The 104,862-nt window shown below is 36.7% G+C and overlaps 8 protein-coding genes across 8 annotated transcripts; 5 read left to right on the forward strand and 3 right to left on the reverse strand.

Moving 5' to 3' along the window:
- Nucleotides 1-5,731: 5,731 nt before the first annotated feature.
- Nucleotides 5,732-11,851, reverse strand: LOC111193473 (uncharacterized). The gene is made up of 7 exons (XM_022674382.2): nt 11,812-11,851; nt 11,342-11,650; nt 10,940-11,260; nt 8,065-8,178; nt 7,847-7,887; nt 6,824-7,026; nt 5,732-5,744 (listed from the first exon to the last, which is right to left on the reverse strand). Exons 1-7 carry the CDS (start codon nt 11,849-11,851, stop codon nt 5,732-5,734), a joined length of 1,041 nt encoding a protein of 346 aa, XP_022530103.2.
- A 12,214-nt stretch (nt 11,852-24,065) lies between these two features.
- Nucleotides 24,066-31,198, reverse strand: LOC103032318 (E3 ubiquitin-protein ligase TRIM35-like). Its single transcript, XM_022674471.2, has 6 exons — nt 30,726-31,198; nt 28,619-28,705; nt 27,496-27,726; nt 27,378-27,400; nt 26,545-26,663; nt 24,066-24,920 (listed from the first exon to the last, which is right to left on the reverse strand). The coding sequence occupies exons 1-6, from the start codon at nt 31,134-31,136 to the stop codon at nt 24,400-24,402; spliced, it is 1,392 nt and encodes a 463-aa protein (XP_022530192.2). The 5' UTR covers nt 31,137-31,198; the 3' UTR covers nt 24,066-24,399.
- Nucleotides 31,199-31,745: 547 nt separating this feature from the next.
- On the forward strand, nt 31,746-35,471 carry LOC125785623 (nuclear factor 7, brain-like). The gene is made up of 4 exons (XM_049469548.1): nt 31,746-31,756; nt 33,132-33,639; nt 34,643-34,738; nt 35,164-35,471. The coding sequence occupies exons 1-4, from the start codon at nt 31,746-31,748 to the stop codon at nt 35,404-35,406; spliced, it is 858 nt and encodes a 285-aa protein (XP_049325505.1). The 3' UTR covers nt 35,407-35,471.
- A 6,059-nt stretch (nt 35,472-41,530) lies between these two features.
- Nucleotides 41,531-49,163, forward strand: LOC103032631 (E3 ubiquitin-protein ligase TRIM35-like). The gene is made up of 6 exons (XM_049469643.1): nt 41,531-42,045; nt 43,167-43,262; nt 44,393-44,623; nt 44,887-44,909; nt 45,023-45,141; nt 46,930-49,163. The coding sequence occupies exons 1-6, from the start codon at nt 41,641-41,643 to the stop codon at nt 47,307-47,309; spliced, it is 1,254 nt and encodes a 417-aa protein (XP_049325600.1). The 5' UTR covers nt 41,531-41,640; the 3' UTR covers nt 47,310-49,163.
- A 5,138-nt stretch (nt 49,164-54,301) lies between these two features.
- On the forward strand, nt 54,302-64,605 carry LOC111193590 (E3 ubiquitin-protein ligase TRIM35-like). Its single transcript, XM_049469549.1, has 7 exons — nt 54,302-54,706; nt 56,294-56,389; nt 56,485-56,715; nt 56,878-56,900; nt 58,178-58,296; nt 58,456-58,979; nt 64,414-64,605. The coding sequence occupies exons 1-7, from the start codon at nt 54,302-54,304 to the stop codon at nt 64,603-64,605; spliced, it is 1,590 nt and encodes a 529-aa protein (XP_049325506.1).
- A 4,549-nt stretch (nt 64,606-69,154) lies between these two features.
- Nucleotides 69,155-74,703, forward strand: LOC103029437 (nuclear factor 7, ovary-like). Its single transcript, XM_049469550.1, has 5 exons — nt 69,155-69,316; nt 70,267-70,497; nt 70,676-70,698; nt 72,323-72,441; nt 73,894-74,703. The coding sequence occupies exons 1-5, from the start codon at nt 69,155-69,157 to the stop codon at nt 74,379-74,381; spliced, it is 1,023 nt and encodes a 340-aa protein (XP_049325507.1). The 3' UTR covers nt 74,382-74,703.
- A 3,170-nt stretch (nt 74,704-77,873) lies between these two features.
- On the forward strand, nt 77,874-83,368 carry LOC103029756 (E3 ubiquitin-protein ligase TRIM39-like). The gene is made up of 7 exons (XM_049469551.1): nt 77,874-78,077; nt 80,232-80,327; nt 80,506-80,736; nt 81,499-81,521; nt 81,623-81,741; nt 81,877-82,052; nt 82,860-83,368. Exons 1-7 carry the CDS (start codon nt 77,874-77,876, stop codon nt 83,325-83,327), a joined length of 1,317 nt encoding a protein of 438 aa, XP_049325508.1. The 3' UTR covers nt 83,328-83,368.
- A 1,195-nt stretch (nt 83,369-84,563) lies between these two features.
- slc27a1b (solute carrier family 27 member 1b) lies at nt 84,564-102,217 on the reverse strand. Its single transcript, XM_007236278.4, has 13 exons — nt 102,136-102,217; nt 99,429-99,609; nt 97,991-98,385; nt 97,025-97,192; nt 92,226-92,295; nt 91,976-92,067; nt 90,588-90,697; nt 90,294-90,503; nt 89,539-89,665; nt 89,012-89,149; nt 88,675-88,839; nt 88,043-88,189; nt 84,564-87,270 (listed from the first exon to the last, which is right to left on the reverse strand). Exons 2-13 carry the CDS (start codon nt 99,599-99,601, stop codon nt 87,113-87,115), a joined length of 1,953 nt encoding a protein of 650 aa, XP_007236340.3. The 5' UTR covers nt 99,602-99,609; nt 102,136-102,217; the 3' UTR covers nt 84,564-87,112.
- Between the last annotated feature and the right edge of the window lie 2,645 nt (nt 102,218-104,862).

Consider the following 104,862-nt stretch of genomic DNA (forward strand, 5'->3'; position numbering starts at 1 on the left):
AACTGTAAAATATGGTGGAAAAATAAGCTCCTTAGATATTATTCAAAAGACCGAAAAGACCTTTGGAGCACCTCAAAAAATGGCCATTTTCTCTTGTCCCACTCATTGGGTGACCAAATCCTTTGGCAAATTTAACAATTAAAATAAGCTGTAAATAAATTCCTTCCTCTTGTATATTGTTGATCTGCATCTCCTTTACTTATGAAAACAACTTCTTTGGTCTACATTGTTTTGCATGTTACAGTTTTTATGCTATTAAGTCGTGTCCCACAACATGCGCTCAACCCTGTTACCATAAGGGATTTTACCTGCAGAGAAAGAGTTAAAATATTACTGTCTACTGGCACAAAGGAAGTGACATCACAAGGACATTTTCTGCCCACATGGCAAGACCAAGAGTAAGTGCTCTAACAATTTTCAAGTTTTTTTTTCAAATATGTTTATCCAAGTTGTGTGTGTGTCTCTCAGTGAACTCAACCCTGTTACTCATATTGTAAGACTAATAATGAGTAGAGTCAAAATTTACTTTATATACTTATATAACCATGTTTGTGCTTGATCTTGTATACATAGCTAAATTTTACAGTTAGCATCTGTTCCTGGGGTAAACCACAACTTATCCTAGATTTGCAACCCTGTTACTCACAACCCTGTTACTGTAAGTTACCAAATATATTGCATAATCTAATTTAAAAACTGCTTTGATACCTGAGCTTGACCAATCAAACTTTTTGATAGTCTATTACCTGTATTTAATAAATATATGACTAAAAATGATCAAATTGAAGATCAAATTTTCAGAAGTGACCACCCCTGCAATGTACCAAAATCCTGGAATGTCCCAAATATTATTGTATTTTAGTCTTGACATAACATACAAACTATACGTTTTCTTTCTACTTAATCCTGACTGTTTTTAGCTGCTCCACCCTCGAACGTTTTAAAAGCATAAATCAAATTCTCAGCTTCTTTTTCAAATTCATAAAATAATTGGTACAATAATTCCCTGTATTAGTAATAATAATTCCCTGGAGTGTGACTGGAATGAAGCCTTCATAACTGCCCTGAACAAAGAGCAAAATGATTCTATATTATTTTATATGAAAACTGCATCACAAGTTTAGGGAAATTGCAGGTTTTCTTGTGCTTTTTTTGTACCTAGATTTATTTAAAAGTAGGAGCCCATAAGTAATTTGTATTTACTTTATTTATACGTACAGTTAAGTACCTGTGAGACCCGGTTAGTATTTTAAATGTATTGGTTCTTCCAGAGAATTTACACCATAAGTAAAGGGAACCATACCTGTCAAGTTTTAGATTTAAAAATAAGGGATATTTTCCTCTGTCCGCTTAAAGCCGTCCCACCAGCCCAACGAAGGTTCAGTATCCCTTACATTTTAAGACAGGTTTACAAAAAATCTAAAATAACCACATGTGAACCATTTACACACTACAATTAGATTATCAGAATCTGAAATTTTGTGGACATTCCTACATATGTCATTCTTTACAGCCAAATTAAAAATCGTAAAAATAGTATTATGAGCTTTTATTAAAAGGACATGGACCACACATATTCCATCAGTAAAAATTAGTCCTAAGGGGTCTACACAATTAATATTTTTAATTAATACTTCTTTCTTTTGATCACTTCTAGTTAAACTGAGTCACAAGCTGTATTTTTTTATTTTAAAAGGTTTAATCTGTGTGTTTTATTTCGGAGACGAGTATTTTTAAGCAGCTATCAGAAAAATCTCATCACAGTTTACATGATTAGCCTACCGTTACCTTTCTTTTAGAAAAATCGCTGAATATCCAGATATGTTTTAACATCAGCAGCTCCGAATAGCTGCCTGAACTCACAGCGAGGAGGGCGGGGCTTCCCCACACTGACCCCCCTTTTCAAGCTGATTGGATGTTTCTCCTGAAAGGCGGGACTTTCTCCTTGAACCGCCTCCACGATTGGTTAAGAGACACAGAGCGGTCAGTGCCCTGTCTCCTCAATAATATACATTTTTTAATTTTAATATAATACGGGAAATTTACGGGAAAATACTAATACGGGAGGACGGCGGGAAAGAGGAGTAAAATACGGTAGTTTCCCGGCCAAAACGGGAGACTTGACAGGTATGGGGAACTTACCCTCTAAAACACGGACTGTATTATCAAGCGTTAACAAACTCTATTGTTATGTAATATAAGGTAAAATAAGGTTGTGTAACTCAACATAACGTAACGTGACCGCTGTTTTAGTGTGTAAACAGCATGGAGCAGCAGAAACTGCGCTTGTTAATAGCTGTGGGAACACAGATTACGGCCAAAGCTTGGGTCAAACTCGGTGGTGTAATTAATAAAAGTGTGTAAAAAAATAATGTGTTACAGATTCCGAATTTTTTAACGTTTTAACTTAATGCTTTAACATTGACAGACCTAGTTATAAACACTGTTATTTCTATTAGATTTCTATAATATTTCTGACCTGTTTTCACTCTCAGGTTCACAGTGTGACTCCACCCTCCAGTTTCTCCACACTGATATAATCCAGCATCTTCTACACTCAGATCTCTGAAGGTCACTGTAAGAACTCCAAAAGAGTCCTGAAGAGAAACTCTGCCTTTATGATCCCATGAGTTCTGACTCATATTAGATTTCAGATAAACACACTGATTTCCTGATTTCTTACAGAAATATCCACTATTCCCTTCATCTGTTGGGTTTTCGCAATAGACAACGACGCTGCCTTTCGGGTAGCCAATCACGTCAAAGCAATCCACAAGACCTGAAATTTAAAATAAAAGACTTTATTTTAAATCAAGCTTTTTTTAAATAAAATAAACAACCAACCATCAGTAACATATGGTATCATCAATAACAGTTTGGAGTATTTAGACATTTGGTAGATTTTCGAGAGACTTTTACTAAAGATTATCTGCAGGAACTGTGCGAGAATATTGGAGCTTCATAGGATGGATTATCTGTATGTGTAGCTCAATATATATTACCTATATTAGTCTAAATGGTAGTCTTTTCTGTACATGCACACATACCCCACTTACCCCAGAAAATGGAAAGCACTAAAAACCCTACTACCTCACTGGACTCTATTGCACACTGTGTAATAGAGGTAATTACTACCTCACTGGTCTTTTTTGCACACTGCATCATTTGCACACTGTCTTGTTATTTATTATTCTTTGTCTGTATTGTGTTGTATTGTCTGTCTGCACTTTTGTACTGTTGCACTATTGTTCTGTCTACACTGTGTTTATGTGCACCATGGTCCCTGGAGGAACGTTGTTTCGTTTCATTGTGTACTCTGTATATAGCTGAAATGACAATAAAAAACACTTTGACTTTGACTTTGACTTTGAAATGGATAATATTTTTATTGTTTCTTAAGCATAGGAAAAACTCACTTCTTAATAATAAGTGTATTTTAGAGAGTTTAGGATCTGAAAATAATCTCTTACTTTATATATCCCTCTCTGTGGGCTCTATCTGATACTCTGCGCAAGATGCATCTTGATGCTCATCGCTATCTTACACCCTAAAAACAGTCTATATTCACTTCTATCTTCCTCCTGCCTGATTTAAACAGCAGCAGAGCTTCTGAATATATCTACACTGATGGGCGTGGCACATTTATTTATTTGTATTTTTATTGTATTATGTAAAAGTTAGTTTTAACTAATTGCAACTCATTTTTCTTGTATTAATCTTATTTTCTTTTTAATATTTTTATTCTAATTCTATTTTGATTTTTATTTACTGTTATTTTAAAATAATTAAATGTAGCTATTATTTTAAAAATTATTGTCAAAATAGAGGTTGATTGATTGATGCTGGTTAATGGGAAATAAAATAAGATTAGTATCTGGAATTTGACTGGTTTGACTGTATAAATGAGTGTAGAATGTTGACTTTTCTATTTATGTGTTGTTATATATTTATTAACTGCTTATTATGGGTTTTTGAAGTATTTGCAACCCAATTAAGAACCATTAATAAGCTCCTTTATAAAACATTCATAACCTCTTAATAAAGGTAGTCTTATTTTAAAGTGATATCAACATTTTAAATGGCATAAAAGTATAAAATCTGACCTGAGCTCAGGTAGAAAGTGAAGATGAGGAGGATCTTCATCCTGAACTGAACTTTTTTTGCTTTAATCCTTTTTTTGTCCAAACCCAGTCGTCCTCGGCGTGTCCGTGTCCCTCTGTCGTCTTTCGCGTTTAAAAAAAGTTGCTTAGTTTTTTCTAATAAGAGTCAGAGTTGCTCAAACTCACGTCTCCTCCCACCAGCATCACTTTTAAGAAATGATTTTTTGTGAAATCATCTCCTCACAGATGATGCTGACTGATATGATCTGGGTCAGCAGGTCATTTAAAGGTCAAACTTTAGAAAAAAAGTCAGTTTATCTTGCTGTGGATGATCTACAACAAACATTGTCCAAAGAAAATACAAATAATATATAAACTAAATTCATTAAAAGCAAGATTTAATGTATAGTAAATGAAAGAAACACACAAAAAGACTCATTAACTAAATGTGACTTTGTCTTTTTAGTCTCTTTCTGCTGATCTTTAACATAAATATGCTAATTTTCAGGTCAGATCCAGATGTTTTATTAGCTTTTCTTTTCCTAAACAGTGAAAAAAATCACTTTTACAGGTTTTCTTTCATCATTTACAGTATTATATTCTTAACAATCCTTAATTCTCTGAGTTAAATCTGATGAAAGTTCTATGAATCATCCTCTAGAGGGAGCCTTCAGTCTTTGGAAGGGGTACTATTTGATCAGCAGTAGAATTACACCGTGATTATGTTAATGAATGTTCAATAAAAGGTAGGGAATACCTATAAAATACATATAAAAAATTAAATTTGTAACTTCCTATCTTGTTAACAATTATTTGTATTTGCTACTAGCAAATAGAAAAAAAACATTTGGGCACTCCTTAAATTTAATGTTTTACATTATTTCAACATGTTCTGTATTGTAGATTAATAATTAAGTGTTAAAGTATTAATACAAAGCATTTGAGTAATGCTCTGATCTATATGTTATGGCAAAAATTCCTCAGTAAAAAAAATAAGTAATGATGAAACTGGGGCTCATCAGGACCTCCCCAGATTGTTCTTGGGGTTTAGGCTCTGGTAGAATCAATCTGATTGGTTGGTGTTGGGGTTAAGGCTCAGGTAGACTGAATCTGATTGGTTGGTGTTGGGGTTTAGGCTCAGGTAGACTGAATCTGATTGGCTGGTGTTGGGTTTGAGACTCTGGTAGACTAAATCTGATTGGCTGGTGTTGGGTTTGAGACTCTGGAAGACTGAATCTGATTGGCTGGTATTGGGTTTGAGACTCTGGTAGCCTGAATCTGATTGGTTGGTGTTGGGCTTGGGACTCTGGTAGACTAAATCTGATTGGTTGGTGTTGGGCTTGGGACTCTGGCAGACTAAATCTGATTGGTTGGTGTTGGGCTTGGGACTCTGGCAGACTAAATCTGATTGGTTGGTATTGGGCTTGGGACTCTGGTATACTGAATCTGATTGGCTGGTGTTGGGTTTAAGGCCCATGTAGACTAAACCTTATTGGCTTGTGTTGGGCTTGGGGCTCTGATAGACTGAATTTGAATGGTATTGGGGTTTAGAAGGTCTATGTTTTGTCCACTAGAGGGTGACTATAGACTTTGAAGGAAGTCGATAGTATCTGTTTTTTTTTTTTAAGAATTCAAACATAATATCTACAAGAGAAATATTCAGCAACACTTAAATTATGCTACAAAACAAAATACCTAAAGGGAGAAACTGCTACATATGTCTTTTATTCATATATTTTATCTAAACACATTCCATTACTATTGATTAGTCAGGCACAATAAAACGCATACAGATTCAATACATTTGGTAAACTCCTAGCTTGAAAAACAAAAATAATTGGCTTGGTATTGAAAAGTATTAAAGAAAAATAGTCCTTTGCAAAGGTTCAGGCAGTAAAGAAAGTCGTTTTTAAGTGTTCATATTACAGAAGACACAAACATACAAAAGCATGACCATTCAAGAACTCACGAATGCTGTACTAAGACTATGACAAAAATACACATTAATATTTATAACAAACATATTTGTGCCTTCATAAATAGTTCTCCAATTAATCATACACATCAAACACAGATTTTTGTTGGGGGTAACTATCTAGTTATAATAGACATTTCCTATCAAAGTTTACTCTGGCAATACTGACTGCCTTCATCACCGGCCAGGTACATTTATATAGAATTTTATAGGGTCTGGTGGGTTAAATTGGATTGAAATATCTGACTTTAATACATTTCAATAGAAAATCTCCATTTAAAGTTCTGTAAAGTCCAAGACTTGGATTTATTCCATTCTGGAAAGACTCTGGATAGTCTTATTTGTAGGTTTAGGGGACCAGATTCTGGTTGACTGTCTTTTATTGGTTGGTGTTGGGTTTAGGCTCTGGTAAACTGAATCTGATTGGTTGGTGTTAGGGTTTAGACTTTAGTAGACTGAATCTGATTGGTTGGAGTTGGGGTTTAGAGTTTGGTAGACAGAACCGGATGGGATGTTTTTAGGGTCTAGACTCTAATAGACTGAATCAAATTTGTTGTTTTTGGGGTCCAATCACTAGTAGACTAAATCTGATTGGTTGGTGTTGCGGTTCATACTCTGAAACACTCAATATGGTTAGTTGTTGTTGGGGTTTAGACTCTGGTAGACTGAATCTGATTGGTTGGTGGTGGTGTTTAGGATCTGGTACACTGAATCTGATTGGTTGGTGTTGGGGTTTAGGCTCTGGTACACTGAATCTGATTGGCTGGTGTTGGGGTCAGGACTCTCATAGATTGAATCCGATTCGTTGGCAATGGAGTCCAGGTTTTGATAGACTAAATCGAATTGGTTGGAGGTGGAGTCTAGATTCGGGGAGACCAGGCTCATGCTGATGTTGTCCTGCGTCCCAAGTGAATTATTTTCGTAATCATCATCATCATCATCATCATCATTCTGAAATGACAGCAACATAGAAGGTAAGCATTTACAAGCAATCCATATAATTTACATTAAATTTAGTTTGACCAAGCTGGTTGACCGTGATCATACACCATAATGGTATGAAAACAGCTTTCTACTATTCATAGCAATACTGGTGTTGTGCCAAATTCAGCACCCCGCCAGGAAAATCACCCTCTCTCTTTTCCTGGCTTTATTTTTTTTTTAGAAAATGGAAATACCCAAGATGCTGTTCTAAGCTACGCTGACTCCTAAGAAAAAATTTAAAATATTCATGTTGCCTGCAGCCTTTCCCGGAAAGGGGGTGCTTTTCCTGACGGGGATGCTGAATTCAGCACCATAGTAGTGCCTAAATCCGCACCCCTGCCATGAAAAGCACCCTCTCTCAGCAGCACATACTCACCATCTTCTTGATAAAAGCTAAGATAATCCGCTTTAACTTTACTTGTAAATACGCTCCCGAGAGAGGGTGCTTTTCCTGGTGGGGATGCTGAATTTGGCACCATAGTAGTGCCAAAATCTGCACCCCCGCCATGAAAAGCACCCCATCTTGGTACCGTGTATTCACCATTTTTTTATAAAAGCTATAATAATGCGCTTCAACTTTACTTGGAAATACGCTCCCGAGAGGGGGTGCTTTTCTTTGCGGGGGGTGCAGTAGAAGTAGTAGAAGTAGTAGAAGTAGTATTAGTATTAGTTTTACTAGTTTTCTAGATTTAGTAGTATTAGTAATAAGGGTAACCCTTCTTGTTCTTCTATATCTGTACTGTTAATGTTCTTATGGTGTGCTACCTCATCCATCCTATTTACTTACTGTATTATTAGTTCCAGATATTTGGCTGATGTGGGCGGAGTCTAAAGAAAGACAATAAAGGTCAATTATAAAAAAATGCAGTATTAATTCAATCCTGATTACAGTAATTGAGCAAAAGCGGGAACTGTTACAAAACTCCTAGTGTATTACACTAATCACACCTTTACACCTGAATCTGAATCCATCATCTACATATAATGAACAGGTGTGAACAGTACCTCCAGTCCTGCAGCATCTCAGCTTGTAGAAGATCAGTGTTAATCCTCCAATCAGCAGCAGAACCACACAGATACTCACAGAGATGATGATGATGATGGTAGACAAATCTGGAGCTAAAAAAACGGAAAATACAGACCATGACCATGAACTTTATCATGTACACAAATGACCAAAAATAATTCAATTTTACTGGATTCATAGAGATGTGAAGCCTTCTATTTATTTGAAAGATGAACCAGATCTTTTCCGAGCAACCAAACCAGATGTTTAATCCACAGACAAGCCCAAAAATATGAGAACTAATATTTGGCAAAGGGTGGGACAAGATAGGAAAAGGCATTTATACAAATTTATACAGCTCTGACAAAAATAGACCATTGAAAATGATGTTGCTTTGATTTTATCAAATTGAAAACCTCTGGAATATAATCAAGAGGAAGATGGATGATCACAAACCATCAAACCACCAAACTGAACTGCTTGAATTTTTTGCACCAGGAGTAAAGCAGCATAAAGTTATCCAAAAGCAGTGTGTAAGACTGGTGGAGGAGAACATGATGCCAAGATGCATGAAATAAAACTGTGATTAAAAACCAACCAGGGTTATTCCACCAAATATTGATTATTTCTGAACTCTTAAAACTTTATGAATATGAACTTGTTTTCTTTACATTATTTGAGGAAATAAATGCTCTAAATGAGAATATTTTTATTTGTAATTTGGGAGAAATGTTGTCTGTAGTTTATAGAATAAAACAACAATGTTCATTTTACTCAAACATAAACCTATAAATAGCAAAATCAGAGAAACTGATTCAGAAACTGAAGTGCTCTCTTCATTTATTTTCCAGAGATGTATTAATAATTGGACACAGGCAAATCAGATCAGTACTCAGGAGAGCAGGAACAGAATAACAGTATAGGATTGGTTAAAATGTGTAGCTATTTGTTGTTGATTGTTCTGCTGCTGGTGAATGTTCAGGCCTCTCTTTACATTTCATCATACAGGAGTTTAGACACACTGCGGTAAAGTTGAGACAGTTGAGCAGAAGCCTGAACCTAGATGGTGTAATAAGACAACAAAAGTTTCCTCATTTGTTATCACGCTCAGGGTGTTGTGTAAAAGCTGTTAAACTTAAACTTCATGCTAGCTTTATTTTATTAGTTATATTAAGTGTAAGCCACTTTAAATTGCAGTCTTCCAGTTATGTTTCTTATACACTGCCTGGTTTTGTTGGACTTTATCTTTGATCACATTAAGAATTTGCTGTGGCATCGTTTCCACAAGCTTCTGCACCGTCACAACATTTATTTCAGTCCAGATTTGCATTAATTTCTCCCCAATGTGTCCAACAGACCCACACTACAGACTCAAAAATATATATTGAACTTTTTACCTTTAGTGAGGTAAAATGATAATAATAATAATAATAATAATAATACAAAAAAGGTAAATAGGAAACCACTGCAGTGTTAAACAAACAATTAACCAAATTTATTAGGCGCACTGACGATTTTTGGGAAAATTATAGGATTTTAAGTGCAATTTTATAGTGCAAAAAATATGTTAAATCCAATTTCTGATATTTTTTAGTCTAGGCATTGTATAAATATATCATTTCTATATAAAACTGTACTCATTAAAACTCATATACTATGAAATAATCCCAATTGCAAAATTCACTGCATTTTGAGTGTGGGAAAGCTCTTACTTTCACTATTAAACATGATATCTCTGAGAGAAACTTCACTGAATCTCCTGTATAACGCTGTATTATAGTGGAGTGGCTTTACTGCTCCTTAATACCTGACTGATAGAATTCATACATAAGGAGCACCGGATTATACGGAGAACTGATGATTTTTTGGGAAAATTAAAGGCTTTTAACTGCGATTTTATAGTGCAAAAAAATGTTAAATCCAATTTCTGATCTTCTTTGTGCCTGGCAGTGTACAAATACAATATTTCTATATAGAACTATGGTTTACATTAAAACTCAATTACTGTAAAATAGTAATTTACTGCATTGTGTGAGTGTGGTAAAGCTCTTACTTTCACTATTAAACATGATATCTCTGAGAGAAACTTCACTGAAACTCCTGTATAACTCTGTACTTCAGTGGAGTGGCTTTACTGCTCCTTAATACCTGACTGGTAACATTTTTATACATAATGAGCACTGATGATTTTTTGGGAAAATTAAAGGATTTTAAGTGCACCTTATAGTGCAAAAAAAAAACATCTGCCTGATATTACACCACTAGATCTTACGGATTGCTATTTAAGCATCACATCAAAAGCTTTCATGTTTGATAAGGAACATTACTAGAAATCATAATTGTATTTGTAATAGAAAATAAAGAAAAAAATATTTCAGTAAATCTGTCAAAATATAATGAGTAAACATCTGTTTGTCTAGTTTTAATGTCTATTTATAAACCTGCAGAATTTGTGTTGATTCCTGATTGATTGTTACTGATCTGGAATTATTAAGTGGATTAGAGAGAAAACAGGCATTTTAAAGCCTCAAATTTTCAGAATGTAAATAAGTTATTTCACTGCAGAAAAAGGGGTTGTATCACCTACATTTGTAGCCTGTATACAGAACAAGGTTTTAAACCCAATTTATGACATTTTTATGGGCCTGGAGGGGTACATTTATAACTCTATATAAAACTCAATTACATTTGACTGCATTGTGAGTGTGGCAATGCTCTTACTTTCACTATTAAACATGATTTCTAGTGCTGATTTTCTTCCATTTGTATGATTTCACCAAATGTTTAAGTGATCGCCGATCACCATGATTCAAGCTTTTTTTTTTTCCACCACATTTCTTCCTGAAAGATTAAGTTTTTTTATGTTTTTCTCACCAGAAAGCTGCAGTTGAATCTCAGTGTAGAGCGAGAAATAAATAATTGGAGAGCTTTTTCCGGCTCCACAGTAATAAACTCCTCCATCATCTTCTCTCACATCACTGATTCTCACACTGATAACATTAGATCTTCTGTTATCAGAGATGGAGAATCTGTCGTTCTGGGATGCTGAGGAATTTATCAATAAATGAACATTTCCACCGTCCAGTTTATAGAAGTACTTGATGTTTTTCTGAAACTCCTCTGGATAGGAACAGTTAATAGTGACGGTCTCTCCCAGATAACCAATCACAGTCTTTGACTCCAAACAACATGGATCTGTGAATCATATAATTCATAAATTACCTTTATCTTTGAGGTATCCAAAAATCTTATTGAAATATTCGACATTTTTCTCACCTTTCTTCACAATTAAGTTCACGGTTTGATTCCACACTCCAGTCTCTCCACACTGATATAATCCATCATCTTCTAACCTCAGATCTTTGTAGGAAACTCTAACGTCTTTAGAAGTCTCAAATATACCAAATTTTCCTTTGAAAATCCATGAATTCCTTGGGAGATCAGGTTTCAGACACAGGCACTGCTTTGTCGATTCCTTACAGAAATATTTATCATTTCCTCTTTTAGATTCCTCTTGCAGTTTATTGCAGTAGATGATGATCCTACCTTTTGTGAAGCCAATCACATCAAAGCCAACAACCATTTCTACAATTTAAACAGAAAAAATAGACCCTTATTTAACTTTAAACTCTAGATTTTTTAATTTCTACATTCATGCATCAAATTCTACAGCACAGAATCTACAATATTCATAAATCCATACAATTTAATTCTTTCTTACTTTAATTTGAAGTAAAATATCTGACCTGAGATCAGGAAGAAGGTGAAGATGAGGAGGATCTTCATCCTGGTGTTCACTGATCTTCTGTAAGTGTGACTTTGTTCTTCTCCAAGTGAAACGACACTACTTGTGAGTCTATCTTTCTTCTCTTCTTTTCGGACTGGTTTAGTTGGTTCCTTATTTTCCGATAAGAGTTGGAGTTGCTCAAAAGCACAGTTCCTCCTTCCAGTTGCAATGATCACAAATCAATGCAAACCCACAGAAGATTATTCTAGATAAGACTATTCCCATATATATTTCCACCGTTGTATAAGCAATTTTTAAAGGTCTCATTCCATCATTTTTTTCATTGATTTATTTTTAAAACGTCCTGTATTGTCTTTAGTATGAATAAATGCCATGTGAAAAAAGACATAAAAAACCCAAATAACACTGCTTTAGTCCGGTGGAGTAGTAGACGGCAAGAAACGATAGGATTTCGGCTCTTGCTCATGAATATTCATACATGCAAACATATCACCTCTGATTGGCTAACAACAGTTAGAAACGTTTTAAAATAAAGAGATTTTTACACTAATAACAGTCTTTACAATGTCATATGTTACTTTACAACATGTGTAATAATGCCCTGATACGTAAAGTTCAGCCACTGACCTAGCTGATGTGTTATTCGCACAAATAACACAGGAATAAACTGCATGCTGTTCCTAGCACTGTTAGCTCCTATCTGACGAGGCGGCATCGCCGCCCGGCTTCAGCTCTGTCTGTGGGCGTGTCAGTGAGTCTTTGCTATCGTAATGACAGGAAAAGTTGAATCACACTTTGTGCGACTCAAAAAAACCAACTTTTACATTAACAATAAACAGAATGCTTAATGAGCCACGCAAGGTGTACTTTCCCTGTCGTTATGATAGCAAAGACATACTGACGCCCTAAATCAAGCAGCACAGTGTGCAGTTGATGGCTTGACTGCAGATCACTAAATTCTGCTGCAAAAAAGGAGAACTAAACACATCAACTGATTCAAATATGTATTTTATTCATGCACAATATATTTCATTCAAACATATTCCATGATTTCATTATTGAACAGTCAAAATAACACATTTGCATTCACAAACTCACAAAAAAAGATAAAGCATGTAGAATAAAATATGTGCTTCAGTTCATTTGCTTAAGTTCGCTTTAGTTGCGTAATCAGAAACTATTAAGTTAAAAAGATCAACAGTACTTTGGATGAAAGTATTTAAGTTACAAAACATACAAATAGACATATTAAGAAACAAAGAATTTTAACTGATTTTGACTGTTTAAACCATATAAACATACAGATATTAAAACTCAAATGCTTAAACAAAGAACATCTGTAACTTTATAACTTCATTATTATTTAACATCATTATTTTATTGATACAAATGTAATCAACAGTTATTATGACTTCATGAATAGATTGTTGAGATGTAACTATACAGTTATTGTAGGCACATAATATTAAAATATGAATCTTCATATTTTCTGTTTTTTAATTATTTTTATTCTTTAAAAATATCGGTAAAGTTTATTCTGCTAACATTGGCGACCAGCATGTTGTCCATATTCATAATCAGAACATGGGCAGATAGATAGATATATATTTAGCTTTATACTCTGTTTTTGTGACCCATGGTCTGATAAGTTAAATATGATTTGATATTTTTGGGATTTAAAGATTAGTAAACAGAATCTGATTGGTTGGTGTTGGGGTCTAGACTCTGGTAGACTGAATCTGAGTGGTTGGTGTTGTAGCCTAGACTCTAATAGACTGAATCTGACTGGTTGCTGTTGGGGTCTAGACTCTGGTAGACTGAATCTGATTGGTCGGTGTTGTGGTCTAGACTCTGGTAGATTGAACCTGATTGGCTGGTGTTGGGGTTTAGTCACTAGTAGATTAAATCTGATTGGATTGCATTGGGGTCTAGAGTCTGATAAAGTGAATCTGATTGAAAAGCATTGGGGTCTAGAGTCTGATAAAATGAATCTGATTGGATGTCATTGGGATCTATACTCTGATAGACTGAATCTGATTGGATGGCAATGGAGTCCAGGTTCTGGTAGATTGAATCGGATTGGTTGGAGATGGAGTCTGGTTTTGGACTCATGTTGATGTTTTCCTGCATCCCAGGTGGATTAGATTCGTAATCTTTCTAAAATTACAGAAACACAGAAAACAACCTTTTACAAACCGTTAAAGATCTATCTATCTATCTATCTATCTATCTATCTATCTATCTATCTATCTATCTATCTATCTATCTATCTATCTATCTATCTATCTATCTACACATCAATAATCTGTTATGTTGGTCATGCTATTGGGCTAACTTGGCTCTACTGGTCTATTAATCCAATATTACAAACCTTGCAATGCTGATCCACCAGTTTGACCAGCATGACCAAATTGGTGAACCACCTGTATCAACCACCTGTACCTTAATAAATCTACTAAAGCTGGTAGACCAGCTGGTCCATCAAATTTCGAAAAGAATGTTTACTACTAGTGGTTGCTAATAGTAGAAGTAATATAATAGCAGTACCAGTGGTAGTATTAGTAGTAATAGTAGCATGGTCTTGTCATATGTCTATTTTTTAAGAGTTCTTGTGATCTTCTACTTTACTTACTGTTTTAATAGTTCCAGATGTTTGGCTGATGTAGGTGGAGCCTGCAGAAAGAAAGAAAAGATTAAGTATAGAAATTCATAATCTTTTATAGCTTTTCTACTGTTTTAAACTAATCACTCTTATCTATGCCTAGCTTATGAATCCATCATCTACATATAATGAACAGGTGTGAACAGTACCTCCAGTCCTGGAGTATCTCTGTTTGTAGAAGGTCAGTGTTAATCCTCCAATCAGCAGCAGAACCACACAGATACTCACATAGATGATGATGATTCCAGACGAACCTAGACCTGAAAGATCGGAGAATAATCCATGACCAACAAACCAACAAAAACTCAAACTTACTGGAAAATTGACCAGAAATGTTGTGCCCATAAAGTTAAGCATATATCTTTATAATCAGATAGATAGATAGATAGATAGATAGATAGATAGATAGATAGATAGATAGATAGATAGATAGATAGATAGATAGATAGATAGATAGATAGATACTTCATTGATCCCAAAGGAAATTTAGGCATCCAGCAGCAACAACACAATACAATAAGAAAAATATTCAAACAAACATATTAAAACACAGAAGAATAGGAAATATATAAGGCTGTAAACAGAGCAGTGCAGTAGATGTCGCTAATGGTCATTAAATAATTAACAGAGCAAAGTGCAAGGTGCAAAGACATTGATTATGAAAGTGACTGATGTGCCATAGAAATATAAATATCATGCCATATAATATATAAATAATCAATAAAGTAAATATAGTGAAATAAAATGGCCTTAATAAGAAGTTGAAGAGTAGATGAACCAGATTCTCACAGAAGTTTATTAAGATGAATATAACATTTAGATCTTGTGGTAGATGTAGAACAGAGCACAAACACTATAGAGATTGAACCAGACATGGGTGAAACTTCTAAATGCAAGGCATAGACTTGGGTTTTAAATTTTCCAGATTATCAAACAAACTTTAATATCAGTCTGGAAAAGGTTATAAAATCATTTCTAAAGCTTTGGGACTCCAGAGAACCACAGTGATTCAATAGTAAATTTTGGGAGTTGATTCACGCCCTCACTCCTCCCACTTCCTTCCCTATTTAAACCGTCACTTCCTCTCTACATGCTCGTTGAACAACCTTGCAGTTGAACGACCCCGCGATTGAACAGCCTCGCAGTTAATCAGCCTCGCCGGCGGCATTGACTCCCATTCCTTACCTGCTCCACGATGGTACTTCACCTCTATGTCTCCTGCGGCTAGAGTCTGACCTCGCACAACCAGCTGTTCTTGTCCACACCTACTCCTCCACCGCCACTGCTGCCGGCTGCCTTCCTTGATTACTGTGCATCTTTCTCCAACCACGGCGGCTGGTGTCTCCTCTACTGGCTCCTTAGCCTGGTCTGGCTCCTCAGCCTGGTCTGGCTGCTACCGAAAGGTTCCCTCCGGACTTCTTTCTCTCTCTCTCGTCTGCCGCTCCCGGCACCGATGCCCATGCCCCTGCCGGTGCCCACGCCCACGCAATTGCTGCTGCCGCTCCCGGTGGTCGCGCCGTTACTGCTACCAGCGCCCACGCCCAGTTTTTTTCCCTGTTTTCCTTTTTAACCTGCGTTCTTCCTCCCGGCCCGCTGGCGGGATGTGGCTCCGCCTCCCTGCAGTCTCGTATGGCGGTGCTCGAGCCTGGCCACTCCTCCTCCTCCACAAAAAGCGGCTGCTTTTTGGGGCTTTTAAATTACATGTACACCATGTGCATCATTCCACAAAGTCGTTCAACACCATCTTTCCACTTCAACTGCTTTCTGACTCCTAGGACCTCACCCTCCATGCTGTTATTCCAGTACACTCCCATACTTGAATAGGCTGGCAGCACCTTCAAACACCTTTCTTAATTATTCCCTACCTTTCTTTCCTTTGACTTCCACACTGCCTTCCCCATGCATCGGTTCATCCTCTGGCTTTCTCAAAGACTACAAGGTCGGACTTCCAACACTCAGAAGCTGGAGTTCCCAAGCCTTTCACAGTCAGAACTCTTCTTAAATCCTTGCAGTGGTCAAAAGTTCTGATTTAACTTTTGGGGCTTCGGCTTCACGCTTTACAGCGAAGCTGCCCCGAACTCCACCCCAATACTCCCCCTCTTTTCTTCTTCTCTGCCCAGTCAAGGGCGTGGGTCAATACTAGCAAAGTGGAGTTATGTATCCATAACTAAGTTTTGGGAGTTGATCCACGCCCTCACTCCTCCCACTTCCTTCCCTATTTAAACCGTCACTTCCTCTCTACCTGCTCATTGAACAAACCTCGCACCACCTCCTCCCCATCTTCCTCCTTCTTTCATTTTATTCTTTTTCTCATGTTTCTCTTCATGAGAGGGGGGGCTTCGGCTTCACGCTTTACAGCGAAGCTGCCCCGAACTCCACCCCAATACTCCCCCTCTTTTCTTTTTTCTCTGCCCAGTCAAGGGCGTGGGTCAATACTAGCAAATTCACTAATGGAGAAAACATGGAACACTGGTGAACTTTCCCAGGAGTGACCGGCCGACCGAACAAAATTACTCCAAAAGGGCATGAAGAACTCATCCAGGAGATCCCCAAAGAACCCAGAACAACATTTAAAGAACTGCAGGATCTCACTCTCCTCAGTTAAGATCAGTGTTAATGATTCAATAATAAGAAATTGACTGGTCGAAAATGGTCTCTATGGGAGAATTACCAAGATAAAAATGATAAAAAAAACGTTTTTCCCTTAATAAATAGAATTGTCATTTAAAAGTCGCTTTTTATATTTACACAATCTTTGTTTGATATTAAAATTTGTTTGATAATTGTTTGATAAAAGTATAATAAAACAAGAAACAAAAGAAATCTGTAGTGGGGGAATGTTTTTTACTGCACTGTATGAATGTAAAGTTGTTTCTTGAAAATATTGTTGTAGTAGAGTAGAAACATATACCATCATCAGATGAGGTCACTTTATTGCAGCAATTACATTTGGTGCCATTGTAGTTTGTAGGTTTTTTTTTTTTTTTACTGTCGAATGTTTTACAGTTTAAGAGCTGTTTATATTTATTTTTCTTAAAATTTCAATATGGAATAAAGCATACTTCTCTTTCTCTCACTGCCTTTCATCACAAGAGTTTAGAAACTCTGTGGAGATGTTTAGACGGTTGATCAGAGGCCTAAACCCAGATGGTGAAATTTCTTCTGAACTCTGTCTGTGGTTCAACGTTTGTCAGCTGTTTGTGCTCCAATTCTCATACTGTTTATCATTTGTTGTGTAAAAGCCGTACACTCTAACTTTATACATGTTTTATACAATTTTCTTGTATTTTATAGTATAATTATTTACCCATCTTTTAGACCAACATAACCAAAGTGAAGAAGAGTGACTGTATTATTGTTATTTTTTCAGTTTGCTTTCTTATATTAATAGAATACATATCTAAAATCTTAATAAATACAGATTTACAGTCTATTTAAAGTCTTAGCAAGAAACTACACAAATACACAGGATCTCTGTGGAAGATCTTAGAATAATAGAATAGAATATATTAAACTATAAAAAAACAGAGCAGACTGTATTATAATAGAACACATCAGAATAGAATATAGTATAGTAGAATACATTAGGCCAAATTTAAATAGATTATAGTATAATAGAATACATCAGAATAGAATAGAATAGAATAGAATAGAATATAGTAATGTAGAATGCAGTAGAATATAGTGTAATATAATACGTAACACCTAAAAAAAAAAGAACAAATTACAAAAGAATAAAATACATTAGAATGCATTAGAATAGAATATAATACAATAGAATATATTACACTATACAAAAAAAGAATAGAATATAGTAGAATAGAATGCATAAGTCTAAAAATAGGGAGAAATATAGTATATTTGAATACATTAGAATATAATATAGTATTATGGGATATATTAGAATAGAATATGGTAGAGTAGAATACACTAGGCTATACGTAAAAAAAGAACACAATGAATAGAATATAGTAAAGCAGAATGCAATCGAATGTAATAAAAATAGAATACATTAGAATGGATTAGGATAGACTATAGTAAAATATAATACATTAGAATATAATATGATATAGTATAATATAATACATTAGACTAAAAATATAATATAGTAGAATATGATACATTAAAATGGATTAAAATAGAAAAAAAAATTATAGCAGAATAACAGAACAGAATAGAATAGAACTAAGCTTTTATGACCCAACAAATCAGGACATTCTTTATGGTTTCTCCATAAAATGGACAATTAAATACCAAACACATTCACAGTACGGTATAAAAATATATTTTTGTTTAAGTGTTTGATGGCATTGGGAAAAATTCTAATCATTCCTTCATAAACCATTTTTATTCATCATAGGCCAAAAGGCAGAAGCTAAGAAATATATTGCATGAGAAGTTACTTTTTCCTAGAAAAAGCTTTATTATAAAGTATATATATACTGATTCCAGACAGTTCCATATTATTCCTGCCACCTTACTAATTCTGTGATCTGTAACAGAAGAAAGAAGTATTAATGTATCTCACCAGAAACTTGCAGCTGAATCTCATGGAAGAGGGAATAATAATCGACCTCATTTCCTTCAGTTTTCACCCCACATGAGTAAATTCCTCCATCATCTCCTTTTAACTTGCTGATTCTCAGTTCTGCCACTTTAGATTTTCTCTCCTCGAGGATGCTGAATCTTTCTCTCTCAGAATCCGAGGTGTCGATCACTTTTTCTATGTGTCGACGCTCCAGTTTATAGAAGTACTTATCGGTTTTCTCAAATCCCGCCGGATAGGAGCAGAAGATGCTGACGGTTCCTCCCATAGAACCAATCACAGGCTTTGGTCCCCGCCAAGATGGATCTGTCAATCACACATCACAATAAAACACAATAAAACAAAATAAAACGTAATAAACTTTAGTGGAATTCAGCCAAAATCTCATCCTTTATAATTTGAAATGATACCTGTTTTCACCGTCAGGTTCACAGTGTAGTTCCAGACTCCCGTCTCTCCACACCGATAAGATCCAGCATCTTCTAAACTCAGATTTCTAAAAATCAATCTCATATACATTTTTTCAGGACAGTCATGCAGGTGAACTCTGTCCTTATGATCCCACGAGTTCTGCCTTTGATCAGGTTTCAGATTCACACACTGGTTTGTTGAATCCTTACAGAAATATTTGTTATGTGCTTTATGATCTTTGTATTTGCAGTAGATAATGACACTGCCTCTTTGGTAGCCAATCACATTGAAGCCCACCACCGGATCTGCCAATCAGAAACACACTAAGAAAAATAAGTACAGATTTGTATGTAAAAGAATATAAAGATTGTTGCTGGGGCTGTACCTTACACTGAGGTACAAAAGAGACAAAAGTTTTTTTTTTTTTATACCAGTAAATATTATAAAGATTATGAACATTATCATCAACTGAATACATGTCAAGAACTTGAAGATGCCTGGCTTTTACATAAAAATGTATAGTTAAAAATGTAAGTATTTATTTAAAGTTTTTATAAGTACAGTGACACAGGCTGGTTAAATGGTACAAATCTGTAGTTACTCGAAAACAAGGGGTATGGGAAGGGGTGGTTGGTGTGGTGCAGTGAGCTACCACATTGTTCAGGGTACTGAGTTTAAATTCCAGGTCTAGGTGACTGGATGCTGTGTTCCACCAATAAGAGTCCTGGGGCAAGACTCCTAACTTATCATGGTTGTTGATTCCCATAGAGTGACACTGTGATATTCTGTATTTTGCACATTTAAACTGCATAAAACTGTGTCCACTGGTGGAAGATGGGCACTACTGTGTGTAGGACTGATTTAGTGAGATAATAATAGATATAAGTGATAATAAACTGTATAAAACATGTTCTGAACTTGGAGTTTGTCGGCTCTTTTGATGTTCCAATTAGAAAATTCCAGTTGTCGGTTCATTCCAGTTGATAATATTATAACATTGAGGGTACAATTGTACCTTCGAGTACAAAAAAGTACTTTTATCAGTGTGTAGAAGACCATCAACCATTTATCTTATTTTTTATGTATGTTCTCACATGTTCCAGGTTCTCACATTTGTAGGTTTCAAAATCTACTGCATAGAATCTACACAAATCTACAGTACATGTATTTTAAAGTAGAATATCTGACCTGAGACCAGGAAGAAAGCGAAGATGAGGAAGATCTTCATTCTGAACTGATGTTCATTCAGGATCCACTCCAGTTGGGTTTATCTTCTCTTTAAGCTTTAAGACTTAAGACTTTCTTTTTCTCAGATTGAAAGTTGAGTTTCTTGTGAATGTGTCGATGGTGTGAACAAGTGAGCGTAGATCGGGCATGTACTTTGAAGACTCCTCCTCAGATGCCTATTGGTCATGCGTATGGAGCAGTTTACACCAAGGCTTTGTTGCGACTTCACCAGAAAAGTCCAACATCTTGCAATTGCAGTGCAATGGTTGGTGCACAGAAAATTGTGGGTAACCAAAGGATGTGAAAGTAACATCAGCTGCATCTTTTCTGTTGTGTACTAAGGGTTGTGTACTTTGACAAGAAATGCAATTTCGCACTGCAGCCCTTTCAAAAGCACCGGGTTGGAGCATTAGAAGTAATCGTTGCTGAACCAGTTCTCTTCAAAGTGCTGAAGATCATGGGTAGAGCATGAACCTGGACCTGGAGGTCTGCAGAGTTACTAGCAGAGGAGCTACCTAGGATACAGCTAACCCTAGGATACAGTCAATATAGTGCAGGTTCTTAACTATAACATGAATCCTCATACTTAGTAGCCTATTCTTCAAACATGTGGAATATTCTAACAAGGCTTTGTGGTGACCTCTCCAGAGAGGTCCCAACTCTTGCAATTAGCGAATTAAATAATAACCAAGGGCTAAGAAGGAAGCATCAGTTGCATCCTCAATATTGTTCCAAACGTCAGCTGGATTTTTTTGCTGTGCACAAAAGGTAGATGCAATCAGATCTGAACTTCCAATCTGTAGGCAGATCCAGTCTTTGGGATTATCTGGGGTAAGGCATGATCAGCACACATCAGTGTCCCCAGAACACTAGGTTGAAAGCTGGTTTAAAGCATACCTTGATGAACCAGCCTTTCACAGATCATTGGAGGTCGTGGGAAAGGTGTGGAGTTACTGTTCTACAGAACGGACAAGAAAAGGATGACTTTCGCAAAGGAGCAAATCACCTGGGGGTCAAGGCACAGCAACGAACAACCTATGGGACAACATTAGAGACTTAGAACTCTAGATACATAAAAACACAAAACTTATTCAAAACAGGTTTGATTTTCCTTTTTACACAAAAATATTGGATATTCCAGTGCATAGGTAGTTGAGATAAAGGTGAGGTAGGCTTGGGCATGGTTCATGCTAAATGCTTAATTTAAATGCTAAATGCAAACTGACAAACTTTCTACCACAACATTTTAGAACATTGCTGTGAGGCACTGTATAGCTTTTTCTTAAAGTTGAATGTACTTAATCTCGCTCTTTTTCGAAATACACAGACTATTACATCATGCAGTGCATGTGTAGAAACCCTGCAGTCATGTTTAGACAGTTGACCAAAAGCAGACAGAGTAAGCGTGCACTTCTGCTTTCTGTGTTTCGAAGAGTATGGTTGAAGTTATGCAACGTGTATTACTGGCGTAACATACTGATGAGACTTTTAACAGGTAGAGCTGGTTTGCTGACATGGTTTAAGCCTAAAACTAAGTCTTAAACTAAACTAGACTCAATTACTGTCTGAGGAACTTGGCTAGTTTAAGGGCAAAAATTGACCTAGAGGGACGACATGGGGACATGAATGGTCCTAGAACCCTGCACAAGGACAGGAATACAACTTAGGGAAATTGGAACCTAGCACAGGTACAAAAAGGACCTAGGACATGCAGAGAGACACGAGTGGTCGTGGTAACCAGCACAAGGACAAGATTGGACCTGGGGCTAACACAAAGACAAGAATGGACCTCGATCCTGGCACAGAAACAGAAAGGAACCTGGAGGTCAGAGCAAGGACAGTAGTGGACCTGAGGATAGTACAAGGACATGGATGTATCTATGGTAGCCATCACAATTATAGGAATGGACCTGGGGTTCAGTATTCAGACAAGAGCTCTGCGCTAGCATGGGATTTGAATGGTTCTAGGCATTAACACTGGGACAGTAATGGAACTGGGGCATGGCAAAGAAAGAGAAATAAACCTGCAGGACAACACAAGGACAATAATGGACATGTGGGTCAGTATTTGGACAAGAACCTGGGCCTAGCATTAGTATTTGAATGGTTCTGGGCATTGATATAAGGACAGTAATGGACCTGGGGCTAGCACAAGAACTAGACTGGATCTGTTTATCTGGAAGTCAGTACAAGAACAGAAATGAAACTGGGCACCAACACAAGGACAGGAATGGACCTGGAGACCAACAAAAGGACAGAAATGGACCTGAGAGCCAGTATATGGACAAGACCTGGGGCTAGCATGGGGATTTAAATGTTTCTGGGCATTTATATAGGGACAGTAATTGACCTTGGTGCTAACATGGGGACAAGAATGGACCTGGGGACCAACACAAGGACAGGAATGGACCTGGGGACCAACACAAGGATTGAAATGGACCTGGGGTTCAACACAAGAACAGAAATGGTCCTGGGGTCAGAACAAGGACAGGGACGGATCTGGGGGCCAACACAAGGACAAAAATGGACCCAAGGGCCCAATATATGGACAAGAACCTGGGGCTAGCATGGGGATTTGAATGGCTCTGGTCATTTATGTTGGGAAGAATGGACCTTGGGGCTAACATGGGGACAAAAATGGATCTTGGGGACATGATGATGGGGACAATAACCTGGGGCTAGCGTAGAGTTTTGAATGGTTCTGAGATAAACATATGGACCTAAGAGTCAGCCACCAGCATTCTCCCTTTAGTGATTTTAGTGAAGTTATAACCCCAACCCAAACCCAATAAACTGACACTTTAGCAAGACTTATTATTTACTTGTTTATTTTGCAAAGTACAATGATATTCCACAAACTACATTTATTATTAACAATGATCAATTCATTAAATCTGTAAAGCATGTATTGGCCGTGTACCATAACCCATCTTCTTCCCATATAAAACTTGTAAACAAAAAGTTATATCCCCCAACAGAGAATTCCCTTGGCCCCATAAAGAAGTTAGAGTCTAAACTAACTCTCTATTAAAATATTCTGCAATTCCGTTAATTGTAAATTGCAATTGAATCCCAAATAACACAACAAAATTAAAAATGTAATCACAATTACAACCTAATTAATTAAAAATCCCAACTGACAAATTAATGAAATAAGTACAAAATACAACTTCATAAAAAAAAAATAGTCGAATTCCTTACAAATTGCAACCTAATTACAAATCACAAATTTGCTTACAAACAGCCATGTGAGTGAATCAGGACAACCAATTATTATGGACATTTCTTTTTCTTTGATACTATGTTAAAAAATGGGGTAATGTACCTACTATACACATGCAGCTAGAAATACATTTATTTGAAGTAAAATTTCTAAAATGTCATTAATAGAAATGTAATTCTTTCTAGAATGGAAGAAAATTCCCACCCAAGAATAAACTAGTATTAACTCTTTATTTTACCAGAGAATGCTTGAGAAAATGTGAGACCATCTGTACAAAAAGTGGAATTTACAAATCGTAAAACTGAAAGAATTCTGCATGAAGGATTGAGAATATCGTCTCCCAGTCAATGTAGAAGTCAAACAGGTAGAAGGGTTGTAGAAAATTTATTCTAATTTATTATTTTTTTCCCAGCCAAAGGTGGAAACTCCAGACATCTTAACTAAAATTTTCCATGACAAAAATACAATTTAATTCACGCACACGCAACATCTTTCAGTGATAAAAATTAATCCCTGTTCACTTTTTTTCCACAATCACCTTGGATGGCTGGATCTTGAGAGCGTCTTCACTTGAAGTACAGAAAAATGGATAAACCTTTTCTGTGGCCTTGACGGACATCACAGCGATTTTCATGTGGAAGTTGTTAAAAAATGTCACCTCTTGCTCATCACAATCCAGCTGAACATGAATTTTCTGAAATATAAAAATGGACCATGGATTACAGTCCTTGGGCCATGAATACTGTCCTTGCTGCAAAGATATGGCCCAGATTTCCTTCTTGGGTTTAGCAGAAAAAAGTTTTTGTTTCGCGGACTTTTTGGCCACTCCTATTTTCCAGCACTTATTCTCTCCAAGCTCCACCACCCAGCTGTGGACTCCGGAGGTGAATCCCTCAGAGCCAAAGACTGCTGTCTGATCAGTAAACCTCTCAGGGTTGTTGGGTAGAGCCTTCAGTGGAGCTCCTGGTACGAGTCGGCTCAGGTCTTCAGACAAGGTGAGGCTCTTATTGGCTGAATTCGGATCCAAAATCACTGGAACTGCAGAAAGGATTGTTCTGGTCAGATGCTTGGTCACGCTCTACAGAGTTAGAATTTTACTAGCATTTTAAGTAGCTATCTATTATTATATACATCCATTATCAAATAAAAATAAATAGTTGCACCCAGAAGGAAGTGTGGGATTGTAATTTTAATCAGAAATACAGTTGCAAAGAAAAGTAGATGAACTTTTTGCTTTGGGATTACTTGGATTTCTGTATAAATTAACCATTAAATGTGTTCTGATCTTCATGTTTGCATGGTTTTATTGAATACAGCATGTTAATATTCACAGTGAGTGTAAATAAAAGTATGTGAATCTTTGGATTTAATAACTGGTTGATCCTCCTTTAGCAGCAAAAACCTCAACCAATGGTTTCCTGTAGCTGCAGATCAGACCTGCAGAACGGTCAGGAGGAATTCTGGATCATTCCTCTTCACTAAACTGTTTCAGTTCAGCTATAATATTATGGGATATCTGGTGTGAATCTCTCTCTTGAGGTCATGATGCTGCAGCATCTCAGTTGGGTTCAGGAGGTCAGGACTCTCCAGAAGGAGTATTTATTTATTTTCTTCTGTTGAAGTCGTTCGGTTGTTGATTTTATTTCTATGTTTTGGGTCGTTGTTCTGTTGCATCATCCATCCTCTGTTGAGCTTCAGATGGTCTTACGTTTTCCTGTAAAATGTCTTGGTAAACTTGGGAATCCATTTTTCCGTTGATGACGGCGATACATCCAGACCCTGAGGCAGCAAAGCAAAGCAGCCCCAAACCATGATGCCCCCTCCACCATGTTTCACAGTTGGGATGAGGTTTTGATGATGGTTTGCTGTGCCTTTTTTCTCCACATATAGTGTTGTGTGTTTCTTCCAAACAACTCGATTTTGGTTTAATATGTCCACAGTTTATTTAACCAGTAGTGCTGTGGAACATGCAGGTGCTCTTTTGCAAACTTTAAACATGCAGCAAGGTAAGTCTTTAGCTGACACTCAAGGATTCTTCTTCATCTCATTGATCATTCTGTGTTCTTGCAGTCATCTTTACAGGACTTTACCACGCCTAGGGAGAGTAGCAGCAACAGTGCTGAACTTTCTCTATTTGTAGAGCATCTGTCTTACCGAGGATACATGAACATCAAAGCTTTTAGAGATACTTTTGTAACCCTTTCAGCTTCATGCAAGTCAACAGTTCTTGATTTTAGGTCTTCTGAGAGTTTGATCTTTTGTGTGGGAGGCATGATTCACATCAAGCAAACTCAAAACTCGTGTGTTGATGTTTTTTATGGGGCTCATCTCATCACATCCTGCCTCCAATTAGCTCTTAGAAAAGTCATTAGCCTAGGGGTTCACATACTTTTACCACCCTCACTGTGAATGTTAACATGTTGTGTTCAATAAAACCATGCAAACACATATTTTTTGTGTGGTTTTAGTTTAAACAGACTGTGTTTGTCTATTGTTGTGTCTTAGATGAAGATTAGAACACATTTAATAATTATTTATGCAGAAATCTAAGATTTCTTCTTGGTGCAACACTTTTTTTGATGACAATTGTACAATAAATATAAAAATATAAATATAAAGTTATTTGATGAAATGCAATGTACTGTTGTGATCAGCCACTTACAGTAAGGACAGAGGTCCTTCATCTTCTCCCACACTCTGTATCTCAGGTTTCCCACATGTTTGGCCACGTCAATCAGAGCTCCTGAATCCAGCTGTGGTTCTGGAACTGTGTACTCAGCACTGAAATATAAAACATAAAAATGCTTCATAGTTTATACACTACCAGGCCAATCCATCACTCTGGGACAGGGTAAACCTGGACTCATAATCACAATGACCTTCCTCTTCTATTGATCCAGAGTCCAATCTTTACGCTCTCTAGTAACTGGAAGCTGAACTTAGCCTCACTGATTGGAGCTTTTCTTAAAGCAACACAGCTGTTTAGTCCCTTCACTGCACTTTGTGAGTGGCAAAGCTCTTACTTTCACTATTAAACAACATAGCCTTAAGTTCTGGTGCTGTTTTCTTCATTTTCTTCATTTCTACAATTTCACCAGTTGTTTACATGATTGCTGAAGACTTTTTTTCCCACCATGTTCCTTCCTGAAAGATCATGTTTACCCAATATCTTTTCACTTTTTAATAATAATAATAATAATAATAATGTGTTGGACAGTTCTTAACTTGATTTTCTTTTTTTCTGTTTGATGCATTCCAATAATTTGACCTTTTCAAAACAGATGAACATCTTTCCACATGTTTTTTTTAACACATGAGAAGCTACTCCCTGCATCAGTTAAATTAAACTAAAACATAATCATGCATTTTAAATATGCCAATTTGAGGTTTACCAAGTATTTCCATTTATTTTTTTTCTCATTCAGTGAATAAAGGGACAGATTCTACCGGTACAAACAGATGTTAAAACAGATGGTAAAAAGCAGGTCATCATACCTTTTCTTTGCTTCTGTGTATTTCTAAAGGAAAAACAAACAGAAAACAGTTAAAGTCAAATTTCTATAGCTTGTTTTTTAATTTTGCATAAATGTAGAAACGTATCCAAGAAGCTTACCGTCATAAAAGCAACATCCTCAGAACCTAATCCATCCTTCAGCACCTCAATCTTCTCAGTGAGAGATTCAATCATGCTCTCCATCTCTGCAGTCTTCTTTTTCAGCTTCTTCCTCTTCTTCTCCTCCTCCTCTCTCAGTGCAGTGATCCTTTCTTTCTCCTCCTCTCTGAGGAACTGATGGAGCTCCTCAAACTCCTCCCTGATCTGATCTTCTGTCTGCTGGACCTGAGACTGAGAGAAGGGTTCACTGCATTAGTTTAATAAAAAGTAAAAAAGTACAGGATTAACATATTTCTTTTGTTTTTGCTTTTTTATCATACTTATATTTTTCACATTTATCAGACAAAGATAACCTGAGTAAATATAAAAAAACACTTTTTAAATGAAGGTTTTTGTTATTAAGAGATAAAAAAAGCAATCCAACCCAACCATGTCCTGTGTGAAAAAGTAATTTTTACCTCTCCATAAATTAACTGTAAAAAAATCCACACTTTTTGGAAAGCAGAGTTCAATTTTACCACTAACCAAAACCAGGCCTGATTACTGCCAGACCTGTGGAATCAAGAAATCACTTAACTAGAACCTCTCTGACAACATGAAGCAGATAAAAGATCTCACACATCATTTCTAAAGTTTTGATACACCAGAGAACCACAGTGATTCACTATTATTCACTAATGGAGGGAAAATTATGGAACACTGGTGAACCTTCCCAGGAGTGACCGGCCGACCGATATTACTCCAAAAGGGCATGAAGAACTCATCCAGGAGGACCAGGTTGGTTTGAAATGATGCTTTTTATTGTAACTTATAGTATCTGTAATTGTAAAATGTAAAATTTTAAATATTAAAAAAATGTAAAATTGTTTGTCTGAAAAATGTAAGTATGATAAAAAGCTGAGCAAAACATCTGTGGGCATATTTGCTTTTTTTGGCAGGGCCCTCTTTTACAAAAAAAACAGTTAATGTGTATTTTTTAAGGCAATTCTATTTTTAAGGCAAATCTGAAATTTTGCCTATGTTTAACACTTTCATTTTCTTTCGGAGAAGCTGGTGGAAGTAACATTTAAACATTTAGAGGAGCACAATATATCATACGTGAACTTTTTAATGTAGAACTTACCTGAAAGTGCTGGCTGTAGGTGTTTTTAGCTCTTTTAACCGAATTCAGTTTCAGCTGTAGAGCCTTTTGTTTGATCTGGAGTTCCTCCTGAGAAGAAATGAAGAACTAAATAAAGCAAAACATATATATAATTCTTTGATTTTACCAAATTAAAAACCTCTGGAATATAATCAAGAGGAAGATGGATGATCACAAACCATCAAACCACCAAACTGAACTGCATAAAGTTATCCAAAAGCAGTGTGTAAGACTGGTGGAGGAGAACATGATGCCAAGATGCATGAAAAAAACAATATTGATTTCTGAACTCTTAAAACTTGTTTTCTTTGCATTATTTGAGGTCTGAAAGCTCTGCATCTTTTTTTTTTATTTCAGCCATTTCTCATTTTCTGTAAATAAATGCTCTAAATGAGAATATTTTTATTTGGAATTTGGGAGAAATGTTGTCTGTAGTTTATAGAATAAAACAACAATGTTCATTTTACTCAAACATAAACCTATACATAGCAAAATCAGAGAAACTGATTCAGAAACTGAAGTAATTTGAGACATTTGGTAAGGCCTAGCAGAAAGAGACCTCTAGAGGTCACTGTGGAATAATATTTTATAATGTAATATACTGTTGTTTCTGCTATAGGTTTTTGGTATATTTCACTGATAATGTTTCTGTGTATCACAGTTTATATGGGCTTTGGACTTGGACTATATATATATATATATATATGTATATTTCAATATATTAAAATCATGATATGTTTTGCATTGCCAAGTCCTTTGCCAACACACAGCAATCATTCCCATGATGCACATATCTCCCTATCTTTTAATGCTATAATACATTATAAATTAATATATTATTATTATAAAATTAATATAATTTTGACCTACCAAAATTACTCCAAAAGGGCATGGGCAACTCATCCAGGAGGGCCAGGTTGGTTTGAATAGATTGGCTTTTTAATTTAACTCAGGTTATCTTTGTCTGATATTAAAATAATATTAAAATTAAATATTAAATATTAAAATCATTTTGAATGCAGCAGAGCATTTAAAAAATTAAAGGGACAGAAAAATAAGTTTAATTTATATAAAAAAGCAAACAATATAAGATTTAATTAAGAAGAGAAGAAATAAAATGATTCAGGATAAGCAATAATATAAAGAGATACATAATTAGAAAAATAAAATATAAACACAATTAAAGAAATAGATGACTAAAATAACACCACAACTATAAAAAAAGTAAATGATGGAACTAAAATATGTTATAATAATAAGTTACAAAAATATATAAAAAAAATAAAATGCAGAAATAAATAAATAAAAAAAAGGTAAAAGGCCAAAAGTAAAACCAGTAATACAATAAATAAAATGCAGAAATTTATAAAGTAAATAAAATAAAAGGGCTAAAATGTAAAACATAAAATTAGAAAAACTAAACTAAAACAGAGTATTAGAGTTCTAGAGTTTTAGAGTTTGCTGTAGTGAATTCCAGCTCACTGCTGCTCTATAGCTAAAAGCAGATTTTCCCAGTTCAGTAAAAATATAATAACGCATAATAATGTGTATGGTAAATGCAATTGATAATGCATTTTAGATATGGCTATAATGTGTTGCACACTTTTATAAACATTTTATAGCTATGTTTATAATGCCTTATTAACGTGTTATATGGTGTTATTTATAGTGTGTATAGACTCATTGAACATTCATAGAAATTGTTATCTTTTCAATATTTCGCATTTCTATATTAGTCATAGCTTTCTATATTAGCCATAGTTTGTGCCTATCACATTTTTATATTCATAAACTTGTACCTGTTTCATTAGCTATAGCTCATTCTCTGTACTGTTTTGTTCTGTTGTTTGTTTGTTATTTGTTTGTACTGAGCGGGTCAACCCGAGTAGAAGTTTTTCCTTGCCACTGTGTCACCATAAAGTTGGCATCTCTGTGGTGCTGCTCATTAGAGGCGTGGACCTGTTTTTCCATGTAAAGCGGCTTTGTGACAACCTTTGTTGTAAAAGCGCTATATAAATAAAATTGAATTTAATTGAATTGAAGTTATTAAAACACCTGATAAGCATTAAAGAGATTAACTGGTTCCTACCCGCCGTTCCTCGGCCACTTTGCTGATGGAGCAGAAGTTGTGGCGTTGATGTTCCCCGGCCACACACTCCACACACACCAGCTGCTGATCATCCACACAGAAGAGCTGGAGCTTCCCTGAGTGAACTGGACACTGATCCTGCTCTGCTGTGGGAGCTGTGGGAGCTCCAGCACTTCTCTGCTTCACCACGAACTCACAAGCGTTCTTCAGAGCCAGGTTCAGCGGGGGGTCCGTACCGTCCGTCCTCCTCCTGCAGACAGGACACTCTCTGTCCTCCCGACCCTTCCAGCTTTTCTGCAAACACTCCCTGCAGAAGCTGTGGCTACAGGACAGAAGAACCGGCTCGGAGAAGATCTCGCAGCACACAGGACAGGTCAGGTCTTCCTCCAGAGGAGACAGTGCCGAGGCCATCTTCACAGAGTAATACAGAGTAATGCAGAGAGAGCGTCTACAGGAAACTTGACACCAGACTTTCACTTTTAGAGAAACGGAAACTCACAGCACTGCAACACTCCCCAAAAACCTCTAACCACAATATCTGACAGTACAGTACAGTTGCAAGTAAACAAGTAGTATGTGAACGCTTTGGGATTATACTTGGATTTCTGCATAAATTGGTGATTAAATGTGTTCTGATCTTCATCTAAGTCACAACAATAGACAACCACATTCTGCTTAAACTAATAACACACAAAACATTATATATGTTTGCATGGTTTTATTGAACACAACATGTTAACATTCACAGTGAGGGGTGGAAAAAGTATGTGAACCCCTAGATTAATGACTTTTCTAAGAGCTAATGCACTAATTGGAGGCAGGCTGTGATGAGATTAAAGGATTTGTTGGTTAATGCTGCCCTGTCCTAAACACAAAACCAGTTTAGAGTTTGCTGTTCTTAAGAAGCATTGCTTGATGTGAATCAATTGCACACAAAAGAGCTCTCAGAAGAACTACATTCAATAATTGTCCATTAAGCTGGAAAGGGTTACAAAAGTATCTCTAAAAGCCTTGATGTTCATGTGTCCACGGTAAGACAGACGTTCTACAAATGTTGTTGCTACTACTCTCCCTAGGCGTGGTAAAGTCCTGTAAAGATGACTGCAAGAGCACAGCACAGAATGATCAATGAGGTGAGGAAGAATCCTAGAGTGTCAGCTGAAGACTTACAGAAATCTCTGGCACATGTTATAATTTTTGTTGATAAATCTACAATAAGGAAAACCTGAAACAAGAATGGAGTTCGTGGGAGGAGACCACGGAGGAAGCCACTGCTGTCCAAAAAAAAAACATTGCTGTGTTTGGAAGGAAAACAGACAATGCTATGTGTGGAGAAAAAAGGCACAGCACAACATCAAAACTTCATCACAACTGTGAAACATGGTGGAGGGGGCATCATGGTTTGGGGCTGCTTTGCTGCATCAGGGTCTGGATGGTTTTTGCTGCATAAATGGAAAATAAATTAAATAAATAAAGTTAACCAAGACATTTTGCAGGAACACATAAGACCATCTTTCCTCCAACTGAAGCTTAACAAAGGATGGATGATGCATCAGAACAACGACCCAAAACATAGAAATAAATCAACAACCGAACGACTTCAACAGAAGAAAATAAATAAATATGTCTCCTGGAGAGTCCTGACCTCCTGAACCCAATTTAAGAGAGAGACCTCAAAAGAGTGATTCACACCAGATATCCCATAATATTATAGCTGAACTGAAACAGTTTAGTGAAGAGGAATGATCCAGAATTCCTCCTGACCGTTCTGCAGGTCTGATCTGCAGCTACAGGAAACCATTGGTTGAGGTTTTTGCTGCTAAAGGAGGATCAACCAGTCATTAAATCCAAAGATTCACATACTTTTTCCCCTCACTGAGTATAGTGAGTATTAACATGTGTTCAATAAAACCATGAAAACATATAATTTTTGTGTGGTTTTAGTTTAAGCAGACTGTGTTTGTCTATTGTTGTAACTTAGATGAAGATCAGAATATATTTAATAACCAATTTGTGCAACTGTAAAACATAAATGTCAGTCAGGTCGAAATCAAATCATATCAGATTTCTTTATGTAACTCGTTTTTACAACTGATGTTGTCGCAAAGCAGCTTTACAGCTTTACAGAAATATGGTAGCAGGACGGAGAACCAGGAAAAACATGAAACCCAGAGCAGAATACATGCTTGCATATCTTTTGTAGGCATCTACATGAAAAATTAAAAAACTTGAAAATGAAAAAAAAAAATCATTGACCTTGTATTTTTTTTACTTTTCTTTCAACACTGGAAGGTTTACAGAGCAGTATCAGTACCGGTGCTCAGTACTGATCTCAGAACAGCAGGCAGTTTGAGTGAGTCAGAGACAGGAAGTCTGAGTTTTACTTTCGTTTCTGTGAAAGTGAAGCCCGGAAAAGCCTATCAGATCAGATTCGCCCTGCGGAGCGTTCAGACTGGCCATGGCATCGTCTCTCTCTGCACTGGAGGAGAACCTGAAGTGTCCGATCTGTTTAGAACTCTTCAGGGATCCAGTGCTTCTGCACTGCAGTCACAGTTTCTGCAGGACCTGCCTGGAGAGCAGCTGGAGTCTGAAGGACGTGAGAGAATGTCCTCTCTGCAGGAAAACCTCTGAGGGCTCCCTCCTGAACATCCTTGTGCTGAAGGAGGCCTGCGATTCATTGTTGGAGGAGAAGAAACGAAGGATTTCAGCAGGACCTCAAGGTTCTCTGGAATCTCAGGGTTCTCAGGAATCTCAGAGTTCTAAAAAGTCTCAGGGATCTCAGTGTTCAGACCATGCTGAGAAGCTGCAGCTGTACTGTGAGGACGACCAGAAGCTGGTGTGTCTGCACTGTGTGTCTGGATACCATGAAAATCACAGCTTCTGCTCTATTGGGAAAGCTGCCAGAGACCGCAGAGTAAGGACAACACAAGTTTTAACCCTTTAAACTTTTTGAAATCAGTGTAACTTAGTAACCCCTGAAGTCTGAGGCATTTCAGACACTCCTAAGTTAATGCATTTGCTATTTCTCTCAATTAATCATGGGTGTGTTTATTTGTGGGCGTAACATGAAATAAACCAACCAGCATGCCAGTTGCCATTCTCTTTAAGAGCCAGGTGTGCTCTCACTTTGGCGTGTTGATATGTTAACAGAGAGGCACTTTTGGGCATCTAAGCAGAGTAAACTGACCTGCCCTTTCAGGCATGAAAAAAGATTCTTGACAGGGTGTAAGATAGCAATAAGCATCGTGACGCAATTAGGGCCCGCTTAGGGTGTATGATAGGGCCCCCTGAGGTATATACGTGTTTTTACAGAAGTACAGACTGAAGGCTGGCTTATACGTCCACGTTGAATCAAGGTGTGTCCCTAAAGAAAAGCCTGTGCGAGAGCCCTACGCAAATGCCCACGTTTATACTTCAGCATTTGTCTGTCCACAAACCTTTAAGTCGCTTCTCTGTTTAACCGGCGAAGATGGGAAGGTATGGGCGACCAAGCAGACCAATCACAGTTGCTGCTTTGCGAGACATGTCGTCACTTTACACATACTGATTAATTTTGGTGGAATTTTCAAAGATAAGCATATTATTTTCAGTTTAATATAGTTACAGAGGTTTTGCTTAATGGAATTATGTAAAATATTTACTTTACTTTATTAAACATTTACAGAGGACCACTCAAAATAAAGTACAGACACTATAGAAAAAATCTGTAAAAAAATTATTACTGTTTTGTACAGACATTTACTACCAGAATATATTTTTCAGTTTTACTTTTAGTAACAGCATTTTATTGTAAAATGTAGTCTGAATTAGGTTCATTGAAACATTTGTCCGTTTTAACTATATTCTGTCTACTTTTGACAAATTCAAACAAATGTCCTAATATTTAATTGTTTAAATAACTTCTTATCGTTATTTAGGAGAAACTGAAGACTACTCAGGAGTCGTTGGAGGAAAACCTGAAGGCATATGATGACTTTAAAACCAACTGTGATGAAATTACCAAGCACATCAAAGTAGGTATCTCAATAATGTAAGGGATAATTTGTTTCCCTAGATTTATGAAGTTTGTCAACATTACCCCCATCTTTAATCACAAATGGAATGGCCCCATATATAAGTTGTTGGGTAACTGGATTTGAGTCTCTGTATGGCACTGAGCACTAAAATATGACTGTATTTAAATTAATAACTTACATTTCTATTAAATCTATCTGTGTAATTGAATAATGGTCAAACAAAAGAAATTCAATTTACATTGCATATATTACCTAAGTTATTATTTCATAATTATTAAATTGCAATTTTAAAAATCTGAATTTGGGTTACCAGACTGATGAAAGAACAATGGATTATATATTTTACTACCAGTACTAACCATGTGCAATACCTGGTTAACAGCTGTGGAACTAATTTCAAGAATTTTATTATAACTAAAAAGTCTCAGGTCCAGCAGACTGAGGATAAGATCAGGGCGGATTTTGAGAAGCTCCATCAGTTTCTCAGGGAAGAGGAGGAGGCAAGGATCACTGAACTGAAGGAGGAAGAGGAGAAGAAGATTAAAAAGATGGAAGGGATGATTGCAAAAGCTGATAAAGAGCACCGTACACTGTCCGATCTGAACAAAGAAGTGAAAGATGTTTTGGAGACTGAAGATGAACATTTCCTTCAGGTAAGTGATTAATCTGATCAATGGAAAACAGACTGGGTGTGAGGTCCTGACAGAAAAGATTAACTCATTCTTTTACCTTTGTTCCCACATGTCAATCCAGAACTATGGAGAAATCTGTAAAAGGTAATATGTTACAAAGGATCTCATGAGATATATCAGAAGTTTTTGGTGTGTTATTGAAGATTTAGAGATACATATTGTGTGTCTATCTTTCAGAGCTGAGTGCACAACACCACCTCAAGAGCTGGAATCAGGAGCGTTGATTAATGTGGCCAAACATCTGGGGAACCTCAGATACAGAGTGTTGGAAAATATGAAGGACATTTGTCCTTACTGTGAGTATGACTAAAATAAAGTAACATAAAAAATATAAAATAATTTTAGGTCTTGCCACAAGAGGGCATCATTACGCTTCCCTCACTACCCTAAAAAAAGCCATTGCAGACTACTTTTTACTTTTGGGTAGTGCACCTCTTAGTGAGAGATCAATGGTTGCTAGACATGCCACTACAATGTTCTTAAAGACATTTTGCAAAGTTGGCAGACTTTTAGAAGGGAACATATTTGGACTGAGTAAAAAATGGATGGCCCATTGGATGAATTGCCACTATCCAGGCCATCCATCACCGGCCACTGTTGGCTTTGTTTGCAGTGGTGTTGTGAACAAGAATCCTGCACTGCTATAGACTTGAACTGTATCATTTTTACAAATTAATCCAGGTTAATTCTGTTTGAGAAGCAACGATGACAGATCTTTAATAATTGAAACTGCCTGCATGTGGAGTGAGGAGTTCACACTGTAAACTGCTGGTGTGGACTGAGGAGTTCACAGTGTAAACTGCAGGTGTGGACTGAAGAGTTCACACTGTAAACTGCAGGTGTGGACTGAAGAGTTCACACTGTAAACTGCAGGTGTGGACTGAAGAGTTCACAGTGTAAACTGCAGGTGTGGACTGAAGAGTTCACACTGTAAACTGCTGGTGTGATCGATGATCTGAGGGGCATCTCACATGACAGTCAACAGCTCAGTATCCTACAGATAGATGTGTTGCTGCCTCTCATGGCAGAACTTCCAACTGATAGCAGCATTTTTTCATCAGGATAAGGCTCACCCACACACAGCAAGGGTTTCCTGCTTGATTTTTGCCAGATTTTGTCTTTAATTTTGGTTCAGTACTTCATTTCAGTGTGTATTATGACACACCGACGGTAGGGTCCAACCTTACAAGATTCACCAATTTATTTATTCTAATAGTGATCAATGATAACATTATGATCACCCCCTGTTTATACACCCATTATCCATCTTATTAGCTCCAGTAATGATATAGGGCACTTTATAATTGTATAATATTTCCAGACTGTAGTTTTGTATCTGTTTCTCTGTATATTTTATTATTTTACTCCTTTTACCCTGTTTTTCAATACTTAGAACACACAGCAATTATTATTATTATTATTATTATTATTATTATTATTATTATTATTTGGGTGGTGGGTGGTTATTTTTAGCACTGCAGTGATTAGCACTCATTAGCATGGTGGTGGTGGTGTATGAGGTGTTAATATGTGTTGTGCTGGTACAGTGAATGGATCAGATACTACAGCAGTGCTGCTAGAAATTTTAGAGAAATTACAGTCAGTAATTATTATATTATAATTATATAAGAACGATTATATTATAGAACTAGTGTTGAATATGATCAGTGGAGCTGATAACATGGATAGTGGAAGCAAAGAGGAGGTCATAATGTTATGCTTGGAAAAAAATAAGAGAACACTTAAAATTATGAGTTTCTTTGATTTTACCAAATTGAAAACCACTGGATTAATAATCAAGAGGAAGATGGATGATCACAAGCCATCAAACCGTACTGAACTGCCTGAATTTTTGCACCAGGAGTAAAGCAGCATAAAGTTATAAAAAAGCAGTGTGTAAGACTGGTGGAGGAGAACATGATGCCAAGATGCATGAAATTAAACTGTGATTAAAAAACAGGATTATTCCACCAAATATTGATTTCTGAACTCTTAAAACTTTATGAATATGAACTTGTTTTCTTTGCATTATTTGAGGTCTGCATGTTTTTTTGTTATTTCAGCTATTTCTTATTTTCTGCAGATAAACGCTCTAAATTACAAAATTTTTATTTGTAATTTGGGAGAAATGTTGTATGTAGTTTATAGAATAAAACAACAATGTACACTTCAGAAACTGAAGTGATCTCTTAATTTTTTTCAGAGTTGTATATTCAAACAGTTTGTAATGAAATTTGCTGTATAACAAGACAGGATTGCCCATCGTCACCACTCTTTGCTGAGATTGTTTTAAAAAATTGTTTGTGATTAAAAACGTCCTCAAATCCTTTTTTCCATGTTTGTTTGAAGATCCAGTGATTATGGATCCAAATACTGCACATAAAACCCTAAGGCTGTCTGAAGATCTCATCAGTCTCAGCAAAGAAGATCTACAGCAGGACATCCCAGACGTACAAGAGAGATTTACTGTTCATTCCGTCATCCTGGGCTCCGAAGGATTCAGCACTGGAACACACTGTTGGGAGGTGGAGGTTAAAGACTGTACCTATTGGATCATCGGTGTGGCGAAGGAGTCGATCATAAGAAAAGAAAAATGCAGTGCAAGTCCTGATGAAGGTATTTGGACAGTAAGCTTCCGCAACAGTATATACTCTTGGCAAAGCAATGTATGCCACTATATTTTCCAAAAAATAAAAATCCAACTCAATTGTGATGCAGGGGAAGTAAAGTTTTTCAATGAACATAACATTTCTTGGCCATTTTACACTCACACTGTAAAATGTACAGAGAAAATATATCCTTTCTTTTATTATAATTGTGAAAAACAATTAAATATATTACCTGCAAAAGTCAATTTCGCAATTAACAGTTAGAAAAACAGTGTACCAGAATTTAAGCCTGTAGACTCGACAAATGCATGAGTACATAAAATTCAATGTTAGTTAAAGTTATTCTATTATAGTTTCTGCAATAATACAGAACTGAATTACAGTTCCCTAAATCCATAGAATCCTTTCTTTTCATACCCAAAATCTTACAAACTTAGTTGTTATAACATCTTGGGCTCTATTTTAGTAATCTATAGGTGAGCCATCAACCGTGCACCATGCTACTTGATTTAGGGAGAGTTAGTTTGTCTTTGCTATCATAACGACAGGAAAAGTACTCTTTGCATAGCTCAAAACACGTAAAAGTAATGTACTAATTCTCTTAATTAATCATGGGTGTGGTAATTTTGGGCGTAACGTGAAATAAACCAATCAGCACATCTCTTTCTCATCATTCCCTTTAAGAGTCAGGTAAGCTCTGACTTTGGTGGATTGCTATTTTAACGGTGTAGCTACCTCCAGCAGCTTATTTACGGGAACAGCAATGTTATTTTATTTAGTATTCTGTTTATTGTTGATGTAAAAGTTGAGTTTGTTTCACCTTATCATTTTTTTCACCTTATTTTATTTTATTGTTATTTGAACTCAGAATAAGGAGAAAAAATCACCAGTCAAGTTATTCTGATTCATTCTGTCCAAATTTAAGCCATAAAATAAGGAATTTTTGCTCGATTTAAGTCATCTTTCACTCATTTTTTTGATTTTGCAGTTGTAACTTTAAGAAAACTTACTACGAAAAATTTGCTCAATCCTATTGGCAGATTTTTTTTTGGCCTAATTTAAGCATTTACGTTTCAATTTACAATATATTTTGTTTAGTTTTTACAAATTGATTTTTTGCAGTGTAGTTAATTAATTGATTCTAAAGAAATTTGGCCACTTCCACTTGTTATACATTGGTTTTATACATCTGAGGACACAGAGGAGATTGAAACTTGATTTCATTTAAATAATTTGAATGGGTGAGTTAAAACTTTTATATAGTGTGATTTAGTATCTTATCTCTTTTGTCTCTGTATGATGGTTTATCACTTTTGTTTTTTTTTTACTTTATGGAATTAAGAGTGGTTCTTCTGTGAAATGTATCGCTTAAAGAATTATGTACTTTGTATGAACATCTTAAATTTAACTCATTTAGCAATCATTATGTGATCTTAAGTCTTAAAACATGTAAATAATAATAAAGCGTATTGTATAACCTGATCTGACTGAACTGAGTCTGTAACTGGTCTGTTTAAACCACAAGAAACACACTCATATAAACACATATAGACACACAGTGTGTATTTTAGGAGTGTGTTATTTTAGGACTCATCACTAATGTGTGGATAACTCTAAACATGTCCCACCTTGTATTTCCTCTAACCCAGAGCCCACAGAGCTTAATTACACCATAAAAATACAAAATAAAATGGTTTCATTAGCAATTATGCTGCTGTAAACATTTGCGTAAATCTTTAATTAGTTTATGTTAAATTTGCACAGAATTTATGTTATAAAATATAACCAAAGTCTACAAAGTAACAAATTTCTTTCCAAAAAAGACTAATTGCATTATATAAGAGGAGATTAATCAAAATTCTTAATAAATCAAGAAATCAAGATTCTCTTACCATCAGCATAAATGAAACATATTTATTCATACTCAAAACTATTTATCACTCAATACCCAACCAATTCTCAGCCAGTCGAAGAGTCGAAGTATCTTTGGGTTATAGTCCCTAAAGGTGAGCCTTTGTTTGAAACAAACAAAAAATAGTGCCTGCCACTGACTCTACTGCTCCAGAAAGAGACTACATTTCCCAGGATGCACCTGCGCTCAACCCTCCAGACATGCCGGATCACATGATGTATCTGCGTTCCGGCTCGCCGTGCTACTGATTGCTTAGACCTGAACTCTCTTGTATAAATAGCCCCTGCTTTCAACTACTCCGTGCCCATTATTGACCCTATTTTTCATAGCTCTTCTACCTCGCATTTCCTTTGTGTTTGACCTTTTGTTTCTGACCCTTTTGATCTTTCGAATACTCTTTTGCTTAGCCCTTTGTTTGTTAGCTTTTTTGGTATTGACCTGTGTTTTTTGGTCATGACAGCAGACTGCAGAGCGATAATCTGTGTGGAAACTCGAGCAGTTTGGACTGTGTGTCTCTCCACTCTTCCTCCAGACTATGATCCCTTAATTTTCTTCAAATGAAATGTAAAATTTACTGATGATCAGTGATGGATTGGAGAGTCATGTCTGTCATCTGCTGGTGTTGATCCACTGTGTTTTATTATCAAGTCTAAAGTCAGTGCAGTTTTGTTTTCCAACAAAATCTTACAGCACTTCATATCTTACAGCTTCCCTCTGCTGATAACAACTTTTATGGAGATATGAATTTCATTTTCCAGCAGGACTTTGCGCACTGCCAGCACTTTCCAAAAGTACCAATTTGTCTTATTATATGATATTGCAATTTCTTTTTTTGTGAGACTGATTTTTTGGTTGTCATTAGCTGTAAGCCATAATCAACAATCAACAATAAAAGAAATAGATGCTTAAAAAAGATCACTCTGCGTGTAATTTATCTATATTATATATAGTGCATTCAGTAATTCACATTTTGAACTGAATTACTGAAATGAAGTAACTTTTCAAAGATATTCCACTTTTTTTGAGATGCAGCAGTATATTATGGACAAAATTATTTGCCTTTTCTTTATTAATCCCACAATGGGGTAATTTACAAGGACAGAGAAACAGGTCAGGAAAAAATATATAAAAAAATAATAACAATAAAACTATGTATACAAAAACAATTACAGGAAATATATAAAGATATAAAAATTATATATAGTAAAGGAAAAAAATAAAATATATATATACATCTAGTGCAAAGACATATAATTATGGTAGGGTGTGACCAGTATTATTATTGCACAAAAAGTATCAATGAATAAATATCAAATAAATAGTTAAAAAGATGAAAAGGTGAGAAAATATTGCACGTTAAACATACTGCACAAATGGTGATAAGGGGATCACAGTACATGTAGTGAGATGGATGATATTGCACACTGTAATGAATAGAAATATTCTATTTTGTATTTTTTATTTTTTTGTTACAACGTTTTCTTCACATAACTTGACCTTCCTGTAAAAAAAAAAGTGCATGTGACTTCAAGTTGCCCCCGCCCATGTTGAACATTGAACAGGAAGAAGAATGACACCCATTGTGCGTCTTATAAAGCCTTATAAACGCTGGGCTGAAGGAAACTTTCACTTCTGCCTTCACAAAGAAAGCAAAGCAAACAAAGCGTCGAAAGCAGGAAATGAAGGATGGCGTCGCCTCTCGCTTCACTGGAGGAAGATCTGACGTGTGTTCTCTGCCAGAACATCTACAAAACTCCGTTAATTCTACTCTGCACCCACAGTTTCTGTAAGTCGTGTCTGGAGAGCAGCTGGGCCGAGCGCGGGAGTAAGGAATGTCCGGTCTGTAGGAAGAGATCCGCCGTGGAGACGCCGCCGGTTAACCGGGCGCTGAAGAGCGCCTGCGATTCCTTTCTGCAGGAGAAGAGTCGCAGGGTTTCTGATGAAGCTGCAGGTCTGGTGTGTCCTCAGCATCTGCTGAACATGCAGCTGTTCTGCCTCCACGACGAGCAGCTGGTGTGTTCGCAGTGCGTGATCCATCAACACAACAACCACAACTTCTGCTCCATCAGCAAGGCCGCCAGCGAACGCCGGGTACGAAGGGTTAACGGTTTAAGAAATGGGTTTAGCTTTATGTTAAGTTATTGTACTGAATAAAATCTTATTTTTACCCTTCAAATTGAAAAATGCACTATGTTATTATGAGTTCCACATTTAAACAAGGCTTTAAATGTTTAAAAATGTTATTATACTGTTATAAACCGTTAATAATCAGTTACAACTCATTAATAGAAAGTGCAGTTACTGATTCTGAATGTCGTTTCTCTCCCCAGGAAATTACATGTATAAATGTGCACACAAAACAACTTCAAAATACATTTTATTACTAAGCATAGTGTCTTATACAGTGACTTAATTGCAAAAGTAAGATATGTAATTAAAAACATGAGAAAAAAAAATATAAATATATATTTTTAATGAAATATAATTATTATTAAAATCCTTCAGAGGTGTAATTTCAATTCAATTCCAATCAATTTTGCATTGTTGTGTGAATCCAAATCCCATCTATGCTTTAAAAATATTTTTTTCATAAAAAAAAACAAATATATTATATTTTATATGTATTATATATTTTTTAATTACATATCTTACTTATGCAATTAGCTCAATATACAAGACACTGTGAATAATACAAAAAAAAAAACAGTATTTTAAAGTTATTTTGTGTGCACATTTATACATGTAATTTCCTGGGGACAGAAATGGCACCCATTTAGCGGAATGGCTCATAAATAGCTCTTTACTGCTAAGAAAGTTTGCAATATTTGAAAGCATATTAAAGGTTTCTGTTGTATGAATGGGTTGCAACAAAGTGTTTATCGTGCATTATCGCAACTTATAATGCTATTATTAGTGATTTTCACAAAACAGAGCAACAATTATGTTGTAATAAAGTTCATAAAATGCAAGGAAAATAAATTCAATGTTTAGAAATATATAATTTAGGCTTCATTGGACAAAAAAATCAAGACCTTTACCCATCAGCTTATTCTGAATATGCCTTTTGACTTTGAACAATGTAATTTTATACACGTTAATGGTTACCTAAGTTTATTAGCTGGGAGTGATGTTGGTGTTCAAAGTCCTCCATTGTTGCAGCTTGAAAAATATGGCCTTATTCTTATCTTCTGATATTCTTTATCTACTTGCAGGAGAATCTCCGAGGCCCCCTACAGGAGCTACAGGGGAATCATGCAGCATTTTCCTTTGAAAAACTCACCTGTGTTTCTGTCTCTCAGGAGATCCAGGTTTGGGCCTTTAATGTATTTATATTTTGCAACACACAGTTTTAATAGTTTGTTTCATATGCATTTGCATTATAATTTCTGGATTTTTTCTATCAGATGGCTTCTGGTTGCACCATATTTGGTAAATGATTAATTAACCTTTTTGACAGCTATTTACAGCATAGCTAATTCGCTTTTTTGTTGGGGAGATCATATAACTTATATCCATTGACTTTCAGGAAAGAATGTGTCCAAGTCTCGACTGGTACTCAACCATTAAAAGTCTTAATTCAGATTCAATGCCTCTCGTTCCCAATTTCGACTACTAAACATCTTGGTTTTGATTCAGACTCAATGTGTCTTAATGTCAGTGTTGACTGGAACTGGGCTTCTAATTTTTTTATTTTGATTCTGGCCCAATATAACCTAATCTCAGTGTTGATTGAAATTCAACTTTGGTTTTGATTCAGACTCAATGTCTCTCATTTTTATAGTGTCGCCTAAAATGCTCAAAAAGACTCAAAAGTGCCTAAAAGATTCAATGTGTCTGAATAGTAGTGTTAACTGAAGCTCAACTACTAAACATCTTGGTCTGGATTCAGACTCAATGTCTGTCATTCTCAGTGTCGACTGAAACTTAACTAGTAAACATTTTGATCTTAATTCAGACTTAATTTTTCTTGTCCTCAGTGCTGATTGAAACTCAACTACTAAATATTTTGGTATTGAATCAGACTCAATGCTTCTCATTCTTATTGTTTACTGAAACTCAACTACTAAATATTTTGGTCTTATTTCAGACTCAATGCCTCTTGTTTTTATAGTGTTGACTAAAACTCAACTACTAAATGTCTTGGTTTTGTTTTAGACTCAATGCTTCTCGATCTCAGTGTTGACTGAAACTCAACTAGTAAACATTTTGGTCTTAATTCAGACTTAATGAGTCTTGTTATCAGTGCTGACTGAAACTCAAAACATATTGGGTCTTGATTCGGACTCAATGCTTCTTATTCTTATTGTTTACTGAAACTCAACTACTAAATATTTTGATCTTATTTCAGACTCAATGCCTCTCGTTTTTATAGTGTCAACTAAAAGTCAACTACTACACTAGAAAATGTTCCAACTTGTCTTCTTCTTCTTTTATTCAGTCTCAGTTCCTCCAAACTCAAACCCACATAAAGAAAGAGTTTGAGAAGCTTCATCAGTTCCTACATGAGGAGGAGAACAGCAGGATGACTGCACTGAAAAAAGAGATGGAGAGGAAGAGCCAGAAGATAAAAGAGAAAATAGAAGAGATGGACGAAGTGTTAGCTTCACTTTCTAAACGAATCAAACTGATGGAGGACTTTGTGAACGCTGACGACAGTCTGTTCCTTAAGGTACGTTAGTTATTACTAAATTTATTCCAGAAATAATCTCATTAACAGAATAATATTAACACTGTATTGCCTAACATTGTTCTGAAGAATTGGGTACAAAGGTTTTTAACTGTGAAATGAATAATTAATCATTTTTTGTGGCTTTTTCTGTAAAGTTACTCAAACTTTTAAAGGCTTTCATGAGACAAAAAGGTCAACAAAATGTTCAAAAGATCAAAAGTTCACAGTTGTGCTAATGTTTCAAAACTCACTTTTCTTTGCAGAGTCTTAAAGAAGCAGAAGAAAGGTAGGATTATGTCAAACGCAGGCATTTAAAATGCCTTTTTATTTTTTTTTTTACATAATTACATAAAAAGTAATTAAATAAAAATGAATTATATTGGTTCATATCTGTTTCAGTGCTGAGTACACAGTTCCAGATCCAGAACTGGATTCAGGAGCTCTGATTGACGTGGCCAAACATGTGGGGAACCTGAGATACAGAGTTTGGGAGAAGATGAAGGACCTCTGTCTTTACTGTAAGAACATATCCACTGATTCTGTGAAAAACAGTTTAAGAAATTAATTTATGTCATGAATTTCCTGATGATATAGTCATGGTATAAAAGCATTCACAACAACGTAATACGTTCCTTAATGGCAAAATGGTTTTCATCTAAAGTGGTTCACACTTCCCAGCAAATGTGTGAAACGTATCTCAATTTATTACTCTGTAGGTAGAAGTATAGATACTAGTGTTTAGTAAAATACTTCTGTAGAAGTTTAAGAAAAATCAACTAAAGCTTTTTACTGTTTTAGTAAAAATGTTTAAAAAGTACTGGTTTCAAAACTACTTAAAGTATAAAAGTAAAACCCGAAAGCTACCATTAGCCTAAAACTTAAATCTAACCCTAAAACTAACTGTTAAAAGTTAATGTTAGGGTGTGGGGTCAAAGTTAGGTTTGATCTTGCATTCAAACGAGAATGTTTTACATTCAACTAAGAATTAAATTGTTTTAAATGGACGTTTAGTTGAAAGTCAGTAGACATTCATCTATGAGGAATCCGATATAGACCATCCAAATTATGTCTTACCAGAGAATATTAATTTATAAATTGGGTTATTTTGTAGCTTTATTTTTTGTTAATGGGAAGATGGGATTCACTTTTAACCCCTTCTACCCAAGAAATTGAGCTTGATTTGATTTTTAACTGCTACTATGCTTTAATAGTTAAAATGCTGAATAGAATTTTGAATATTTGTACAGTTTGAAAGCATAGCTTTAAAACTTGACAGCCTAACTGGTGTTAAATTAAAATAATCTGAGATGACCACATTTTTTCTCTGATCTTGGTCACTTGGTAATCAAGTTTCTTTATTTTTTCTTGACTCTTAGAACCCCATTGCCGCAAATTTCGTCAGCTCAATTACTCAGAAATGCATCAACGCACCAACATGATTTATACATTGTGAAAAACAGGGAACTTTATTCTTTCCAAAAATTGAACTGACCTCACGCTGAACTGAAGTTTTTTTTTGAGAAATCTATTGTGAAATACACCTAAAGAATAGACTTACTGTGCCTTCATATTTCCATATTTCCATGCATATTTTTTACTATAACACAATTTATTATCTCAAAACACCATAATCTGCATGTTTACTTTCACTCAGGGGTCTACGGTAAATCTCATGACGTCATTGCTGGCGCTGATTGGTCAAAAAATAACTCTTTTTTTTTTTAGCCAATAATATTTACTTCTAGACATTATTCTAAAGTATTATATGAGGTGTAAAATCAAATAACATTTATGTAAACCCAGTAGTGTCCAGAGAAACAGCTTCAAAACTGCCAGCCCTCAAACCAAACTTAGATAGGGTGGGAATATCAATACAAATAAATCCGCCTGGTGCTGCTTAAGTATTCTGTCACAGTAATAATATAAAAAAAATCATCAAAATCCTTATACTTTTAACTCATATACACTCTAATCTCACTATTACTGAAAATAAATAATCTTCTGTGAATTGATTTAAAGTCTGTACATTCAAAAGTATGTAAAAACAAAAATCAATTCCATGAAGATTTACAAATTCTGGAAGCGTTTACATCTCAAATGATCAAGTTTTTGAGCAGCTCAATGCCACATCTTCTGGTATAAAGAAAAATAATAGCATGTGTCTGTCTCGCAACATAACTGTGTTATAACAAGTGAAAGAGGAAGTGACGAAAACAAAGGAGAAAGAACACACCAGAAATAGACTGGGGTTCAAAGGGTTACACAAGTTTCTTTTTTTATTTATTTATTTTTCTTTATTTTTCAAGATCCAGTGATTCTGGAGCCGAACTCCGCCCACAGCAGTCTCCACACCTCTGCAGATCTGGTTAAAGTGATCTTCAGGGATACGAAGCAGAGTCTTCCCAACAACCCCGAGAGGTTCACCATGGATCCGGTGATCCTGGGATCCGAGGGCTTCGGCTCTGGAACCCACAGCTGGGTGGTGGACGTCGGGGAAAGTGATAACTGGACCATCGGGGTGGTGAAAGAGTCCGTCAAAAGAAAGGAAGAGATCCCTGAAAGTTCACAGGATGGATTTCAGTCCACCGAAATGTGTTCAAAGGGCAAATACATGACCCACCAACTCAATTATGAGATCCCTGAAAGTTCAAAGAACGGAATCTGGACCATCAGTCGGAAAGATTGACAGTGTACGTTCAGCGCCGGACGTTACGGTTCTGAGAATGTGAGGAGAATCAGAGTACAGGTGAACTGGGACCGAGGACAGGTGATTTTCACCAATGTTGAGACCAACTCACAACTGCAGTGCTTCTCTGTAACACGGGAGAAGATGTATCCATTTTTCTCCACTCTCAGTGAACTCCCACTGAAGATTCTACCTGTGAAGATCTCATGGACGGTTTCTTGAAAGTCTACAATACATCATCAGCTCTATATCCTCCTGAGACCCAGTCCTTTGCTTGTGTGCATTTAAAATTTCTCCTAGCTGGTTGGGTATTAATAGGACCTAACAAGTATAAAAACTAGTGTCAATCAATTAAAACATTTAATCTGATTAATTATGACAATATTTAGCGATTAACTGTGATTAATTGCGCTTGTTCTTCTTAAGATGCAGTTTTTATAGTGGATATTTAAATGGAAATTACTGATTTTAAATTAATCACCCACCTTAACTTGACATGGTCTTTGTACAGAAAGTGTCCTCTCTGTACAAAGACAATGTCCTCATATGGATCCACAATTTATTTCAACATTTAACAATAATTTTAGCTTTCTACATTAATTAAGCAATTAAACTTGTTTTAAACATAAAATCCAATTATATTTTTTTACCTAGCATGTGTTTCTGTCTCAACTGGCTGTAGAAACATTTGTCTGGGATACCCGCCATCTTGTTTTCAATCAATTGAGTGTAATGTTGTCATGTGATTATCACTAGATGGTATGGGCAGGGTCGCCATATCAGAACAAAGGGTCAAGGTTTAAAAAAATTAAGTATCATGGTGCATTAATGTTGGAGAAGCAGAAATGCAATATCCACATATGAGGACGCAGGGTCTCAAGAGGATATAGGGGTAATTCCACTGATTGGGAGCTGTTTAATTGTTGTAACAACTTATAATTGTTGTATTTTTTTTTTAACTTTTTTTTAAACTCTGAATCTAATTACACTATATTTAACTATTCAAAACATGAACTGCTCAATTTCAGGCAGCTTTACTTAATTTTTTACAAGGTTTCTAATCTGAAGATGGTTACAAAACTCGCGCAACATTTAAAAAACATGTTTAAAAGCAAGAAAGTCCACTAATTCCTTTAATTTTCTCTGAAGAAAGCCTTTATTTAAATAAATGGTTATAGACTGCATGTTCAAATGATTAATATTTACTCCTGTTACTTTTTATGTTTTCAGTAACAGGACTGAAAGTAACAGGACTTTTAGCATTGAATTAGCAAAAACATGAAAAATCGCTAAATGGCAGCTATCCTAATAGCATGAGGACACAGAGCGCATTCTAGTGATTTTTTCCAGTTATTTTATTTTTGACAAACCAATAAGATGTAAGAATGAATTTAGGTAACAGGACTGAGTGTTGAGATTGAGCTCCTCAGTCATCGTAACAATAAGATCAAATATACAGAAAAACTAATGAGGGAACTTAATTTGGGTCTCCCCATGATCTTCAGAAAAAACAGCTGATGTCACTTCCTGTTGTAGAATGTTTCAGATGATCAGGGTAATGTGTTACGGTAACAGGACTGAGTGAAACTATTCAACACAACTAAAATGTGAATTTTTACTTAAATATTATGGATTTGCTATGAAAAAAAGTCGTTTTTATTAATGTTTTAATTACATATCTTACTTTTGTAATTAGGACAATGTCCAAGACCCTATGCTTAACAATAAAATGTATTTAAAAGTTATTTTGTGTGCAGATTTATACATGTAATTCAATGCTAAAATAAATTCATTGTAATTAATGTTGAAGAACATATGATTAAAAATTTGTACATGAGAAAATTAAGTGTATACAATCACAGAATAAAATCATTATATGGACTAATAGTGTTTTTTTGTTTGTTTGTTTTGTGTCATCTGTAGCCCTATGCTTGTGATTGCTAGCCAGTAGCTAATTGCTAATAGCTGGTTGGATGAACACCACAAGATGAAGATTAAGATCAGTCCAGTACAATTTGATTGAGACACGCATGAAACTAAAGCTTTCTCAAAACGAAGGACGTATGAATGTGCTCAACATATAATCACATGGGTAGATATATTGAGTATATATTGAATACAGAACCTAACTTGAAGAAGCTCTGTGTTTGTCTTGTAGTCCTTCTGGACTCGGAGTCTTCTCCACTTGTTGAACTCACTCTATTATTTACTCCCGTTTTTGGTCATTCAGCTTTTTAGATAAATATAGAGGTTTTTAAGCTGTGTAACAGCTAAGATTTGCTCGCTAGCTTCCATATTGTCGTGCTATTAAACTTCAAAAACTCAACCTCAGTGGTGGAGTTAGTGTTAGGGAATAACATGCAGGTGGAGTCAGATGCCACACCCACACATATTCCCCTGACGTACTGCACAGTTCTAGTAATAAAATACTGGCTGAAGCTCTGCTGACAAGACTCGACAGAGCTTGAACTTTGAATGTTTCCTTAATATCTGATTATACTTTATAATTTACTACTGAAGGAATTGATAAAACTTTTTTTTTGGTGATCTGTAGTGATGGCAACTTCCAATTTTTATACATGGTATAATATCACTGACAGTTGGCTATGGAATATTCAGTAGTGAATAAATGATTGTTTTGTGAATGTTTTTTATACACCTGTGGACATGGAAGTGATTGGAACCTGAGTTTAATGATTTGGATGGGTGAGTGAATACTTTTATATAGTGTGATTTAGGATATTATTTCAAAACTACATGTAAAAGTGTCCCAGGTGGATTTGAGTCACTTTTATCTGCTGTTTGAACGTAGCACTATTTACCTCGCAACTGGAGTCAACCAACCCAACCTGTTTTCACTTGCTACTAAAGCCTTTATTTACATTATATTTAACTGCAATGCAAATGTTCATTATTTGAATGTGCTTGTATAGGTTTGTCTACGTACGTCCATACATCTTGCTGTCTGTCCATCTCTATCTCTTTCTGTAACGAAGAGGAGGAGGCAGGATGCAAATGCAAGTCTTTTTTATTATCCATATTTAAACTAACAAAGAAAAGAACACTAGGGAGTATATAAAGAAAAGGTAACTAAAACAAAACACTATGAAACAGAGGATAAACTAAAATACTGAACCAAACAAGCAAACTAAGCAAACAAAGAAACAAACTAAATAAAGCTAACCTGGAACACTGAGGACAAACAACACAGCAGGTCAGTGGCTGAGCGCAGATGGCGTAAAACCAAGCTTCACATTCACAAAGAAATTTTTAAAGATAGACTGCGTGATTACAATAAAATAATGTGCACATGTAGACAATCCTACTTCTCCAGCATTATTAACAATAATATTAACAATAGCAAAGTTCTTTTCACTGTGGTTGACAGACTAACTAACTCACCTATATATATGACCCCTGAGCTAGTTTCAACTGAGAGATGTAATGAGTTTGCTAAATTTTTTAATACTAAAATCCACAATATCAGGCAAGACATCAGTACATCTATATTCACCAACGAGCCCTCGTGCTCTCCAAAACCATGCATCATAGTCAACATGTCCCAATTTAGCACTATTAATGAAGAAGTTTTAATTGATACAGTGAGTCACCTCAAATCATCCACTTGCAGTCTTGATACATTACCAACCAAGTTTTTAAAGAATGTTTTTTACTCAATATCAGCAGACATTCTTCAAATTGTAAATACCTCACTCATGTCAGGTGTTTTCCCAAATGCATTAAAAACTGCCGTTGTGAAGCCTCTCTTAAAAAAGAAAAATTTAGATACAAACTTATTGAACAATTACAGACCAATCTCTAATCTAACATTAATTGGAAAAATAATTGAAAAAATTGTCTTCAAGCAAGTTATGCACTTCCTGTCCATAAATAACTGTCTAGACCAATTTCAGTCAGGTTTCCGGCCCAATCATAGTACTGAGACTGCTCTTATTAAGGTTATCAATGACATTCGCTTAAACACAGACTCAGGAAAAATGTCTATTCTACTACTGCTGGATCTCAGTGCTGCTTTTGACACCATTGACCACAACATTCTCATAGATAGACTTGAGAACCGGGTTGGAATTTCTGGAACTGTCCTAAAATGGTTCAGTTCATACCTTCAAGGAAGGAAATACTTTGTGGAAATGGAAAATAATGTTTCTGAGACTGTGCCAGTGACCTGTGGTGTACCCCAGGGTTCAATTCTTGGGCCACTCTTATTTAATTTATATATGATTCCTCTGGGTGAAATCATGCGTGACTATGGGATATCTTACCACAGCTATGCAGATGACACTCAGATCTACATGGCCCTCTGCCCAAACAACTATGGTCCCATTGACTCACTGTGTAAATGCCTTGAGCAGATAAATAAATGGATGGGACAGAACTTTCTGCAGTTAAATAAAGATAAAACAGAGATTATTTTATTTGGGAATAGTAATGAGAGGCACAGACTAGCTGCCTATCTGGATTCAAAAAGCCTGAAATCTAAAGAACTAGTGCGTAATCTTGGTGTACAAATGGACTCTGATCTCACTTTTAACAGTCACGTCAAAGCCGTCACCAAATCAGCATTTTATCACCTCAAGAACATCAATAAGATCAGAGATTTTCTGTCTAAAGCAGACCTGGAGAAACTCATCCACGCCTTTATTTCTAGTAGGATTGATTACTGTAATGGACTCCTAACTGGACTCCCAAAAAAGACCATCAAACAGCTTCAGCTGATTCAGAATGCAGCAGCCAGAGTTTTGACTAGAAGTAAAAGAAGAGAGCACATCACCCCCATCCTTAAATCCCTGCACTGGATACCAGTGTGTTACAGAATAGACTTTAAGGTACTGTTACTGGTCTATAAATGTGTTAATGGTGCAGGACCAGCATATTTATCTAATGAGCTCCAGCAGTATGAGCCGAGCAGAACTCTCAGATCATCAGGAACTGCTCAGTTAGAGCCGCCTAAAGTAAAAACTAAACACGGAGAGGCAGCGTTTAGCGTTTAGCGTTTAGTTACTACGCTGCTCTTAAATGGAACCAGTTAACAGAGAGCATTAGAAGAGCTCCAACACTAAACATGTTTAAATCTAGACTGAAAACCTACATGTTTGATCAGGCTTTCAGCTCAGCTTAAAACACTGCAGCTCCGCCCACTTTTATTCTGTAACGGCACTTTTATATTATGTTTTTTTCTTATTTTAATTTTATTTCCAATTCCTTGTTGTTCTTTTACATGTTTTTAATTTTACTTCTCTTTGTTTTAATCATGTATGTTTTATTCATGCTTTATTCTTATTTTATTTTTATTTAAAATTCCTTGTTGTTCTTTTACATATTTTTAATTTGACTTATCTTTGTTTTAATCATGTTTGAATCAATCATGCTTTACTCTTATTTTAGTTTTTATTTTCCATTTTTACTGTTATTCTTTTACATGTTTTTTTTATTTTTATTTTTATATGACTTCTGTGTATTTTCTAGTTTGTAAAGCACTTTGAATGACCGCTGTGTATGAAAGGTGCTATATAAATAAACTTGCCTTGCCTTGCCTAAACAGAACAGATAAACACAATCTGGAGAGAGTAACATGACAAGATCAGACAAAAAGCACGACAGATAACAAGGGAGCACATGGGGTATTTATACACAGGCAAACATAAGGGACACCTTATGTTACAAATGAGACAAGAGGTTACAACACTAACGGCTAAGGCGGGCTGGGGCGGAGACAGAAGGATAAACAAAACAAATAGAGGCTAGGGACACAAGACAATAAACAAAAAATTGTTTATAAACAAAAAATTGTTTATAATCTCAAACATAAAATGTTATACCACCACAGTATAAAGCTGTATAGCACAAAGCGATATAATGCATTATAATATGTGTGTATTTGCTGTTCTTAACATTATTGGTGAGACCTTTTTCATAAAGCTTAATAGATGTTGAGTTCACTCACATAATGCTTTATCAAGATCCACAGCGATGCCTTCCCTCTAACTGCTATGTGTTATAATGGAAATTGTTCTGCAGTTAACATCTAATGAACACTTATAAGCACTTTTCACAGACTTGTGAAAAAAGTTATGTTATTCCACATTGCCATAGGCATATAACAAATTATAAAGCTTCATAAGCATTTTTTACAGACTCTAGGTAAAGTAATGAGTTATTCCACATTACCAGAGGCTTATAACAAATTATAAAAAGCACTTATGAAACTTTATAATTTGTTGTATGCATTTTGTAATGTGGATTAATTCATCACTTTACTTAAAGTCTGTGAGAAATGTTTTTATTAGATGTTATGTGCGTTTACAGAACAATTTTCATTATAACATACAGCAGTTTGAGGAAAAGCATCGCTGTGGATCTTAATAAAGCATTTTGTGAATGAACTCAACATCTATTAAGCTTTATGAAACAGGTCTGACCAATAATGTTAAGAACAGCAACTACACATATATTATAATGCATTATATCGCTTTGTGATATAAAGATTTATCCTGTGGTGTTATAATGTTTTATGTTTGAAATTTATTTAACCAATTATGTATAGTTAGAAAGGCTTATGTCAAGTGTTTATAGATAAATGCTATAAATGCTTTATAGAAACCTGATTCATAGAACATGTTACCAGTGGTTCTTCTGTGACTTTTATCACTTAAAGAACCTGAAGAATTTGAATCATGTTTATTTTTAAGGGTGTATCTACAGCTTTTACATGCTTTCTTTTATTTGTTCACACACAGGCTGGGCGTGCCTGATTACGTAGGGTTATTATAACATGTCTTACCGCTTTTGTTGGCATTAGCTTTTCTCACCCTCCTTCTGTTTTCGGGCGAGTAGAGGCACTGGAAACGTCACATGCTTTTGGTTTTGACATTTGGAGAATCGTGCTCGGTTTCTATCCTTCCTGGTGTTGTTTCTAGGGGAGTATCTAGGCTGTGAAGTTGTTTGGTGCAGCATTAAAACAGAGAATAGCAATGGCATCATCTCTGGCTTCGCTGGAAAAAGACCTCACCTGTGAACTGTGCCAGGATATTTATAAAGACCCGCTGATTCTGCTCTGCAGCCACAGTTTCTGCAGGAACTGTCTGAAGCAGCACTGGAGGGAGCGAGGCGTCAAAGAATGTCCCGTCTGCAGGAAGAGGTCCTCCATGGAGAACCCACCAGTCAACAAAGCCCTGAAGAGCACCTGCGAGTCCTTCATCCAGGAGAGAAACCGTAATGTACTGGCCAGATCTCAGGGCGAGCTCTGCTCCGAGCACAGCGAGAAAGTCACCGTCTGGTGTCTGGATGATCATAAACTGCTGTGTTCAGTCTGTGTGACCCAACAACACCAAGAACACAAGTTCTGCTCCGTCTCCAGAGCCGCCTACGAGTACAAGGTACGATTCAAGGTCTTCCGGATGATTTGATGCGTATAAAAGTGAGAAATGCTGCTCTGTTATTTCCTGTGGATTAAATTAAATTAAAATTACAGTAAAATATTACAAAAAATCTGAACCATGGGGTGCATAAGTGGTCTAGCGGGCTTTAAGGCACTGTTTAATAAGAACCGGTCGCCAGGGGGATCTAAGTGGTCACTATGAATCGGTTGCCAGGGGATCTAAGTGGTCACTATGAATCGGTTGCCAGGGGATCTAAGTGGTCACTATGAATCGGTTGCCAGGGGATCTAAGTGGTCACTATGAATCGGTTGCCAGGGAATCTAAGTGGTCACTATGATCAGGTTGCCAGGGGGATCTAAATGGTCACTATGAATAGGTTGCCAAGGGAATCTAACTGGTCCTCATGAACCGGTTGCCATTGGGATTTAAGAGGTTTAGCAGACTGAGGTGTTTTTACTTTGAACCGGTTGCCAGGGGGATCTGAGTGGTCACTATGAACCGGTTGCCAGGGGGATATAAGTGGTCACTATGAACAGGTTGCCATAGTGATTTAAGAGGTTTAGCAGACTGAGGTGTTTTTACTTTGAACCAGTTGCCAGGGGGATCTAAGTGGTCAATATGAACCGGTTGCCAGGGGGATCTAAGTGGTCAATATTAATCGGTTTCCATGGGGATCTAAATGGCCACTATGAACCAGGGAAAGGTTTAATGTTTTTGTGTATGAAAGTGAGAAATGCTGCAGTTAATTCCTGAGGCAGCCCGTTGCCAAAGGGGGTTTGTTTGAGTTTGTGAACTGAAATTATTGTGGTTTATAAATTAGAGAAAGATTTAATTAAAAATCTGCATTAATTAAAAAGTGCATAAGTGGTCTAGCGGGCTAAGGCACTGTTATTAAGGACCGGTTCCAGGGGGATTTAAGTGGTTACTATAAACCAGTTGCCATGGGGATGTAAGAGGTCAAGCAGACTAAGGTGTTTTTACTATGAAATGGTTGCCAAGGAGATTCTAAGTTGTCACTATGAACTATGGTCATGGTGATCTAAGTGGCTACTATAAACCTGTTGCCATAGGGATGTGAGTGTTCTAGTGGACTAAGGAGTTTTCCTTATGAACGGGTCACCAGGGGAATCAGAGAGGTCACTATGAAACGATGGTTAAGGGGATCTAAGTGGTTACTATGAAACGGTTGTCATGTGGGGGGAGGACTAGCGAAATAAGGCTTTTTTACTATGAACCGGTTGCCAGGGGCACCTGAGTGTTTTAGTGGACTAAGGAGTTTTCCTTCAGAGAGGTCACAATGAACCTGTTGCCATGGTGATTTTAAATGGTCTAGTGGACTTAGAAGTTTTCCCTAGGAACCGGTCACCAGGTGGATCTAAGTGATCACTATGATCTGGTTGTCAAGGGAATCTAAGTGTGACGAGCAAAAGCTTATTTGCATAAAAGTGTCAGAGCCCTTAATAGGGTCGTTCTGAAAGGTGATGAAACTGGTGAGAATTGAGCTGTGAGATCTTTATCTCAAGTTTAGTAACTTGTGTAAAAACAGATATAAGATTTGTTTTATTAAACATGTTTCTTGTACAGGATCAGCTCAAAACCCCCTTGAAGTTTCTGAGGGCTAAAAGTTCGTCCTTTTCTTCAGCAAGAATGTTCTATCACACCATGGCTTCACAACTCCAGGTCAGTCTTACCCACCAGGTTTCATTCCTTTCAGCTGATCTCTTTCTGATATAAAGTCTAAAATATCAAACCAACCAGTTTCCTCCATCTCCCAGTCTCAGACCCAGCAGACAGAACAGCAGATCAGGGCGGAGTTTGAGAAACTCCACCTGTTCCTCAGGGAGGAGGAGAAGAACAGGATCACCGCACTGAAGGAGGAAGAGGAGGGGAAGATGAAGATGATGAAGGAAAAGATTACAGAGTTTGATCAAATATTGGCTGAGACTGTCGGCAGGATAAGTAGAATTGAGGATTATATACGGAGCGAGGAGCACTTCTTGCTGAAGGTAAATAATTCCTTCCTTTTCTAATGTATAATAATAATAATAATAATAATAATAATAATAATAATAATAATAATAATAATAATAATAATAATAATAATGTTTTTTGTTTAAGTGAGATTGTGCATGTTTTATATAATGATAATTTCATTTTTATTTTTTTAGAATCTTAAGGATGCTGAGCAAAGGTACATATTAAGCATTTTGAGCTATTGTATGAAGAATAGTTAATAATGTATTTGGTAGATTAGATTATCTAAGAAATCGAATTCTTAACCGATTACATTTACTCCATAGTTTTTGGCTTTTAAATGTTGATTCTGAATACATTTAACATTTTATATAGCTCAGATTTTCTGATAAACCAATTCTACACCCCATCATACTTTCTATGTTCTCCAAATTATTTTTTTTAACATTTATTTAGTATATAAGCACTATAAGCTTAGTAAAAATTGTAAATTGATAGATTGAGGAAATCAAATCATTTAAAACAGCAATCCTTTCAAAATGGACATGTAATGTGATTGCATCTATTTAAAAGATTTCCAACAGAGTTAAATATTTAAACAACAAATATGTAAAAAACAAACCAATATGTAAAAGCTAAATAGATTTACTAGGTTCAATAGGGAACATTTTATATATAACATTGTATGTATTTTTTTATAAACATGTAAACATTTTATATATATATATATATATATTTTTTTTTTTTTTTTTTTATGTGATGCCCTGGCAATTGTGTACACTGGATTTTGTACCATTCCCAGTTACTGACTAGACCTGAAGAGATTAAATGGCAAAAATAAAGAGAAAAAAATTGAATGATATAAAAATGATGATCGTTAGTGTATTTATGTAAATACAGCTCTGTAAAAAAATAACATACCACTTAAAAATGATGAGTTTCTATGATTTTACCAAAGATGGATGATCAAAACCATCAAACCAAACTGAACTGCTTGAATTTTTGCACCAGGAGTAAAGCAGCATAAAGTTATCCAAAAGCAGTGTGTAAGACTGGTGGAGGAGAACATGATGCCAAGATGCATAAAATTAAAACTATGATTAAAAAACAAGGTTATTCCACCAAATATTGATTATTTCTGAACTCTTAAAACTTTATTAATATGAACTTGTTTTCTTTGCATTATTTGAGGCCTGAAAGCTTTTCTGCATCTTTTTTTTTATTTCAGTCATTTCTCATTTTCTGTAAATAAATGCTCTAAATGAGAATATTTTTATTAGGAATTTGGGAGAAATGTTGTCTGTAGTTTATAGAATAAAACAACAATGTTCATTTTACTCAAACATAAACCTATAAATAGCAAAATCAGAGAAACTGATTCAGAAACTGAAGTGATCTCTTACTTTTTTTACAGAGCTGTATATAATGTATATATATATATATATATATATATATATATATATATATATAAATAAATGTGTGTGTGTATGGCAGTGCTCAGTGTCCAGCAGTTGATCCACAGCATGATTCAGCAGTTCTGATTGACGTGGCCAAACATCTAGGAAACCTGAGATACAGAGTTTGGAAGAAAATGAAGGACATCTGTCTGTACTGTGAGTAACTCAATCATCTTCACGTCTTCTGAGGACGCCACAGCTTTTAAAGGTTAAACTGAAGCTAATGAAGCTGACTAGGGTTAAATACTGAATTTCTGAAGTTAAGGTTACGGTTTAGTGTTTAAAATTCATTTATTCCATGTTAATAACTTCCAGTTCCCGTGATTCTGGACCCTAACACCGCTAAAAGCTCTGCGGCACTGTGCGAGGATCTGAGCGGTGTTTCATTGGGAAGCCCCGTGAAAAACCTTCCGAACAATCCTGAGAGGTTTAACGTTTACAACATGGTCCTGGGCTCTGAGGGCTTCACCGCAGGATCTCACAGCTGGGAGGTGGACGTGGACCAAAGCGAGGACTGGATAATCGGCGTGGTGAAGGAGTCGATCAGGAGAAAGGAGAAGTGTACGGTAGGACCGGTAGATGGTTTCTGGACCGTGAGTCTCAGAGACGGATCGTACTCCTGGTCCGTATACGCCAGGAAGTGTCGGAGAATCCGAGTGGAAGTGAACTGTGATACAGGAACAGTAATCTTCACTAATACTGAGAACAACCAAGTGCTGCAGATCTACAAACACAGATTTACAGAGAAAATATATCCTGTTTTCTGTACGATTAGCGGATTTCCAATAAGGATTTCACCGTACGAGATCTCTGTAAAGGAGGAAAACTACAAAGCTGTGGTTTGTCCAATAACATCAGTGCTGGGGCAGATGTCTCTGAAAAGTCATAAACCATGAAATTGTGTGCATATATATATAGTAATATATACAGGAAATTGACAAATCCTGCACCTAACAGCTGGGGTTATGCATAGGGCTCAGCCAGGATCTACTACTCACTCAACTAACAACAATAGCAAAACCACCACAATCTGATACTGGCTCGACAAGAATCCAGAAGCACAGCCTAACACTATGTTCATGGTCCATTGCCTCAACTGCCAAGTAACAGACCTACCAAAAAATAACCTATGAACACATAGAATCCCTCCTTAATCACTTCCTTTAACTATGGCAACAACACACTTACCTAAGCACAATCACACACAATAAATCACATTATAAGTTGTGTGAGCAGAACACAGCAACCACTACCATCTGATACTGGCTCGACAAGAATCCAGAAGCATAGCGAACTATGTTCATGGTCCGTGCCTCAACTGCCAAGTACTCAGACGTCTACAAAAACTCATGAGACAAATTATTACAAGAGCAGGACCACACCAATCCCCTTCATCCAAACTTTAACACAAACTTCAGTGCAAGCTCTTCTCAGGGGTCATCAGGCAGGCACCTTCCTTCGTCAGTGTTTCGCTGAATTAGGCCCACGACACCTCCAGAAGGCTCAACAGTGAAGTCTGGCGTCCCAGACCCACCCCCCTCCAAGCCTGCTGTAGAAGCACAAACTCACTCCCTTCCCCACACAGCCTCAGCCCTTCTGAACCACAACCACTGACTAGATCTTTCAGCTACATCTAACAACTCCAACACAAACTTCAGTGCAAGCTCTTCTCAGGGGTCATCAGGTAGGCACCTTCCTTCGTCAGTGTTTCGCTGAATTAGGCCCACGACACCTCCAGAAGGCTCAACAGTGAAGTCTGGCGTCCCAGACCCACCCCCCTCCAAGCTTGCTGTAGAAGCACAAACTCACTCCCTTCCCCACACAGCCTCAGCCCTTCTGAACCACAACCACTGACTAGATCTTTCAGCTACATCTGACAACTCCTTCACTACAGTCCTTAGCACACGACCTCTAATTCCGAATTCAGACAGCAGTCTTGTGGCAGACTTCGCAACAAAGCCTCTAGTACCTACCTCTACCGGTCTAATATACGCTTGCCACCCACGCTCTCTCACCTCAGCCACCAAGTCTGTATACTTCAGCCTTTTCCTTTCATAAGCTCCATCTACCTCGTCTTCAAACGGAACAGTCAGCTCTATAAAATACACTATCCGCTTACTTTCAGAGTACAACACTACATCCGGCCTCAAGGTTGTAACCAGAATGCACTGTGGGATCTGCAGTTTACTACCTACATCCACTAATAACTTCCAATCTCGTGCATTGGCCCACTTACCAGCAGTTTTCAAGCACTGTGCTGTTTCTCCACTATGCTGCCCCTCACGCACAAACGTTATTACCCTACTGCAACCTACCACGGGCATGTTATTAACTTCTAACCGTTTCTTATCAAGTGCACCTGCAAGAGATCTAAGTACCTGATTATGCCTCCATGTGTAGCGCCCCTGGGATAGACTCACCTTACATGCCGACAAAATGTGCTTCAGCGTGCCACTTCCTGCACATAGCTTACAACTTGGATCCTCACCCACCCACTGAGCAAGGTTTTGTGGCGTTGGCAGAACATCATATGTAGCTCCCAAAAGAAACTTTATACGGCCTGTATCCAATCCCCATAACTCTCGCCAGGTGATTCTCCGCTTCTCTACACTTTCCCATCTCATCCACTGCCCCTGTTTACTCTGCCCTGCTGCTTTTGCCCTCCTTGCTTCCTCCTCCTGCTCACGAATAAACCCTGTAACCATACGCCTTTTCTCAGGTGATGTGGCCTTGCCGAATGCTTTCCAAGAATCACCTAAACCTAATCCTGCCCTCCCATTTTGCACCTGCCCCACAACATCCCTGTGCTCCAGTGCCCTCCTTGCGGCTTGAGTAGCTTCTCGAGCATTCCACTTTCTCCCAGACCTAGTCACTGGTGCTGTTGCTTTAACCAGCCCGTCTTTTGACCCTAACAACTGCATTTCACGTCCTACCTTAGCACATTTGAACTCCTCAACCAAGCTCGTCAACGGCAGTTCCAGCATCCCTCTCCCACACCACGCCACACTACTAAGGCAACGCGGCACCCCCAACCATGTCCTTATAGCCTTGCTCATAACCCTTTCTAACCTCTCAACCTCAGAAATCGGAATATCATAAACTGTAAGTGGCCACCTTAGACGAGGCAACAAACCAAACTGCAGACACCACAATTTTAATTTACCTGGCAGAAAAGACTTATCAATTCTATTAATGGCCTCCACCATTTCTGTCCTCAACCCTTCCACCTGCTCTTTATCATTCAGTGCTGCAGTATACCACCTACCTAAACTCTTAACTGGCTTTTCCAATATAGATGGTATGACTTCTCCCTCCATCATAAACCTTTCTTGTATCAATTTCCCTTTAACGACTGATACACTCCTAGACTTGCTCGGTTTAACTTTCATCCTAGCCAGCCTAAGATTATCATTTAACTTCCCTAGCAGTCGCCGGGTACATGGCACCGTGGTCGTTAATGTTGTCATATCGTCCATAAACGCCCTAACTGGTGGGAGCCGGGTGCCATCATGCAGCCTCTCCCCGCCTACGACCCACTTAGAAGCCCTAATAATCACCTCCATTGCCATCGTAAACGCTAGCGGTGAAATTGTACAACCTGCCATTATACCTATTTCCAGTCGTTGCCAAGATGTGACACACTCCCCTACACTAAAGCAAAACTGTATGTCTTCAAAATAGGCTTTAACTAACCTTGAAATCTCTTCTGGAACCCTAAAAAAATTGAATGCCTTCCACAACAATGCATGCGGTACCGAACCAAAAGCATTAGCCAGATCTAAAAACACCACATGTAGATCCTTTTTCTCGGCTCTTGCTGTTTGAATCTGATGCCAAATCATACTATTATGCTCTATGCAACCAGAAAAACCTGCAATTCCTGCCTTTTGTACAGACGTATCAATTAAATTATTTCTTTTCAGGTACGTTGCTAGTCTACGTGCAACCACACTAAAGAAGATCTTACCCTCCACATTCAACAAGCTTATGGGACGGAACTGATCAATAGCCACAGAATCCTTTTCTTTTGGGATAAGAACACCACCTGCTCTGCGCCACTCCTTTGGAATAATCCCCTTCTTCCACACTATAGCCATTAGTTTCCATAGAAACTTCAAAACATCTGGTGCACTTTTATATAATCTATATGGAACCCCATTTGGCCCTGGGGCAGAACCTGCCTTTGCAGCCTTCACCACCTCCTGAACCTCACTCCACCTAGGGGGGTTAACATCCATTTTCCACTCTATATCACCTAACGGCGGCATGTCTGCTGGTAGGTCCAGGTCGCTAGACCTTTCCTTCTCTGTGTAAACACTCTTAAAGTGCTCCTCCAACTCCCTCTTTCCGACCTTTAGATTTCCTGATTTCTCCTTACTAAACAGACTCTTAACAAACCTAAATGGATCTCTAAAGAACTCTATCCTAGCACGCTCCTTCTTCTTCCTCCTTTTCCTCATAGCCTCTGCTCTCCGCAATTTTACCAACTTACTTCTCAACTCCTCCTGCAATAACTCAATGCCCTCTCTTTCTGCCTCATTCCCCTTCTTCCACTTCTTTCTGAGTAACCTTGATTCCTTAACCAGTTTTTCTATTTCTACCTGCCGCCTTGATTTAACTACATCTTGACACTTTACGTTCCTCTGCACAACACCAAATCTTGCCATTCCATAATCATAAATGACTTTACCTAGCCTGTTCAATTTACTCTCTGCTGTTCCCTTCAAACCCTCAAGCATACCTTTCAAATCATCATTAATACTCCTCCATGCCATCTTGTCTCCTGTGCCTGGCCATTTAACTTTGGATCTTTGACCGATTCCTTTCTCCCTACCCATCTGCTTTCCCTTAGCCTTTGACCTATCAACACCTCCTTCATCCTCCACTCCTTCTGTGCTTAAGTTAGCCTCCCTAGTATCAAAGGTATTGATATCCTGTGGACTGTGGCACGTAACCTGCCGCTGGACTTCAGCCGACTGACTCAAACAATTCTGTTCAAAGTATTGTTCAATGCGGGGCCCCTGCACTCCTTCACTCAAGCACCTCATCTTTCCTTGGTGTATCCTCAGCCCTCTCACTGATGTGACCTTGCTCCACCCACACACACAGGTCAGCAACTCCTTTCCACTTACCATCCCACCTGCCTCTATGCTTAACCCACTTCTCGTAGTCATGTCCGTTCCAGAGTCCGTAACCATGTTATCCGCCTGTGAGTCATCTTCCACCCCTGCTCTCGCTGACTCCTGGGGTATTGCTTTTTTCTTTTTCAATGTAGCTTGCTTGGTTGCACACACATGGTTAACCATGGTGGCTGCTACCATGGATTGCCAGCCCATGGCAGCACCGTTAGGGTCTATTCCCTCTTGTCAGCTGTCTTTCCATGCTGTCACAGGGTCTTTCCTCTGTTGTCAACTGTTCTCTTCACAGCAGTCACTAGCTTAACTAGATATCAAGTAATATAATACAGGAAATTGACAAATCCTGCACCTAACAGCTGGGGTTATGCATAGGGCTCAGCCAGGATCTACTACTCACTCAACTAACAACAATAGCAAAACCACCACAATCTGATACTGGCTCGACAAGAATCCAGAAGCACAGCCTAACACTATGTTCATGGTCCATTGCCTCAACTGCCAAGTAACAGACCTACCAAAAAATATATAATATATATATAATATTATACCACAATTACTGTAGTTCCGACCCTGCAATGTGATTGGCTGAGAGGCTTTCTATGAGTGCCGTTATCAGCCGGTAATGCACTGTAACCTAGCAACAATGCAGCGCTTACAAACCAAACAGCACATCTAAAAACAGAGCAGCAATGGAACTATTTTAACTGGCGGAGTTTTTATAACCAAACAGATCCTATTTTGTCCTCCTCTTTAACTGCAAGATTAACCTGTAATATTAACATTGTATAAAACCATATTATATTGTACATGCTATCCATCGCATTCCTTTTTTTTTCTAATTTAAGTCAAGCGAACTTACAAAAAGAATTCTGAGAATTTTGAGTTAAGGTAGCTCGGTTGCCCGCGGCTCTGGCCGCCTCTGACCCTGTGACCATGGTGCCCGCCACCTCCCCTGTTCCTGTGCCCACTCCCAGAACTATATATACTCCCCATTCACGCATTCCTAGGCCAGCCCCAAGACCTCTGGAATTCACCCCCAGAACTGTGCCCAGACTGACCTCACAGACAGTATCACAGACTTGTGCCAGTCCTGGGTCTTTACCTATTTTTGTACCCATGTCCGTTCCCATTTTAGTTCCAGTTCCTGTCTGTGTCCCCGTACCCATTTCCAGTAATGTCTCAGTTCCCGTTTGTGTCTGTCCCTGTCAATGTTTTTGTCCCTGTTCCCCTTTTCAGTCCTGTCCAGTCTACTCTCCCGTTCGTGTCTCCTGTTCACTCCCTGTTCCCATCCCCTGTCCAGTCCAATGTCCAGTCTCCATTTGTCTAGTGTGCAGTCTAATGTCCAATGTCCGTTCACATCCTCAGTCCAGTCCCCTGTTCAATCTCCAGTTCAGTCCCCTTTGTCTAATGTCCAGTCTGTGTTTCAGCCCCCTGTACAGTCTGCATTCCTGTCTAATGTCCAGCCCTCTGTCCAGTCTCTGTTCTCATCCCCTGTCCAGTCCCCTGTCCAGTCTTTGTTCATGTTCCCTGCCCTGTCTGCATCCCTGCCAAATGTCCAGCCCCCTGTACAGTCTGCATTCCTGTCTAATGTCCAGCCCTCTGTCCAGTCTCTGTTCTCCTCCCCTGTCCAGTCCCCTGTCCATTCCCCCATCCAGTCCCTTGTCCAGTCCCCTGTCCAGTCTTTGTTCATGTCCCCTGCCCTGTCTGCATTCCTGCCCAATGTCCAGCCCCCTGTCCAGTCTGCGTCCTTGTCCAATGTACAGCCCTCTGTCCAGTCTGTTCTCGTCCCCTGTCCAGTCTCTGTCTCTACCACCTGTCCAGTCTCCGTTACAGTCTAATTTAGTACCCCCTGTGTAGATTCTTGACTCTGTTCCAGCCCCTGTGTTCGTCCCCAGGTCTTGTCTAGCCTTGTCTTATGTTCTTATGTTCCCTCTCTCTCTGCGCCTCTGGTAGTGGCGTCGTTGAGGGGGGGTAATGTCACATATTAGCCTGTGTCTGTCCTGTGTTTTTCCCCTCATTTGTTCCTTTGTGCTCCTGTTATGTTTCCAGCCATGTGCTTCTGTGATGTCCGCCCTAGACCCGCCCTAGCCCTGCCCTAGCCATCAGTGTTCTCACCTTGTGTCCAGAGCCATAGAGAGAGAGAGTCGTGACAACGGAAGTTCAAAATCCTTGATGGTCACGTGATTCATGGAGATTTCAGATAGTTCCAGGAAGTTCTTGGTGGGCAATTTAAGCCCATAAACACAGAGACAGAATTGCGATTTTGGGGCACTAATAATAATATATAAATAATCCTCAATTAAATATCTATGTATAATGAAATAATATATATATATATATATATATATATATATATATATATATATATATATATATATATATATATATATATATATATATACTGTATATATATAGCTTTTATTTCATTATACATAGATAATTCATTGAGGATTATTGTGACCATATATTGACTTATTTAAGGCTTATGTTATTCTGTGTGAATCCAATATTGTAATCCATAAGAGAGTTTTTATAGGCTAAATTTGTATGTTAATTAATATTTTTTTGACACTGTGCAAATGCAGTCGCTACAAGTAAAATTTTAGGTTCAAAAGAAGATGGAGAAGTTTTGGCTTGCATATATTTAGAGTTTACTGCAAAAATAATTTAATCAAAGGATACAAAGATCTGCAAATATTCTTAAGTCACCACCTGAATATTTCATGCAGAATTATTTGGATTAAGAAAGAGGAACCACATTATTTGCAACAGCTTTATTATTTTTACAAAAAACATGAGATGATATATAACTTTAAAGACTGATATCAGAATATAGAGAGGCTACATACAGAAAAACAAAGTACAGAACACATGTAAATCAACTAAAGGAAAATAGTACATTGCACATGTAAATAAACCAAAGAATCAGCACAGATTACATAAAATGGGGTTTACTTGTGTAGTTCGGAAGAATGAACCCTGGGGAATACAAAAGCAGGAAGAGAATAAGAAAATTGAGACATGATTGCATTTAATACATGAATACAATTAAACATTTTGGAAACATTACCTACATTTTATTATTATTATTATTTAATATAAAATGAAGACAAGAAAGATGATTGTATTAAAGTTGTTATATTTTGTATTCATTATTTACTTATTTCATATTTATATAAAACAAACAATAACACACACTTATATTTATTGGGTTTGTTTTTGGCACACTATTACTAGTGCATCTCAGAAAACCTGAATATAATGATTTTTTTTTCTATCATAGTTTAATAAAAAAAAATCTGTCAAATTTTATAATCACTACATATAAAGAGACATATCCCAAAACTGTTTTTGTTTTACTTTTCTAAAAAGCTCATGAAAAAAACAGAAATAATAAATCCCTAAAATATTTAATTTAAAACTTAAAATATAAATTGTTAGATGTGTCACTGTAAGCATAATTAATACAAAAGATGACTGTTAATTAAACAATATTAAACATTTCTTTTGAGATGCACTACTATTAAACAGAACTAATTATGCTATCTTAAATTACACATGCATTGGAAAGTGTTTTTCCCTACTGTTGACAATATAGCCTATATCCTTAATCAAACATATATAATAAAATAAATATTGGTCATATCACCTTAAATCATATCTCTGTTAAATTAGTAGTTACTAAGACAAACAGTAAGATAGCTAGTTAGCGTTAGCTACCTGAGCAATAGGTAATCATTTAGCTAAATTCTGCAGTACTACTTAGTACTTAGTTTCCACAGTAGTCTGTATTTATTAAGCATTTATCTCTTGTTAGTGTTTAAAGTTCTTTCTGAAATGAATAGAGTTAAGCTTTATTTACCTAGCTAGTTAGGTTAGCATGGTCTACCTGGATATATAAGATATTTATTTAGTTAGCTTAGCATGGTCTATTTGGACATACAAGATATTTACAATATTTAGTTAGCTTAGCATGGTCTACCTGGATATATAAGATATTAAGATATTTAATTAGTTAAGCATGGTATATCTGGATATATAGGATATTGATATATTAGATATTAAGATATGTACTTAGTTAGGTTAGCATGGTCTATCTGAATATATAATATTTTGATATATTTGATATTTACTTAGTTAGGTCAGCATTGTCTATCTGGATATATAAGATATTAAGATATTTAGGAATTTATAACTAATAGGCTCTCAGTCATTAATGTTAAATGCCAGTAACTGTATTCGCGTTGTCCTGGCATAGATTTACTCCCCTAAATCTGCTTTTTAAGAGGGGGTTAATTCACTAAAATGCTTCAGTGCACATGTTAGTTTGATTCTGATGTCCTGATAAAACACAATCAGATTATTTAAGCGTACTAACCTGTAAAAGTGGACCACACATGGTGTATCCTGCTCCAGCTTCACTGTGCTGATAGTATTTGCTGCTAACTTCCGGGAACTATTGACAGGCTCCACGGTCCGCCATTGCTGTAAAAAACTGGTCCATTGGAGTGAACGGAGTTGACGCAACTCTCTCTCTCTATGGCTCTGCTTGTGTCTTGTTTGTAACCCCGCCCCCTCATTATCCTGGCCCAGGTGTTCCTCACTCTCCTTGTCTATTTAAGCCCCTCTGTTTCAGTGTTCCTTGTGGAGTCTTTTGTGTGCTACCTTGTTGTGTATATGGCAGGATGAGTTGATTCTAGTGTTACTGTTTTCTTAGTTTTGATATTTCTTTGATCTCGTCTTTGTTATTTTAGTTATTTCACTCTTGTATTCTGGTTTTGCGTTTTCTTGTGTTTGCTTTGTTTTATTTGCTGTAGTTTTCTGTTTGATATTATTAAAGTTATATCTGCATTTACATCCATCCTCTCCACCCTTATCTGTGACAGTTCCAATTATGTAGTAAACTAATAATTGACAAAAATGGAAATAAGTGTTTTTTATTGGACAGCAACGATGTAATCCTTGTGTAAAATGCAAGACTGGTCAAGAATCACAAAATAAAGTTACAAAGAAAACATATTCTCATCTCTGTATGCTATTTTATGCTCGATTACTCCTGAAGGAAGAGCCCTTCAGTTTCTGATTTTGCTTTTTATAGGTTTATGTTTGAGTAAAATTAACATTGTTGTTTTATTCTATAAACTACAGACAACATTTCTCCCAAATTACAAATAAAAATATTCTCATTTAGAGCATTTATTTGCAGAAAATGAGAAATTACTGAAATAACAAAAAAGATGCAGAGCTTTCAGACCTCAAATAATGCAAAGAAAACAAGTTCATATTCATAAAGTTTTAAGAGTTCAAAAATCAATATTTGGTGGAATAAACCTGTTTGGTTTTTAATCAGTTTTTTATGCATCTTGGCATTATGTTCTCCTCCACCAGTCTTACACACTGCTTTTGGATAACTTTATGCTCATCATTTTTAAGTGCTCTTATGTCGTGTTGTGTTTTGTGCTACTGTTGGTAGTCGATTTAACCACGCCCAGATCAAATGACAACATGTGGTAGCTCTGTTTTTAGGTAGGTCTGAGAATAAGTAGTAAATAACTTATGATTCAGTGAAGAGAAAGACAGCAATTCCTACTCAATATTGAATCAATTTAAGCTGCAGATAATTTACTAATTGCTGTGAGGATCAATTCAATATAAAAATGCAGAGATAGAAGAAAAAGGAGATGGCAGAACTTTAGAATAAGTTGTCGTTATCGTTATCGTCAGGATCATCCCAGGCAGGAAACAAAAGAACATAATTTACAGGTTAATCAGTAGCACCCACACAGCTTCATAGTTTCGTTTCTGTTAAAGTGAAAGCTTTAAAACTCCCACAGAAGAGACACACCTTGCTCTCTTTAGAACTGAACAGAGTCGCGATGGCTTCGTCTCAGAATTCACTGGAGAAAAACCTCAAGTGTTCGATTTGTTCGGACATTTTTAAGGATCCAGTCCTTCTCTCCTGCAGTCACAGCTTCTGCGCGGCCTGTCTGGACAAGTCTGGTAATGTAAAGCCTACAATAGAATGCTCAATCTGCAAGGTAAAAACGAAGCGTACTTTTAAAAATCTAGCCCTCGGGCAAGCTTGTGAATCGTTTATAGAGGAAAAGAAGCGCAAGATTTCAGAATCTCAGGGTGCGATATGTCTGGATCATGCTGAGAAACACCAGCTGTTCTGTATGGATGACAAAAGGCTGGTTTGCATGCAATGTGTGTCTCAGAATCATCAAAGCCATAGCTTCACTGCCATAGGTAATATGGCCAGTAAATACAAGGTAAGTTTCTCTTTTCGTTCTTTTTTCTTCTAAAATGAGAAATGAAACTGCTGATTACTGGGACCGGTTTGTCATTTCTTTAGATACTGTTTGTCCTGGCAGAGCTAATTCTGTTTTTTTAACTTTACATTTTTTTAACAGCAGAAGAATTATATCACTTTTATTAAATGTTTATGATAATCTTTTGTACTTTGTTGTAACAAACTGCTTTTTGGAAACTGTGTAGATAGGTGCGACAGAGAAGTGTGGCTTTGACTGGGGTTTATATAGGTTAGTGCACAGGTGTGGTTGGTTGCCACTGATCTCCGCAGGGGATTATGGGAATTGGAATTTCGTGACCCATCACACAGGAGGCCAAAACACGAAAAAATATCTAGATATGAGTGGATGTCACATAAAAAAACATTACCTTAAACATTAAAATGTAAGGGCAGTGTATATGATCTGTGCATTCTGTTGCGTTAATGTTGGATGTACGATTCAACTACACTTTCACTGATCAAAGGATTTATTCTTTGTAGACCGAACTTCAAAAAACACTGCTGGAACTTCACAACAAATTGCAAAACCTGGATCAGAAAAAGGTGGACTTTCTTCATTCATCTACAGAAAGACTCAAGGTACTAGAGTGTGTTATAAAATATCTGGTACCATATTAATACAACATTTGAAATGTACTTGAAAATGAGTCCAAATGAATGCTTTTTCTACCACAGTCTGAGGTCCAGCAGACAGAGGAACAGATAAAGGAGGAGTTTGAGAAGCTCCATCAGTTCCTCAGAGATGAAGAAGAAGCCAGGATCACTGCACTGAAGCAGGAAGAGGAGGAGAAGAAGCAGAAGATCAATGAAAAAGTTATGGAGATTGAAAAAGTGTGGTCTGGTCTCTCTGAACGGATTAAAAAGACAGAGGATGATATGAAGGGAGATGAGAGCTTGTTCATACATGTAGGTATCATTCCTAATATCTATCTATCTATCTATCTATCTATCTATCTATCTATCTATCTATCTATCTATCTATCTATCTATCTATCTATCTGTCTGTCTATCTGTCTGTCTCATGTTCTATTGATATAAAGGTACAGAAAAGCCCCTGACAAATTTCTTTTTTTTTGTTTTTCAGAACTTCAGAGATATTGAAGAGAGGTAAATTTGCTTTATGTGTGCTATATATTTATATATATATATATATATATATATATATATATATATATATATATATATATATATATATATATATATATATACATATATATATATATATATATATATATATATATATACATATATATATATATATATATATATATATATGTATATATATATATGTATATATATATATATATATATAAAACATATACAAATATGTTTTGTTTACATTCGCCTGTATAGGGAAAACTTAACATTTTTACTAGCGAGAGGTCAAAATGAGTATCTGGCGTGAAGTTTTCAAGCCAGAACTTTTTAAGAAACAGCTAAAAAAATGTTCAGAGCACTGCTGTGTTCCTTTTTGCACAGCGTCTGCTGAGTTTAATGGAAGCTTAAGCTTTCACAGCTAATAAACATCAGTCAGGACCACTTTACCATTTCGCCGTATGAAAGGTCTGTAGCAAACATTTCACACCAGACTACCTGCTGGAACCAAAAACGTTGGAGAAGACTGGCAAAGCATGCAGTGCCACTGCTTTTTAAATGGAATAACTAACATTACAGCACAATTATTATTATTATTATTATTATTATTATTATTATTATTATTATTATTATTATTATTATTATTATTGATAGCATTATTATTATTCACCATTTTAGCACAACAGGGTAAAAATGCATCACATGTAATGCATTAAATGTTACAGTTTTAAGGCAAGACTTCCATTTGACAACAGGAGAAACTAACCCAACTAACAGTAACGCACCTAGCAAGCTAGTTAGCTATACTAGCTAACGCTGAGCTGTGTGGGCTAACGTAAAATAAGTTATAAGAAAAATCTTGGTAGTTGTGTAGGTATAAAGATAAGTATAGTTTAAAGCCTTTCTCTAGCTGCTAGTGGTAGGCTTTACTGGTCTCCTCGACGTTGAGGTTCATTTTTAGGAGCTCTTGTAAACACCAGCTGAAAATACTGCGATAGCGAGTGTATTGGAAAAGCCAAACAAGAAACGCTGGAGCAGCACTGATGAGAATGAAGAAGTAGTTGTGCAAAGAGCACCTTGGGGAAAATGTGGTAAAATTCTTCTCTGCAGAAAACAAGATAGAAAAATAGGCAGACTTTAGAGTTTAACCAGTTGAGCTCTTTTAAATATAAAACAAACAACAAGTAAAATATGCAATTCTGCAAGACTGAGAACCCATTCTATCTAGTAACAATGTTTTAAGCTACTGACATTTATTTATTTGCCCATTTATATATCCTTATCAGGCTGGCCATGAAATTATTTTTGTCTTACTATGCTCTTACTATCTTCACCTGCTCATAAAGTCATTAATATTAATTAATTAAACCCAGACAATACACTCATCTTGTTTAGCCCACTTCCTGGTCATTTCTTAAAGATACAAGGGAGTGCTAGATTGGAACCTAAATGGAATGGTTATCATGGAAAATGGTTCTAAGCAAGGTACTTAAAAGCTGTAGAAATGAGAAATGAGAAACAATGTCCTTTCAATATTTCAAAAGAAGCTGGTTCAATTATTATTATTATTATTATTATTATTATTATTATTATTATTATTATTTTGTGTGTTTGTGTTTTGTGTGTTTTATTCTAGAACTAAGTTCACAGAACCAGATCTAGAGCTGGATTTAGGAGCTCTAATTGACGTGGTCAAGCATGTAGGGAACCTGAAATTCAGAGTGTGGGAGAAGATTAAGGACATCTGTCCCTACTGTGAGTGGCTCATTTTAATTTTAATTTTAACAGTGCATTTGGAAAGATTTTATTTTTTAGAACTTTAAAAAACACACTCTTTACTGGAATATTTTATATCCATACATATTTTTTTGTGGTTTATGCCAGACTACACAATTTTGGGAAAAAAAAATTGGGGATCACTCAGCGTAGTGTGAACTAGTGATTGTCAACCAGTTGCAGACACCAAATGAACAACATGTTTAATATCTGACTCAGTCGGCGACTAGGAGTCAGGAGCAGCGGCTACATACAGCCAATGAGATAACAGAGAGAGAGAACCACGGGTCCAAAACACACCAAAGCTGTTTATAAAGAGTTTGACCATTTCCTGTCCCCCTGTTATATCAGTAAATCGCTATTACACTCTAGAGGGAGCCCTCTATGAATGTAGTGAATAATTGGAGCTAAAAGCTAAAAACTTAAATTAAATATAATAGTGAACTACTTGTTCAGAGTATTTCTTTCATTTTAGAAAGTAGCATAATGTATTCTTACGTATACATGTGTTCTTGTATAAATGTATTCTTATGTTTTACACTGTAAAGCACTAGCATTACTAATACTGTGAGCTGATTGGCTGGTAATCTGATGCTGGAGTTACAGGCAGAGCACTAAGATTAAAATACTTGAAACTAGAGTTTAAAATGATACAAAATGATGTCTGAAGTACTATAACATTTGATATATTTGTGTGTTGAGGACATAAGTATATAGTTCAGTATAGAACTGATCAGATATTTATAAACTCTGATTTTACTCAGTTGCTTCATATGAACTCGTTCATGTTGGACTCACTTTAAGTGCGAATTCTCCTCTAAAGAGATTTTCTGCATGGCATCAGTGCTAGTTCTCCTGTTTACAGCACAACCAGTCGTGTAGTGTGAAGACTAGTGTAGTTTCTAATCTTTATGGCAAAATTATGTATAACGTTTCACACTTGGCATAAATAAAGCATTCCAAATGAAACTGTCTGCTGATAAACTATGTCACAAATGTTCCTTGGGTGTTACTGGTAAATACCTGCATGTGTTCTGGCAGTGTCCTCCAGTCAGACAGTTCTGTAAGACATGTGTTGTCTTCCCTGCTGGACCAGGACTTTCCTTTTTCTCCAGCTTTAAAGAGCTCGGAGAAAGAAATTCACAAAAGAAAAATGATAAGAAAAGCCACATGAAGGCATTTTATAACCATATTTTTCTTGGCAGCATCTTAGCAACTACCTATCAACACATTAGCAACCAGATAGCAACTCCTTAGCAACCACCTAGCAGCACCATGGCAACCACCGTGGACAGGTTAGCAACCACTTAGCAATTAACACTATAGAAACCAACTAGCAACCAATGTAGCAACATAACAGAAATTAATGAAGGTGGGATTATGTTCTGATAACATCAGTGTCAGATTAACTTTTTTTTTTTTTTTCAAAAGATCCAGTACTTCTGGTGCCAGGAAGCAGAACATCAAACCTTCAACTCTGCAAAGATTTCATTAGTGTAAGAGCTAACCCAAATACCACTTCTCAACTAGTTTCAAACAGCCTCCCCCCAGCCATCCTGGGCTCAGAGGGATTCACCTCAGGAACTCACAGCTGGACTGTGGAGGTTGGAACCAGTGATCACTGGGCTGTGGGGATAACCAGTATATCTGGTAATCGTTTAAAGAATCCTGGTTCAAAAATTGGTCTGTTTAATGGCAAATCCACGTGGGATTCAACAGCGCCCAAGTTTACTAAAGTTCGGGTGAAGCTGGACTGTGAGAATCGTCTAGTAGAGTACACAAACCCTGATAATAATACAGTACTACAACGAAAAAATTATGTAATTGCTGCAACAATGTACCCATATTTTTATACGCTCAGTCAAGATCCACTGAAGATTCTACCAGCTGAGGTCTCAGTCACTATGCCAATAGATTAGACCTCACTTACAGTTACTCTACTCGAACTGTTTTATTCTACCATTCAGCTGTTTTAAAGAAAAAAATCTATTGATTATTTGTATAAAATCTGTTTCACAGGGTCTGAACTGGTTCTGCACATTTTTGTGATATATTTGTATGCTGAATATTTCTGGAGAGTAAAGTATATTGCATTGTAATTGATAATTTAGAAACCAGCAGACAATTGCAAACATAAATTTACATGATTATGCCAAGAATTTTCTGTTAGTAGAGAAGCACCAGTGAACACCACAAGTGAATGACTGTACTCATTGAGTAAATTAACCAAAAGAAGTTATTCATTTTTTTTGTTTTCCTTTTTGCTTCTTTTTTGTTTCTTGTGTTTGTAAGCTGTTTTTTTTGTACAGGGAGAATATATATTTTTGTTAAATGTAGATTGTTTTTTTCCTCTCTAGGTAAAGTCAGCAATGATTAACTGATAGAGAAATATTACTGAACATAACACATTAATAAAAAAATGTGTTTGTTTATGAAGTAATTTGTGTTTGAGTATTTAAAACAGCTAAGTACATCCATTTGTTATTTGAATTTCAGAATATGAATAATGATACTGATTCCAGCACATTTCTGTGTTTTTTGGGCGTAACACTGAATAAATACTGCATATTGGCAGTGTTGAATCGATATTTGTGTTCGATTGAGTGCGCTGTTTCAGGGGGAGGAGTCAATAAAGACGCTCTTTAAACTGATTCATTCATTTTCTCTTTGCAAAGCTCTTTGGAAAACACTCTCAGAACTGGTTCGCACTTTTCACAGGTCATGCATTATTTCGTTTTGTTTTTTTGCTAAGTTTGATTGCTTTTGGGAAATGTTAATGTTAATGTTTTAAAACCATTTAATGTTTTTTAAAATAGATTGCAGCATTTATGTATTGTTTAGTTGTTTAGTCATGTGTGTGTTTATGAGATTGTTATTTAAATTTCAGAATATGTAGAATGATATTTATTACAAAACATTTCACTGTTTTTTGGCATAATAGTGAGTAAATACTGCATATTTGGGGGAGAAGTCAATAATAGTAATTCTTTGATTCAGTTCGATAAGTTTTGCTTTGCCAAACACTTACAGAACTAGCAGAAGTAGCTCTTAGGTTGACTGTTTTTGGGAAAAGCGCCCTTGGAATGTTTAAAAAAAATCACACTGTTTTAATACTAGAACCTACAGATTTTATACTGTTTTTAGTTTTTTATTTTTGTTTTAGAAACACTAATTAGACTAGCTGCTTTCTTTATGACTAGTTTGGTCACGCTTTTTTTTATGTGTTTCTGCCATCAAATTCATGTTTTCATGATTCTGTAAAATGTCTAACGTTTAACATGTTTTCTATGTTTCACTCTGAATAAAATAAGGATTTGTGAAATTTACTAATCTGTTTTTATATACACTGTCATGTGCATATTTATATTTTTACAGTGTCACATTTTTTTTAATTGGTGTTATACATTGATGTTATAAATAAATTAATTATAAATAATCAACCTTGTATAAAAATCCTTGTATCTTAATTATTGGAGATCTTCACTTTTCTCCACAATATAAATTTGCCCAGTATTGTTTATAATCTATACAAAAATTTATGCTGTATGGACCAATAGAAATGCTCCAAAATTATCTTTTTATGTCAACTCTTATTGAAATTTAAGACAGAGTCTTCTATGTAAATTTGCCTTTTTGGGGGTATGAGATTTTTTAAGCATAAGTTATGAAATTCCTTAGCCTGTTTATGAACTGATAATAATTTTATTTAAAATATATTCTATTCTGTGATTTAAAGCTTTACGTTGTGTTTTTAAAGCTAAATTGTAATGCATATTCTTTACTTGTTCGTGTTGACACTTGTTTGGGTGTTTAAATCACTGTAATTTAAACCACGAGGAACACACACACACACACACACACACACACATACACACTCACACACACAGACATTGTGTATTTTAGGAGTGTGTTATTTTAGGAAGCAGCACTAATGTGTGAAGAACTCTGAACATGTTGCGCCTTGTATTTCCTCTAACCCACAGAGCTCCATATATATTAATATTTCACTAAACTGTAAAGATTAGAGGGTGTTTTGTTAATAATTATTCTTATTTAATCATTTGAGTAAATTAACTGATGATAAATTAACAGAACTTAACAGACTATTCTTCTTATGCTAACTTTTATTATTTATTATTATTTAAATGTAAAAAAATTTAAATAAGAATTTTTACACCAGGAGTAAAGCAGCATAAAGTTATCCAAAAGCAGTGTGTAAGACTGGTGGAGGAGAACATGATGCCAAGATGCATGAAAAAAAACTGTGATTAAAAACCAACCAGGATTATTCCACCAAATATTGATTATTTCTGAACTCTTAAAACTTTATGAATATGAACTTGTTTTCTTTGCATTATTTGAGGTCTGAAAGCTCTGCATCTTTTTTGTTATTTCAGTCATTTCTCATTTTCTGTAAATAAATGCTCTAAATGAGAATATTTTTATCTGGAATTTGGGAGAAATGTTGTCTGTAGTTTATAGAATAAAACAACAATGTTCATTTTACTCAAACATAAACCTATAAATAGCAAAATCAGAGAAGCTGATTCAGAAACTGAAGTGAAAACTTAAAATTTCAAGGCAACTTACTGCACTAGATTTTTAAGTTTTGCAGCTCAAACAAAAAAAAACACCACTAGTTGTGCCAGCTACAAATCTTTAGTTCAGAGAATTAAGTCTTCATATGTATAAAACTTAAATATCACATTTCATCAACTTATAAATTGTCTTTATTTGGCCTAATTGAAGTTCTTTGAAATGTGTATTGTAAGTTCTACTGACTTTTCTTTGGGATCAAGTACAAAATAAGTTAATGACCAGTTTTACATAAATCAAATGCATGTAGAGGGCACAGCACTACAGTTTTATTTATAGTATTGTTAATTTAAGTTAGCAACTGGACAGCATGTGCAGTAGTGCAGAGTAGTTGTCTTGACCTCAACTAGATTTAAACTACAATCTGTACATTTAGTAAAAAACACATATTTAGATTATTCAGACCAACTTTTAAAAGAAACTTAAAAAAAAATAAAGTAAAAATTTAGTATACGATGTAATTCAATAATTTTGTTTAGTAGAAGAAAAAATCACATAAAAGGGAACAATAATTTTAGGTTCTATGTTTTTGTTTAGTAAATGTAAATTTAATATAATGTTTTTAATTTAATCAGCAAATGACAACAAATAGTTTATGTTTAAAAGCAGGTATCATAAAACATATGTCATGATCACACCAGTAAAACAGTAGGATTAACATGAGGCTTAACCAGAGTGACATTTACAAGATACATGATACTGCTGATACACACACCCCCACACACACACAAAAACACCCACACACCCACACACACACACACACACACTTACACAAATGCCAAATGTAGCACACACTCTCACATTTCTCTGACTGAATGGAGTCGGAGGCTGAGCTCCAGGCCGGGGGAGAGGCTGCGTCGGCATGCCCAGGTCGGTGCACCCTGTGTGGGCATGGAGATCAGACCCTGTCCCTGTTCTGCCTGGATGATCTGGTACCAGTGTGCAGTGTGTGTGGAGCTGAACACACACACACCGGCCACAGAGTTTATCCTATAGAGGAGGCTGTGCACGACTGCAAGGTAGGACACACACAAACACACACACACAATAATATTATTAATACGTAATAATAATAATAATATTAATGCAAAAATCTTGACATACATTAAAGTTCAGTTTGTGTGGAGTCCAATGGTATACAGTACCTTTATAAACCAACCAGCCATCAAACAATAAATAACAAATTGTTGCAATAAATATATGTATACTATATTATATTATACATAATAGTAAATATATGCCTGTATCATCAGAGAAGATCAAATCCATTGATGGAATAACCTGGTCTATATTCAGTATATTCAGGTAGTCAGCTGACCTCATTCTTTGGGCTAATAACGCTGCTGAACCTAAACCTGCAGACCAACTGCAGCATCCCCAAATTATCATAGCTCCACCCCCACAGGCTTGTACAGTAGTGCTAAGCATGATGGGATCATCACATGGCCTTATTTCATTGCTCCAGAGTTCAGTCTTTGCACTCTCAAGGTTAGCCTCACTGATTAGTGCTTTTCTTAAAGCTACACAGCTGTTTAGCACCAATCGCTTAAAATGTGAAAAAAAAACCATATATTTTTATTTATAAATAAAAACTATATATTTATAAATCACTCTCTGGCCATTTGCCAGCTTATATCTCTTCACTGATCTCAATTAATAATAACAACACGTATCAGACTCGCTCCAGTGGTTGGATCACCTGTCAGGTACCAAGAGTTTTTAGTGAATTGGGAAAATCTGCTTTTAGCTACAGAACAGAGAAGCACTACAGGAAACACTGGAATCATTGAACCATTTTAAACTTTTAGGTTCTAATCACCATCAGAAAGCCTGTGACTGATTTAAATGAGTTTTTTTATATCAGTTTATCTTTTTCTTATTTTAATTTTTAACTTATTTTTATTTATTTATTATTACTTTTTATTTTATTTTCTTGTTCTTAGTTATGTTATCTTTTTATTTTTTATGTGTCAATTTGGTTTTTGTGGTATTTTAGAATTTTCTATTTTACTATTTTATTCCTTATTATTTCAAATTAATTATTAAATGTTTTCAATCACTTTGATACTGTAAATGCTCGGCAACATTGTAAATGAGGGTCACCCTCAATGGTTTCCCGAGTGAAAATAAAGGTTGACTGATTGATTGATTGATTGATTGATTGATTGATTGATTGTGAGCATGGGAAAGCTCTTACTTTCACTATTAAACATCATATCCCTGATTCAAATGTTTAAGTGATCACCGATCACCATCATTCAAGAGTTTTGACTATCAACATTTCACCCCTATCTACTAGTTTTGGTTTATGTCTGTTTTACAGCTTAAAAGAATGTACTACTCTAATTAATATATAGCAACAACTACATGACAGGTAGTAACATTTTGACATGGACTGTTAATGTGTATCTACACATTAATTGTAGTTTCTTTTAAATATTTATAAAGTACTAAAAGTGGATTTTTATATGAAGTCTATGCATCTACATGTTGAGCATGATTTTTTTGGTCCCACTTTATAATAAGTGTCCCTAAGTACTATGTAGTTACACGGTAACAATCCATGTAACTACAGTGTAACTACTGATGAAGTACACATTGTTACAGATTAACTACAGAGGTACAGGTTATGTAATTACACATGTGTATTAAGGTTAATTTTGACTTGTGTAAGTACACATGTGTACCAGGGTGAGTGTACTTACACATGTAATAGAGCAAGTGTACTTACACATGTGTAACAATGTGTGTGTACTCAATCAGCCCTAATTACATACTAGACAATAGCTGTTGGATAAGTTTATACTCAACTTATCACACACATTGTTACACATGTGTAAGTACACTTGCTCTATTACTTGTGTAAGTACACTCACCCTGGTACACACGTGTACTTACACAAGTCAAAATTAACCTTAATACACATGTGTAATTACATAACCTGTACCTCTGTAGTTAACCTGTAACAATGTGTACTTCATTAGTACTTACATTGTAGTTACATGTATTGTTACCGTGTAACTACATAGTACTTAGGGACACTTATTATAAAGTGGGACCATTTTTTTATTTGCACCCACACCAAATACATAAGCATTTTCCTGGCATAGTCATAAATTAGTGTAGGAGCGTAAGCCCTACTTTAAACTGCAGTTCCTCCATTTGTCCTATAGGGGGAGCTGGAACGATCAGTGAATATATTACAGAATAGAGCCTCAAAATCTGACCTGATCAAACACACCTGTGAATCAGCCTTCAGCCACAACCAGGTACTGAACCCTCTACATAACTGTTATATCATATCAAACAAAATCAGATATTAAACCACATACACTACTGCCATATTATACCATACAACTAGGCACTAAATCAATTACTATTACTACTGTAATACAATATATACAGTACTGTATTTAATAGCTTGTATTCTACTGTTTTATCTCTCAGTCTCAGGTACAGCAGACAGAAGATCAGATCAGGGCGGAGTTTGTGAGGCTCCATCAGTTCCTCAGACAGGAGGAGGAAGACAGAATCACTGCACTGAGAGAGGAGGAGGAGAAGAAGAGGAGGAAGATGAAGGAGCGGTGTGGTAAAGTGGAAGAGATGATCCAGTTTATTTCAGAAACTATCAAAGAGGTAGAGAAAGAGATAGAAGCAGATGATGATGACTTCCAGAAGGTACCTCCTATCTATCTATCTATCTATCTATCTATCTATCTATCTATCTATCTATCTATCTATCTATCTATCTATCTATCTATCTATCTATCTATCTATCTATCTATCTATCTTATCCAGTACCTGCCCCCTCTTTCAACCAATCAACCCTCCCTCCCTCCCTCCCTCCATCCATCTATCCATCCATCCATCCATCCATCCATCCATCCATCCATCCATCCATCCATCCATCCATCCAACCAACCATCCAATCTCGCCATCCATGATCCACCCCCCACCCACCCATCCATTAATTTATCCAGCCACTCCATCTATCATTTACTTATCCATCCATCCACCCATCCATCCAACCCATTTGTCTATCAACTTATCCACCTATCGTTTTACTTTTTATCCGTCCATTTTTCTATTCCATCCATACACATATCCACCCACTATATCTATTCATCCATCCTAATCACCCCATCCAACCAGTTACCCATCTGTCCACACCATCCATTCAACCTATCTATTTATCCACTATCATAATTAATTTAACTTTTATTCCATACAGTCCAACTTTCTGTTACATTATATCTAGTCATCTATTCATCTTTCCATCCAACCTGTCCATCCATCAATTTATCAACCCATCATTCATTAATGTTTCTATCTATCCACTCCATTGACCCCATCCATACACACATACTACCTATCCTATACATCCATCTGTTCTCTACGTATCTGTTCAATTTAATATATTTCAGTCTGTATTTCTTACAGAGCTATGAGAACACAGTCAAGAGGTAAGACTGCATCTCTCTAATGTATTTTTTAAATTTTATTAATTTGTGAACTTCATATTACAGATTTTCTATATATAGATTTTTGTCTGTTATATTTATAGAGTATGGAAATGTCAAAAGAAGCCACAGAAGGTCTTCAGGACGCTGATAGGTGTTCCTGAACATGTGGGGAACCTGAGATTTAAAGTCTGGGAGAAGATGATGGAGATAGTTCCATACTGTAAGATTGTCTAAAGTCTTGTTTTAGTCCAACTTCTAGAAAATCGGGTTTATCAGAGATTACTGAAAACCTCCTCACAATGGAGACGTTCTATAATTTACTGTTATATCACTTTATCTTTCTCTACCAATCCAGTTCCAGTTACTCTGGACGAGAACTCTGCCTCCGCCTCCCTCACTGTCACACCTGGTCTCAATCAGGTCCAGTATGAAGAGAGGCATCAGTCGTCCTGTCCCAGTGTTCCTGAGCGTTTTGACCCCTACGCTTGTGTCGTTGGTTCGGAGCTCATTAGTCCTGGTCAACTATTCTCGGTAAGACTCATTGGTAAAGTAGCTTTTCTGTTTAGCCTTGAAAGGTACTGTAAAAGAGATCAAGACTGTGATGTAACAGTTTTGGAGTTTTGCAATTGTCTTGTTTATGGATATATAAATTAAAATATCACAAAGTCAATATCAATTGTGCATGAGTTATATTAAATATCCTCCACATATATTAAATTGTAAAGTTCTAAAGATAATATTTTGCTCACTTGTACTTCCTTATTTAGCTCTGGAAAAAATGAAGAGATCACTTCAGTTTCTGAATCAGTTTCTCTGATTTTGCTATTTATAGGTTTATGTTTGAGTAAAATGAACATTGTTGTTTTATTCTATAAACTGCAGACAACATTTCTTCCAAATGAAATATTGTCATTTAGAGCATTTGTTTGCAGAAAATGAGAAATGTCTGAAATAACAACAAAAGATGCAGAGCTTTCAGACCTCAAATAATGCAAAGAAAACAAGTTCATATTCATAAAGTTTTAAGAGTTCAGAAATCAATATTTGGTGGAATAAACCTGTTTTTTAATCAAATTTTTTTTCAATCATGTTCTCCTCCACCAGTCTTACACACTGCTTTTGGATAGCTTTATGCTGCTTTACTCCTGGTGTAAAAATTCAAGCAGTTCAGTTTGGTGGTTTGATGGCTTGTGATCATCCATCTTCATCTTGATTATATTACAGAGGTTTTCAATTTGGTAAAATCAAAGAAACTCAACATTCCAAATATGACTTGGTTGTTGTACAAAAAGCTGAAATGTTGTTGCGCTAATAACTAACAGTACTTTTTATATGCAGCTCTACTCCTGGGTGGTGGAGGTGACCCAAAGCACTAACTGGACTCTAGGCGTGGCCAAGGCGACCGTCAAGCGAATGGAACTGTTCGAGGCGTGTCCGGAGGCGGGGTTTTGGACTGTAAGTCTACGAGATGGCGAGTATTATGCGATGACCTCACCTTGTGAGAGGCTGGAGCTGAACGGACTGAAACCTGGACGAATCAGAGTGTGTTTGGACCTGAAGGCGGGGCGACTGATGTTCACGAATCATGACAGCGATACACACCTCTACACCTTCTCACACTCTTTTACTGAACCACTACTGCCCTACTTCGAGAGTATCTGCCCCCGGGGACCCATCACCATTCTACCCCAGAGGATCTCAGTGATCATAGAGAAACACAAGATACCTGATGAGGATGAAAAAGAAGAAGATGAGGAGGAGGTTATTGAGGACATTTCTAATTCTAATCATGAAGATTCACAATAGATTGCATTTTAAAATGTTAGTTTAGTTAATAATTTAATACAAATTTATATATAACGTAGATAAATGTTTAATCAAATAAAATTCTGAAAAAATGTGATGTGCAAAAGTATTACACTAAAAGCAAGAGGCCTATGGTCACTCTGGAGGAGCTGTAGAGATCCACAGCTCAAAGGGAAACAGGATAATCTGTCCACAGGACAACTAAAAATCCTGCACTCTACAAGTCTGGACTTTATGGAAGAGTGTCAAGAAGAAAACCATACTAGAGATGTTAAATAATCCAAAATAAAATGGTCAATTATCTACTATTATTATTATTAGTTGTAGTAGTAGCAATCGGCCAATCACATCTCTAAAGTGAAAATGCACTGAATACACTGACATAGTCCATGGGGCATAGAGTATTTAAATTGATCTTTATGTGTCCCTTCAGGGGATAACTTGGGAACGGCCACATCTGTATGGGTTGTATGAGTTGTGAGGTGTTTTCTTGTGAGTGAGGTTGAATACTAAACACTGGTCAATGTGCTCATGGCAAGGCCAGGTGAATTATTTATGGGAGTTTGAGTGGAGTGAGGGCTGAAAATGGATATAGATGGATCCGGACATTCTATTTCTGAAGGTTAATACTACCACCCACATTGGACAGTGCCGTGCAGTGTATGGTAATGTTGGTGACTGGCGGATTCTGGCTTGTAAAAATATTTACACCCCTTGAACATTTAAAAATGTTGTCACCTTACAACCACAAACTTAAATGTATATAAATGTTTAATCAAATAAAATTCTGAAAGATGTGACGGGCAAAAACCAAGGGGCCCATGGTCACTCTGGAGGAGCTGCAGAGATCCACAGCTCAAAGGGAAACAGGAGAATCTGTCCACAGGACAAATATAAGTCCTGCACTCCACGAATCTGGCCTTTTTGGAAGAGTGGCAGGAAGAAAACCATACTACAGATGCTAAATAAACCAAAATAATAATCCGTTCTAGTTCTGTAATCTAATATTACCACCCACAGTGAACAGTGCAGTGTATGGTAATGATGGTAAACAGCAGCTTCTAGTCAGAACTGTCCCTGTAAACAGGCTCTAAAATCTAAAGTCTTGTGGAATCCACAGTGGCACAAAGAATTGAAGCTGTTTTAAGAGCAAAGACGACCCTATCCAGTATTAAAATACCACGTAAGCCACCAGAACATACCCGGCACACCATAAACAGGAACTGTGACACAATCTGAAGGTTCAGCAGTTTTATTAGTTTGTTCACTCTTTGTTTTACTGCAACTATTTACATCAGAACAATAGAAACGAAAGATCTGTGTGGTTTAAAGACGCTAAAGTTGGTCAGAGTCTACGTCTCTTATTTTATTGCTAAAAGAACCAGTTGCCAGTGGTGAGGGTAAACTTAATACTGTGAAACTTAAAATTAAATAAGAACATATCGTCGCTGTCCAATGAAAAACGTGCATCTTCAAAATAACAACTTTACAGAAGAGAGAGATAAAACATTATAAACCTTCTTTCAATGGAAGTCAATGTAAAAAGAGTTTATTTAACGTAATTTTGAGAAAATTTCTATTAGACCATCCATCAGTGTAATGGACAGTCTGTTTGTTCAGAATATATACTAAACACAAAATTAAAGATCTCTTATTGGACAGCAACGTTATGTACTACTCAGCGACATCAGACATTTTTACAATTTTGCAAACAATCATAAGGCACTCGTTCACCTGAAAACGAAACACATCCATCGTAATTCAGGACTGGGGAAATATTCATTCACAGAACCTTATATATACAGCAAAAATGCATGTCCCATAAAAAATTACATAAAGTAAAAGTAACGTTTTTTTTTTGTCATTATGATTGCAGGAGGCAGTCTAACTCCTTTTTTTATTTTCTTATCCATGTTTTTTTTTAATTGTCTACAATTTTTGATTTAATCCAGCTTTTATTTGTGCATCTCATTATTAGAAACTGAAATGCATTGCAATGTGTTCGCAAACTTCCAACCAAATGCTTCAAATTTCAAATTTCACTACAGCTAACAAACTTCGAGCCACAGCAACCAAATTTGGTAGATTCGTAGAGATAATGGGGTCGTATTATGTGTTATACTTTTCAAATCTGTCCAATTTATCTGTCCAATTTTTGTCCAAAAAATAGTGGTACATTTTTACCTGCATATAAACATTTAGCTCTTATTAATTTTTATTGTTTGGAGGAGCTTTTAGAGCAGCCGGTTTGCATCCGGAAAAGTTCAGCATCTCACATTTTATACAAAAGTTTGTGGACGCATGCTGGTTGCTCCAAAGCTCCTCCAAACACTAAATATAAATAAAAGCTAAATATTTTGCCAATCAATTGACAAAAAAAATAAATTGGACAGGCTCAAAAAGCATATACCATAAAACTACACAATAAGCTCTACGAATGTACCAAATGTATGATTTTGTAAAATGTTCGTACATTTTTCTTCCATAGAAATGAACAGAAAAAAATATTATATTTATATTTAGCGTTCAGGAAACTTTTAAAGCAACCAGCTTGTATCCATAAACTTTTAACACCCTAAATTTTAGACAAAAATTTGCGGACACAGTTCTATCAACCAAACATTTTTGCATTTTATTCCACCATTTGGCCAAATATTTTTTGGACAAAAGTTTTACTTTAAAACACAACTTAACAAAACCTTAGAAACCACCTTGGAATGCCTTAGAAACCAAGAGCAATACCCAAGTGACGCCTCAACAACCACCTACAGTAGAAAGCCCTTAGAAACATCCAATACAATATCAACTGCTTAGCAACACATTTTTGCAACCAGGCTGTTACCATATCAACTGCCTTGCAACACCTTAGAAACCAGCATCTCTACCATTGCAGCACTTTCGCAAAAACACCTGTCAACATTTTTAGCAACCACCTACAACACCTTAGCAACTAAGGAGAACTATACCGAAGCAGCACATTTGCAACCCCTAGCAACACATACAGTAAATCAAATGCATTCATCTACTTTAAGGTGCACCTATTGCTAATACAAATGTGCAAATGCACACAAACAGCTTGTCTAGTCCCTGTAGAGAAATACTGCCAATAGAATAGGACTTTCTTGAGCATGAACCTTAAAATATGAACCTATTTGGCACCATGCCTAATCTAATGCCAGGATTGAGTATCAATCAAATCCTCACAGCAATGTTCCAAACCCTGCTTTAATAGCTTCTCTAAACAGTAGATACAGTTGCTCCAACAAAAGCAGGATACACTCTTTTTAAAACCCATTATTTCAGACGTACACTTTGATTTGCAACATAATTGGATCAGGCAGTTGGTTGCTATACTATCCTGTACTCTATAATGTGTTGCTATGGTTTTGCTTTGGTGTTGCTATGGTGTTACCAACTTGTTTTTGCACAATAATGCCAGAAACCATTATTTTCTGCAGTTGCTTTCTTTGTTACGTTAACTATAGCTAAACTTACGTGAACATTTCTACATTTTTACAAAATGCCATTTAATAAACATTAATAAATACATTTTTCATCCGCTTTCATAAACATAACCACCAAAATTTGTTAGCAGCAATACTCACTGACCCTTTTTAACGGAATACATCACTTGTGTTAATAATTTTAATTAGAGGAAAACGAAAACACTAGCCATCATATTATCTCATATTAAATTATCTCATTTGTTTTTCAGACCAAAGAGAGTCTAAAATACAGCAGATGAGTCATTACAGCACTTTCTACAACACCACCACTATCTGCTCTCATAATGATACCCTGCCTTCTACTATAGAGTTATATAGTTCCTCCGTCAGAGCCTCGTAACGCCCCGCCCGGCTGTTCAGGAAGTAGAACCGGTCGGCGGAGCGCCGCGGGTCAAATCCCTCCTTCTGTAGGCGTGTCTTCTGGATCTTGAAGGTTCCTGTCGGTGGGGAAGGGCAGCAGAAAACACTTTGTATTAAATATATTAATCACTTATTTGTTCGTTATTTAAAAATACTGAAACAGTAAATAAGAATACACTGTAAAGGATTTACAAATAGTTAAGTATGTGTTTATTAATGGTTTATAACCAGGTTATAACACCTCAACATTTCTATATTTCTTCATACTGTAACGTACCGGTGTTACTGGGTATAACTTGGATTTGGTTTTTGATTAGTGGTTGCAAGAATATCCCACTGGTGTGTTATGGTGTCACTATAGTGCTACTATGTTGTCACTATGGTGTTGCTATGGTGTTGCTATGGTGTTTGCTGTAGCACCACAAGAGGTTGTTATAGTGTTGCTAGGTTCATGCCATGGTACTACTAGTTATTTATAATGCGTGGTTAAGTGTTTTCTAGGTTCTTGCAATTGTGATGTTATGTTGTTGCTACGGTGTCACTATAGAGTTGCTATGATGTTGCTAAGAGCATGCCATGGTACAACAAGAGGTTTATAAGGTGATATTAAGTGCTTCCTAGATGGTTAATATGGTGTTGCTAGTTTGGTTGCTAGGGTTTTGCTAAGCGGATGATAGATGGTGGTTGCTAGGTTGTTGCTCTGTGGCTGCAGTGGTGTTGCTTAGTGGAAGTCGCTTAGAGTGTTTTTGTAAAAATTAATATACTACTTTGACACAATATAACTTATAATACAAAAGTGAAAAATCAAAGAAACAGGGACGAATGAAAGGATGCCTAAAGATCTCTAACCTGTCGTGTCCACTTCTGGTGAAAGTCGTAAGAAGAGAGGACGAGCGTACGAGGGGAGGGACTTCTGAACTTCCTGTAGGAAAGTCTCACAGTCAAAACTTCCTGTGCTGTCTGCGATGGCCGCCATACCTGCCTTCCCCTCCACACCTGAGGAGAAAATAGAAATACATCATTTATAAAATTCACCTGTCCATATGAAAATATAAAGCAGAGTTCTTGCACCACTTAAAAAGTGAAATTCAATGCTTGTTAGCATGCTGACTAGCTTGCTCTCTGCTAACCTTAGCTGGCTCTCAACTAATGTTAGCTAGCTCTTCTGTTACCTTAGCTCTCTCCCCAATAATGTTAGCTAGCTCTTTGCTAACTTTAGTTCTCTCCCCGGTAACATTAGCTAGCACTTTACTAACCTTAGCTCTCTCCCCAATAATGTAAGCTAGCTCTCTGCTAAGCTTAGCTCTCTCCCCGGTAACATTATCTAGCTCTTCATTTACCTTAGCATGTCCAGCTGCTGTATCTCCAGACCTATCCCTGATTACAGAAAATGTGTGGGATGTGTTTCTATTGGACGCCTTGTTTAACTTTTATGCTATCTAGCACCACCTTGTGGCAGATCTTGTGGTACCAGAACTGACCTGGTATAGAAACTCCATAAACAGCTACGTCCGTCTGGTTCAGTAAACCACTCAGAATTCCTTCCACTTCGGTGGTGGAGACGTTTTCACCTCGCCAGCGGAACGTGTCTCCACTGCGGTCTCGGAAATATATGTAGCCCAGTCTGTCCATCACCATCAGATCACCTGAGAGAGGTAAAAGTATTGGAATATAAAATCAAGAATATTTAAAAGATTTCATCCTGCTTTTGGTTCATGTTTATGTATCCCCTCCAGATAATCATTTTCTATTGGCTGGTAACAAAATGTAAAAACTGTTAAAAAATGTAAGTAAAAGTGAAACCATGCCACTGCTCACCTGACAGGTAGGCGGAGTCACCCTTCTGAAACACATTGTGTATAATCTTCTTATTCGTAGCTTCTTGATTAGCGTAGCCGTCAAACCTCCGCAGGGGGTCCTGCTGAATGATTCGTCCAACCAGAACACCTGGTTCACCTACAGCATTACCAGACACGTTACCAAACACGTTTCCAAACACACTACCAAACACGTTACCAAACGTGTTACCAAACGCGTTACCAAACACATTACCAAACGCGTTACCAAACACATTACCAAACACGTTACTAAACACATTGCCAAACACATTACCAAACACATTCCCAAAGACATTATCAAACACGTTACCAAAAAATTACCAAACAAATTACCAAGCACACTACCAAACACACTACCAAAAACACTACCAAACACATTACCAAACATGTTACCAAATTCATTACCAAACAAATTACCCAACACATTACCAAACACAAATAAGACAAATTGGTGTCACTGCCCGAATACTTCTGGATGTTTGTACCTGTAACAGGTATGAATCTCACCTGGTCTGCAGGGGATACAGAGCCCCTCCCTGTCTCTAATCAGCTCCATATTCTCCTCCTCCACTCTCAGCAGTCTGATTGGGTAAATGTTGGGCAGAATCACGCTGTTAAACCCGCACGCCCCCATCTAGAAAAAAAAAATAAACAACTTAAAAAAAGGAAATAAAATCAGTAAATTTCATTTTCATAAATTTCATTCAAATTCAATAATGAACCATTAACCGCAGACAAAGTATTCAAATACATTTATTTAAATGAAAATTGTACAGTAATTTTAAGCCATTAAAATCCTTCAAATTAAATTTAAAGTACTTTTTAAATTTCATTACAGTTCTCGTTTAACTTTAACTCAAGTTTACAGTTATTTTATTCATGTTTTGATAACAATTTAAGAATCACTTAATATCTTCTAAAAGCTTTATCAATTTTAATATCTAAAACCATATCTAAGCAACTTTCAGATCTTACAGTTATGTTTTAAAAACTTAATCAGTGTATTTATTTAGTGGGTAAAACAATTCATCTTGGCATCATGTTCTCCTCCACCAGTCTTACACACTGCTTTTGGATAACTTTATGCTGCTTTACTCCTGGTGCAGAAATTCAAGCAGTTCAGTTTGGTTTTATGGCTTGTGATCATCCATCTTCCTCTTGATTATAATCTAGAGGTTTTCAATTTAGTAAAAATGGAAAAAAAAGGGAAACTCATTTTTTAAGTTAATTTCTTAGAGCTGTATATACAGTATAAACTGTACCTTGCCGTCCAGGTTGGCGATGCTGCAGTTGCACTCGGTCGCTCCGTAAAACTCTCCGATCTGTTTCATGCCGAAACGTTTAGCGAACGCCTCCCACACGTTCGGCCGAAGCCCGTTACCGATAGCAACCCTAACGCAGTGATTTGCCTCTGAGGGGCGCACCGGCTGTGACAGCAGGTACCTGCAGATTTCACCGATGTACTGAACCACCTGTATGAACACAACATGCACAGTACAATCAAAATCTGATTTTAAACTCTGTTTACATAAAAATAAAGACTATAAAACACTCACTGTGCAGTTGTACCGAACGCAGTCATCCCAGAATCGACTAGCCGAGAACTTCCGCCTGATCACCACCGTCAGCCCATGCACCAGACACTGCCCCACCCCCATGATGTTACCTAGGAGACCATAGAGACTGCTGGGAAATGCTGAGGTCAACAGTTCTTATCTCAGCTCTCCAGAACTAAAACATCTGTGAGATTCTCATGAATACTTCCCACCTCTACCGGCCATAACATTAAAAACAAATGCTTAGTACTAGAAGAACTCTGACCCAGAAGGCATACACTCCTTAAGATCTCTATTAGCGCTTTTCTACTGTAAACCCCAACTGTTCTGGTACGCGAACCTAATTTTGAACTGGTTCACCTCGTTTCCACTAACAACGGTTCCAACCTTGCTGGGCCTGGCTTTTAGCATTGTGGCTAACTTGCGCCAGCCTTTCTGCCTTGCCAAGCGAGGTTACTTTGTCTGGTAGCACCTTGGGTCCAATCCTGTTGAACTCTGTAGTCAAGATTTTAGCTGATATTCTCCAACTCTGCTGACCCTGGCTGTTAGCATTGTGGCTAACCCATTCCAACCTTGCCACTTTGCCAAGAAGAAAATAAATAAAAGAAACTACAAAAGGAAGGTTAAAACACAGCTAAAACAAACCATTTTTTTTAATTAGCTAAAATTAAGACCAAACACATCCCAAAAAATCATAAAAAAGAGGTGGTTAGAGACTAAGAGGGCTTCAACCCTATTAAACCCTGAAGTCAAGATTTTAGCTAAGTTCAAAGCACAGATCGAGTTTGGCTAAAAAATTGGCAAACATGCTGATAGAACATAAAAACCACAGCAAAAACGATTAGCCTTCAAAAGCTAATCCACTTATATCCGGATTACGCTAAATTCAGCTCTTTTATGTGAAGCTGTATTTTGTTTTCACCTCTTTGTAACCATCATTATGACCCACGTGGCTTCAAATCATATGCATAATAATTATTAGTATTACAAACTCCAGCACACACCAGCCACTTTATCAGATACCCCTTACTTGTAATGCAAGCGCAATTTAGGGGGCACAGTGAGTGGAAGCACAAGGAACAGTAGGTGTTTCCAATAAAACTTCAATACTGGCTTTGACCTGGACTGAAGAGTTCACACTGTAAACTGCAGGTGTGATTGATGATCTGAGGTGCATCTCATAAAGTGACAGTCGGTCAACCCTAGTAGTGATAGGAGGATCACTAACAGCTTAGTGAACTGTGCAGAACATCCTGCAGATACATTTGTTGCTGCCTCTACTGGCAGAACCTCCAACTGATAGCAATTTTCCGCAGAATAATGCTTATACTTGGAAACTTTTTACAGTAGGTGTTTCCAGTAAAGTGGCCAGTGTTGTGTATACTTACCTGCTGAGTGGTACAGAGGTAGGCAGGTGTAGATGACATCATCAGGGCGGAGTTTGAAGGAGTAGTATCCAAACGCACTGATACGGTAGAACCTGGACACACATTGGAGTAATGTACAGTAAATAAAATAATTGATTTTTAATTGTGTGTGATTATTAATTCATACATTTATAAGATAATATATATATATATATATATATATATATATATATATATATATATATATATATATATATATATATATACTGACCTGCTGTGAACTACAATGGCAGCTTTGGGTAATCCGGTGGTGCCAGAAGTGTAGATGTAGAACAACCTGTCTACAGAGAGAGCACACAGAGCAACAATATGAAGTGGATAAAAGTATTTGCTATGTTAAAAAATCCTTTATGTTAAAGATTTTTAACAGAATTAATATTGTAAAAAGAATCTATTTCAAAATACAGCTGTAATTTATAGTGTCACATAAGCTGATATTTTAGCCTCAAGCTACTGCCTTACCCACAACATGACATGCTAGTCACAACAAGCTAATGCACTAGCAATGAGACAGCTAGCAAGCCACAAGGTAATGCACTATAATATGGTTATAGGCTGACACACTTAGCCCTAAGCTAATGCACTAGATCCAGACTCATGAATTTAAGCCATAAGCAAATGCACTAGTCCCAGGCTCATGCATTTAAGCTATAAGCTAATGCACTAAGCCCAGGCTCATGCATTTAAGCCGTAAGCTAATTCACTAGGCCCAAGCTCATGCATTTAAATCATAAGATAATGCATTAGATCCAGACACATGCATTTAAGACATAAGCTAATGTACTAGAAACAGACTCATGCATTTAATCCATAAAATAATGCACAAGGCCAAGACACATGCATTTAAGACATAAGTGAATGCACTAGATACAGACTCATGCATTTAATCCATAAAATAATGCACAAGGCCAAGACACATGCATTTAAGACATAAGCGAATGCACTAGATACAGACTCATGCATTTAATCCATAAAATAATGCACTAGGCCAAGACACATGCATTTAAGACATAAGTGAATGCACTAGATACAGACTCATGCATTTAATCCATAAAATAATGCACTAGGCCAAGACTCATGCATTTAAGCTGTAAGTTAATGCACTAGACCCAGGCACATGCATTTAAGCCATAAGCTAATGCAATCACACAGTTTATTGACCTTGTTCATTTCAAAGAGAAATTTTTGTTTGTTTTGTAGTTAAACATGGTTCAGTCACTTCCCATGCAGATACTTCACTTCACTGCTGCACAGTTCCCACACACACACACTCTAAATAAGTGGACTGGTAAGGTCAGATGGGGATTAGCTAGCGTTCTTTCAACTCTTTCACACATCAGCTCTCTCACTCTTGTCCTTGTCTTCTTTACACAAGCCACAATCACAAGGTACACACTAACTATAAGATAATAACAGCCAAAATATAAGCTAGCAATAGCCACAAGCTAGCACACCAAACCCAGACTAATGGAGCTAGCCCAGGCTCACAAACTTAGCTTATATGCTAATGCAAACCCAAATGCACTTCAAATTTTTGTCTGACACATTTACTGTCCATAAAAGATTGACACAATTATAAATTATAAACCACCAACCCAACACCAGGGTCGATTAAATAAATTGTTCACTAGCTTTAATTTGAAGTAATATTATCAATATCATAAACCTGGACTTTAACAACAAATCTAAGTTCTAATGAGTTACTCAGTATCCAACTGCAGTAGGTTTTTTTACTACAGAGCACTTCAATACTGGCTTTGACCTGGACTGAAAAGTTCACACTGTAAACTGCTGGTGTGGACTGAAGAGTTCACACTGTAAACTGCAGGTGCGATTGATGATCTGAGGTGCATCTCATACAGTGACAGTCGGTCACCCCTAGTAGTGATAGGAGGAACACTAACAGCTTAGTGATATGTGCAGAACATCCTGCAGACACATGTGTTGCTGCCTCTACTGGCAGAACCTCCAAGTGATAGCAATTTTCCGCAGAATAATGCTCATACTAGGAAACTTTTTACCAGATTGCAGCACTTCCTTGTCATGCCCGGTCTCCAGATTTATCACCAATCCACCATTTCTATAGAGCAGGATCTACATGCCCAGCTGTAGCAACATCTGTGTCTAATTATGCTGCAAGATCCATATGGATCCTGTAGAACCTCCAAACCCAACCTCAATATCATCTTGTATCCAGGATAGAGGACCCAACAGGGTCTAAACTAGAGACTCCTTTAAATATTTCTAAACAGTTTTCCCCAATAAACTTATGTATCCTTTCACTCTAATGCCGTGAAAACTCTAATATCTATATAGTGAGAGAGAAAATGAGCAAGAAAAGTATGGGGGAAGGAATAGAGACAGAGAAAAAAAATGAGAGAGAAAGAGAGAGAGAGAGAGAGAGAGAGAGAGAGAAGAGAGAGAGAGTTAAGGGGGGCTGGGTTTCTCTTGTACTCTGTGGGTGAAAGTGGGGAAAAGGTTACATTCCTGCCAAGTGCAGAGTGGTAGTGAATGAAAGGGAGAGAAAGAGAGAGAGCAAGAGATGCATACAAATGCAGAGAGCAGAAAAATAAAGAGAGAGAGCAAGAGAAAGAGACAGAACAGGGTGGAGGAGAGAAAGTCTGGAGTTCACTCCAGAAACCAGAGGAAACTTTTGGTTGTCGTTTTCTGTTTAAGTTTGAATTTCTCTCTGCGAAAGAAGAGAAGTAGAACAAGGCACCGTGGAAAAGAAAAGAAAGGAAAGGAAAAGGAAAGAAAAGGAAAGAAAAGGAAGGGAGGGGAAGTTGGGATAGGATGACCGAGATAAAGAGAGGGCAGATCAGAAGCTGGACAGAGTAAGAGAATGCTAATGTGTCCCTGGGGAGAGAAAGAAAGAAAGAAAAGAGGAGGGGAGAAACTCGAGAATTGAGGAAATTAAAGGGCCCAGACCAGAAAAGTTGGGACTGTATGGAAAGAGACAGTTTTAACCCAATATGTTTAAAGTTTTATCTGCTCAACTTCTAAAAAAGTTGGGATGCTAAAGAATTTACCACTTTGTAATGTTGCCATTTCTTCTCACTACAAATAAAAAAATGTTTGGCACCAATGGTACCAAGTTATGAAGTGATACAGGAGTAATTTTGACCCATTGTTTCTGCAAACACATCTTAATCAGGACCGCAGGCAAGATAGTCTCTCCATACCTTTTTTTTTCAACAGCAATACTTCACATATAATGTGTGCAGAATGTAATTTTGCTTTGTCTTTAAAAAATGAATACATGTAAGATCCTGGAATTATTAGTGATGTCGTCTTGAAGGCAGCATGTGCGGCTGTAAGATCTCAGCATTATTTTCTGCTTTTCAGTTATTTAAATATTGTTCTGTGTTCTTTTGTAACCTCCTGAATGAGTTGTCCATGCCCACTCCTGGGAAGGTTCACCAGAATTCCAATGTTTTTCTCCATTAGTGAATAATAGCACTGTGATTCTCTGGAGTCTCAAAGCTTTAGAAATTACTTTATAATCTTTTCCAGACTGATACATGATCAATTACTTATATATGTAATAATGTGATGCTTTTTGAGATTTTTTATCTGCTTCATGCTGTCAGACAGGTTCAATTTAAGTGATTTCTTGATTCTACAGGCCTGGTTGTGGTTAGTAGTGAAATTGAGCTTTTCAAAAAATCTGATTAATCACAGTTAGTTTATGGGGACAACACATTTTTACAGATTGGTTTTGGTTTGTTTGAATAGTTTCCCTTACTGTCAGTCTGCAGCTGTGTTTTGATTGACCGTAACTGAAGAATAGAGGGTTGTTTTTTCAGAAAGGAGATCCTGCTGTTTCTACCCCTATAGATCACTATAAACACTGAGAGAGAAAGAGAGAGCAAGGGAAAGAGTGAGAGAGAGATGGGTGGGTCTTGCTTATTGGTAACACCTGAAATATTTCTTAGGACATGTGTAGACAACGAGCTGTTCTTCTGAAAACATCACAGTTACACTCAGTACTGCTGTTCTACCAGAACTCAACATACTGTAGTAGCATATTATGAGGACCCATATTCCCCAAACAAAAACACAAAAAAGCTGTACTTTAGAATTACCAGAGGTGTTAATGATATAACTTAATTACTCCACCTTACACTCTAAAAATATCCTTGTTACTACTATTTAATTTCAGCTGGTTTTCATTCCGGCTTCTCATCGTTCAATAAAACCCCTATCCAGATAAATATCTCCATCCACATCCAAATAGTATAGTATAAACATATACCATTCCTACTCCCTATTGGTTTATACTGTGATCCATCACACCAGTACACGCCCCCCCCCCCCCACACACACACACTAAACATTAGTATCTATACTTCTAACTACAGAGTAATGAATGGAGATACTTTTTTTAAAAATGAAGATCAAGACAGAAAACAACCCCATCAAGTCACTTGATAAGAGTTTGTCATTATCTAGTGCTAACTATGACTAACTTGAGAAATTGACTTGTGGATTGACTTCAATCCAATAGTCTATGGTATCATTAACTGATTGAAATCAAAACAAACCAAGGTGCTACAGGGCTCAGAGTGGTCCATCAGTCTAGGGCATGGCCACTATTCCTGGTTCAAATCCCAGACCATGCTGTTTGCCATCAGCAGCTGAAGTCTGAGTAATGTTACATCAATGGCAGTGGCAGGAAAATACTATCAGAGGAGGTGTGTGCAAACCTTTACCCTCCTAGTGTCGAGGACATTACTATTTATAGGATTGGGAAACCCAATTGGGAAACGAATTATTCAAAATATAGGTGCTACAAAATGTCTCTTGAACACTCCCATAGAAGCACCACTGTTGTTTCCACCAATTCTTAAACTCTTTAAGATAGAAGAGAACTTCACATCTGCCATAAAGAACCATTTTAAAAAGAGATTTGTGAGTAGAAATAAAAACTTTTATGTTGGTACTCAACCTGTTGTTCTTTAGGAATCTTCCAAAAGAAAAAATAAATAAAAGTAAAAACACTGTACTCACCGTTGAAGCCCTTGTTGTGAGAGACTGGCGGTGGGGTTTGGGGGGTGTTTGCCAGCTGAAGATCCAGATCCTGGACCGGAAGTTCAGAAGGCAGAGATCCAGCAGGCAAGGAACCAGTGCAAAAAAGCTTCATACGGCCAGCCAGACAGCCACTGATCTCCACCACCGCTACAGAGAGAAAAATAATACAGTTATAATGCTTAGCACCCTATTAGGACCATCCAGACTGATTTAAGGCATGTAATTGTGTCTTTGCTATCATAATGATGGGAAAAGTACAGCTTGTACTTCATGAAACTAAAGTGCAAAAATAATCAATAAAATCAGAGTGTCTCTTGCTCATCATTCCCTTTAAGAGTAGATCAGGTGAGCTCTGACTTTGGTGGATTGCTATTTTAATTTTGCAGCTACCTGAACGTGTCCAACAAACGCTTCTCAGCAGAGGAAACTGAGCTGCTGGTTGATGCTGTGAAGGAGCTCCAGCAGCTCATTTACGGGAACAGCAATGTTATTTTATTTACTATTCTGTTTATTGTTGATGTAAAAGTTCTTGTCAAGATAGCGATGAACGTCTGACTGTTGGCGTCTGTCTAGGTTGTATTCAGTCAGTGGAGCTCCTGTGTTTCCTGTTGCCAAAATAAACAAGCAAAACTCCAGAAATGTACCTGAACACACCTCATTTCCAGAACACCACGCCCATCAGTGCAGATATATTCAGAAGCTCTGCTGCTATTTAAACGATACAGGTGAAAGGAGTAAAAATAGACTGTTGGTGAGGTTTTAGATAGCAATGAGTATCACGAGCATTGCATAGAGTGTAAGGTAGAACCCTAAGACTTTCTAATGTGTATTGCAGAGTTCTGATGTCCAAACCAAATGTTTTTTTTTTGTTTTGAACAATAAACTAATGTAAAGTTGAATCAGAGACGTCTTAGAACATCTTCTCTTAAAACAAGTCCTACTTACCGTCCACCAGCTCCGCCCCGAACACCATTCCCTGAGCCCCAGACACTTCCACACAGTGAAGCAGTGAATCCTTCCTCAGGTTAAAGTTAATAAGGGCCGCTTCCACGCCCACTTTGGCCAGTCCAAGCCATAAGGCCACCATCAACGGCCTACCCTCCATAAAAACAGCCACCACATCCCCAGACCTCCAGCCCTGCTCCAGCGCCCAACGGCCCACCGCGTCCGAGCGCTGGTCCAGTTCAGAGAAGCTCCACACCTCCCCTGTAGCCTCCTCCACCAGGGCGGGTTTATCCGGGTGCAGCGCCACTCGCTCAGAGAAGATGGATGGGATGGTGCTCCTCTCCCGAAGGTGCCGCCGGACGAGAAACTTCACACGGATCAGAACCCACAGACCACTGGGGGACAGGAAGAGAGGAACGTAAGTCAGACAAGAGAGAAGAATAAGAAATGAAATCTTAAGAAAGGAAAAGAAAAAAAAAGAAAGTGTTGAAAGGGACAAGATGAGAAAAGAAGGAAAGAGAATACATAACAAAAAGACAAGGACAAGAAGACTAAAAAGGCATAAATACACATGAGATGAAGACTAGAGAAGAGATAATAAAGATGAGGAGAGGATAAAAGACAAGAAGGGAAGGGAAGACAGAGTAGGATAAAAGAGATGAGATCAAAAGAAGAGAGAAGATGAAAAGTTATGAGAAGAGACGATAAATGAGAGAACAGAAGAGAACAGAACAGATAACAAAACATAAAAAGAAAAGAGAAATTAGAAAAGAGAAGACATAAAAGACATGAGAAAAGAGGAAAAATGAGAGAAGAGAAGAGAAAAGCATAAAAGATGTGAGAGGATAATTGAGAGAAGAGAAGACATAAAAAGGCATGAGACTAGAGGAGAAATAAGAGAAGAAAAGAGAACAGAAGAGATCACACAATATAAGACAGAAAGAGAGGATAAGAGAATAAGAGAAGAGAAAAAAATGACATAAAAAGAGGAGAAATAAGACAAGAGAAGAGAAGATAAAAAATGACATAAAAAGACATGAGAAGAGGGGAGAAATGAGAGAAGGAAAAGACAAAAAAAGACATGAGAAAAGAGAAGAAATGAGAGAGGAGAAGAGAAGAAAAGAGAAGAGAAGAGGAGAGAAGAGAAGAGACACCATAAAAACACATGAGAAGAGAGGAGAAATGAGAGGGAAAACATAAAATGACATGAGAGAACAGGAGAATCATGAGAAGAGATGAAATAAAATACATGAGAAAAGAGGAGAAATGAAAGAATAGACAATATAACAAGACATGAGTATAGAGGAGAAATAAGATAAGAGAAGACATACGAAGACTTAAGAAGAGAGACAACACAAAAATGCTTGAAGCACAGGAAAAGATAAAAGAGAATAGATGAAAAGAGAAGAGAAAAGGAAGAGAGAGAGATGAGTTGTACCTGACGTCTCTCCTGATGGTTCGAGCTGCAGTATCTATGAATCTCCAGCCTCCTGAACACAGATAAACCCCGAACCCCACCGCAATACTCCATTTCCAACAAACCCCCAGATACCTCACCACTCCCACCGAGACCACCGACAACGGCCCCCGCACTCGCACTGATCCCTCCATCCTACAGACTGAGAGAGAGAAAATATACAAAAAAACACATGAGTATACAACAAGAGAAAAGAAGAGATGATGTGAGACGGGTACAGAAGACAAGTGGGGATAAAATGAGGACACCATATATTACAGTTTTTCCCAAATGTTTACACAAAAAATGTGGAACTATGCACACAAATCCAAAAACATGAAGCTCATGTGTCGACATTGTGACTCCAAACTGCTAAACTCTAAACACAATTTTATATGTTCTCACTTAAATATCATTCTAAATCACAGCTTTGCAAATCGCTAAACACAAATTTCATCATTTAGAACACCTTGCTCACCTGAGAATCACTGACCTTCAGATACAAAACTCTAATTACCAAGTAGTCTCACACAAGTTGCAGCTGTGTAAACTTAATTAGCAGAACGTTTCAATCATTTATCAGAGTATAAAAGAGGCCTCATGTGACTGATTCAGCCCTCCTATGTTCTCATCTGGGATAATGTAAGTTTCCACTGGGCAGCTCTGGTCAATGATTGGTTCTCTAAATCCACAGTTTGTTGTGCTGCATCTTCCACCATATTCCCCATCTCTCAATCCAATAGAGGAATTCTTTTCTGCATGGAGGTGGAAAGTGTACAAACGCAGACCCCACGAGCGTGGGGCTCTACTTCATGTAATGGGGGAGGCATGTGATGACATCCACGCAGATGATTGCCAAAGATGGATTTGCCATGCAAGGCGTTTTCCCCCCGCTGTTTGGCGAGGGAGAATATTGCAGCTGATGTAGATGAGGTCCTCTTGCCTGACTGAGATCAGGGGTCTGATAAACAGTGATCTGTTTCTTTGCATTTTACAATAAATACATTTTGGTGTCCTCTTTGTATGTGAATTTTCCTTATCATGTTTCTCATTGTGAACATAGGTGAAAATTACAGTTTTGCAACATATTGCATACAGTAAATATAGCTTACATTTGTGTAGTACTGTAAATGGGGGGGGGGGGTCCTACACCACAACAAATAAATAAATAAAAACAACAGAAAGACAACATATTTCCATGGACTTGTCTGCATTTGAATTTGTACAGCGGCCTCATGAAGTCAAAAACAAAACCAAATACTTCTGATAAAAGTGCTCTGAATTGATCTTGTCAGTGTTTATTTGATGCTCTGCAGGAGATCATAAATAAATATCTGTGTGTGTTGTTTTGGTGGAAGGAATCAGTTTTGCTGGAGATTTGTAGAGTTTCAACAAAGGAGTTAATAATTTTCAGTTTGTGTTTAGAGTTTTGAGAAACTGAGCCAAGTTTTTAGAAATGCGTTTAAACATTTGGGAAAAACTGTAAAGAGAAAATGAAAGGAAGAGAGAAAAGAGGAGAAAAAAATAGAAAAGAAAAGAGAGGAGAAGATGAAATGAGAAGACCAGATATAAATGAAAAGATGAGAGGAGAAGAGAAATTTAATGGACAAGATCAGGGATGACATAAAAAGGCAAAATGAAAAAGAGAGTAAGAAAAGAAAAGAAGATAAAACAGGTGAAGAGCATATAACAGATAACAGCAAAAAGAAGAAAACAGAAGGATGAGAAGAAGACAAGATAAACAAGAAGAGAAGATAAAAGAGGGATTGGAAGTAAAGAAAAAAGAGGAATGAAAAAGAAGGTGAAACAAGTAAAGAAGAGAAGATAAAACAGGAGATGAGAAGAGATGGGAGGATGAGAAGGAAAGATAAGATAAACAAGAGGAGAGGACAGATGTATAAAAAAGAAAAGAGAAGTGAGGAGAGGAGAAGAGAGGATGAGAAGAAAATACAAGATAAATAGGAGGAGAGGACAGATGTACAAAAAAAGGAAGAGAAGAGAAGATGACATGAGAGGACACAATGAAAAATAAGGTAAGAAAATATTAGGTTGACAGGTAAAGAAGAGAAGAAAAATCATGAGATGTGAAGAGATGAGGGGATGAGAAAAGAAGACAAAACAAGCAAGAGGAGAAGACAGATGTATAAATAAAGAGAAGAGAAAAGAAGAGAAGAGAAGTGAAGAAAAAAGAAGATGACATGAGAATGCAAAATGAAAAAGGTGAGAAAAGATGAGGTGAGACAAAAAAAATAAGATAAGAGAAAACATGAGAACAGAAGAGAGGATGAGAAGACAAGAAAAGACAAGATAAACAAAAAGAGAGGACAAATGTACAAATAAAGAGAAGAGAAGTGAAGAAAAGAGAAGATGACATGAGAAGGAAAAATAAAAAAGAAGAAGAGAGGAGAAAACATGAAAACTGAGGAGATAAGAGGATGAGAAGAGAAGACAAGATAGAAAGAGAAGAAGTCAGATGTATATACAGTTTACTATACATAACTTGTTTTTATCATTTATTAAAGTGATCTTGCACAGTAAAATTACTTTTAGCATGTTTTAGCATTAGCATAGAGCCTTTAAACACACACACACACATACACTCACACACACACACACACACACACACACACACACACACACACACACACACACACACACACACACACACACACACACACTCTGAACTCACCCTCCTGTTCCTCCAGCGTTCTTCTTCCTAAAGCAGCAGCAGAATCACACACCACACTTTCCCAAACTTACTCCCATCACCACACTGCTCTGATTGGTGAAGAGAAAGCCACGCCCCCTCTCCAAACCTAAGCCCCTCCCCTCTCTCAGCCAGAACCCCTCCTACTGTTTCCCAGGCTGGATCTGATGCTGTTTTCCTGAGATCTGCAGGTTCAGACTGGTTATATGATCAGATCCAAAACCTGCACTCAGACTCCCACTGCAGAGTGAATTAACATATTATCATAAAATCAGTGTTTTTAATTGTATCCCTACATAATAAAGTAATCCAGATTATGAAGGAACACATAATGAATCATGTAGTAACTTTAAAACAGTGTTAAACAAACTAAAATACACTGTGAAGAAGCATTTAGATGCTCTTATCTGGGGAGCTGTTTGTTAACTTGCGGTTTCTGAGGCAGGTAACTCTGATGAACTGATGAGTGCCAGTTCCATCATTATACTTTTTTTTTTGGTTTTTAATACTTTCAATGTTCTCGAAATGTTTCTTTTCAGATTGACTGACCATCATTTTAATCATTTTTATCTTTATTTAGTTGAGTAGTTGTTGCTTCTCCTAATCTGGATTAGAACATTACTGAAATATTCACTATTCACTGTATACCTGTAACTCTACCTCTTCACTACTTTACTTTAACTGATGCTCTCAAACTAACATTAAGAGACAAGAAATTCAAGTAATTAACTCTTGATGAGTTCAGCACAGCTGTTAACTGAAAGCCTGAATTCCAGGTGACTCTACCTCATAAAACTGACTGAGAAAATCCAGCAGAGATGATCAAAACTGATCATCTAAACAAGAGGAAGTACTTTGTAGAATGTAAAATATATATATATATATAAAATATATAATTCGTAATGTGGATGAGTTTGGTATTCATCTACAATTTAAAACATTAAAAAATATATATAACATATTAAAAAGAATAAAAAACAAAAAAATGTAATGTGTATCCAAACTTTTGACTGTTAAGCATTAAGTTAAAAATGGTAAGGTAACTTAAAATGGAATACATTTTTCATGCAATGTAAGGAACAACTGATGGATTCACAATATGTGAAACTTAAAACTAGAAAAATGTATATATGTATTTTTATTAATTATAACTTTTGAAAGATTATGTCATATTTATTACTGAGGACTGAGGAGTTTCTATCTAAAGAGTTTCTACCTGTTGCTAAGCTTTTGCCATGGTGCACCAGGTGTTTAGAGAGTGGTTCCAGGTGTGTTCCAAGTGGTCACTGTGTGAAACAAATACATGAGCTGAAGTCCACAACTGTTATTTAATTAAAAAAATATATGTTCTTTAATGCTATTAAATAATGATGTATATGATTTATTTTAAAATAAAATATTATGAAAAAAAAACATCCATGAAACATCTAAACTAATTATGTTTACAATAAAAATAATGCTAACAATCATACTAGAAGGATAGAAATAACCAACATTGCCAACTATTGCAAGTATCATCATTAATAATCATGTTATTAACTCAACTTTTCCAGTTATTTTACTGTGTTTATGATAAACTGCTTCAGGCTAAATACAGTCTGCAGTAGCAGCTCACCTCGTCCTGACCTGTTTTACAGCCTCCAGAACTGAACTGAAGGATACATAGCTTTTATTGTCTGAGCTGTAAGAAGAGGTGTTCATTCAACCTAAAATAAATGAGCTCATGCTCATTATTCGGCTTGTGTTGTGATGCTCATTGCTATCGTACACCCCACAAACAGTCTATTTTCACACATTTGTAGGGCATGGTGTTCTGGAAATGAGGTGTGTTCAGCTACATTTCTGGAGTTTTACTTGTTTATCTTGGTAACAGAAAACACAGGAGCTCCACTGACTGAATACAACCTAGACAGACGCCAACAGTCAGACGTTTATCGTTATCTCGGCAGTATTTCACTGAGCTGTACCTGTAAATTACCTGTTGGTGCACCTTCACAGTGTAAACGAGCAGGTCAGTTTCCTCTGCTGAGACGAGCAAAAGTGCTGCGCTGTTAAGATATGAATGTGCCAAAGTCAGAGCTCACTCGTCTCTTAAAGAGAATGATGAGCAGAAGACACTCTGATTGGTTTATTATTTCACGTTACGCCCAAAATTAAATAACCACACCCATGATCAATTAAGAGAATTAATACATGACTTTTGCTTTGAATTTTGAGATGCACAAGGTGTACTTTTCCTGCCGTTACGATAGCAAAGACAAACTGACTCACCCTAAATCAAGCTGCGCAGTGCTTGTTTTATTTGTTTTATTGTTTTATTTGGATCCTCATTAGCTACTATCTCCATATAACAACTCATATATAACAAATCGCATATATATTGCATACATAACATTGCATTAATAACAATCGCATATATAACAAATATAAATCACACGTCATAGTTAAACGCACAACAAAAAAGTTCTATACAAATGAATGAATAAACAAAACAAAACAAAAAGAAAGACAAGTGCAACCTATAGTTGTATACTAGATTGTAACTAAATTTGTACACAATACATACACAAAATTAAGATAGTAGAATTAAGATTTTTTTTTAATCACTGGTATGACTGCTAATTACTATTTAAAATCCACCTCGTCCATAGATCACTAAAATAGTAAATAGATAGTAAAATAGAAAATGTGTTTTCAATTTTAGCCACA

The sequence above is a fragment of the Astyanax mexicanus genome, chromosome 21, assembly GCF_023375975.1.
Source record: "Astyanax mexicanus isolate ESR-SI-001 chromosome 21, AstMex3_surface, whole genome shotgun sequence".
Taxonomy (NCBI): Eukaryota; Metazoa; Chordata; class Actinopteri; order Characiformes; family Acestrorhamphidae; genus Astyanax; species Astyanax mexicanus.

Bases quoted from the DNA above. Each gene is read 5' to 3' on its own strand.
- LOC111193473 (XM_022674382.2), bottom strand. From the start codon at position 11,851: ATGAAGATCCTCCTCATCTTCACCTTCTTCCTGATCTCAG. The intron at 11,261-11,341 runs GTGAGAAAAATG...TATGATTCACAG, and splicing joins GAACTTAATTGTGAAGAAAG to ATCCATGTTGTTTGGAGTCA. The intron at 8,179-10,939 runs GTGAGAAAAACA...CCGTTTTTTTAG, and splicing joins GATTCAACTGCAGCTTTCTG to CTCCAGATTTGTCTACCATC.
- LOC103032318 (XM_022674471.2), bottom strand. From the start codon at position 31,136: ATGGCCTCGGCACTGTCTCCTCTGGAGGAAGACCTGACCTGTCCTGTG. The intron at 27,727-28,618 runs GTAAGTTCTACA...CCCTTCTCTCAG, and splicing joins CCTACAGCCAGCACTTTCAG to TCTCAGGTCCAGCAGACAGA. The intron at 27,401-27,495 runs GTAAGCTTCTTG...TTTTTCCTTTAG, and splicing joins AGGATGTTGCTTTTATGACG to AAATACACAGAAGCAAAGAA.
- LOC125785623 (XM_049469548.1), top strand. The intron at 33,640-34,642 runs GTAAGGACAACA...ATCGTTATTTAG, and splicing joins AAGCTGCCAGAGACCGCAGA to GAGAAACTGAAGACTACTCA. The intron at 34,739-35,163 runs GTAGGTATCTCA...ATAACTAAAAAG, and splicing joins AAATTACCAAGCACATCAAA to TCTCAGGTCCAGCAGACTGA.
- LOC103032631 (XM_049469643.1), top strand. From the start codon at position 41,641: ATGGCGTCGCCTCTCGCTTCACTGGAGGAAGATCTGACGTGTGTTCTC. The intron at 44,910-45,022 runs GTAGGATTATGT...TATCTGTTTCAG, and splicing joins CTTAAAGAAGCAGAAGAAAG to TGCTGAGTACACAGTTCCAG. The intron at 45,142-46,929 runs GTAAGAACATAT...TTATTTTTCAAG, and splicing joins GAAGGACCTCTGTCTTTACT to ATCCAGTGATTCTGGAGCCG.
- LOC111193590 (XM_049469549.1), top strand. From the start codon at position 54,302: ATGGCATCATCTCTGGCTTCGCTGGAAAAAGACCTCACCTGTGAACTG. The intron at 54,707-56,293 runs GTACGATTCAAG...TTTCTTGTACAG, and splicing joins GAGCCGCCTACGAGTACAAG to GATCAGCTCAAAACCCCCTT. The intron at 56,901-58,177 runs GTACATATTAAG...TGTGTATGGCAG, and splicing joins CTTAAGGATGCTGAGCAAAG to TGCTCAGTGTCCAGCAGTTG.
- LOC103029437 (XM_049469550.1), top strand. From the start codon at position 69,155: ATGGCTTCGTCTCAGAATTCACTGGAGAAAAACCTCAAGTGTTCGATT. The intron at 70,498-70,675 runs GTAGGTATCATT...TTTGTTTTTCAG, and splicing joins ATGAGAGCTTGTTCATACAT to AACTTCAGAGATATTGAAGA. The intron at 70,699-72,322 runs GTAAATTTGCTT...GTTTTATTCTAG, and splicing joins TTCAGAGATATTGAAGAGAG to AACTAAGTTCACAGAACCAG.
- LOC103029756 (XM_049469551.1), top strand. From the start codon at position 77,874: ATGGAGTCGGAGGCTGAGCTCCAGGCCGGGGGAGAGGCTGCGTCGGCA. The intron at 78,078-80,231 runs GTAGGACACACA...TTTGTCCTATAG, and splicing joins AGGCTGTGCACGACTGCAAG to GGGGAGCTGGAACGATCAGT. The intron at 82,053-82,859 runs GTAAGACTCATT...TTTTATATGCAG, and splicing joins GTCCTGGTCAACTATTCTCG to CTCTACTCCTGGGTGGTGGA.
- slc27a1b (XM_007236278.4), bottom strand. From the start codon at position 99,601: ATGGAGGGATCAGTGCGAGTGCGGGGGCCGTTGTCGGTGGTCTCGGTG. The intron at 97,193-97,990 runs GTAAGTAGGACT...TTCTCTCTGTAG, and splicing joins CGGGGCGGAGCTGGTGGACG to CGGTGGTGGAGATCAGTGGC. The intron at 89,666-90,293 runs GTACAGTTTATA...TTTTTTTTCTAG, and splicing joins TCGCCAACCTGGACGGCAAG to ATGGGGGCGTGCGGGTTTAA.